At 38.8% G+C, this 144,179-nt stretch overlaps 1 long non-coding RNA gene across 1 annotated transcript, besides 4 other annotated features; it reads right to left on the bottom strand.

Annotated features, from left to right (window-relative positions):
* Window positions 12,431-12,631: a silencer, noted in NCBI's record as "peak1506 fragment used in MPRA reporter construct". NCBI's record gives its function as "represses an SCP1 promoter by STARR-seq MPRAs in K562 erythroleukemia cells {active_cell/tissue: K562}" and the evidence as "EXISTENCE:reporter gene assay evidence [ECO:0000049][PMID:32103011]".
* Window positions 43,897-44,066: an enhancer, noted in NCBI's record as "experimental_19685 CRE fragment used in MPRA reporter constructs". NCBI's record gives its function as "activates a minimal promoter by MPRAs in K562 erythroleukemia cells, with activity observed for the non-introgressed 11:127210286 variant allele {active_cell/tissue: K562}" and the evidence as "EXISTENCE:reporter gene assay evidence [ECO:0000049][PMID:34662402]".
* LINC02712 (long intergenic non-protein coding RNA 2712) lies at window positions 47,339-113,302 on the bottom strand. The gene is made up of 3 exons (NR_120580.1): window positions 113,199-113,302; window positions 49,227-49,348; window positions 47,339-47,607 (listed from the first exon to the last, which is right to left on the bottom strand). It is a non-coding gene; the product is annotated as a long intergenic non-protein coding RNA 2712 (long non-coding RNA).
* Window positions 62,872-63,402: an enhancer, noted in NCBI's record as "H3K4me1 hESC enhancer chr11:127190865-127191395 (GRCh37/hg19 assembly coordinates)". NCBI's record gives its function as "activates a minimal SCP1, AML or CMV promoter by ChIP-STARR-seq in naive H9 embryonic stem cells {active_cell/tissue: H9 hESC(naive)}" and the evidence as "EXISTENCE:reporter gene assay evidence [ECO:0000049][PMID:30033119]".
* Window positions 72,425-73,624: an enhancer, noted in NCBI's record as "MED14-independent group 3 enhancer chr11:127180643-127181842 (GRCh37/hg19 assembly coordinates)". NCBI's record gives its function as "activates an origin of replication core promoter dependent on BRD2, BRD4, P300/CBP and CDK7 cofactors, and independent of MED14, by STARR-seq in HCT116 cells {active_cell/tissue: HCT116}" and the evidence as "EXISTENCE:reporter gene assay evidence [ECO:0000049][PMID:35650434]".
* Window positions 113,303-144,179: the final 30,877 nt, after the last annotated feature.

Here is a 144,179-nt window from a genome sequence, read left to right as displayed (position 1 = left end):
ATTACAGGCATGAGCCACTGCGCCCAGCCTACACTTCTTAAATGTAAGGGAGAAATGCTCTTGGCACAGACCAAGCATATTTCCAAGCCCTCACTAGGGCTAGCATCCTTCGTCCTCTCAGGGCTGTGCAAGGCATGATGTGGAGGAGCTCCAGGTGCAAACATAACTAACAGAAACTGAAGAAGTTAAGCCAAAGATGGCAAATACCTCTCCCAGGTTTGAGGCTAAAAGTTAATCATGCTTCTCACATTTCTAAGCTTGGAACAAAATAAAACCCAGTATAGCGGTCAGAGAGACCAAGGAAATACTTAGCTTTATTACTGATAAAACATATTTAAGAATTCTTCTCAAATGTGTTGCCACGCTGAGTTTGCTAATACCTTCCCTAAAGTGACATTCTCACCCTATTGTCACAGGACATCACAGACAGCCCTCTGCTGTAAGTGCAGGCTACCACTGCAAGGAAGAGCAGAGGAGCGATGTATCCTGGGGGCAGCTTGGCTCATGGTTTCTTGGAACTGGCTGCACACTGGAAGCAGCTGCGGAACTCTGAAACGGTCAACACCCAGAGCTCCACCCCAGATGAACTAAGTGGGACCTGGACTTGGGGATTGTTCAAAAGCTCACTAGGTGATGATGATGTACTTTTAGGATTGACAACCACCAGACTCAATCAAAAGAGACAAAAAGGAAGGAGCTGGGGAGCACATTCTCACTTATTTCTCCCAGTCTCACTAATCACAGGAGTTTCTCTTCTTCCCAGGAAAATGAATGAGTGAAAAACGAGACCAAGCATCCTCTAGGTCTACACTACCATAGTCAAGACTCTTTGGGAGCAGGTAGGTTGGTTCAGCAGAAACAACCACCACACCTGGTCAGGTGGAGGGGCGTTGTTCCCTCTTTCACTGCTCTTGGCATCTGAAAGCAGGGACCTAGGTGGCGGCCAGTCTCTAATAATCAAGGCTCCTATTTCAGGTATAGGCATAACACTTTCAATCGTTCATTTCATACCAGCTCATGAGGGCAGAAAATTGTTACACCCTGTCTTTGCACAAGACATTTATGGACCATGGAAAGCTGAGATTTAGTTCTCTACTCCCTGCACCCCTCTGGCAACTGGATCTCAATTCTGGGCAGCCAGTCAACACGTCAGGAATCCACTAAAGCAAATCATTTTGCTTCTCCACAGCAAGCTGACTTCAGTAACCACCAAGAATTCATTACTGCTCTAGTTTGTTTACACTGGCTAGGAACAGACACTGTTGTGAATTACTTGGAGATACCCCTTTCCCTACAAATTAGTTTCAAACTATGCTTCAAATCAATAGGCCAGCGACAGGAGTTTCTTCTTTTCTCTTTCTTCTTTAGGCAAATGAACATACAGACACTTCCCTTTAAAGAGCATATCCAGTCAAAACAAAAATGTTAAGTATAATTTTGGTAAACCAAATCCTACTTTACATTTACTTGTATTTATTTGCAAAGGCATATTTTAGCTTTACTTTGATGGTTTTCCAGTTAAAAGCATCACCTGTCTCTTTACCTTTAAATATATCTATCTGTCTTCCATTTCTGTTGTGTGGCTTATGTATGATCTGTAAGGAGACACTTGAATGATCTAAAGAAAATGACTAAATGACTCTTTAAAATAAACTTTTAAATTTAAAAGTTTGAATGAAAGTTTTAAAATTAAAGGGATAAGTCCCTTTTTCAAGTACTAATATAGTAAGAATGTTGATTATTGTGTTTCATTTAGTTTTGTTGTGCATATTAAGAAGGTAGCACCAATTAAGGTTAATCTGGCATATAGTTCAAACACCAAAGCCATGATGACTGGTGCTTCATTTCTATTTCTTTTTCTTATCACCCAGGCTGGAGTGCAGAGGCATGATTTCAGCTCACTGCAACCTGTGCCTCCTGGGCTCAAGTAATTCTCTCCTCTCAGTCACCTGAGTAGCTGGGACTACAGGTGCACGCCACCACGCCTGGCTAAGTTTTTTATTTTTTGTGGCCGTGTTGCCCAGGCTGGTCTCAAGCTCCTGGGCTCAAGTGATCCATCTGCCTCTGCCTCCCAAAGTGCTGGGATTACAGGCATGAGCCACTGCGCCTGGCCTGGCCCTTCGTTTCTAACACAAATCCATTCAACACTTAACATGTTGGCACAGGAAGCAAAGCTGAAAGAAGTAAAAATCCCGTAGCATTGCGTTATGTTGCCCATTCTAAAGGGGGAACTTAGAAAGAGCAGGAGTTACAAATAAGTCTTTTTCTACATCTTAGTGGAAGCAATATATAATAAAATGTTCAGCTATATCCTGCAGACCAGAAACGTTTAAAGAGGCTCTGCAAATGAATTGGCCATTTGGTGAGTTGATGTGAATCTTTCCTGGAATACCCAGGGTAAATCTTGACCAAAAGCTCGGTGCAAATGCTGAAAAAAGAGAAATAACGAATATTTTATGCTGAATGGTGGCCCTGTACCACAATCTACTACAGAAGTCAGAGGCGGAAAGGGGCTGGTCTATAGAGATAAAAGAGTTTGAGTTTATTGGGTTTTGTTTTTGTTTTGGCTCATGCAGTTTTAATTTGAGTTCTGTTCATATGATTCTCTAATTTTAATTAGAATGATTTTAATATTGTTACTTTGCCTCTAGACTTGAAAATATCCCAAATGCAAGAGTCTCTACAGAAATTCTTATGTAACTATCACATGTCTTCTGGACTGGACTGGACATGACTCTGGTCATGCCTCTAGGACCAAGGGTTCCATGGTAATAAGTTATATTTTTTCCCTCCAGAGCCTCATTTTCCTTCCCTATGAAAGTAAATTAACTACATGTATAGCTCTGACATATTGCAGGTTTGGTTCCAGGCCACCGCAATAAAGTGAATAGCCCAATCACAATACAAAGAGTCATACACAATTTTTGATTTCCCAGTTCCTGTACAGTAAAAGTTGTATCTACAAAGTGCATGCAATAAAACAGGGTAAGCCCATATTTACATCGAGATAAACAGTTGTACCAAACCAGACATTCAAAAATATCCCATCAACAGATAGCAACTGCATGTCCAGTGAATGCCAATAACTGTGTTCACTAGGTGTCACTTCCGTTAGAGAAATACACATGACCTTAAGATGTATTAAGCCAGTATCTCCCCTATTAGGAAAGAATCTTCTCCAGGAATAGTTTATGTCTTATTCATCTCTTTATCCTCTGCGTAGGCAGTAGCAGATAGTAGACACTTAGTAAATAAATAAATATCTTACACATCATATGTACAACTGTGGGGCTGCAAAACTCCTGGGTTTTAACCCCAGCACCAGTGCTATTTATATAAAATTTGGAAAGGTCACTATATTAGTCAGGGTTCTCTGGAGAAGCAGAACCAATAGGATATAGAAAGATAGAGAGAGAGGGAGATGAAAGGCAGTTTATACAGAAAATTGGTTTACTGTCATGATGACAGAGGCTGAGAAGTACCAAGACGTGCTGTCTGCAGGTTGGAGACCCAGGGAAGCTGATAATATAACTCTCAGTCCAGAGTTGAAGGCCTGACCTGGGGGGTTGCTAGTACAAGTCAGAGTCTGAAGACCAGAGAACCTGGAGTTCTGATGTCCAAGCACAGGAGAAGATGAGTGTCCCAGCTCCAGAAAAGAGAGTGAATTCACCTCTCCTCTGCCTTTTTAGCTCTGTCCAGGCCCTTGGCTGATTGGATGGTGCCTGCCCACACACTGGGTGACAGCGGATCTTCCTTTCTCAGTCCACTGATTCAAATGCCAGTCTCTTCTGGAAATACCCTCACAGACATACACAGAAATCATGCTTTAGCAGCTTAAGTTTACACTAAAACTAACCCTCATAGTCACTTAGTTCATTTCTAGGAGGATGGAAATATTAAACTGGCCATGGTGTACATGATGTGGAAATCTCTGTAAGAATAATGACAAAGGAAGATAGAAGAGAAATATTGGATTTTTATTTAATTAAATTAACTGAAGAGTTATTGATCACCTGTTATGTGCCAGGAAATATGCAAGCACACAGAGAAAAGATACAAAGAAAGGGCATGAACCTGCCATGAAGAATTTCACTTTTAAACACAGACCTTGGTTAGCCTGGTATCAAATGTGGATACCTACAGGTCGTGACAGTTATAAAGATGCCTTAATCAATTTCTTTAAAAGAGCCAAATGTTAGGGTTCTGGCTTCATTTATTTAATTTTTGGGGGTGAAGGGGAGAATTTAAGAAGCACTCTTTCTCCGGAAATATCACTCAAAAGTAAAACAGAAGCCCAATCTGAAAGAACAGCATCAATATTTAATCACAGCAGGCTAAGGGTTGTGGAAGCAATAGGTATTAAATGTAATTGAAACAAGGTATGCTGATTCCTTGTGGGGTGGAAGGTGGAGGAGGTAGAGGCTGTTCTCTGGGTGTCTCCGTCTTACAACCTGCTGGAATATTCCCTAAGTGGATTGTGTCCATTATAAACACATCAAATCAACATCCTAGGAAGGTTTAGTGTGTGCGTGGCAGAAAGACACCTGAGGTAATTTCACCTCACATTACAAATTGGTCTCTTATTCATACAGTAGGAAGCATTTTCTTTCTACAAAATGGATAATGCAGAAGAATAATCTAGCCAGCATACTAATAAAGGGAAATAAAGGTGTCTGGAAAAACTCTTTGAAACCCTCAATGGCTAATTTGGGAATTCTAGGCGTTGTGTGCTAGAGAGACACAGTAAAGATATTATTAAATAACTCTAACACATGAGATGTATTACATCCAGGATGTACTCTTATTTTTGTAATTGCTACTTATCTCAGACCTTTTATTCATTTTCTCAAAGGACATTTCCAAAAGCTAACACTGTCACTACATCCTGAACAGGGTTATTGGAGAGTTTCCTTTTCTTATAGAAGCACTACGTTCATGCTCCCCTGTCCCCAACAACCCAGTTTAATAACTATGTCCTTTCTGTACATTGTTATTAAGCTGGGGTTTGTTATCCCCTTTCCTGAACATCTGATTAACATTTTCGCCTACCATGCAGTAGGGAAATGGCAGGCACATTCTTGATTATTTCCCTTTCTGGATGCCAAAGCTGGTGAGTCTTAACTATGGTTGTATGTGTTTGTGTAAGATAGATAGATAAATAGATAAATAGAGAGATGATAGATAGATAAGATAAATAGATAGATGATAGATGGATAGATAGATAAGATGATAGATAGATAGAATTAAGTCTCAGATTTGGAAGTGTGTTTAAAGGCCAATAACTGTGGCTATCTCTTGGCCCATAATCAGAAGCAGACCACTCCAGGCACAAACTACATATCTGCAGGCTTCACTTACTCACTTGGCAGAGCTAGACACAGCCAACATAGAGACATTTTGCAGTAAAGAGGAGAGACATAGTAACCCCCAGGCTCAGGTGCAGACACTTTGTAGACGGCCCCTTCATTAGACTCAAATACTGTTAAACATAAACAATGACACTTGTGTGTGATCAGAAGACCCCATGACATTGTTACAATGATGTCAAGCGAATCAAGAGCAGAATTTTATTTCCTAATAACTTTTATCTTTACAAGAATTGTGCTTTCAAGCGATACGCAAACTACGCAGCCAAAAACATGTTTTGCAATCTGCTGGACCAAAGTTATTTAAGGATTGTTTTCCCAAAGAAAGAGAAAAAGTCTAAGGAAAGAATACATACCCATTAGTGCACTTCATGTTACTAACTTGAAATATTCCCAACTCTGTCATAACAAACACCAAGACACGAGGCAAAATGCATACATTTTTGGTTCTCGATTTCCCTATCTGTAAAAATTTTCCCTATTTTTAAAAATTTAAGGGAAAGGTGGTCCATGTGCCATATGCATTATATATAGTGGCAAACAAATAGAGCATTGGGTTTGGAATATATGTTGTATTTATATTTTCAAATTATTTTAAATGTAAAAATATAGTGAACATTTCAGTAATTGGAGTTATAAATTACCCTTCTCCTTTAATTATGGAATGGAATCAAAAGTGACTGTAATTTCTTATTTATTGAGTTTTCAATGCATGTCAGTTTCCATGAATGCTATGGAAATCTAACAGACATAAGATTTCCCTGGGAGAGAGAGCGTCTGCAAGTGTCTGCAGTGAAAACTTGCCATCTCTAGTGTCATCCAGAGAGCTCTTGGTAATACTGCAGATCTATAGAGTTTCTGCCTACACTTCCTGGGACCTGAGGTGTTTCAGGCCATCATAGGACAGCTGCTGTGTCTTTTCCACCAGTAAATGGTCTATCTGGAATTCAGAGATGTATATGGCCTCTCTCTAGAAGAGACTGGCTGAGTGGAGAGAGAAGCACTCCAGAGTTGTCATATCAGATAGGAGCAATACCCACATAGAACAAGACAAAACAGGAATCTGTAATTGAGAGTTGAGTTCAGAATGGAACTTTGCAGAGGACAGTCACACATTTGCTGGACAAAAGATCCAACCATCAGACTTTATAAAGACTGAGGGATGATGTAGTACAATCCCACTGTGTTAAAGATTCGTTTACAAGGAGCCAGAGAAGTTGACTGACTTGCCAAGTCACATTACTAATAAATGAAAAGGAGGAAATGATACCAGATCTTCTGGCTCAAAATCCTGTATCTTTCTTCACCACAATGTGCAGTCTTCTTGGGACCCCGAATACTCTGCCTGGGTCTGGCTTCACGAAGCATTGTTTGATGTGCTCAAAATAGTTGGTTCACGCAAAATTGAACTGCCTCTAGAGAAATGTCATGTTGCATTGCCAATCTACCTGTGGGTTCAGCTCACTATGGTTATGACCTCTTTATTCATGGCAGGGGTAAGGGAGATAATTAATTCAAAAAATAAATAGGAGGTATGAACTTTATTAAGCTACACAAAGTTGAAAAGACTTAGTCCCTGGCCCTGAGGAGATTTCAGTGCATCAAAGGAATTAGACAAACAGGGACAAAATATATTGCAATAGGTGCAATGAAAGAGGTCATCAGAATGGGCTATGAGAGCACAGAGGAGGAGCATTTGATCATATATGGAAAGTAGGTAAGATTCACTAGGGAAGATGGTGCCCTAGCTGAATATGGAAGGTAGATAAGAGTCACCAGGGAAGATGGTGCCCTAGCTGAATATGGAAGGTATGTAAGATTCACCAGGGAAGATGGTGTCCCAGCTGAATATGGAAGGTACGTAAGATTCACCAGGGAAGATGGTGCCCTAGCTGAATATGGAAGGTAGGTAAGATTCACTAGGGAAGATGGTGCCCCAGCTGAATATGGAAGGTAGGTAAGATTCACTAGGGAAGATGGTGCCCCAGCTGAATATGGAAGGTAGGTAAGATTCACTAGGGAAGATGGTGTCCCAGCTGAACTTTAAAGGAGGGAATAGGAGATAGTCAGGTGGAGAAGTGAAGAATATTATTAGTACCAGACACAGCGGAATGTTTAAATGCACAGGAATGTAAAAAACAATGCAAAGTTTAGGAAAATGACAAGCATTTGCACATGGCTGGAACGTGGTTGTGGTGAGAGGTATGGATGCACTTGTGACGAAGGTAAGTGACAAACTCTGAAGGAGCTTTATACCATACTGTCAATAGGCTTCAGCTTTTTAGTTGGAAGGCAATGGGAAGCCACTGAAGTGATACAATCAAATATATTTTTAAAGGTTCATTCCAGCAGCTGTGTGAGAATGGGTTTGGAGGGGAGGGGAAGCTGGGAGCTCAGCGAGACCAGCTGGGAAGGAGGTTACTTCAGTGACTCAGAAAACAAGTGTTATGGACAGTAGGATGTGCCACCCAGATTCCCCTTTAGGGACCAAGAACTTGTGCCCTCAGCAGCTGGGAGTGCTTCCAAAAGACAGGCCTCAGCTGTCAGCCTTTTTTGAGAATTGCCTTGGCTAAGAAAACTACTGTGGCCAATGTCACACCCTCTTCCACAACCAACTCACATCTAACATCTGTTCAGCGTGGTGTAGAAAAGCTCAGCTTCTCCACCCCCAACTTGGAACAAGTCTGAAGGACCATCCCAGGTTTTAATGGAGTTCCCTGCAGCCCAAGTTGGGACTGCATTGAGATTCAGCTTCTCCTCCTGCCCAGCCCTGCTTCTGTCCACTCCCTCCCAAGGTGGTGATACCAAAAGCATTTCCAGTCAAGTACCTGTGTGCTAATTGCTAATCTCCATCTCCAGGTCTGTGTCTCCAGGAAACATGCCTATGGTAATAAGGACAAAGACCTATACCAGGGTATGGGTACTAAGAAGTAGGAGGGAGCACAAACTAATTCAAGACATAGATGGTATAGGACTGACAGGATTGGGGGACCAACTGGACACAAAGAAGAGGGACAATTTTCTAACATGAAATATTGACTGGCTGATTTTATCATGAACAACCTTAAATACAAGGATGGACTATATCACCCTGGAGATCGCATATTTGAGTTGAAACACAGAAGAAAAATCTTTGAGATTATATATATATATATATATATATATATATAATCTCAAAGATATATAATCTCCAAAGAATATATATATTATATTCTTTGGAGAATATATATATAATTATATATATAATATATAAATACATAAATATATATATAATATATATAATTATATATTATATATAAATACAATATATATTATATATTATATTATATATAAATACAATATATATTATATATAATTATATATATATATATATATACATATTATATATAATATAATATATATTATATCAAATATATATAATATATTATATATTATATATATTATATATAATATATATATTATATATTATATATATTATATATAATATATTATATATATAATATATTATATATAATTATATAAAATATATAATTATATATATATAATATATATATTCTTTGGAGCCTTCACATCAGATTCTAGATGATTCAAATGAAATCATTATGAAAGAGAAGAAAAATGTCTCAGAGTGGAGACCTGAAAGGATCCTACCAGGTTCATTCTGGTAGGAGCAGAAGGACCAGTAGAAGAGAATAGAAAAGAGAAATGAGAGAAGTAGGAGGAAGAGAAGGACACTAGGCTGTCACAAGAAGTAAGAGAAAAGAGTAAGGCCAGTGTTAATTAAATTAAAATGTATTGAGGAGTCTAATGAGATCAGGGCTAAGAACTCTCACTAACTTTTCAACATGGAGGAAGTTGGTAACCTTACGAGGGCAGTTTGGATGGTATAGGGGACACCAAATTGAAGTGGGCAGAAGAGTGAATGGGGGAGATATTTTTGAATAAAGGTATTGCAATGGTACAAGATCCTTCAGTGAGATAAGCTGCAGGCTACACTTATACTGCAAATCGTAAAAATTATAAGAAAGATCTATTTTTAAAGATTGACTTTAAGAATGTATAACAGTACTGGGAAATGAGAAAGCGTGCCACCAATGGGCTAAGAAGTATAAAGAATGTCTCCACAATGGAATGTAGATGGGATGGACAGAATGAGAACACCAAGTCCAACCCGTGCAGGAGGGGGCTGATGGGCAAAGTAGGAGTGAATTTAGAGTCCTCCCATGCCGTAAGATGGTGGATTTTAAAAGCAGAGACAAAGGGGCCAGTCGGTGGGTGTTTGGTTGTAGAATAATAGAAAGAACAGCCAGGCAATTTGGTCTCTCTCTCTGCCTCCTCTACCAGCCCCACCCTCAGATATCGCTGAAGGCTGGGTCTGGAAGGGAGCAGTGCCCTGTGTCTGGTGATACAAAGGAAAGGCGCATGTGCTCATAGCAGAGCAGCTACCTGAACAGCTCCCAGGTAGCACTATCTTCCCATCATCACAGAAAACCAACATTGTAAAGAAATAAAGATAAATGTATAATGATGATTCAATATCTGAGGCAGAACAGCCCCAGAAGGACAGACATTTCAACAGGGATCAACTGATGGGGATACTTCCAACATAGCAACATGAGATGATGGGATTCATGACCTGAGACACTGAGTACCATTAGGGCACTTAAAAGACAATGTTAAGGATAGGAACAGAGTAAACATAGCTGTGGAGCCAATAACTGAGCTGGAAACTCCTGCTGAGGAATTATCCTCCAAACACAGGAAAAATTAGAACTATGAGGGATAGATTCAGAAGTTTTAGCATATATTCAACAGCAAATTCAGAAGGGGAAGGTAGAGAAATTTTAGAACACCATCAAATAAAGAAAATCATAATAGCTTACAGAGATCACCTATGCAAGAATGAAGAGATTAAAATAAGATTTATTACTGCCACCACCTGTTTCAAGAAAAAAAATGGAAATTATCCATAGATTAATAAGAAAAAAAATTTTGGAAGAAAAATGTGTTATCCCCAGCCATATTCTCATTCAAATATGAGAACTAAACATATCTTCAGAAATTACGGGTCTCACAAGTTTTGTGGCTCTGAATGCTAAGCTACTGATTCAGGTGAATAAAAATCAAAGAAGATGAGGTAAAGATAGTAGATTGGGCACCTACAGCAACTTCTTTTTTTCTCCTAAAATGTCATGAAAATAACTATAAATGTATTTTAAAAGCAAAACCCTCCAGAGATAGGAAAGATGAGGAAGGGGTAAATAATAATGAAATTTTGGATAGTGCATATCAGATGGCAATGAATATTTCTGAGGCTTGAGAAGACTGAATTCCAAACAAGCAGGAGAGATATCCAACAGCAAACACAATTTGTACTAGAACCTCCAAAAGTCTCAATAATTGAGGAAACCATGCATGACAGAAGCCAGTTTGAAGGAAAGGAGCTAAATTAACGAGGATCGGTTGGAAATTGATTTGAGCAGTAATCAGATCCTCTCACCAACTGAGGTTAGCAGGCTGACAGTCTTTCCTTCGCCCTGGTAAAGAACTGAGACTTGTATTTTGAGAGAATAAAACAGCAGCTCTGTACTCGTGGATAATAGGTTCAGTTAGGACACGAGTCTGTACACTAAAAACAGGGGATTTAAGTGCATGCATGGGTACTGGGAACTGATAGCCCATGCCCTATTTTCTATTCAGCCCCATAAATGATGAGAATCAGTTCTTCACTCACTAAGCAAGAGACTAGTAGAGTTTTCTCTGGGGAATTTCACTGTGCCAAGAGGAAAGACATAAAGAAATTGACACAAGAGGTTTTCCCACTAACTGTCTGAGTCTGATTCCCCCAAGTCTACATCCCACAGCTGCACTATGAGAATTTCCAGTGAGCTTTGTAACAATGACTCAAAAACAGGATCTGGTAATTAAGGACTACCAAACACCTGAGGATAGTTTATACAGGTTGACCAACCCTTATCTGAAATGCTTGGGACAGACATGTTTTTGATTTCAAAATTCTTTTGGACTTTGGAATATTTGCATATACACAATGAGGTAACTTGGGAATGAAACCCAAGTCTAAACATGAAATTCATTTATGTTTCATATGCACTTTATACACATAGCCTGAAGGTGATTTTATATAATATTTTTAATAATTTTGTGCATGAAACAAAGTTTTGACTACATTTTGACTGAGACTCATCACATGAGGTCAGGTGTAGAATTTTCTGCTTGTGGCATCAAGTCAGCACTCAAAAAGCTTCGGATTTGGGAGCATTCTTATTTCAGATTTTTTAATTAGATATGCTCACCTTATGAAAAATACAGATCAAAACAAATATAAACAGACACAGCTTAAAGAAAACAGTGACTCTGCAAGGAGAAGAAAACTCTTATCTCTATACTTTTAAATAAGAATAAATTGCAACCATGAAACAGGAACAGACGTCAAGTAAAGAAACACTAGGAGCTCCAAAAGGAGGCCCTGGACGTTCTAAAAAAAATCATATACTGGGAAAGAAAAACTAAAGAGAAGTTTCGAAGACAACATTGAGAATCTCTTACAGAATATGTAGCAGAAAGTAAAAAGGAGATGGAAAACAGGAAAGCAAAGATGAGGAAATACGAGGACCAGTCCAGGTGGTACAAACATAGATGATCACAGCCAGGTCATTGGATCCAAGGTCCTTGTGATATCAAAGGATCGTCACTGGGGCTGGGAGGTGCTTGAATGAGTGAGTTGAGAAGATAGCGTGTGGGAAGAAAACTAACGAATTGTAGTGTTAGAAGAGAAAACATGAGTGAGAACTTCACTTTAGTCATCTCAAATGCTACAACAAGGGCATATAAAATGAAGGTGAGAAAGCAATCATTAGATTTAGGTTGCTGGTCATTAGGAACCTGGCAAGCAAAGTTTCTTAGAAGACATAGAGGGAGAACCCAGATGGCGCTGGGCTGAGTAGCGGTTGATAAATGAGAAAGTGAGAAAGTGCCTTTGGCTACCTTTTAAAATGTTATTTCTAGGGATGTAGGTGTGAATAGGAGTATGCTGTGCAGATGATGAATCTGCGTGACTTCATTGTCCATCATAATGCATAGTCTACAAGAAAGGTTCAGCCTCGGGGAGAGATTGAATAAGCCCTCCTCCCATGCAATCTGCTTACAGTGAACTAAAGTTTCCGCAAAAACTAAACTAAACTTAAAAGGACACTAAAGTGTTCCAAGAACTACGAAGGACACTAGAGTGTTCCAAGAACTAAGAGAAAAGAGTGAGGCTAGTGTTAATTAAGTTAAAGTCTACTGAGGTGTCTGATGAGATAAGAGCTAAGAACTCTCATTAACTTGTCAACACGGGGGATGTTGGTAACCTTATAAGGGCAGTTTGGATGGTGTAGGAGACACCAAATTGATGTGGCAATGAGGAAGATATTTTTGAATAAAGGTATTGCGATGGTACCAGATCCTGTAATGAGATAAGCTTCAAGCTACACTTATACCATAAATCATAAAAATCATGAGCATAGGGAATAACCGCCATGTCTCATCGAGGAGTCTGGAAGCTTGTTCCTGTGGGAAATGCCTCACAGCCATCCTCCTCGCAGGCTCAGTCACAGACACACCATGAAGACTCCTGTGCCCTGGATACCGCTGGCTTTTGGAATATTTCCAGGGTCTTTCCCTGACTCCTCTTTGAGCTATCTTGACAATTCAGTACTACAGATTTTTAACCTCAGATCTGAATCTCCCTACACATGGACCTTGTTATTCAGAGCTTCCCTTGCTTCTTGACACAGCTTCGCTGAGAACCTGGACATCCACAGCCCTGGATGTCAAGCCCACACTGGCAGGAGCCCGACTGTCCCCACAGCAACCCTGGCTGCTAGAACTCATGCTTAGAGCAAGCTCTAGCCCAGAAATGGAGAAGAGAGATGAGAAAGGAAGGAAGCAAATTGTAGGAAGAGGTGTGTATAGAGCACCCTTAACATAAGTGACTCCATCTTAGAAAAAGATTCCATTTTACGTTTCAAATGGTATCATGCCAACTAGGACCAGATATTCACCTAATCAATAAAAACTGCACCCAACCAGATAAGAACATAAGCAGGCATACTCTTTCACTATCAGTCCTCACCAGAGCACTCTGGCAATAAAAAGAGCAGGACTTCACCAGCTTGAGACAGGTGTCTTGACTGACCCCATCTTGCTGTCATTCATGATCAGCACTCAGCATCTATGGCTGAAGGCTCTGCCCAAATCAGAGACTGTTCCTTGCAAGACATTGCCATCCATCCGGATCAGGCCAAGACACTCCTTATCCACGTCACTCTCCGTGGACTGGTTTATTAAGCATTTTTTTTCTATCTCTTTTTCTCTTCATGTTAAATGTTACTTTGTTTGATGGGAAATGTTTAATCTATAACATTTATATATTGATTAAGTACACTATTATGCATGGTTTGCAGTATTGACTGACTTGTGAAATGGCTTGAGCCTGCGTGCCCACAGCTCTGACTACTGAGTGAACAGGACGTCCTAAAGAGAAATGACCTTGGGAATTCCTTGTAGCTTGTGGCTTTTATGATTGAAATTGCATCAATAAAAGTCTGATTTTCTGGAATGACACAAACATGCGTGGACCTGGTTATGTCTGACCTTGCGCCACTCATGACAAGCTGTGTCTACGACAAGGGTGTTAATCACACAGTAGCATCTTGGGATCGTACCAGGATAACAGGGGATGATCAAGTTTGAGCACAGCGCCTGGTATATGGAATGCACAAGATAAAAGTAAGTTGTGATTGTTGCGTTGGTGGTTGATATTATTCTTCATACAGAACAACCAGCTCACCTGCCACCACTAACAGCAAAAAGGAAGGGGTCATGAAGAAATGAAGGTGAGGAATTGTCATAATAATGCTGTAAGTTTAAGGTGCCAATTCACCTCAAATGTCACTGTTGGGGAAAATGAGTCTTACAGAAGGAAGAAACCAGCCCAAAGCTAGTAAGTGGCTGAACCAGCATAGGAGCCAGTTTGACTGCTTCTACACCACAGGGGAAACATTTTACAATTCATCAAGATGCGACTACAGCACCTCATTTTTAAGGCATTTGCTTTTCCAATTAATGTAACCTTACAGAAGCAGATGCGCCGTCTACAATCTGAACTGAAACAAGCTGACTGCTCTTCAGGAGTTGAATGAGCAAAAGGTATTCCAGGGGTATTTTGTTCTCCAGCCGCTTTCAGCTAAAGGACTATCAGATTACAGAATTGGACCCAGAGGCATTCGTTCCTCTCCCCTTTTCCATTTCTCCCTAAGTTAGTTTTCATTTCATAACAGTCATTAGCTAAGCTCTGGGAATGAAGTGTAAAAATTTCCCCTCACCCCGGAGCCCTAACTGACAGCAGTTCCTTGAAACTCCTGCAATCAATGCTCCATTTAAGCATCAAAACCTTATCAATTAGGCCTCAATGTACAGGGATCACGTGGCCGGCCGGTCACGCTGAGCCGGCCGCTGAGGAGTACCAGAGGCCTCATTAGGGCCTTGAGCTTTTGTAAAATTCCTGAATAAGCAGCCCATGGAGTGTCTGCAGAAGGGCTGCATTTTATTTTTTTATTTTTTTTATTTTTTTTTCACCCAGCTTTAACAACTGCTTTTACGGACAATTTAACACTGTGGGTTGCCAGCTGTGTTAATACCTGACCCCCTTCCTTCATGATGTCGCGCCTTGTGAAATGGCTGTCAGATGCGGAGCCCACGCCCCCCTTCCTGAGAAATCTATGCTTTTCTTTTTTTTTTTTTTCTTTTTTTTTACTTTTTTTTTTATTATTATACTTTAAGTTTTAGGGTATATGTGCACATTGTGCAGGTTAGTTACATATGTATACATGTGCCATGCTGGTGTGCTGCACCCACTAACTCGTCATCTAGCATTAGGTTTATCTCCCAATGCTATCCCTCCCGCCTCCCCCACCCCACAACAGTCCCCAGAGTGTGATGTTCCCCTTCCTGTGTCCATGTGTTCTCATTGTTCAATTCCCACCTATGAGTGAGAATATGTGGTGTTCGGTTTTTTGTTCTTGTGATAGTTTACTGAGAATGATGATTTCCAATTGCATCCATGTCCCTACAAAGGACATGAACTCATCATTTTTTATGGCTGCATAGTATTCCATGGTGTATATGTGCCAGATTTTCTTAATCCAGTCTATCATCGTTGGACATTTGGGTTGGTTCCAAGTCTTTGCTATTGTGAATAATGCCGCAATAAACATACGTGTGCATGTGTCTTTATAGCAGCATGATTTATAGTCCTTTGGGTATATACCCAGTAATGGGATGGCTGGGTCAAATGGTATTACCATTTCTAGATCCCTGAGGAATCACCACACTGACTTCCACAATGGTTGAACTAGTTTACAGTCCCACTAACAGTGTAAAAGTGTTCCTATTTCTCCACATCCTCTCCAGCACCTGTTGTTTCCTGACTTTTTAATGATTGCCATTCTAACTGGTGTGAGATGGTATCTCATTGTGTTTTTGATTTGCATTTCTCTGATGGCCAGTGATGATGAGCATTTTTTCATGTGTTTTTTGGCTGCATAAATGTCTTCTTTTGAGAAGTGTCTGTTCATGTCCTTCACCCACTTTTTGATGGGGTTGTTTGTTTTTTTCTTGTAAATTTGTTTGAGTTCATTGTAGATTCTGGATATAAGCCCTTTCTCAGATGAGTAGGTTGCAAAAATTTTCTCCCATTTTGTAGGTTGCCTGTTCACTCTGATGGTAGTTTCTTTTGCTGTGCAGAAGCTCTTTAGTTTAATTAGATCCCATTTGTCAATTTTGGCTTTTGTTGCCATTGCTTTTGGTGTTTTAGACATGAAGTCCTTGCCCATGCCTATGTACTGAATGGTACTGCCTAGGTTTTCTTCTAGGGTTTTTATGGTTTTAGGTCTAACGTTTAAGTCTTTAATCCATCTTGAATTGATTTTTGTATAAGGTGTAAGGAAGGGATCCAGTTTCAGCTTTCTACATATGGCTAGCCAGTTTTCCCAGCACCATTTATTAAATAGGGAATCCTTTCCCCATTGCTTGTTTTTCTCAGGTTTGTCAAAGATCAGATAGTTGTAGATATGCGGTGTTATTTCTGAGGGCTCTGTTCTGTTCCATTGATCTATATCTCTGTTTTGGTAGCAGTACCATGCTGTTTTGGTTACTGTAGCCTTGTAGTATAGTTTGAAGTCAGGTAGTGTGATGCCTCCAGCTTTGTTCTTTTGGCTTAGGATTGACTTGGCGATGCGGGCTCTTTTTTGGTTCCATATGAACTTTAAAGTAGTTTTTTCCAATTCTGTGAAGAAAGTCATTGGTAGCTTGATGGGGATGGCATTGAATCTGTAAATTACCTTGGGCAGTATGGCCATTTTCACGATATTGATTCTTCCTACCCATGAGCATGGAATGTTCTTCCATTTGTTTGTATCCTCTTTTATTTCCTTGAGCAGTGGTTTGTAGTTCTCCTTGAAGAGGTCCTTCACATCCCTTGTAAGTTAGATTCCTAGGTATTTTATTTTCTTTGAAGCAATTGTGAATGGGAGTTCACTCATGATTTGGCTCTCTGTTTGTCTGTTGTTGGTGTATAAGAATGCTTGTGATTTTTGTACATTGATTTTGTATCCTGAGACTTTGCTGAAGTTGCTTAACAGCTTAAGGAGATTTTGGGCTGAGACAATGGGGTTTTCTAGATATACAATCATGTCATCTGCAAACAGGGACAATTTGACTTCCTCTTTTCCTAATTGAATACCCTTTATTTCCTTCTCCTGCCTAATTGCCCTGGCCAGAACTTCCAACACTATGTTGAATAGGAGTGGTGAGAGAGGGCATCCCTGTCTTGTGCCAGTTTTCAAAGGGAATGCTTCCAGTTTTTGCCCATTCAGTATGATATTGGCTGTGGGTTTGTCATAGATAGCTCTTATTATTTTGAAATACATCAATACCTAATTTATTGAGAGTTTTTAGCATGAAGCGTTGTTGAATTTTGTCAAAGGCTTTTTTCTGCATCTATTGAGATAATCATGTGGTTTTTGTCTTTGGCTCTGTTTATATGCTGGATTACATTTATTGATTTGCATATATTGAACCAGCCTTGCATCCCAGGGATGAAGCCCACTTGATCATGGTGGATAAGCTTTTTGATGTGCTGCTGGATTCGTTTTGCCAGTATTTTGTTGAGGATTTTTGCATCAATGTTCATCAAGGATATTGGTCTAAAATTCTCTTTTTTGGTTGTGTCTCTGTCCGGCTTTGGTATCAGAATGATGTGGGCCTCATAAAATGAGTTAGGGAGGATTCCCTCTTTTTCTATTGATTGGAATAGTTTCAGAAGGAATGGTACCAGTTCCTCCTTGTACCTCTGGTAGAATTCGGCTGTGAATCCATCTGGTCCTGGACTTTTTTTGGTTGGTAAGCTATTGATTATTGCCACAATTTCAGCTCCTGTTATTGGTCTATTCAGAGATTCAACTTCTTCCTGGTTTAGTCTTGGGAGGGTGTATGTGTCGAGGAATTTATCCATTTCTTCTAGATTTTCTAGTTTATTTGCGTAGAGGTGTTTGTAGTATTCTCTGATGGTAGTTTGTATTTCTGTGGGATCGGTGGTGATATCCCCCTTATCATTTTTTATTGCATCTATTAGATTCTTCTCTCTTTTCTTCTTTATTAGTCTTGCTAGCAGTCTATCAATTTTGTTGATCCTTTCAAAAAACCAGCTCCTGGATTCATTAATTTTTTTGAAGGGTTTTTTGTGTCTCTATTTCCTTCAGTTCTGCTTTGATTTTAGTTATTTCTTGCCTTCTGCTAGCTTTTGAATGTGTTTGCTTTTGCTTTTCTAGTTCTTTTAATTGTGATGTTAGGGTGTCAATTTTGGATCTTTCCTGCTTTCTCTTGTGGGCATTTAGTACTATAAATTTCCCTCTACAGACTGCTCTGAATGCGTCCCAGAGATTCTGGTATGTTGTGTCTTTGTTCTCGTTGGTTTCAAAGAACATCTTTATTTCTGCCTTCATTTAGTTATGTACCCAGTAGTCATTCAGGAGCAGGTTGTTCAGTTTCCATGTAGTTGAGTGCTTTTGAGTGAGATTCTTAATCCTGAGTTCTAGTTTGATTGCACTGTGGTCTGAGAGATAGTTTGTTATGATTTCTGTTCTTTTACATTTGCTGAGGAGAGCTTTACTTCCAAGTATGTGGTCAATTTTGGAATAGGTGTGGTGTGGTGCTGAAAAAAATGTATATTCTGTTGATTTGGGGTGGAGAGTTCTGTAGATGTCTATTAGGTCCGCTTGTTGCAGAGCTGAGTTCAATTCCTCGGTTTCCTTGTTGACTTTCTGTCTCACTGATCTGTCTAATGTTGACAGTGGGGTGTTAAAGTCTCCCATTATTAATGTGTGGGAGTCTAAGTCTCTTTGTAGGTCACTCAGGACTTGCTTTATGAATCTGGGTGCTCCTGTATTGGGTGCATATATATTTAGGATAGTTAGCTCTTCTTGTTGAATTGATCCCTTTACCATTATGTAATGGCCTTCTTTGTCTCTTTTGATCTTTGTTGGTTTAAAGTCTGTTTTATCAGAGACTAGGATTGCAACCCCTGCCTTTTTTTGTTTTCCATTTGCTTGGTAGATCTTCCTCCATCCTTTTATTTTGAGCCTATGTGTGTCTCTGCGTGTGAGATGGGTTTCCTGAATACAGCACACTGGTGGGTCTTGACTCTTTATCCAGTTTGCCAGTCTGTGTCTTTTAATTGGAGCATTTAGTCCATTTACATTTAAAGTTAATATTGTTATGTGTGAATTTGATCCTGTCATTATGATGTTAGATGGTTATTTTGCTCGTTAGTTGATGCAGTTTCTTCCTAGTCTCGATGGTCTTTACATTTTGGCATGATTTTGCAGCGGCTGGTATCAGTTGTTCCTTTCCATGTTTAGTGCTTCCTTCAGGAGCTCTTTTAGGGTAGGCCTGGTGGTGACAAAATCTCTCAGCATTTGCTTGTCTGTAAAGTATTTTATTTCTCCTTCACTTATGAAGCTTAGTTTGGCTGGATATGAAATTCTGGGTTGAAAATTCTTTTGTTTAAGAATGTTGAATATTGGCCCCCACTCTCTTCTGGCTTGTAGGGTTTCTGCCGAGAGATCCGCTGTTAGTCTGATGGGCTTCCCTTTGAGGGTAACCTGACCTTTCTCTCTGGCTGCCCTTAACATTTTTTCCTTCATTTCAACTTTGGTGAATCTGACAATTATGTGTCTTGGAGTTGCTCTTCTTGAGGAGTATCTTTGTGGCGTTCTCTGTATTTCCTGAATCTGAACGTTGGCCTGCCTTGCTAGATTGGGGAAGTTCTCCTGGATAATATCCTGCAGAGTGTTTTCCAACTTGGTTCCATTCTCCCCATCACTTTCAGGTACACCAATCAGACGTAGATTTGGTCTTTTCACATAGTCCCATATTTCTTGGAGGCTTTGCTCATTTCTTTTTATTCTTTTTTCTCTAAACTTCCCTTCTCGCTTCATTTCATTCATTTCATCTTCCATTGCTGATACCCTTTCTTCCAGTTTATCGCATCGGCTCCTGAGGCTTCTGCATTCTTCATGTAGTTCTCAAGCCTTGGTTTTCAGCTCCATCAGCTCCTTTAAGCACTTCTCTGTATTGGTTATTCTAGTTATACATTCTTCTAAATTTTTTCAAAGTTTTCAACTTCTTTGCCTTTGGTTTGAATGTCCTCCCGTAGCTCAGAGTAATTTGATCGTCTGAAGCCTTCTTCTCTCAGCTCGTCAAAGTCATTCTCTGTCCAGCTTTGTTCCGTTGCTGGTGAGGAACTGCGTTCCTTTGGAGGGGAGAGACGCTCTGCTTTTTAGAGTTTCCAGTTTTTCTGTTCTGTTTTTTCCCCATCTTTGTGGTTTTACCTACTTTTGGTCTTTGATGATGGTGATGTACAGATGGGTTTTTGGTGTGGATGTCCTTTCTGTTTGTTAGTTTTCCTTCTAACAGACAGGACCCTCAGCTGCAGGTCTGTTGGAATACCCCGCCGTGTGAGGTGTCAGTGTGCTCCTGCTGGGGGGTGCCTCCCAGTTAGGCTGCTCAGGGGTCAGGGGTCAGAGACCCACTTGAGGAGGCAGTCTGCTGGTTCTCAGATCTCCAGCTGCGTGCTGGGAGAATCACTGCTCTCTTCAAAGCTGTCAGACAGGGACATTTAAGTCTGCAGAGGTTACTGCTGTCTTTTTGTTTGTCTGTGCCCTGCCCCCAGAGGTGGAGCCTACAGAGGCAGACAGACCTCCTTGAACTGTGGTGGGCTCCACCCAGTTCGAGCTTCCCGGCTGCTTTGTTTACCTAATCAAGCCTGGGCAATGGCGGGCGCCCCTCCCCCAGCCTCGCTGCCGCCTTGCAGTTTGATCTCAGACTGCTGTGCTAGCAATCAGCGAGACTCCGTGGGCGTCCGACCCTCCGAGCCAGGTGCGGGATATACTCTCGTGGTGGGCCGTTTTTTAAGCCCGTCGGAAAAGCACAGTATTCGGGTGGGAGTGACCCGATTTTCCAGGTGCCCTCAGTCACCCCTTTCTTTGACTCGGAAAGGGAACTCCCTGACCCCTTGGGCTTCCCAAGTGAGGCAATACCTCGCCCTGCTTCGGCTCGCGCACGGTGCACGCACCCACTGACCTGTGCCCACTGTCTGGCACTCCCTAGTGAGATAAACCCGGTACCTCAGTTGGAAATGCAGAAATCACCCGTCTTCTGCGTCGCTCATGCTGGGAGCTGTAGACCTGAGCTGTTCCTATTCGGCCATCTTGGCTCCTCCCTCCATCTATGCTTTTCTTAACATCCGGGGGCTCCACACCAAGGACAAAGCAAGATTTTCTTCCCAGTTGCTGTGTGCACACAGGCCCTTGTACACACTACTCCCTGCTAATTTGGGGGGCGTGGAACAACTAAGCGAATGAAGTCTGTGTTGCTGGCACTGAGAAAACGTTAGGAATAGGAGTAGAGTGAGGAGGGAGTCATATCCAGAGGCCAGCTGCCTCTAGGTGGTGGAGCAGCAGAGGAGGAGAGGTATACATGGTCTCCATAGGTAACTGTTTGGAGCCTCCACACTGAAGGGGCTGTTTCCGCACATTTATCGCTTTGGTTCTTGGCCCAGCCAAGAGAGGAACGTGTCTTATGTACTGTCCGGCTGCTCCGGCTAAGCCTCCTGTAACTGAATCAACCTAGATCCAAAGCTTGCTTCTTCTAGTTAAAGATTCAGGAACTGACCTTTGTCAGTTTGCTTAGTACTGATTAGGCTCTAGGGGCATCTAATATATTGACCAAGTTCCTATTTTACTTATGGATAAAACAGACTGCCATTAGGTTATTTTACAGTGAGAAATATTAGAACACTCTTGTTCCATGGTCCGTGTCTTCTATATTCTCTACCCTTAAGGCAGAAAGAGGCTTGAAATCTATTTCAAAGCTGTTAGAATACTCTGCAAATTTGTACCTGCAATTGCATCTAAAGAAACTCGAACTAAGGAAATCATTAGGACTTTATATCAATATTTAGTTACAGGAAGCATTGCTTATAGAAATCTAGTATTTTGGGGGAATAAAAAACCTAAAAAGGATCATCTTTAAAAATACAATTTAGCTATGCCTATGCATATTAAACTTTAAATTAATATTCATGCTGTAGAAATATAGTATGACACTCCAGTTAACCAGCAGACAATAGACTTCATTTTCTTGTAATGTGTTAGGCAAAATAACCTAAGCAATTGTCCTGCAGAGAAATAAATTCAGGACAAAATATATATAAGTATCTTGTGAAGGTATATAAATGATGAACAACCAAATAAAATGAGCATTTCTGTTACTTAGACTTTGGTTTCGAACTATAACTTCTCACTAAAAGAAAACAGAACTTCATGGAAAAGCAATTGATTCTAAGTCTGGGGCAGGAAATTTACAAGATGAGCCTGAAGCATCCAGGGTCCTTTTGCAAGGGCTTCAGAAATGACTTGAAGAGACTCAGTGGCTAAAGATGAAACAATTTTTGTTTCAGTAAAGGTAATGCTTTTAATAGATTTAAATTTATCAAATATATTTAAATCTATGGGTTCACATATATATGTATATATACACACAGTAACAACGCATGTCTGTGTGTGTATATGTGTGCATGTTTGTACTATAATCGCCTCAGGTGAGTAAGAAACTAATGCATTACAGTAAACATTGGTACATAAACAAAGTAAACATGTATTCTCCCTGTCCTATGTAAACTGCATCACTAGAAAATCATCTAATTGATAAACAGAAGTATCTCTTTATAAAATTATTCAAATTTACAATGCAAATGAAATGATAAAATAAAAATATCACCATTTACCACCCCTGATTAATGAATAGATCAATGCATTGAGAATAAACAGATGCTAGTATCACATAGAGACAGACAACCAGACACTGTGTGGCCCTTGGTGAAAGTGCACATCACCTCCTACAGACCTGCCAAAGGGATTCAGCCTCTGGACCCAGGGAACAACCTGCAGGAAACATAGAGGACAGAGGAAGATGTGGAAACCTCACCATGAATAGACAATCAGCAAAATCCGTGCTGTAAGTGTTTGTTTTCAATAGATAATTGTAAAGAAAAGGGGGCGGTCATAAATTAAAGAGTAAGAAAAAAGGAAATAAAAGATTAACACAACTAAATTTTAATGTCTACGAATGCACCCTTGGGTGATTAAGCTGCATAGAAATCCAAGAACATGAATAGTATAAAAGTCAGGATAATGACTACTTTTGGAGGGAAAAGAAGGATATGTGGTTGATGTAGAGCAGATGGATATGGTGGTCAAGTCCTATTTCTTGTCCTGAGTGTTTGTATAAGGATGTTTACTTTATATCTTAACCTATACATGTTTGTGCAGTACTCTATATATGTTTTTAACTTTACACTAAAAGGTTAAATATATTAAATGTGCCATTGATTTGGCAATAAGGCAAAAAAAATCCAGAAAGCTCAAAACGAGAATAAAAAGGGAAATTCATAGAGGTCAATGACAGCTGAAGTCGGCTTTTGATCCTGAGGCCAAATGCTGAAGTTTGGTGTCTTTCAGCCTCTGCTTTGTGGGTAACATCAGGCCTCAGTTGGTAATATCCCAGGGTCTCTATTGGAAGCAGATTAAAATCCTCTCTGGGCCGGGCGCGGTGGCTCATGCCTGTAATCCTAGCACTTTGGGAGGCCGAGGTGGGCGGATCACCTGAGGTCGGGAGTTCGAGACCAGCCTGACCAACATGGAGAAACCCCGTCTCTACTAAAAATACAAAATTAGCCAGGCGTGGTGGCGCATGCCTGTAATCCTAGCTACTTGGGAGGCTGAGGCAGGAGAATCACTTGAACCTGGGAGTCAGAGGTTGCAGTGAGCCGAGATTGCACCATTGCACTCCAGCCTGGGCAAGGAGAGTGAAACCCCATCTCAAAAAAAAAAAAAAATCCTCTCTGAAACAGCACAGCTTCAACTCTAGCATCAAAAAGTTCCCATAGATAAACAGATAAAGTTCCAAAGAGCATGAGCTTATAGTAAAAATGCCAGAACTCACAAGAAAACAAGGAACTCTGATGGGGAGACAGCAGAAACAACTGACATCAGAATCAGGCCTGTGAAGAATTCAGATGCTGAAGTTAGAAAAAAATCATAGATAATTAGTGTGCTCAGTATGTTTAAAGAAAGCAAAATACTGAAAGTCTGACAAGTAGATTTTTTAAAGCATCTAATGAAATTTCATACATAAAAATAAATAACTGAAATTTACAATGTGACAGAGGCACATCCAACTAGTTTCACGCATGATGAACAGCCTGTGGCAGAGCAATGGTCTTGCCAAGATTAACTGAAAAAGAGAATAAAATACAGACAAACATCTATTTGAGGAAATCTTAGAATGAAAAAGGTAGTCAGGTTTTAAGAGGAAAAAAATTGGGAAAAATGGGAAACCTCAGAATGAACTGACACTCTGCAACAGGTTTTTACCTCGCTGTATTCGTTAATTTGTGGTGCAGAACAACAGCCTGATGGCCAAGCCAAAGATCTTCAGCCCAGAGACAATAACCAGTAGGTGGAGAAAACAGGGCATCTTCTGACAGTAAAGAAAGAAAAAATTACACACTTGAGGGGCCAGATGCTTAAGTGAGAAGGGAAAGGTGAAGATCAGAACCTAATGTTATCATTTTGTTTTTCTTTCAAGATGTAGAACAAATTCTGAAGCTGCTTGGGACAGAAGGCTAAGAGACCAAACAAAAGGTCCTTGTATAAGCAGAGTGGTGTTTTTGGTAGTTTCACATTGCAGAGAATAAAAAGATCAGGTTTTGAGGTCTGCCAGTGGAAAGAGGCCTTAGTGAGCATTCCAGGCTGCTATTTGGAAAACTTGGAGCAAGGACAAACCAGAGCCAGAAGAAAGCAGGTGGAGCACAGTAATAGCCAAACTGTTGTTAATGGTGTCAAAACATATAAAGAATTAAACTGCAAAGTAATATTAACATAAAAGAAGAATTTAATACAGTTACAGTATCATGTGGTTTATGCCTTCTCAAATGATTTTTTTAAGTTCTATTGAACCTGGGACAGCATGTTGCAATCTCCATATTTACCGTGGAAATTAAGTAAAATATATGCATAATCAAACAGATGAAAACAAAAATAAATTATAATGTCTGATTAATCCAAAAGTAGGCTAAAATAAACAAACACAAGTTACTGGAACAAAGATAAAACAAATAGCAAAGTGGTGAATAGATACTTAACTATGTTAACAATTTCATCAAATGCAAATTAGATTAAATCCAATTAAAACACTAAGATGGACACAGAATAGGCATTCTTCTCACCTTCATGTAGAAAAATTTCTCCCAAATTGGCCAAATGCTGGATCATAACCCAAGCCTCAATAAATTTCAAAGAATTAAGATCTTCAGAATGTATTGCCTGACCAAAATGAATTTAAGCTGCAAATAAGTGAATAAAGATAGGGAGAAAATCTCTATTATGAAATTAACCAATATGCTTTTAAATAAACTATAGGTCAAGAAGAAATCACAGAGTAAATTAAAAATATTTTAAACTGGATAATAATAAAAAGATTACATACCAAAACTTATCAGATGTACAAAATATGTGTTTAGAAGGATATTTATATCTGAAAAATCAATTATCTAAGAGTGTATCTCCAGTCACTGGAAAAAAAATACTAACAAATTAAGCCCATAGGAAGTACAAAAAACAAAGGATAAATGTATAAATGAATATATTTTTTAAATATGCAGAATAGAAATTAATACAATGAAAACTTGGTACTTTGAAACCAATAATTAAATTGATAGACCTCATGCAAGACTGAAAAAGAAAATAAAGCAGAAAAATACAGATTGACAAGATCAGAAATGAAATAAGAGATATCACTAGCAAATTTTAAAATAGTGACTATGTAACAATATATGTTATGATAACAAATCAGAAATTTGTGATGACATAAACGATATCTTGGTAGCACTCGTTTTTTTCTTCCTGCTTGACATCGTCCACGCTCTTGATCTATGCATCCCACACACACAGTTTGGGCTTGGCCTTGTGCCTTAATTTGTCTAATGAAGCATGAACTGCCATCCAGTGTCTTAGATGAGTTTGCATGGTTTGGCTTTGTTGCTTATCTTTTTTTAATCAACCAGAAGAAAAACAGGCCGTATGTAGACTGAAATAGGTTTGCGAAGCCGGCCTAAACCTAAGCTACAATATAGAACCACATCTGACCTACAGATCTATGAAAACAACAGCAAAACCAATGCTGATGGCAAACCACTCAGTTTCGGGGTTATTTAGCATTATTGCAATCAGTCTTGACTAGGACACCCCTGGGGGAGGGGAGAGGGGGGTAATTTACCAATATTGAAAAAAGAAGAAATAGAAAATCTGAATATTCCTGTATCTAGTAGAGAAGGGTGTTAATTTACTATAAAATAATTATGCATTATAAATACAAATGTCCTCAGGCCTTGTTAACTTCATCAGTAACTTTTTCTAAATGATTTAAGAAACATTATCAATATTGCAAAAATTTGTTTAGAATATTGAAAAAATGACTATCCCATAATTCATTTTAAAAAGCCAATTGCCTGAATTAAAAATTGTAACAAGGACATTATAACTAATCTCTCTCATAAACATTCAAAAGCATAGATAGAAAAATAAGTAATAAAATGATAGAAAGCAGAATCCAGTGATATATCAAAACGGTAATATATCACAGACCAAGTGGACTTTAGTCAACGTAGGCAAGGTTGGTTACATTATAAAATCAATCATCATAGTTTACCACAATGGGGAGAAAACAAGAAAAAAATACAATCATTTTAATAGAGGCAGAAAAAGCAGTTGACATAATTTAATCCTCATTAATAATAAAAAGCACATAGCGAATTGAGAGTAGAAGGAAACTTTCTTATTCTGATAAATGGTACAGTTTTAAAATAATTAAAAGAAAACATCATTTCCTTTTAGAAATATTGATAGCTTCTGCCTTGAATTTGGAAAGAAGTAATTATAAATACAACCAGTTCTATTCAACACTGATCTAGTGATCCTTGCAAGAGTACTAGTAAGGAGAAAAAAAGTATTAAAATTAGAAAGAACAAATAAAACTGTATTACTTCAGATATGGTATGACAGTGTTCAAAGAAAAAATTATCTATAGATAAATTATTAGAATTATTAGTGAATTTAGCAAGATACCTAGACAAAATCAACAAACAAAAATCTATTTCTTTACAAGTACAAAGAAATATAAATGAAAACTTAAACTAAATTATTTAGAACAGCATAGACAAAATATAAATATGGAACAAAGATATAAAATCTAGTTCTGTGTTCTTTATAAGAGATACACTTAAAACATAAAGACACTGAAGGGTTAAAAATGGAAACATTTGCCGAAAAGACATGAAAAGCAAAACTCACACCTGTAATCCTACCACTTTGGTAGGCCAAGGCAGGAGGATTGCTTGGACCCAGGAGTTTGAGGCCAGCCTGGGCAACATAATGAGACCCCATCTCTACCAAAAAAAAAAAAAAAAAATTAGCCAGGCATAGTGACACATGCCTGTAGTCCTACCTACTTGGGAGGCTGAGGCAGGAGGATTGCTTGAGCACAGGAGGTCAAGGCTGCCTGAGCTGTGATCATCCCACGTCACTCCAGCCTGGGCAAAAGAACAAGACCCTGTCTCAAAAAATAAAATAAAACAAAATAAAAAATAATAAATGAATTTAAATGTAAAAAAGCAAAACTGGTGTGGCTATGTTAATATCAGGAAAAAATAGACTTTAAGGCAAAGTATTACTAGCAAGAAATATAGTCAGCTCATAATGATCCATTTTCAAGTATGATACAATTTGCAACTTCTATGACACTAATAGCTTTGCATGAGGAAATCTGAAGCAAATATTAACAAAATTTGAGGGGAAAAATTATGCAACATCCATTATTGTGAAAAATTTTAATGTCCTTCTTGGTCTTTGATAGATGAAAATGTGTGAGAATAAAGAATTTTGAGCAATAAAATTGTCAGTTTTGTCTAGTGTACATTTATAAAGTACCAGTCAACAATTGAATCATATACTTTCTTTTTAAGCATACATGAAACATTTACAAATATTGATCACATAAAGAGCCATAAATCAAATCTCAACAAATGTCAAAAATAGGAATTCTTATAATCCAAGGAAGTTATTAGCAAAAAGATAATTGGGAAAAGAATATTAATTTGGAAATTTAAAAATTCTTATAAATAAGCATCAATGACAAAAACACAATGGCAATAAGATACTATTTACTCTCTTAATACTGCACAATCACCAAGATGCTTGTGATCTGATGTCAAAATAAACATTATTAAATCCTTAGGCTAGGGAAGAAGAAATTATTTTTAGACAAATTAAATATCCAAATTGAGACACTTAAAAAAGAATAACATAAGACAGAAAGTAAGAATAAATATGAGAAGAAATTGGTAAACTAGAAGAAAAAAAACATAAAGGCCTAAAGTGAGTTCATTTTAAAGACTGAAAAAGTGACCAATCACCGGCCAGACTGACCACAAAAAAAAGAGAAGATACAAATAAACAGTATTAGAAATAAAAATTAGAGCACAGCCACAGACATAGTAGCCATTCAAAATATTCAAAATATATAATTATCATCTTTATGTTAATAAAGATGAAAATTTAGATGAAAGGGACAAAAACCTAGAAAATCTACATAATTCACTCAATCTAAAAAGACAATTCTGAATAATTCTGTAATAATTTACATAATCGAATCAATAGTTCCAAACCTTTTCCCAAAGTAATACCAGAAAATTTTACAAGTGGGTTCTGTTAATATATCTGAAAACAATAAATTCTAGTTTTACTCAATTTCTACCGGTGTAGAGAAAAACACACAACACCCCAAATATTTTTATCATGTCATCTTTAATATGGCACTGCAAGCAGATAAGGAAAATATGAGAAAGAAAAATTATATGACAATTTTACTTGTAAACATAGAAGCAAAAATCCCAAACAAAATGTTAGCAACTGATAAAGCTGTACAGTAAGGTTTATAAAATAAATGACTTAATTGGCTTTTTGTGGGAATTCAAAGATAGTTTATAATCAGAAAATCAACTAATGTTATTTATAACACTAACAGACATAGGATCACCTCAATAGATTAATAATATCATTTATCAAAATAACCAGTACTTAATTATAAAATCTCTTTGTAAATTAGAAATTCAAAGGAACTTTTTTAGCCCTTCTAGTAGCATCAACCAAAGAAAAAGATGGTGGATGGAGGAATGGAAGCAAGACCATGTTTAATGGTAAAACTTGGAAAGCATTTTCTTTAAAATCAGAAATACAAACAGAATTCTCGTTTTTGTTCTTTCTAGTTAGTTTGGAGGGTCCAGAAAAAAAAAAAAAGACAGAGAGAACTGTGAAGAATGAAATAAAACTGATACCATTGACTTATAAGATTCTTGTGGTAGAAAAACCAGAAAAACATAAAAATATAGAAAAAGCAGTAATATTTTAAATAATATTTTTCCAAGTTTTCTGCTGCTTATGCACAACTCATTTTCATTTATTATACTAGACTTAAATACATAGATTACATAATTTTTAAAAGATGTCATTACTGCTGAAACCAAAAATATGAAGTACTCCTGGTATAAATCTAGCAAAATGTGTGCAAACCTTTATGTATAAACAATGTATATACCATATATATTTATTGAAATAAACTAAAGGAAACCTGAATAAATGTAGAAATATTCTGTTTTTGTGGAACAGCAGATGCATTGCAAAACTGTCAGTGCTCCCTGCGTTGACCCACAGAATGATTTAATTCAGAAGAAAATCCCATTAAGTTAGTAATTTTCTTTGAAACTAAAGGTGTTTCTGAACTTTTTTGGTAGAGCAAAAGTCCAAGAACAACCAAGACACTTCTGAATCTATCAGATAATTTAGGAGGACATTTTCTACCAGCTATCAACACTTATAAACTGTGGTAAAACTGTACAGTAATAGATCAATAGATAAATACAACAGAATGAGAGCCCAAATAGTGACCCGCATATAAATGGAAAATTGATATACGTCAGAACTGGCATTGCCAATTAGTGAAGAAAGGAAAGAGTTTTAAATCAATGATTTTAGGGCAACTAATTTTTCATTTGAAGGAAACAAAATTGATTCCTTAGGCCTCGTCATACACAACATTTTATCTTAGTTGGATTAAATATCATGTAATTTTTTTTTTTTTTTTTTTTTTTTTTTTTTTTTTTTTTTTTTGAGACGGAGTCTCGCTCTGTCGCCCAGGCCGGACTGCGGACTGCAGTGGCGCAATCTCGGCTCACTGCAAGCTCCGCTTCCCGGGTTCACGCCATTCTCCTGCCTCAGCCTCCCCAGTAGCTGGGACTACAGGCGCCCGCCACCGCGCCCGGCTAATTTTTTGTATTTTTAGTAGAGACGGGGTTTCACCTTGTTAGCCAGGATGGTCTCGATCTCCTGACCTCATGATCCACCCGCCTCGGCCTCCCAAAGTGCTGGGATTACAGGCGTGAGCCACCGCGCCCGGCCTAAATATCATGTAATTTTAAAAACACATTGTGGTCCCTAAAGAAAACAAATAGACAAACCAGAAATGGGAAGCTTATCTTTGTAGACTTTTGTAATATTTGACATGTTTTAGTATAGAGAATATATAAAGAATGATATGAATCAATAAAAAAAAAAAGGAAACCAAATTAAAAGTTGGCCAAGGTTTTGAATTCTTTCACAGAAAAGAAAAATGTTTGGCCACAAACATAAGAAAATATGTTCAACATGGCTAACAAGGAGGTACATGTAAGTTAAAATCATAATAAAATGGCATTTGACAGTCATGAAATAGGCAAAAATTAGAAAGTCTGACTCTTCAAAGTGATGAAAAAAATAGGAAATAAGCCTGGCACAGTGGCTCATGCCTGTAATCCTAGCATTGTGGGAGGCTGAGGCAGAGTGATTGCTTGAGCTCAGTAGTTCTAGACCAGCCTGGGCAACATAGTGAGACACCCCACCATCTCTACAACAAATGAAAAAAATTAGCCAGGCATGGTGGCTCATGCCTAACTACTAGGGAGGTTAAGGCAAGAGGATTGACTGAGCCAGGGAGGTCAAGGCTGTAGTGAGCTGTGATCATGCCACTGCACTTCAGCCTGGGTGACAGAGAGAGATCCTGTCTTAAAATGATAATAATAAGAAGAAATAATAATAATACACTACTGGCAGGGTAGTCATGATTTTAAGAAACAATTTTGCTTTGTCTGGAATCCAGGAATTCCAAAATTCTAGCCATATTCAGGCATTTGTGCACCAAAAGACACATAAAAAATGATAGAAATGCTTAAGGAAATGTAGAAATGAATTTCAGTACATTCATATAGTGGAAAACTATAAAAGCAACAAATATGAATCAACTCAAAATATATGGTGAATCTCAGAAATATAAAGCAACACTGAATTTTTAAAAATGCAGATAATACATTCATTATAACTTCAATTTTATACACTTCAGAAACATGTACATTAAGTAAAATATAAAGAAAGTCAGAAAAAAAGTAAAACAAATTCCAGGATTGCAATATTATAATTATTAAGAGGTGGGGGAGGCAGAAGAGGCACAAATGGATTAGGAAGTACATTCAGACCTTCGAAGTGCTGGTAATTTAATTTTTATGTGTTGGTAGTCATTTTTAAGCTTGTGCATTTATCAAAAGTTTTGTATAAATTACATATTTCAGAAAGTTTTGCTTAAAATCAAGCTATACAAAGTGCAGTATGATTACAAAAACATACAAGGAAAGGAAAGATGGAAGGAAGAGAAGAAGGGAGAGAGGAAGGAAACTATAGTGGTTGCAAAATTTTTGAAAACACAACAAATTGAACATTTTAAACAAATATTTATTGAGTAATTAACATTATGATTAGATAATGTGTATGACTTTAACATATTTAACAGATCTGGACTCAGAGAGTTGATTTTCCACATATCACCTAATTTTAAGTGGTAAATCAACATTTTAAACCAGTTCTCTTTATTTAAGATTTTGCTCTATCTTTGATAACTAACCTGCCTTCTAAGAGACTGCAAGTCCAAACTTTGGGAGTTTTGGAAAGTCTTTGATGGTAATCAGTATCTTCCATTTAGGAGTATCTTACATCAAGACTAGGCTTTTAAAAATGATTATTAGGTTACTGATTTACATTATAAAATATTTTTATACTGTGTAAATTAAAATCCTACAGTGCTCTCTTGAAAAACCATATTTTTTCTATGACTGATGTAAAATACAGAAACTGCAACTTAAAATTCGATTATAGATGACATCTTTTTAACTTTTATATCAAAAAATATCATCATAAGCAAATTTGAAAAGCAAGTGGAAATTTGAAAAACAAAACTGTTTATGCCAGACAAAAATTTTATATGCCCAATACCTAATTATCTCTGGTGGGGGAAGATGAAAAATAAAAATAAACTCCCTTCTCCCCAAGACAAAAACAAAACAAGGAACAAAAGATACAAACAGGTAATGTATCAAATAATAAAGGCTAAGGATCCAAAATCACTATTTAATCAAAGAAATGCACATAAAGAGGGACTTTTTTTTTCCATCTAGCATTTTGCTAAAGATTGGAAAGATTTACAGTGTGTTATGTTGTTAGGATTTAGCCATACTTTTGTTTCTGTGTCCTGTTATTAGTAATGTAACTTGATTAAACTTTTCAAGAGTGCATTTGGTGAGATTTCAAAGTATAAAATGTGCACATTCTTTGAATAAGAAATTTTACCTACAGAAATGTTTTCTAAGGAAAAGAAAGACAACTTTTTAAAAGCGTATGTATTAGGGGGATTTTTTACAGCATTAATTACAATAATTAAAATCTGAAAGCCTATATCAACAGGAGCTTGGCTTCATAAATAATGGAATTAAATCAATGCAATATTATACAAATATTTAAATGATGATATAAACCACTATTACCGACACATGAAATGCTGATTATTTATTGAAAACAGACTATGGAATTTGCACTGGATTTCTCTGGATGATGGGAAGTTCATGGAATTTTTATTTTCTTTTTTGATTTGGCTTGATCATAGCTAACTGCAACCTGGAACTCCTGGCATGATCATGGCTCACTGTAACCTTTCAACTGATCCTCCTGCCTCAGCCTCTTAAGTAGCTAGGACTATAGGCATGCACTACCATGCCTGGCTAATTTTTTTTATTTTTATTTTTATAGAGATGGAATCTTGCGATGTTGCCCAGGCTGATCTCAAACTCCCAGCTTCAAGTGATCCTGCTGCCTTGGCCTCTCAGAGCACCGGGACTACAGGTGTGAGCCACTACACCTGACCCCATTTTCTTTTTCACAAATTTATTTATTTTATTTAACAGTGAGCACTTCTCTATACAATTAAGCACATATATATTATATTTGTTTATTATATATTTCTTTAAAGGAAGAGAAAAAATAAATCCACTAATACACACGCATATTATTAGCAGATGGGTTTTCAGGAATATGATAACAGCTACCACTTATTGGATTTCTTTTTTATGTCAAATGTGACTTTCACAAAAATTATGAAAGGTACAAATTGAGAAGTTAGGCAATATATCCAAGTCTAAATGACAAAGGTCAGTTAGCATATCGAATTCAGGCACCACTGAATTCACCAATCCATGCTATTACATAACACAGGGCCTCTTACCTTGAGTCACTGGAACAGATAACCATGAATGGGTTTCAGAAGGCCTGTGAACCGATGAAATTATAAGCAAAATTTCATTTGTAGCTGAATTTTTTGAACTAAGAGTCTGCAGCTTTTATTATGAAGTGCATTTATGCAGTCCAAAAAGATTAAGGACTTCCGATTTTGAGGTAGCAAGGGTTCGTAGATCATTAGTCCCATTTTTGTGATGCTAGAACTTCCCAGCTACAGAAGACAATATGTTTTCCCCACTTCCCACTCTCTTCCCTTGCTTCTCCCATCCCCTTGTCTTTAGGAGCTTTGGGAGCTTACTTTGAGAATGAACAGGCATCTTCTTTCTGAGTCTCATGACCTGTACAGGCCACCAGCTTTATGTGTATAAAGCAGAGTACAAGCCTGGCTTATTGCAAGCTTGGCTTATGCATGCTGAACTGCAATCAGTCATCCCAAAGCCATCACTTTCGAATGACTTATTGCAGTTCAGTGTGCATCTATGTGACCAGGGACTTGACCTCAGTGGAGACACAAAACAGGGTCAACATCTTGCATTTACTTTTTCACCTTTGCTCTAATACCAGCTATCTGGCTATCCACTGGGGACTACAATTTAATTCTAGCACTAACCACCTGTAGTTAATGCAGACTCCACAGGCTAAAGAGCACAATTCTCAATAAGACTATCACCAATTCAGATGCCAGCCATATTTTTGAGATCGCCAGCATTTCTGAACTATTGGTTACAAATTCCAGGGTTTCCAAGATCCTTTCAGGTTTGATAATTTGCTAGAATAACTCATAAAACTTACAAAAGTGCTGGACTTATTATTACGTTTTTATTATTATAAAAGATGCAAATCAGGAACAACTTAATAAATAGATATATAGGGTGAAGTCTGGGAGGGTCTCAAATGCAGAGCTCTGAACCTTCTTGTGAAATCAGGGTCTGCCACCCTCTTGTCACATCAACATATTCACACCACCAGGAAGCTCCACTTGAGCTTCAGTGTCCAGAGTTTTTATTGGGTTTTATTACATAGGAATGACTGCTTAAGCCACTGGACATGTAATTGAACTTTAAGTCCAGTCACTCCCCTCTCCCTGGAGATTGGGCCGACTCAAAGGCCAACCTTCTAATCACACGGTTGTCCTTTCTGTTGACCAGCCCGCTTCCTGAAGCTATCATTGGGCCCGCTATGAATCACCTCATTATCCTACACTCTGGTGTGATCCGAGATGTTCATAAAAAACAAAGACATGTTTAACACTTAGGAAATCCCAAAGATTTTAAAAACTCCATGCCAAGAACCCAAGACAAAGACAACACAAGTTCTTTATGATACAACAATGTTAACAATCTCACTCTTTCAATATTGCTTTTCCACTTCTTCTTTGGCCTTCTTTCTTTAGTTTCCTCTTATTTCTTCCTTTTCTTCCAATTTTAACTGATTTTCTGACTTCATCCTGTTACCCACATTTTGAACTGAAAATGGTGCTCACCCTTTGTTTCATGAAGGAGAAACCTGTTAAGAAGACACACACATTCATCAGCAGTTACACAAAATACCAACAATGAAGGTCATTCGTATAGTAGGTTATGTAAGTGAATCCCCCACTAACTTAAAGCAGGAGCAATGAACAATAAAACATGTGAATGGTACACGTGATACAAGAGAAAAAAAATACTACATATTAAAATTGTTCTTTATGGTTGAAAATAATGTTTCTTAAATTTTAGGGCACAGGGAGATAGATCACCTGAAGACAAAATTCAGAGTCTTGTTCAGCAGCTCAGATGTGGGGCCCAAGAGCCTGCACAGGGCCTACATGGTGTGTGGAGTCCAGTGCAAAGTGAATATTCAGGGACCCTTGTTCAAAAATTAAGAATTTCAAGATGGCAAAAACAACATATTAAACCAATCCCAGAGCCCTTCTGAGCATAAGGCCCTATGTAACTGCACGAGTCACATGTTGATAATTCCTGGAAGTGCATTTTCAGCAAGCACCCAAATGAAGTTGATGCTACCGATCCATAGATTCTAATTTGAGTTACAAGGGTCTAAAAATGTTCTAAATTGCTCCCCCCACACACATTTTGGATTTATACTTTTTGTTCGCTGACTTTTGATTTTCTTTAAAATAAGCTATTTACTTAGGAGATTAGCCAAGAAATTTGGATGCTAGAACTATCTCAGAGACCAATATTTGTTTTTGATTTTGTTGTGGGATATTCAGTAAAATTTGTTTAATTAATAAATAATATGGTATATGAATATATGACTTTGTTTTTAATTCTCTCCTTTCTTCACTCTTCCTTCCCATTACTTCCTTTCTATCCCAAATTCTGTACTAACAATCATCTCCATGAAATTAACATTCTTCTCCTACCTTCAGTTCTACTTACATTCAATTTTTCAAGAACATTCATGCTACTGTCAGACATTTTTGCCTATACACTTATAGTGACTGGGATTCTTCAGCAGGTCCATTCTGGTGCCAGAAATACATCAGTAATATGTCTTATTTCTGTAAAGCAGAGGGTTTCACTGTTATGTATCTTTAATATTTTCAACCATTTTGTTGTGGAAATAGCCCTAAAATATATCATACATATTCATTGCCTTTCAAGCAGAGGACGAAGAGCATAATCTAGATTCTGGGGTGCAGTTAATGTTTTATGCGATGCTATAATACCCTACGATACTTGGAAGTATTGTGATTGATGAGGCTACTAACTCCTATACAAAATGTCCCAGGCCACTGGAACGCTGACTTCTTGATTTTATTTTTGTGTGTTTAAAAAAATTTCCCCAAATTGTTACCTGTAATGCCCTAGTGTTGTAAGCTTGTTTGCCTAAACCAGAATTTCACTGCCAAACTTTGTATCTCTAATGTGGTTTTGGCCAAACTTATTGAGATAATTCTATGAAAATTAAGTCATTTATGTATATTGACAATGGGTTTAAGAAATTCACCTATGAATGAAGAACTAAAATGTAAGTTTTGGTAAATGGGATCTGTGACATAATTTTGGATTGTCAGGAAACCTTAATTTTTCTTTTACTTCTGTATTCTTGATACAACTATTATCAGTGATCCAGATAATTGTAGACTTTTCATGAATTTGACTATAATAAAGTTGGAACTTGGGTTCCAACTGATCATTAAGTCTCTATGTATGTTTTTGAGTGAACTAGTATGTAATTTCCAAGTTCTTAAGATTTTGGATGGCAGGGGGTAGGGGGAGGATATGAAATAGCTTTAGTCTCTGTCCTTAAATGTTTCTAAGTTCATGTGTAATAATAAATCACTTTGATACTCAAATGTCCAGAGATTGGTCATACAGCATATAGATAATTTGGTACCATTTCATCTTCACTGTATCTTTTCTGTTGCCCAATAACCAGTCTCTTTTCATTGCTTAGAGTGAAGAGGCTGCTGTATTAACACTAATTTCTGAGCTTCTAGCTGGCTTTTATGACAACTCTCAAATAGGTTGAACTTGGTTGACAACTGCGGGACAAATGATGAAGGGGAGAAAGCTAGGCAGCAATGCTGATGCTTTTGCTACCACGTCTTCAGATCTTGCAGTGAATGCTCTAATTGACAAGATTCTGAGGGGTGGGGACACAACCTGGAGGCATAGTTAAAAATCTTGAAGAACAGTCACTCCTGAAAGGCAGAGGTGCCTCTTTTTTTTCTTATTTATGCAGGAATTTAAGTTTAGTAAAGAGAATATATAACACACATACATACACCCCACCCACACATGTATACATACATACAAAAATATACACACATCACATTAAGGAGAAATTGGAAAAAAATGAAAAAGGAATTCCTAAGGTGAGTAACTTGGGGAGAAAGATGAGATGCCCACAGGAGTAAAATAAAAACACAGCAGATTCCTGTTTCTTACAAACGTATGTTCCCATCAGGATTACTGAAGCAGCTAGTGTTCATTTTGGCATTTTCAACTAGAATACTCAAAATTTCAGGGAACAGTAAAACTCTCCAGATTTGTTTAGAAGGAAAAATCATTACACATGAAACAACAAAGCACTTTTAGGGGCTAAGTCTGGAGAAGGGGCTAAGGCATGGTACTGAGCAGGGGGAAGTTTGGTGTGGAAGTCATTTTCTCTACCAATGACTCCAAAACCCAGAAATGTCAATGCAAAAAGATCTCCCAGTTCAAACATGTTGTCTATTGTCTGTGTAAAGACTAAAAACTCCTGAAATTACCCAAGAAGACAAGGAAACTTCATACAACTACGTTCACATCAGATGCATCCCAGTAGCACCATTTTCTCTCTATAATTCTTAGAGTTTCTTATCAGAAACCCTTGCTGCTTTCCAAATCCCTCTGTTTTCTTTCTTCTTGACCTCGGACGCCTCTGGGCATGTGCCCCCAGGAAGAGAAAAATGGCTTGAGCAGAGGCATAAAATGATGCACAAATCTGCCATAAGTTCATCCTAAGTCAACTGAAAGCAGCAGAAGAAATGGCTTGCAAAACAACAACAACAGCAGCAACAAAAAACTAAAAACCAGCAAGATTTTGGTTTTTTCGTCCATGTAGCTTTGGAGCCACCAGATGGCGGTGTTGCAGACCAGCTCTTAGAGCCTCTGGGTGCAGTGGAAATGAGAGAATAGGAAGAATTATTAATATTAAAGCGATGCCTGAAATGTGCTGGTGTTTGCGTCGCTACCAAAACGCCGAATGCATTGCGACTAAGGACAGCAACTTAAAGGCGGGGATGACTTTTCTTCCACAGTTTATTCTGAAACAGCAGGAAGCTACCAGGCAGTTTCATGGGATTAGATTGATTTAACCTCATCAGCCAGATCACTGTGAAAGGAAAGATGTTCCCAGAGACCCAAGTTTACATGATGACTCCAGAGCAAGAGACGAAACCCGATGAAACCAGTAAAAGCCGTCAGAACAAGCTCTCCAGGGCTCCCATCACCACTTTCCTCCATTTCTTTCTTTCCATTGACTGGGTCCCCAAGCCACCTCTCGCTGCAGCCCGTCACCGACGCTGGCAACACACGCACACACTCACATTTTAAAAAGCAAATGTCACAGAATTTCCAACAACCACACTTGCCAGCCAAAGAAAGCGTTCATTGATTTCCTGTTTTGTGAATTGATACAGATAATTTCTGTGGCTTAAGGGGTTCATTAACTCACTCATTTGAAATAATCTGAACATAAGCCGAGTTAAAGTTTTCTCTTGTCCTGTGTCCAGACTCATTTAACTCAATTTTTGAGAGCACAGTGCTAAGGAAACCAAAGCTCAGTGTTCAATATCCACTTGGTTTTACTCTGTTCCACTGATATGCCTCATACTCACAACCCTGGCTATCTATCTAGGACTAAGGTCAGAAAAGGAACTTAAGGGTCAGAAATGAAAAACAGAGTATGGATGGAGAAATACAAATATACTCTAACTACTGGAGAAAAATGGTCCCAAATCAATCTTAGGTTTTGGTTTGAGGTAAAATGGGTAAGCACAATTCACATTGTCTCTCCTGTTGAATGTAGCTGTAAAACCTGTGCAGAAAGGATGGAGCATCTCTTTGAGGACTCTAGTGGTAAAAAATAGCTGGAGGGTTGGAAAAGAAGATACAAATTTAAAGTACCAAGAAACTGGCAGACAATTTCACATTTTTCCTCCTTTCTCTCTCAGTGTAGACACACAGTAGCATAAAACCAGGAGGTGGTCATTAACCTTGGACAGATAACACTTTAGGAGACGCCTGGAAAAAAATAAAACTATCCCTACTCACAGACGACGTAATTCTGTATGTAGAAAAGTCCCAAGAAAACGACAAAGGAGCTCTTGGGATGAATAAATGAGTTTCACAAAGTCAACATACAAAACCAAATTATATTTCTATATAATGGCAATGAAATTTCAGAACTCAAAAAGAAAAGTCTTCAATAGCTTTAAAAGAACACAAAATACTTAGTTATAAAAGTAACATAACTTACACTGTATTTCCAGGTTGAACATTATAAAATTCTGATAAAAGAAATAAAAGAACGTACTAAATGGAGAGACATACAGTGCTCATGGATTAGAAGACTTAATAAGATAAAGAGGTTAACTCTCAAATTAACAGGTAACACAATTTCAACAGTAAAAAGCAAACAACCCAATTTTAAAATAGGCAAAAAACAAACATGAAAAAAAAAAAAACAACCTTGAACAGACCCTTTACTTAAAAGAGGACATGTATGGTTAAAACATAAATGAAGAGGCCAGGCACAGTGGCTCACACCTGTAACCCCAGCACTCTGGGCGGCCGAGGCAGGCGGATCACGAGGTCAGGAGTTCGAGACCAGCCTGACCAACATGGTGAAACCCCCGTCTCTACTAAAAAAAAAAATACAAAAATTAGCTGGGCATGGTGGTGTGTGCCTGTAATCCCAGCTACTGGGGAGGCTGAGGCAGGAGAATCACTTGAACCTGGGAGACAGAGGTTGCAGTGAGCCGAGATCGCGCTATTGCACTACCACCTGGGCAAAAGAGTGAGATTCTTTCTCAAAAATAAATAAATAAATAAATGAAGAAACACAGGAAAAGATTATCAATATCACTAGCCATTAGGAAAATGCAAATTAAAACCATGTGAGACACCTCTCTAGGCCTTTTAGAATGGCTAAAATAAAACATCCTGATAACGTTAGGTGCTAGTGAGGACACAGAGCATATGTAGCTAGTGAGAACACATATAGCTTGTCAGGCTTTATAAAGCTAAACAAATATTTACCATATGACCCAGAAATTCTATTCCTGGGTATTTTGTCTTAGAGATATAATAACTTGTATTCATACAAAAACCAGTACATCGAATGTTCATAGCAGCTCTAGTCATAGTTGCCAAATCTGGAAGCAATTCAAGTGTCTTTTAATGAGTGAATAGATAAGCAAACGGTGACACATCCATACAATGAGATACCATTCAGCAATGGAAAGAAACAAACCATTGACACATGCAACTTTGATGAATCTCACAGGCATTATATGACCTGAAAGGAGCTAGTCTCAAAAGTTTATACAGGGCATAATTCCATGTATATGATAGTCTCAGGAAGACAAACCTGTAGAGATATAGGATATATCAGTGTTTGCCAAGAATTAGGGGTATGGGGAGGCTACAGAGTAATAGCACAAGGGAGTGTTTTGGCGGAGATGTAACTGTTATGCATTCTGTGGTTATATCAATCTATAAATATGGTAACATTCATAGATTCGATTTGATTGCATGCTAATTTAAAAATTAAAAAATTTAAATACAATTCCTGCTGACAAGAGATCAAATGACATCAACTTGATGTGTCTGAAGGGAAGCACATTTTATTCTGTGGGGGAAAAGTTCAAAGAAAATGAATTGTGCACACTCTTGTGGGACAGACACCTTACATTATCTCATGGAATTATTGTAAGTCTCCTGTTGGTTGGGTTTTATTATTCTCAGGTTAAAGATGAGAAATGGGCATTTAGAACAGCTAAGTAAAATGCTCAAGATGAAAGAGCTAATGAATGGAGGAATAAAAATTTGAAAAGTCATTTGTCTGCTTTCAAAGACTACATGCCCACCTGCTATGCCGCAGCTTCCCAAACACTCAAAGGAGGTATGTTAACACTACTTAAGAAAATTAACTTTCTGATCACTTTTAAAACTGTATTTAAGACATAAAACACATGCATTTATTAAACCATCCCCAGCATGATTTCTACTTGGAGATAGCTCTCTTTTTTTTTTTTTGTTTTTCCCAGAAGGAGTCTTACCCTGTCTCCCAGGCTGGAGTGCAATGGTGCAGTCTCAGCTCACTGCAACCTCTGCCTCCTGGTTCAAGTGATTCTCCTGCCTCAGGCTCCCGAGTAGCTGGGACTACAGGCACGTGCCACCACGCCCAGCTAATTTTTTGTATTTTTAGTAGAAACGGGGTTTCACCATGTTAGCCAGGATGAGAGATAGCTCTTATTAGGAATCAATTAGTTCTTCTGTATAGTTTCAGAGAGTTCTTCCCAAAATCCTAGAATTCAGATCTCTAATTCTAATTTACTCCACCTTTGCTTATTACACATGGATAAGGCTTTTACTTTATGACATACCTTTCAGAGATGAAAGGATCCATTTCAGAGGTTGTTCTTCCTCAAAGCAGAAGTCTTACTCGGGCCCTAATTAAACATGGCACTGCTATTTAAACCTTGTGATTTAAGAACAAGATGTAACAGTGGTTCAGCACTTTGAAGTAAAACACTGCTCCATGTGCAGTTAGTAGAGTGGTGGTGATCTGTGTTTGTGTGTGGAACCCATGACACAGCTCAGTTAGGACTGTCCTAGTTCTCTCCTTCACAGGGAAGGATTACCAAATAGCAAATTCCTACTATTGCCTTGTCACCCATCATGTATGCCCCTTTCCCCCCAAAAAAGAACTGACCCCAAAGTAAGTAATTTTAACATCTTCTACAATGGACATGCTCATTTCTGCCACTCATTACATGCACCAGGCCCTGGGTGTGGCATCCCATGCCCAGAAATGAAAGCATCTTAAGAGAGAAGGCATCCAGCTTCTTGCAAATAAATCCCATAGATGCCATTACAGTTGTCAAAGGCTGAGCCAAGTTCTATCTCACCTGCCAGCTGGAAAGAGTATTGACAAGTGCTGAGCATCTTGGTGCTGTTCTGACGTAGGAATCTAGGTGAGGGGATTTGGTAAAACATGCAAATTGTTTCTGACTATAATCCAAGTAGTTAAAAGTACCAAGGTTGCAATTGGTGATTAACTTCCAAGTATAACTAAGTGTATACATAATTTCCTTTTCTTTACAGCTTTTCTTGTATTTAAATATGTGTGAACAAAGGAGACTCTACCACAGGTGACTTGTGTGAACCCCAGATGTTGATCTTAGGCTAAGCAGTTCATTCTCTGCCCTTCCCAGGGAGACACAAGGAAGGGATGAGAAGAGATCTTTGCATAACGTATCTGTTTCTTCTGTACCTGAGCTGGCACGAGGGCTTGCAACTCTTGCCTGAACTATGTTAATAGTATTATAAGCTGGTTCTTCCTAACTCCAACTTTTCTCACAACCAAAATGCCAGAGATATATGTCTAAAACTCAAATACATTTTTTATGTGACTGTACTACTTAAAATTTGGCAATGGATTAGATAGAGGCCAGACTATTTAGTAGGACATTCAGGTCTATTCAAAATCAAACCTCCACGTACCTTTCCAGTACCATCCTCTGCTATTCTCCTCTGTATACCTCATGATTTAACAAAGCTATTTGTTAAATTCTCTGGACACACTTCCATTGTGTCCCATCTTTGCTTACGTTAGTCCTTCTACTAACAAGGACGCTTCTTCATTCTGCCAGCTGGTGAAACGCTACTTGATCGGCAAGGCTTAACTCAAATATTACTACCTCGAAGGAGACTTTCCTACCACCTACCCCTTGAAAAACTCAGTAACACAGATATGTAATGTATTATCACAACCTGCAGCTATTATAGGTGCTCACTTAGTTTTATTCTTCATCAGACGTTCTCTTATTCTCTCATGGTGTTTGTTCATATTCACCCATAGCTCTCATCTCATGGCACTTCTACAGAAGTGTCTGCTCCTCTTGCTACAATAAGATCTTTCTGAGGGCAGAAGCCAAGCATTATACATTTTTGTGTGAGCCTAGTTTCCGTTTATTGTGGAGCCTAGCATATGGTAAGTGCTCAATAAATATTGAAGGTAGAAAAAGAAGGATAGGGTAGAAGGATGGGGGGAAAAATGAGAAGACAGATTGCTGGCCAGGAGTGAGTTGTTTTCCATTTATCCAGAGTGACTGTACCTGCAATTAGCAGAAGACTAGAGGTTCTACCCAAAAGCACAAAAGACGTTGGTGGTGTCTCTAAATGACTCCTCATCTTTTTACTTTATCAGTGCCATGGAAGCAGGTAAAAATAATCCTCATGGTAATGAGCTGCTCTGAGTCACTGGCAGATCACCTCCTAGCCTCTGGCAGGAAACTAAGTGAAAATAAACCCAGGTCCCACCATAGCCACTTCCTTCCATCATTTCCTGGTCTGGTCTTGAAGCTACTTGGGTGGATAAGAGGACAAGATACCTTGCCTGAAAAGCTTTCACCATTTTCTCTTGCTTTTACCATGCACATAACACTAATAACTGTCAGTACTAACAATACTAATATTATTATAGTATCCATTGTGCACCCAGTACATACACAGACACTGTGCTAGTTGTTTTTGCAATAATATTAGAAATCACAGAAACTCAGACACAGTATCTGTTTATGCGAATGGGGGGCCAGTTGCTTTTTTACTAGTGATCACATATACACAATTAACACTGAATTTAAGGTTCAAGAGGGGCAGTGTCATATGGGGAAGAGCAGTATGGCCAGAGAAAGAAGAAGAGTAGGCTCTGTTTTGTGATTGTTTTAATGAGAGCTAATAATGCCCCAGATCAGGCCCACAGTTTCCTAATCTATATAATAAGGGGTTTCATCTAGAGCAATGCCTCTCAAACTTTAATGCACTTATGAGTCATTTGAGGATCTTATTAAAAAGGCAGGGTCAGATTCGGAATGTCTGGGGTGGGGATTCTACATTCCTAGCGAGCTCCGCTGTTACAGCAATGTTGCTGCTCCTCCAATTACATTTTTAGTGTCAAGCATCTAGAAAAATCCATAAGGTAACATTTAGCTCTAAAATTCTATACTAAAGAAGAGACTGGAGGCCATTTGAAGGTCTCTGGACTATAGTTTTATAGTTTCTCCCCGCAGCAAGAGTTAGAAACGTGTCTCTCCTTTAAGATCCCATGAGTCAACGGGTAGACATTGGAGAGATCCATCCCCATCCAACCATCAAGAAAAGCCATTGAAAACTATAAATGCAAATGTGATAGAAATTGCACCTATTCCATGATTTCTAATGACACATTCCCTGCAATGAAAATTTGCAACCCATTTCAAAAGTCTTACTTAATTCTAAAATCCTCCTTTTCCTCCCTGCCTCCCACCCACACTGCCACACAACCCAATTTCTTTGAAACATCCCTGTGAGGCAAACCTGAGCTCAGAGCAAGAGTGAGAGTGGGGACTGTCAAGATGTGAATAGCTCAGACTCTTTTTTTCCCCCTCAATTATTGGCCTGTTTTAACACTTTAGAGACTACAGCTCATTAAGACAGAAAGAAGAAATCCTGAGCTCTACGCCTCTTCCAATTCCCAAAGCAGTGGCTTTCTGAAAAGCTAAGATTCCAGTTGCATGATAATACCTTTACAAGGAGGTAGGCACCTGAGTGAAAAAATAAAAACAACAACAACAAAACTGGATTAAAGGATATTCCTGAATCCTAAAACTAGTCATGCTAAATTATTAAACATCTTCAGAATTAATTAGAAACCAGTTAATCTCTAATCTAGGAAAATAATATAGCATATCTTGCTTTAATATGTTTGAGATTTGACTGACATTTCATTTGTTCAGGAGGATTTTTTTTGCTCTTTCCTGTCAAGAGACGTTGGCAAAGCTGCGTATAATCAACTTTTTCATTCCATCTGGCAAGGACTATTAGATGTTAAGACAGGAGATGTACAGCGCCTCTGTCATGGACTTGGATATACAGTGTAAGGATATACAGCAGTAACAGGAAGTTTTAATGAGACACCTCAGCCTCCAAATGTGACCTGTTTGAATAGTATTCAAACTATGCCTAACTTCTCCAGTGCTCTCTCCTGGCATTTGCAAAGCAAAGGAATTAAGCAACCGCAAATTGTCTTCCTGAGTCTGCAAATGTCATTCCCAGGTGTGGTGCCTCCATTTTCCTGTCTGGAAAATGGTGATGGAAATGACCTACCTTATTTAATCAGTGTTTATAATACTTGATTAGCCCCTGAGGCCAAAGCAACTAGCTTTAGCTAAGAATGGAAAGTCCTCTGCATGGAGCTTTTACCTTCCCTACTTCTGGGACAGAGAGATTCAGCTGCTCCAATGCAGCTGACAATAGCAAAGTGACTTTCACTCCCATCCAGCCTGGGTGGATAGAAAATACGGAGCTAGGGAGGGAGCTAAAAATGAGCTACAGTTCCACTGGGTTCCCAGGAGAGTGTAAAACAAAAAATGGGCCAAACAAGATACTGTATATTTTTAACTCATAAATAGGCCAGCACAATTATATTTAGTCTTTATAATGTGCTCTGGAACAAATTCGGCCACTAATAGCCTCCTTTGCCTGCCCATACCTACATTTCTTAATGAATTTTATTTTCCTGTATAAAAAACATAGTAAGAGGTTTTGTTAGCTATGACTCTACAATTCAAAAGGAAATAAACAATTTAAGTAATTACTCTGATTGTTTAAATTATGATCGCTATTTAACTCTAATTACATGACTGTTTCAAGAAGTGTTTTCTGTACTTTCCCTCTCTTCCCAATAAAAATTATTTGGGTAGATATTGCTATTCTCCTAAACACTTTCTTGTATAGATAAATTAAATACTCAGCTTTCTTCTCTGGAAATCAAGCACTAAGTCTCTCTGGCATTTAGGTTCTATGCAGTTAAGTTGTAAATTACAGCCCCTGCCTTTTGAAATTTACAAATCAAAAATTCACTTTTTTTTTTTCAAGACGCATTTATTGCGCCTCAATTATTGGCCAGGCATTGTACTGTAAATAAAACATACGGGCGACAGAGCGAGACTCTGTCTCAAAAAAACAAAACAAAACAAAACAAAAAAACATACGGCCGGGCGCGGTGGCTCATGCCTGTAATCCCAGCACTTTGGGAGGCCAAGGTGGGTGGATCACGAGGTCAGGAGATCGAGACCATCCTGGCGAACACAGTGAAACCCCGTCTCTACTAAAAATACAAAAAATTAGCCCAGCGTAGTGGCGGGCGCCTGTAGTCCCAGCTACTCGGGAGGCTGAGGCAGGAGAATGGCATGAACCTGGGAGGAGGAGCTTTCAGTGAGCCCAGATCACGACACTGCACTCCAGCCTGGGCGACAGAGTGAGACTCTGTCTCAAAAAAAAAAAAAAAAAAAAAAAAAATACACGGGTGACCAAAAGCAAATAGCATCTTCCTCACAGACGATATAGTCTAATGGAAAGTCAAATACTTAAACAAATAAATCCTAATTAGCAACTATACTAAATATCAGTTCTATGAAAGATTAAAATTAGGGGACTTAATTCATGCTATAAAAATAACATTTGAACTGAAAAACTGAAGGATAGGAAAGAGGAAACCAGTTGAAGGGTGCAGAGGAAGGATTTCAAGGAACAGTATGTGCAAAGGCCCTGCTGAAGAAGACAATATAATGTATTACAAGAATCAGAAAAATACTAGAATACAGCTGCCTGTAAAACTAACTGTACAAATGAATGAATGCTATGGAACATTAGAGAAGAAACATTAGGAGAGGTGGTCATGGACCACTTCCTCAAGAAAATAGAACTTAGAAATAGACTTTAAAGAAATTGAAGATTTTAGAAAGGAAAGTCCTAGGTACTTAGTATTTTTGACAACTGCCAAAGCAGAAAACAAAGGTATCAAAGGACATAAAACATGTTATTTTCTTGTTATGCCTTTAATTTTTGTATTTATGAGCTTGTTCATTTGAAAATCAAAGATACATATTGCCATATTTTCAAATTGAATTTATACAGAGACAAGCCTACAGTGAAAGAAAAACAGTATTTTTCAGATAAAAATTAATTCAAATGAATGTAACTTAAATGAAAAAATAAAACTATAAAATCTTAGGAAAAAAATAAAAGAAAATCTTCAGGATCCAGGGGTCAGCAAAGAGTTCTTAGTCATGACACCGAAAGTACAATCTGTAAAAGGAAAAAACGATCATTTAAACCTCACAAAAATTAAAACTTTTGTTCTGCAATAACTCGTGAAAAGTCCTAAAAGATAAGTGAGAAACTGAAAGAAAATATTTGTAAACCAAATATCCAACAAAGGAATAATACCTAGAATACATTTTTTAAAACTCTCAAAACTCTAAATTTAAAAATTCCAATTAGAAAATCGCAAAAGACAGGAAGACACATTTCACTGAGGCGGATATAAAGATGGCAAATAACACATGAAAAGATGTTCTACCTGTTAGCCATCAGGGAAATGTAAATTAAAACCAGGAAGAGATATCACTGTACACCCATTAGAATGCCTAAAACAAAAATATGAAAACAGCAAATGCTGACAGATTTGAAGAGAAATAGGATCATTCATACTTTGCTGATGAGAATATAAAATGATACAGCCACTCTAGAAAATATTTTGGCTATTTCTTATGAAATTAAACATGCAATTACTATATGGCCCAGCAATTACTTTCTTGAACATTTATCCCAGAGAAATGAAAACATTTTCACACAAAAACCTATACATAACTGTTCATATGAGCTTCATTCATAGTAACTAAAAACTAGAAATAGCCCAGATGTCCTTCATTGGGAGAAAGGTTAAACAAACTGTGGTGTATACACACCATGGAATATTGTTCCATGAAATTAGAAGTAACCAACTGTTGATACAAACAACATAGACAAGTATCTAGAGAATTATGTTGAGGGGAGAAAGCCAATATCCAAATGTTACAGTGAATAATTCCATTGATATAACTTTTTGAAATAAAAATAAAATTGAATATGGAAAATAGATTTGTGGTTGCCAGAGGTTAGAGATAGGGATGGAAGGCAGGTGGGTGGTTATAAAAGAGCATTCTTGTGTTAATAGAGGAGTTTTGAATCTTTGCTGTTGTTATAGATTTCATGTTTATATCATCCCCCCCAAATTAATATGTGGAAATCCTTGTCTCCAATAAGAATGGTATTTGGAGGTAGGGCCTTTGGGAAGTCGTTCAGTTTAGATGAGGTCTTGAAAGGGGAGTCCCCATGATGGGATTAGTGCCCTTATAAGAAGAGACCAGAGCTCTTTCTCTCTCCACCAATAAATATACAGCAAAAAAAATGGCCGTCGGCCACAAGGAAGAGAGTCACAACCAGGCACCAAATCAATCAGCACTTTGATTTTGCACTTCCAGGATTCAGAACGATGAGAAATATACATTAGTTGTTTAAACTACCCAGTTGCTGGTCTTTGATATAGGAATCCAAGCTAACTAAAATGATTGTGGTGTTCGATACATGAACCTACAGCTGTTAAAATTGTGTAGAACAAAATACGCAGGTGCACACACACACACACAAACACGTGAGTACAAGGAAAATGGGAAATCTGAAATAAGATCAATGGATTGTATCAATGTCAACAACCTGGTTGTGGCTGGGCATGGTGGCTCATGCCTATAATCCCAGCACTTTGGGAGGCCAAGGCTGATGGATCACTTGAGGTCAGGAGTTCAAGACCAGCCTGGCCAACACAACATGGTGAAACCCCATCTCTACTAAAAATACAAAAACTATCCGGGCGTGGTGGTGCATACCTGGAATCCCAGCTACTCAGGAGGCTGAAGCAGGAGAATCGCTTGAACCCAGGTGGCAGAGGTTGCACTGAGCCGAGATCGTGCCACTGAACTCCAGCCTGGGCAACAGAGTAAGACTCCATCTAAAAAAAAAAAAATAATTATATATATACACACACACACACACACACACACACACACACGCGCGCGCGCGCACACACACACACATACATATATATCTCCTGGTTGTTATATTATACTATAATTTTGCAAGATGTTCTTATGGGAAAAAAATTAAGCAAGGGATCTCTCTGTATTATCTCTTACAACTATATGTGAATCTACAATTACATCAATGCAAATTTCAATTAAAAATAGAATTTAAAAAAGTACAGCTTCTTCCTGGGAAGAAATTGGTCTGAAATTAACACAAGAAGAAAACACGAGGATGTAACTTGCTTGCACTGCTCTCAGTGGCAGAGGAGGCTATCTAAACATCACAGCAATGCAATAAGGAATGTCAAGCACCCTGAATGATAATGCTGTTGAGGTAACAAAGCAAAGTGGTCTCCAGAACTTTTAAAGATAAGAGAATTCTAGATTTCAACTTGAAAACAGACTTAAAGTGCCAAAATATCAGATATAAAAATACCTTCAGGAAGCATAATTGTAGTGAAAATTTCAAATCTTATTTCTTTCTTTTTTTTTTTTTTTTTGAGACGGAGTCTCACTCTGTCACGCAGGCTCACGTGCAGTGGCGCCATCTCTGCTCACTGCAAGCTCCGCCTCCCAGCTCACTGCAAGCTCCGCCTCCCAGGTTCACGCCATTCTCCTGCCTCAGCCTACAGAGTAGCTGGGACTCCAGGCGCCCGCCACCACGCCCGGCTAATTTTTTTGTATTTTTAGTAGAGACGGGGTTTCACCATGTTAGCCAGGATAGGATGGTCTCGATCTCCTGACCTCGTGATCTGCCCGCCTCAGCTTCCCAAAGTGCTGGGGCTACAGGCTTGAGCCACCGCGCCCGGCCTCAAATCTTCTTGTATGAAACACTTATCTGAGTATCTGACATGTAGAGTCAGTCCTTCCGTGAGCTTTTCAGTCTGCCTAGACATTGGCTATCTTTTTTTCCAAATTAGAAAACAAAAACAAAAACAAAAAAACTGTTTCATTTAAAAAAGAAGGAAAAGAAAAAAAACAATTCTCTATCACTATAAAATGTTTCTATTTATCTCTAGAAAATTTAGTTCCTTAAAATATTCTGCCTTGTTAATAAATGGTTATACCAACTTTTGCTTTGTTAGTGTTGGATGTAATATACATGTTTTTACATCTTTTATTTTCAGTCTTTGAGTGCTTTTACACTTGAGTTATGTCTCTTTTAGCAGTTGATGCTGTTGTTGTTATTGTTTTTAATCTAGTGTAACAGTTGTGGAAAGGTATCAGTTTAGGTTGTTATACTTTTAATTAGGTATAACAGTCGTTGTCTTTTAATTAGAGTATTTAGTTATTTTACTTTTGATGTTAATGAAATATTTGGCCTTAAATATACCATTGTGTTTTTTTATCTGTCTCACATGTTCTCTTTTCTCTCTTACTTTGTAGATTATTTCCTTTTAAAATAAATTACTTAGATTAAATTTAGGTTTTTTCTATGTTAACTATTTTTTAGTATTTTATTTCCCTTTATTATTTTAATAGCTATACATTATTTCACTGCTCTTTCAGTGGTTATGCTAGAGACTACAACATGTGTCCATGATATATCAAAAGCCTAATGTGAATTGACAATTTTACCTATTCTTGGCTAATGTTAGAACCTTAGAACATTTAACACTCTTCTGATGTCTGCCTATTTTGTATTGTTTTCATGTCTTTTTTATTATAAATGTGTGTGTGACTTCCTTAGACATTATCTTATTATTGTCTACAATAAATATTTATTTCGATTCACTCTCATATTGACCATTATCACTACTTTTCATTCCTTTCAGCATCATTGACTTCCCATCAGACACGAATATTGACAATTTTAAAGCATATTAGATACAGTGGAAGAGAGGATGAGTAAACTAGAAGACAGATCTGAAAAAAGTATCAAAATTGAAACACACAAGAAAAGAAGGGTAAGAGATATAAGGCTATGGTGGAAAAAAAGTCAAAATGTATGTATTTGTAGTTCCAAAAGAAGGAAATTTAGTGAATGGGACAGACTGAAAAACTTAGCTGAATCTCTTCTGCTTTAAAATATACATTTATTGAGTTTAATTTGTTGTTGATTATTCAGTCCTAGAACGTCATTGTAATTCATTTTTGTATATTTCAGTTCTTGCCTGAAATTTTTATCTTACATTTTACTTCTTTCAACATATTAAACATTCTCATTTTAAAGTTGATAATTTCATTAACCTGAACCCATGTATTTTTTAAATTGTCTATTGTTTCCCAGGTTTTTAATTGTGTTCTTACATTTCTGATTATATTTGATTGTATATTGAACATTGCCTATAAAAATCATAGAGATATTTGCATTCTAAAATAATATAACCTTTCCTCAGAACATTTTCTTCTGACAAGTAACTAGGGAAATAGCAATTCCAAAACACTATAATCCAACAAGAGATTTATTTGATTAAAAGCTAGGCATCGGTCCATGCAAAGGTTTATTTATTTAGAATTTACCCTTAATCCTAGCATATCACCCTTCCAAGCCTCAACCAAAAGCATAAGGGCTTTGCCAAACCTCCTGTGCTTGTAGGTTGTGAACTCCAATAGAGATGCTTGTCAACTTATGATGGGTTTACAACCCAATAAACCCACTGTAAATTTAAAATATTGCAAGTCAAAAATGCATTTAATACCACCTCACCTATCAAACATCATAGCACAGTCCCACCTAACTTGCACATACTCAGAACACTTACATTAGCATATAAATAAGCAAAATTATTTGAATCAAAGCCTATTTTATAATATAGTGTTGAATATCTCATGTAATTAATTGAATACTGTACTGAAAGAGAAAAAGAGAATGGTTGTATAGGAACTCAAAGTACTGTTTCTACCGAATGCATATCACTTTTGCACCATTATAAAGTCAAAAATTTGTTGTCAAACCATTGTAAATCGGAGATCGTCTGTATCTGTTCCCAAGTCATTTGAGTCTACTAACAGCTCTGCCCCGCTATGTTTTCCGAATCCATGAGGTCCCTAAGGTTAAAAACTCCCTCTAAGTTTTCTTATTAAAGATTTTTGGCTTAATACTTGTTTGCTGCCTTGTTAAATCTCAATGCTTCAGACAGATTTTTCTCCCAGATTTTTTAGATCATTTTGAGTGGGAGGGATGGTCTAAGCTATCTAGTCTGCATTAGTAAAAGGGGAAGTCTCAGTTGCCTTTTTATGTTGACATTTGTATAATTTCTCCTATTTTTCTTCTGGAAACTTTTGATCAGAGTCATCAATTCTTCTGTTCCAATATGCAATGTTTATTCCCCAACCCTGCTCTTGTGAAAGATAGAAGTTTTTTGCCCTCACACATCTTAAAAAATATTTGTTTCCCATTCGATAGGAAGTTTTTCTCACAATGGTATTTTTGTTTGATCATTTTAATTCAAATTTTAGAACCCATTTGTCATATTATCTTCTAGCACTTTGGGTTGCTGATGAAAACTCAACTTATTGGATCTGGGAAAAAAATTTTCTTGTCTTTTTCTTCTTTTCTCTCTTTTCATTCCTTTTTCCTTCTTCCTCCTCTTCTACTTCTTCTATTCTACCTCCTTCTTCTTTGTCAATAACTGCTAATCGTCTCTTTTTCTATCTTTCAATTTCTATTGGGTGAATGTTGGATCTTCATTATTGATGATCTATATCCATATTTCTTGCTTTCCAAAATTATCTTTATTGATTTTTATAATAAATTCTGGCAACTTTACCAATTTTATGTTTTACCCTTTCTATTAGATTTCCTTGTGTGTATTTCGGCAATCATATTATTAATTTTTCTCTTAATTTTTAGGAGCTTTCTTTCTTGTTTTATGACTGTTTCATTCCTATAGTATCCTGTAATTGTTTTAGAAATGGAGTATCATATTTAACAATACTGATTTTTGTGAGTGTCTCTATGTGGTGGCTTTAAAATACCTAAGTCCGCAAGTTCTTTTACACTACATCCTTCAAAAGATAGAGACAAATTCCCTTCCCCTTGAATGGGGACTGAACTGAGTGACTCACTACTAATGAATAGAATATGGCAGAAGTTGTCACCAATAAAATGACAAACGAAGCAGTTTAAAATCTAAAAGTACCAATGTATATGGGCTCAAATCTCATTCATCTATACTCATAAGTTGCAGAATAACTTCTGTATGACAATGCTTAAGGACATGTTCAATTTAAATACAAGTTTAAATAGTCTAGAAAGATAATATGACATTTTAAAATATAGGAACAGGCTACATTAATAGTAAGCTTAAATTCCACAAGTCACTAAAAGCAGTTTTTACACAACCAGGTGAATCAAACATTTCCTTTCCAGGAAAGAAAGATTTGCCATGAAGACCAAGGCAGAAAAAGAGAAAACATATTCAATTAGTGGCAGTAGGTAATTCCATATAGAATAGACAGATAAATGGCTGGCTGAAATTGGAACAGCCCAGGCCTAGTGGTAATAACATGCCAGTGAAAGCAGAAGGACTTGTTTCCTAATCCCTCGCAAGGCTTCATGCACAGTGGGAATCCCTGCTAACTTACCTGATTGTATGGCTATCAATATACAGTTTTATTTCCGTACTTGCATGTGTTAGAAACTGAGCTAGGTACTAGATATATAACAGTGAGAAAAAATAGGCGTCACCTGTTTAGAAACTTATTTTCTTGAGAGAGATGGAAACATTAATCAAATAGTCACACAAATACTTATTTGACTAAGTCAGCATTTCCCAAACTTTTGAACACTGAATTGATTAAAAATTAAAATGTATTGATGTAACACCAACAAAAGATCATAAGATATAATGTGCAAATGAATGAAAGTAGACGGCAAGAAACAGCATCACATATTACTTAATTACAGTGAGAAGTCATAACAATTTGATTTATGTGTATTTTTATTTTGTGATAGAAAAAATCCAAATTAGAGAGAGAAAATATTTTATTAAAAACAAGAATAAACAAGATAATAAAGTGTCACAATATGTGTTCAAAAAAAGACAAGATATATAAGATAGACCAGCAAAGACAAAATAGACCACATACATCAATATGATAGTTAGTTTGTAAATGCTGCCTATGCATCAATGCACAAACTGAATGTCATTTACTCATGCATCAGGTGATCAATCTTGCAACATCTTGACATTCTTCATGATAGCACCTCATTTCTTGAAAGGCACACTATTGCACAGTAAAACAAACAATAATACAAACGTTTTTAATATTTTTATACATATATATTTTTAAATGCTTTTTATTAAAAAAACTATTCCATGCATCACTTTATTTTCATGAACACTCCTCCTTCCCCAAGTGTTTCTTGGGATACTCTGTATAAGGACCAATGGGGAACTCACTAGAGGAATATATTTTAACTGTCAATAGAATAACAAGATAATAGAATGTTAATAATAGAAATTGACTTTAGAGATAATTTTCATTAAAATGAATAATATATTATAAAAGAAGAAATTCAAAATTCTCATACAAATTTAGTATTTTAGAGATGATAAAAAGTATCTGAAAGGGTATTTAGTTAGATTTCCCATTGCAATTATGACATTGCATGAAATTTAGACCAGGCACTCACATAGTATCCACCTTGAAGTTTTCATTTATACATTAATTCCTCCATTTATTCAGTAAATATTAATGGACACTTTTGTTGTGCTAGAGATTGTGAGGATACAAAACCTCAGAAAACATAGTCTTGTAAGCCCTCAAACACCTTAGAGTTTAAAAGTGGATCATAATATTAATAATGAAGTAAAAGTCACATTTGATGTGCTGAAAGAGAAAAAAATCATTGTGGAGTTTTAAATAAGCTAAAAATAACAAATTCAGTATTCAGTGTCAATTTTGTAAAAGTATGATACTTTTTTATGTGCAATGATTGGGGTGCAGACAGTCATCATTCCAGGTAAAAGAATTAGCATTATACAGAGGTATATACGCAAATAACCACCACGTATATTCAGGACAACTTTGGTGATTGGTTTGGCTGGGGCTGATATGTAATGACTTCATTGTTAAACTCTGTATTTTTTCTTTCAAAGAAGATGATAAGCATATCTATCAATTCAAACATCTTCTTGTACCCTTTGTAATTCCTTCCTCCCTTTCCACACTTCCACCAACTCTACACAACCAATGGTCTGTGTTAATCACCATATGTGAGTTTATGTTTTCTAAAATTTTACATATGTGGAATCATACAGTGTGTAATCTTGTTTTGATGGTATTCTTTCATTAGGCATAATTATTTTGAGATTTAAGATTTATCCATGCACTTGCATGTATCAGTCATTCACTCTTATTGCTGAGTAATATTCCAGTGCATGGATATAGCATAATTTATCTATCTATTCACCTCTTGATACATATTTCAGTTGTTTTCAGTTTGGTGAAATTATAAATAAAGCTTCTGTGGATATTTGCATGCCCATCTTTGTTTAGACATTCTTTTTTATTTTTGTTGCATATATCAATAGCATTAAAGACTGGTATATTATTTCTTTCTTGCATTGCTATGAAGAAATACCTGAGACTGCGTGATTTATATAGAAAAGAGGTTTACTTGACTCACAATTCTGCAGGCTGTCTAGGAAGCATGATGCTGAAATCTGCTTGGTTTCTGGAGAGGCCTTAGAAAACTTACAAGGATAGAGGGGGGTGAAGGAGAAACAGGCATGTCTTAGGTGGCCAGAACAGGAGGAAGAGAGAGAGAAGAGAGGTGCCACATGCTTTAAAACAACCAGATTTAGTGAGAACTCACTCACTATCGTTAGAACATCACCAAGGTGATGGTGCTAGACCATTCATGTGAAACCACCCCCATGATCCAATCACCCTCCCACCAGGCCTCACCTCCAACACTGGGGATTACAATTCGACATGAGATTTGGGTGGGGACACAGATCCAAACCATATCAAATGGGTTGAATGGTGGTTATATGTTTACCTTTTTAAAGAAACAGCCAAATTATTTTTCAAAGTCTTTGTACTGTGTTTTATTTCTGTCAGCAACCTATGATTATTCCAGTTATTACACATCCTTGCCAATATTTGATATGGTCAGTCTTTAATTTTAGTTATTCTAAGAGATTGCAATGATATGCTAATGCTTTTATTTTGCATTTCCCTAATAAATTGTGATGTTCATCATTTTTTCATGTTCTTGTCATTCATCCATCTTTTACCCATTTTATGGTTGACTGTTTTTATTATTGAGTTTGAGTGCCTTTCACAACTCATGGCTATAAGTCCTTTATCAAACACGTTGTTTGCCAGGACTTTCTCCCAGTCTGTGGCTTGTCTTCTCATTATCCTAATAGTGTCATGTAAAAAGCCTATTTTGATGAAGTCCCATTTATCAATTTTTTCTTACGGATTGTGCTTTTGATGTTGAGACTTGTTCTCTGGCCTAAAGCAGAGGTCAACAAATTTTCTCAGTAAAGGGTTAGACACCACATAATTCACTGTATGACCTCTGTCACAAATATTCAACTCTGCCATGGTGGCTATAGATAGTACATAACCAATAGGCATGGTTGTATTCTCATAAAACTTCATTTACAAAAAAAAAAAAAAAAAGAGGCAGATTCGACATGTGGGCCATAGTTTGTTGACAATCAGGCTAGAGTATGGTCTATAGTGGTTAATGCTCTATGTCTAAGGAAAAATTTGGGTATTCTTTTTGGGGGAAAATTGTTCTGTGACTGTCACTTAAGTCAAGTTGGTTGATAGCGTTTTTTAAGTTTTCTATAGACAGACAGTCTTTCTTATTTGGTGCTTGCTTGTACTATCAGTTATTGAGAGGGGATGTTGAAATATCCAAGTAAAACTGTTATTTTTTTTTTACCATTTCTCATTAGTTTTGCTTCATGTATTTTATAACAGTTACTTGGCAAAAAAAAAAAATTAGGATTATGTTCTCTGAGAAATCTACCCTTTATCATTATGCAATGATCTCCTTCATCTAAGGTAATAATTTTGTCATAAAAATCTACTTTATTAGATATTGAAATAGCCACTCCAGCTTTCTTTTGATTAGTGTTAATGTGGTTACCTTTCCCATGCTTTCACCTTTAACTTACTGTGTCTTTACATTTAAAGTGGATTTCTTGACAGCATGTACAATTGACCCTTGAACAACGTGGGTATTAAGGGTGCCAATCTCTGCGCAGTCAAAAATTTGTGTATAACTTTTGACTCCCCTAAAACTTAACTACTAACAGCCTACTGTTGATCAAAACCTTACTGATAACATAAAAAGTTGATTAACACATATTTTGTGTGTTGTATATATGGTATACTATATTTTTACAATAAAGAAAGATAGAGAAAAGAAAATGTTATTCAGAAAATCATAAGAAAAAATATTTACTATTCATTAAGTGAAAGTGTATCAGCATAGAGATCTTCATCCTTGTCTTCATGTTGAGTATGCTGAGGAGGAGGAGGGGTTAATCTTGCTGTTTCAGGGGTGGCAGAGGCAAAGGAAAATCTGTGTATAAGTGAATCCATGAAGTTCAAAGCCGTGATGTTCAGGGGTCAACTGTAGTGAGATATTGCTTTCTTATCCAACCTGACAATCTCTACCTTTTCACTGGGGCATTTCAACTATTTACATTTAATGTGATATAGATGGTTGAGTTTAAACCTATCATCTTGCTGTTTATTTTCTATTTTTCTAATTTTTTTAGTTCTCTTTTATCCTCCTTTTCTGCATTGCTTTGTATTAATTAAATATATTTTTATTATTCCCCTTTGGTTTGTTTACTAGCTACAGCTCTTTCTCTTATATTTAGGGTTTCTGATATACATTTTTAACTTATCAGATTCTACCTTCAAGCAACATACTTCATATCTAGTATAAGAAACTTACAACTATATGTTCCCATTTCTAGCCCCTACTTTTATGCTATTGTTGTCATATATTTTTTCTACATATGTGAGAAAGATCACAATACATGGTTACTTTCTTTAAACATTCAATTATCTTTTAAAGCGACTTAAATAAGGAAGGCTTCTTTATATTTAACTACAGAATTACCATTTTTAAATTTTTTTTTATAGTTCCATATTACTACTCAAGGTCATTTTTCTTCCTTTATCATTTCTTATAATGTAGGTCTGCTGGTGATGAGTTCTTTCAGCTTTTATACATCTGAAAATGTCTTTATCTTACCTTAATTATGGAAAGATAATTCCATACACTAAAGAATTCTGAATTAACAGGGGTTTTTGGTTTCTGTTTTCTTTTGTTTTTATTTTTAGTACTTTAAAGGTGTTCCACTCTCTGGCTTACATTGTTTCCCATGAGAAATATGCTATCTTTTTGTTTGTTAATCTATACATAATGTATCTTTTCCTCCTCTGGCTACTTGTAAGATATTCTCTTTATCACCGATTTTAAGCAAATTGATTTTTATGCACCTTGCTGTAGCTTCTTTTATGTTTCTTGTGCTTGGGGATTCATGAGCTTCTTGGATCTGTGGGTTTATAGTTTATATCAAATTTGGAACATTTTTATCACTATTTCTCTAACTTCCTTAGCATCTTTGGAATCCTGTATTCATCTCCTCAACCCAAGGAGACTCCTGGACCACATTTGGTGATACCTCCTGGAAACTTGGTCCAGGTAGGAAGCTGGGACAATCCTAACACTCACCTCATTTGTTTTCCATCTCTAAGAGATCACTATTCTTTGTCACCTGATGTTCAGTGTTTTGAGAACATTTTTTTTAATACCTTGCTCATTTCTTTAGTTACTTCAGGTGAGACAGTAAATTCAGTCTTTGTTACTACGATTCGCTCAGAAGTTGAAGTATAAACTCATGGATTTTTTACGATCCTCCTTGTGTTACTACATTTTAATGTTACTGCATTGTCATTGGAGAAGATATTCTGTATGCATTGGACATTTGTAATTCCTTATACTGCTTGTAAGGTCTAATCCATGATCTATTTTTATAAATATTACATATGCACTTTGGGGGAAAAGAAAGTGTCCTTTCTATCTGTTAGGTATAGAATTCTACATATAGTAGCTTGAAATGTATATATTTGTTTATGTACTTAATTCACCACTTATGTTTTTCCCATGTGTTCCATCAGTTTCTGAACAGGGTATGTTGAAACTCCATCTAAAATTTTTGTTTCAGTTTTTTCCCATTTTGCTTCTGGTAGCTATGTTTTAATATATTTAGGGATTATATGGGAAGGTCCATATGTATTTATGTTTAGTATTCCTTACTCTCCCATAGTGAATTTTACCAATATGTAATGTCATTCTTGGTTTTTAATGAAAATTACCTTAAATTCTTGTTTTCACATATTCAAATTGGTCTCCAAGCCTTTTTTTGGCTCACATTTATTTGCTGTATTTTTTTTCTGTCTATTTATTTTCAATATTATTGTTCCATTAATTTTAAGAGGCCTATTTTGGATAATATAATGCCATAGCACTGGAAAACACAAGAATACATATGTAGTCATGTGTTGTTTGATGATGAGGTTATGTTCTGAGAAATGCATCAGGCAATTTTGTCATTGTGCAAACATCACAGAGTATACTTATACAGACCGAGATGGTACAGCCTGCTACACACCTAGGCCTTATGGTAGTGGCTATTTCTCCTCCAAGGCTGCAAACCTGTACAGCATGTTACTATACTGAATACTGTAGGCAACTGTAACACAATGGTAAATATTTGTGTATCAAACATAGAAAATGTACAGTAAAAATACAGTATTATAATCTTAAGAGACCACTGTTGTATATGTGGTCAATCATTGACCTAAACCTTAAGCAGCACATGATTATAACAAAATATGCTCAATATCCCTTTATATAAAAATATAAAATATTATTGAAAGAAATTACAGAATACTTAAATAAGTATAGGCATGCACTATGTTCAAGATTTGGTAGATCCAACATTATAAGGACATCAATTCTACCAAATTGATTTATGCATCAAACACAATTCTAATAAAAATCCCCAGAGGTTATTTTGTAGAAATTTTTAAGCCAATTCTGAAATTCACTTGGAAATGCAAAACAATAGCTAAGGTAATCTTAAGAAGAATAATATGGCAAGACCTACTTTATCAGATATTAAGACTACAGTCCTTTTAAAAGAGTGTAATGATGGCAAAGGTATATAGATTAATAGATAAATTGAACATAATAGAGCGTCTGACTTCAGACCCACACCTGATTTATGATAATGCTAGTACTGCAGACCATTAGAAAAGAACTGACTCTTTAGGAAGTGGTGTTACTCAATCAGCTATCTACATGAAAAAAAAATGAAAATTGACTGTAACGTCACTTTATTTGCAAAAATAAATTTCAAGTGAATTGTAAACCTGTGACTTCTTTTTTTTTTTTTTTTTTTGGGACGGAGTCTCGCTCTGTCGCCCAGGCCGGACTGCGGACTGCAGTGGCGCAATCTCGGCTCACTGCAAGCTCCGCTTCCCGGGTTCACGCCATTCTCCTGCCTCAGCCTCCCCAGTAGCTGGGACTACAGGCGCCCGCCACCGCGCCCAGCTAATTTTTTGTATTTTTAGTAGAGACGGGGTTTCACCTTGTTAGCCAGGATGGTCTCGATTTCCTGACCTCATGATCCACCCGCCTCGGCCTCCCAAAGTGCTGGGATTACAGGCGTGAGCCACCGCGCCCGGCCAAACCTGTGACTTCTATAGTACAATATGAAACTTAGGATCTAGAAAATTTTCTCAATACACAAAAGCACTAGTCATAAATGAAAAGTTCATTATACGCTAATTAGAATTAAGAAGTTCTGTTCTTCAGAAAACACCATTAAATGAGGGAAAAGTCACGTCATAAAGTAAAAGACAATAATCACACTGACTGATATTCTATAAATAAAAACCCATATGTATCAAAAAGAAAAACAATATCCAAATGGAAAATGATGAAGAACTTAAATACTTCAAAAAATTGATTAGCAAAATGTCCAACAAAAACATGTAAAGGTCTGCCATCTCATTAAAAATTAAAACAATATAAATTAAAACAATGAGGTATTACTACAACATCCCCCATATACAGTAAAATCATTATAATAAAACAAAACAAAGCATATTATCAATATCTCACATTGGGAAAGATAGAGAGCAACTAGAATTTTCATCTTCCTCAGTAGGAATACAAATTGGCATGATTACTTTTAACACCAATTTGGCATTATTTGCCACTGTAGACTGAAGATGTGTTCCCTCAAAAGTCGTATGTTAAACCCAATCCCTGATGGCATTTGGAGGTGCAACCTTTGGGGGGTGATTAGGTCATGAGGGCAGAGTCCTCATGAAAGGGATTTTATAAGGGCACTCCCTTATAAAAGAAACCTTAGAGAACCCCCTCACCCATTCCACCATGTGAAGTTATAGCAAGAAAACAAGCATCTACAAACCACGCCACCATGGACCCTCTCCAGACACCAAATCTGCTGGCACATTGAAATTGGACTTCGCAGGCTTCAGAACTGTGATAAATGAATTTCTGTTGTTTATAAGCCACCTAGGTTATGGTATTTTGTTATAGCAGCCCAAATGAACAAAGATGTTTACTAAAGACAAAACTTATTAGCTATGCAAACGAAGTCTTGTACAGAGAAATTCACAGCAGTTTTATTTGTAATAATATCCAAATGGAAACAATTCAAATGTTCATCAAGGCAAAATAAATATATTGTGTTATGTTTATACAACGAAATGCTATATAGCAATGAAAATTAAGATTTTTGTGATAATCACCCCTTTCCTTTTTTTTTTTTTCACTAATTTCATCTGTGTGTGTATTCTGATATGGTTTGGTTGTGTCCCCACCCAAATCTCATCTTGAATTGTAGCTGCCGTAATTCCCAAATGTCATGGGAGGACCTGGTGAGAGGTAACTAAATCATGGGGGTGGGTCTGTCCCATGCTGTTCTCGTGATAGTGAATAAGTCTCACAAGATCTGATGGTTTTATAAAGGAGAGTTTCCCTGCCCACCCTTTCTCTTGCCTGTTGCTATGTAAGATATGCCTTTGCTTCTCTTTTGCTTTCCACCATGATTGTGAGGCCTCTCCAGCCATCTAGAACTGTGAGTTCATTAAACCTCTTTCCTTTATAAATTATCCAGTCTCCGGTATGTCTTTATTAGCAGTGTGAAAACAGACTAATACAGTAAATTTGTACCAGTAGAATGGGATGTTGCTGTAAAGATACCCAAAAATGTGGAAGTGGCTTTGGGACTGGGTAACAGGCAGAGGATGGAACAGTTTGGAGGGCTCAGAAGAATATAGGAAAATGTGGGAAAGTTTGGAACTTCCTAGAGACTTGGAGGGCTCAGAAGACAGGAAGATATGAGGAAGTTTGGAACTTCCTAGAGACTTGTTGAGTGGCTTTGACTAAAATGCTGATAGTGTTATGGGCAATAAAGTCTAGGGTAATGTGTCAGATGGAGATGAGGAACTTGTTGGAAACTTGAGCAAAGCTGACTTTTGCTATGCTTTAGCAAAGACACTGGCAGCTTTTTGCCCCAGCCCTAGAGATATGTGCAACTTTGAACTTGAGAGAGATGATTTGGGGTATCTGGTGGAAAAAATTTCTAAGCAGCAAGGAGTTCAAGAGAAAGCAGAGCCTGAAAGTTTTAAAAATTTGCAACCTGACAATGCAATAGAAAAGAATAACCCATTTTCTGAGGAGAAATTCAAGCAGGCTGCAGAAATTTGCATAAGTAACGAGGAACCCAGTGTTAATCACCAAGACAATGGGGAAAATCTCTTCAGGGCATGTCAGAGACTTTCATGGCAGCCCCTCCCATCACAGGTCCAGAGGCCTAGAAGGGAAAAATAATTTCTAGGCCTGGCCCAGGGCCCCCTGCTATGTGCAACCTATGGATTTGGTGTCCTGCGTTCCAGCCGCCCAGCCACAGCTAAAAGGCGCCAAGGTGCAGCTCAGGCAGTGGCTTCAGAGGGTGCAAGCCCCAAGCCTTGGAAGCTTCCATGTGGCGTTGAGATTGCGGGTTCACAGAAGTCAAGAATTGAGGTTTGGGAACCTCTGCCTAGATTTCAAAGGATATATGGAAATGCCTGGATGTCCAGGAAGAGGGGCCCTGCAGGGGTGGGTCACTCATGCACAACCTCTGCTAGGGCGGGGTGGAAGGGAAATGTGGGGTTGGAGCCCCCACACAGAGTCCCCACTGGGGCACTGCCGAGTGGAGCTGTGAAGAAAAGGCCACCATCCTCTAGAAAAAAAGTTAGATTCACCAACAGCTTGCACTGTGGGCCTGGAAAAGCCCCAGACACTCAACACCAGCCTGTGAAAGCAACCAGGAGGGAGTCTGTCTCCTGCAAAGCCACAGGGACAGAGCTGCCCAAGACTATGGGAACCCACCTCTTGCACCAGCATGACCTGGATGTGATACATGGAGTCAAAGAAGATCATTTTGGAGCTTTAAGATTTAATGACTGCCCTGCTGAATTTTGGACTTGCATGGGGCCTATAGGCCACATATTCCCCTAAAATGTGGAAGCGACTTTGGAACTGGGTAACAGGCATAGGTTGGAACAGTATTGAGGGCTCAGAAGAATATAGGAAAATGTGGGAAAGTTTGGAACTTCCTAGAGACTTGGAGGGCTCAGAAGACAGTAAGATGTGGGCAGTAAGACTGCCAATTTATCCCATTTGGAATGGGTATATTTGTCCAATGCCTGTACCCCCATTGTGTCTTGGAAAATCACTAACTTGATTTTTTACTTTACTGGCTCATAGGCAGAAGGGACTTGCCTTGTCTCAGACGAGATTTTGGACTTGGACTTTTGGGTTAATGCTGGAATGAGTTAAGACTGGTGGAGTCTTGAAAAGGCATGATTGTGCTTTGAAATGTGAGGACATGAGATTTGGGAGAAGCCAGGGGCAGAATGATATGGTTTGGTCTGTGTTCCCACCCAAATCTCATCTCTAATTGTAATCTGCATAATCCCCACATCATCGAGGGGTGGACCTGGTGGGAGATGATGGGATCATGGGGGCTGTTCTCATGAAAGTGAGAGTTCTCACAAGATCTGGTGGTGTTACAAGGGACTCTTCCCCCTTCACTCCTCGCACTTCTTACTCTCCTGCCTCCATGTGAGAAGGTCCAAGCTTGCTTCCCCTTCCCCTTTTGCCATAATTGTAAGTTTCCAGAGGCCTTCCCAACCCTGTAGAAGTGTGAGTCAATGAAACCTCTTTCCTTTATAAATTACCCAATCTCAGGTAGTATCTTTATAGCTGTGTAAGAACGGACTAATACAGAGTGGAAAGGGCAGAGACTAGGATAAACAAATACAACTAAAATAATGAAAACAATGAAGGCCTAAACATCAATACTCCAAACACTATGGTGGACTGGCATATTGTTATATTGAGGGGAACGATTGGGCACTAACACCATTTAAGAGAAGCTATTTCATTTATAGTGTACTCTTGAGTCATATATAAAATTATAAAAATATAATTCCTAGAGTTTTATTAATTCAGCTCTGTCCTTTGGACTGAATAAAATGAACTTTATTGTTAATTTATAGAACATCCCTGCAAGTATTTAAATATAACAAACCCGTGTGGCTAAGTTTACAAAGCTATTTAAGTAACAGAATAGCAGGGTTGAACATGAGGTTAGGGTTCATATTGTTCAACAATTCATCCACAAAATGCATTTTTTTTATGTCTTCTCCGGAGTCATCTAGCTAAAACATGTTGGCTCAAAAAGTGAAGAACTCATGAATTTCCCAAATGGAGAACACCACACGGCAGAAATAGCTAGAGACTTGAGATAATACTAACACAATATTTCTCAATCGTAGCTGTGGCTCTATATCTACACCATCCTTGTTAACAGTCAGTATTGCCTCATAGATACTAATAGTTGTGACTAATTTCATTAACTTCCAGCATTTCTCTCTGAAAAAGCTTGGTTTGAGTTGATTAGGAAGAAGCTAATAGGAAAACATATTTCATGGAGTATCATTCTAACAACAAATTTTCCACCTGCCAATCTAGTCCAGCTGTCTTTACCTTTCACAAGGAGGAAATCTTTTCCGATGACTTAATACAAGGTAAGGCATACTTGGCTATGAGCATGTGTGGATGTCTTCCAAAGCAGAGAAGGAAGAGTGTGGAAATCTCTAGGACCCATATTCTTTTAATACATAATTCAGATATTATAATTAACCAGTTGGGGTGCTCTGGCATAACCTTTTGGCTTGTTATGTTTTCAGCTTATTACTTCAGAGAATAATTTAGAAGTTTTTATAAGTATTTACAACAATGAGGTCACTCATGACTCACTATTGCCAATTTAAGAACCTTGAAGCCTTGGTTTGAGGATCTAGTTAATTGCATTGAGCTACTTAAGTGAAAAAAATTTCAGTTCTCCATACTCTTTGCAAGTTGATATTTTAATAGTTTATTCATATTACCTATTTTGCAAGCAGCTAGGATACTTCCAACTCGGAAGATAATTAGACCTTTCCCAGAAAACTGTGGGGTGGCATGCTAAAAGGAAATGGTATATTGAGTCTTAGAAAACCTACTATTTCATTTGGTATCAAAGGGATTGATATGGTTTGGCTGTGCCTCTACCCAAATCTTAACTTGAATTATATCTTCCAGAATTCCCACATTTTGTGGGAGGGACCCATGGGAGGTAATAGAATCATGGGGGCCAGATCATTCCCATGTATTCCTGTGATAGTGAATAAGTCTCACGAGATCTGATGGGTTTATCAGGGGTTTCCACTTTTGTTTCTTCCTCATTTTTCTCTTGCCACCACCATGTAAGAAGTGTCTTTTGCTTCCTGCCATGATTCTGAGACCTCCCCAGCCATGTGGAAATGTAGGTCCAATTAAACCTCTTTTTCTTCTCAGTCTTGGGTATGTCTTTATCAGTAGCATGAAAACAGACTAATACAGGGATGTTTTCAGAGTACAGGCATAACCTATACTCTGGATGTATTATCCAGAATAATTTTCTTCCGCTTGTTTTGTTTCACCAAATCCTACTGAGGATATATAAATGTTCAGTCTCTTCCAAGATGTCTCCAATAAATACTCCAGAAAATTTACTTTTTAATATTTTGTTTGCTTTTTTTCCCAATCTGTTTACCAGGCTTGTTTTGTTTTGTTTTGTTTTGTTTTAGAAATTGGCTTACCAGTTGTCCTATAACATATAGTTTAGAAAAATGTACAGTCCCACTAGTAGTGGGTTAACACATGTCATCATTATCTCCAAAGCTACTCTATAGACAAGTTCCAGTTCTGATTAAGATAGAGCAGGCATACTCCATTCTATCTCCCCTACTAAATGCAACAAAAATTACTGGATAGAATGCACAAAGCAGCTATCTAAAGGCTCTAAAAAGTAAATGGCAGCAGATGCATTGGACAAAAAAAAAAACCCAGAACTTTTAATCCAATAGTCCAATAGATTTGGCAGTGAGTACCCTAGATTGTTTTTCCTTCCATATCCCCCATTGTTGATTCAAAGGCAGCACAAATCCCAGAGTTGTGTACCACGTGTATACAGAAATAGCTCTAAAAGAAGACTCCTTATTCTGATCTACCAAACAGAGAAAGTAGGATAAACTCTGGTCTTGTTTTCTTCTCTTTTTCCAACCCCTGTCTCCATTCCCAAAGTGCAATTATTCCACAGCATTCACTATAGTACTATAGTAGTTGGACCTGACCTTAAAACTGTAAGGGAAGAGGATCATTCTTTCTGATCAGAGAAACTTGGTCCAAAGACTGTGTAGGGAATTTATGTTGCTTTTTTTCCTGTCACTGTCCTCCTACCACTTGCCCCTGGAGGCTGACCAAATTAGGGAAAGTGATCAGCAAAGCACAGAGAGACTAAAGTATCATTTTTTTTAAATGCCTGGGTGCCAAAGAATGTGAGTGAGATAGCAGAGAGTGCAGAGCTTGAAAAATAGAAAATCCTGGATTCATCTCAACCTGCTCATGCAAGGATATGTCCATAAATGTGCCTGAGTAGGCTCTCAAAAAACCTGAACTGTGCCACTGCTCAGATTTCAGATTGCTCTTGGAAGGTGCAGATATTGTACAGATACAAATAACACTCCAAAGCCTTTGAAAACAAAACTTACATTAGAGCTGTAGTCCATGGAAGGTGAGTTTGAATTTTTGATTTGAACCGAACCAGATTGGTTGATGGATAAAAAATAAAAACCAAAAACACAATCTCCATAAGACTTGCAAAAGACTCAGATTTACACAACATATTTTTACAAACATCTAGTATCCAATACAAAAATCACAAAACATACAAAGAAACCAAGAAAATTTAACAATTCTTAAAGTAAAAGACAATAGCAGAAACCAACCACATTTTATCAGATAATTTGAAACAGCTGTTGAAATTATCTGATTAAAAGTTTTAAAGTAGTTTTTATAACCATGACAAAGTAAAAATAAATACTATTGAAACAATCTAAATGATAGGAAGTCTCAGCAGCAAGAAATAGAAGCTATAAAATAGAATCAAGTGAAAATTTTAGAGTTAAAAATATAATAATTGAGATAAAATTCAGTGGATTGACTTAATAGCAGAATGGAAACTACAGATGAAAGAGTAAGTGAACTTGACAATAGAGCAATTATAAATTTTCCAATCTTTCAAGTGTTAAAAAATAGAGTGATTTTGTATTTAAGGAATAAAGCCTTAGGTACCTGTGAGACAATATAAAAAGAGCTAACACTTATGTTATCAGAATTCCAGAAGATGAGAAGAAAGGTTTTGGTACAGAAAAGATATTTTAGGAAATAATGACTAAACACTTTTTAAAATTTGTTGAAAGACAAACTGGCAGAAAAAGAAGCCCAACAAACTGCAAATGGGACACCTTCAGAGCAATGCATGCCTGGATATATTGCAATCAAAGTGCTAAAATAAAAGATAAGTAAAAACTCTAAAAAGCAACCAGATAAAACCAACATGTTACATATAAGGGTACACCTTTAATTGATTGCACTAAATTCAAATGACTGCAGATTTTTCATGAATAATCGAGACCAAAAAATAATGGAACAATATGTTTTAAGTGCTGAAAGCAAAGAACTGTCAACCCATAATTCTATATTCAGTTATTCTATTTCTATTCAGAGATAAAGTCAAAGTCAAGAAATTCTAGGATGAAAGAAAATCAAGAGAATCATTACCAACTGACAACTTCTGAAAGAGCTATTAAAGAAAATTCAAGTAGAAGGGAAATGCTGTTAGAGAGAAACTTGGCATTTTAAGAATGAGGAAGAACAATAGAAATTTTAAATATCTGAATATATATAACAGACTAATTTTCTTATTTTAAATTCTCAAAATGTACATTACAGTTAATGTAATAACCAAAAATAAGTAAGGAGATTGAACCAGCATTAAAAAATCTCCAATCAAAGAAAAGCCCAAGATTTCAGCTCTTCATTGCTGAATACTACCAAACATTTAAAGAAGAACTAATATAAATTTTTTTCAAACTCTCCCAAAAATTAAAGAGAAGAAATACTTCTAAACTCATTTTACAAGGCTAATAATACCCTGATACCAAAGCCAAAAAAGGACACTATAAGAAAAGAACAAGCCAATATTCCTGAGCATAGATGCAAAAATCCTCAACAAAATACGAACAAACCTGAATCTCTAAGATTAAATGAAATTTATCCCAGGGATGTAAGAATGGTTTAAAATACACAAATCTATATATGTGATACATCACATTAGCAGAATGGACAGAAACCATAGGATTATCTCAACAGATGCAGAAAAAGTGTTTGACAAAACTCAACATCCTTTTATGATAAAAACTCTCAATAAATTAGGTATAGAAGGAATGTACCTCAACACAATGAAGGCCATATATGAAAAATCAACAACTAAGATTGTGCTCTATGGTGAAAAGCTGAAAGCTTTTTCTCTAATTTCAGGAACAAGATAAGGAAGCCTATTCTTGCTACTTATATTCAACATAAATACTGGAAGTCCTAACCAGAGCAATTAGGCAAAAAGGACAAAGCTGGAGACATCACACTATCTAATGCAAAATATACTACAAAGCTATAGTAATCAAAACAGCAGGGTACTAATTTTTCAAAAACCTAGTTTTAAAAATTGGGCAAAAGATTTAATCAGGCACTTCACCATAGAAGATACGTGAGTGAAAAAGAAGAACATTAATAGATGCTCAACATCATTAGACAAATTAAAACCATTATGCAATGCTAATATACATTTATTAGAATAAATAATTAAAAAGCAAGTATTGGTGATGATGCAGAACAATGAGAACTCTCATATATGTTGGTGGGTATACAAAATGATATAACCACTCTGGAAAAATTTGGCAGTTTCTTATAAATATAGAATTACTCTATTACCTGACTTATATTAATTTTTAAGGATAAAAACACAGTGTATTTAATCCTTAAAACTTAAAAAAAAATTAAAACATGTTTACACATTCAACAATCAACTTGTACATAACTGTTTATAGTAGCTTATTCATAATTGCTAGAAACTGGAAACAACCCAAATGTCCTTCAATGGGTGAATAAATGGAACCATTTTTAATGGAATAATACTCAGAAGTAAAAAGGAAGTGACTATCAACACACAGAGTTTGATGAATCTAAGTGAAAAGATCTAGCCTCAAAAGGTTGTATACTGTATGATTCCATTTAGATGATACCTTGGAAAAGGCAAAACTATGGGGAGTGAAAATATGCAAGTGATTGCATAGGGCAAGAGGCAGATTATGAAAGGACAGCACAAGGAATTTTGTTTCTTAATTGATGTAACTGTTTTGTATCCTGATTGTAGAGGCAGCTACTTAAATCTATACTTGTGTTAAAATTCATAGAGCTTCTCACAGAAGTTAATTTTACAGCGTGTTTATTTTTGAAGTGACATTACAATCTCTTTAATGATTACATCTCTTATTTATACCTCAGGTAAAACTAACAATACTGACGTTCGTGCTAAGAAAAAATTCATCTATTTCTTTTAAAATTCTGAATAGACAACCATGCAAAAATTGAAACAATTAAATACATATAAATATTTTAGCAGTGCTGTCAAGAAAATTATATTAAGTAAAATGTATAACAAAGTTAATTTAACATGCATTACTGTTATAAAACATTAGTATTGGTTTCCATGGTATGCAGTCCATTTAAATGACTGAATTAGTATTACTTTTCTAATCAACCTGTTTAAAAAATTTCTCTAGTATCTATAATCATTGTCAATATTTTTAATACTAATGCTCATCACACACAAAACTCCTATATTCATATTTGACTCACGAAAAATACCCATATTTGGCTCACAAAAATGAAATATGTCTTATATTTGGGGGCATAAGAAACAAGAGAAAAACTGGAAGTCGCAAACAATAATCGAAGCATTGAGCTATGCAAAAGAAATGTTGGATTGGGTGAAAAAAAAAAGGAGTTAAAACTTAAAACTTCTATTAACCCACAATGATTTACTGCTACCTACTTCATAAAAGATAGGCTGTTAGAAAATTAGGGGATACAATTGCAAATAATCAAAAATCTCTGACCCTCAAAGAGAGTCACAGAAGAGTGAGAAAGATACAGTCCATGAAATGGCAGATTCAAATTTTGTAAATTTTAAAGTGTTCTGTGAAATAAAAAAATTATACAATTCAGGTTTTAGTATATGCTATTTCAGACATAATAACAAAATGTATAGGTTTTTATAAAAAGAAGAGATGATTTCTAATTGGAAAGATGTAGGGACTTTTTGGGAAGGAGTGATTGAGTTGAACAATTAGAGGCAAGAGCAGAGTTCAGGCAGAGGCAACAGTGAGCTACAGCACGGAAGTCAAAGAAGGCAGAGTGGGTTTGGGAATGAGTCAGTAGTTTGGCCTGGCTGCAGGGAAAGAATGGGATGAAGATTGTCAGTGATGGTCTGATGTGAATGACAAGATAAGAAGTCTAATCTTTCTTGTGAGTATGATTGGTGAACAGTAAAGGCTTGGAATGGGCAAATAGTGTGCTCAGAACATTTTTCAGGCAAACTTTGTGGCAGTGTGAAGAACAAATTATAAGAAAGACCAGAGGACTCAAAATTAAGGGACCAGTTGGAAGGTTCTCTAAACAGTTCACATGAGACCAAATCATCCTTAATTAGGGAATTGTCATTAGGAGTGGGCAGGAAGGGAAAGTGTGAAAAGTATTGCAAAAGAGGCGTTGCCAGGTTTTGTGCCAGCCTATCTTTGGCTGGATGAGAAGAGGAAGGGTCTAAGATATTTTAGGATATCGAGACTGAGCAATGGCAACTTGTGATGTCCCTAATTGTGTTAGGTGGCATTGAAATAGATGCTGAAAAAGATGAGTTTGATTGGAACAGGTTTAGTTTTAGGCACGGATTAGGTGGAAATGCCAGTCAGAAGCCCAAGCCTGATGTGAAAGGAGGAGCTCCTGTCCTCTCACATAGAGGCTACAGTTAAATAAGTAAATCAATCAATAAATGAAGTGGAAATGAAAGAGATCATCCTGAAAATGGATAGAATAAGAGGAAGAAAGATTGAACAAACACCTAAATCATATGGATTTTAATGGGAGAAGGAGTCAACAACATAGGTTGAGTGATGACTGGGGTGGTAAGAAGAGCCAGGAAAGTTCACTAGAGAGTTAAGAGAAACCATATAGTATTAAACCATGCAGGATGCTGCTGACTTACTTTTTATAGGCTGGAAGCCAAATTTCAGGTAGATAGAGACATAATGAGAGACAAGAAAGCAAAAACACAGGTCAAGGAGGTTTTAAGCATCAAGTGTGAAAAGCTTTACAAGGACATTACTCAGCCTTAAAGGATAACATGACCTCAACCAACAGCTGGATTACATAAAGAATGGCCCCATTTCTTCTTGGAACAAAATATCTATTCATGCTTGGCCACCAGTACAGAACCATTAAATACCTGTGGCTGTAGTGGAACAAGATCAGGGGCCAGGAAGTCACTGTGGGAGGCATTTTTTTTTTGATGATTTGCAATCTTCTGGGGAGAAATAATGAAAACAGAAACATTGAAAGCAGGGTTTATCTTCAGCTGGGACCAATTTCCCCACACTGCATTAAGGCAACCAACTTGAGACCAGCAAACTCAGATTTGAGCTCCAGGTATATCTCATTCCCCAGCCATGCAGGTATAAGAAAGCATCACATCTTTCTGAGGTCATGATTTGCCTTTTGTTTTTAAGAACACTGTTACATCATCCATAACAGATTCCTTGGAAAGTTTGTCAGCAAGGTTTTGTGACGTAGTCTCAAAGTTCAGCCTGCAGACTTTGCTATGACAAAGCATTTTTTTTTTTTTTGAGACGGAGTCTAGCTCTGTCGCCCAGGCTGGAGTGCAGTGACGCTATCTCGGCTCATTGCAAGCTCCGCCTCCCGGGTTCACGCCATTCTTCTGCCTCAACATCCCAAGTAGCTGGGACTACAGGCACCCGCCACCACGCCCGGCTAATTTTTTGTATTTTTAGTAGAGACGAGGTTGCACCGTGTTAGCCAGGATGGTCTCGATCTCCTGACCTCGCGATCCTCCCGCCTCGGCCTCCCAAAGTGCCACAGGCGTAAGCCACTACGCCTGGCCTCATTTCTTATTTGCTATCACCTTCTCTCTAGTCAACCAGAGGTAGAAATACTCACCATTTCTGGGGGAAATTATGGATGTGCAAGGTAGACTGGAGAAACTGGAATAGACATCTCTATGGAGCCTCTTTTTTCAGCAGTTTTTTCAGCAATCACACAAGACAGTGGCCCCATGGGATAGAGTAAGACATTTCACATCCTAAGAAAACAGAACAAAATGCCTCTCCTTTTATGCTGCACCAGTCTCCTCCCCCAGGATTTGACCACTCCAAGACGATAAAGTGGATTGTTCTTATCTGTGTTTTTGTTTCATTTTACTGCAGTTTTATTTTACTTCTTTGGAGACCTCGCTTGAGGATATTGGAAAAATGCTAAATAATAATCAGGCTGAGAAAAAGAAATGGATTTCCCAGCATAGTGGGTATAAAGAGAACGGGCTTAATTATTGATTCTCACTCCTGCCTTGTTCACACCTCGGCTCACATTCAAATAACTTAAGGGAAAAAAATAGTTCAGAATCTAGTAAAGCAGAAACTATTCTAAGGCTGTTAGGGTGTCAATTCCATCTTTCTTTAATTTGGAAACGTGTTTCTCTGCTGTTGTACTTGATCAATAAAGAAAACAGAGGAAGGAAGTTTACCGATATATGGTCTATCTGCTGAAGTTGGAGCTTGCCAGATGGCAGACAAGGAGGGATCAGACAGCCTGGCCCATGGGAAGTTGTGAGGCCACTTTTCTGTAGGATTTCTACCTGGTTTCTGTTTGGAAACTGTATTTAACTACCAATTAGAAACCTCAGGGAAATCTTTGGGGTAGTAGCGTGAATCTTGCTTTGGCTTTTTATAACTGTGTGTTTTGACTCTCTCTAGCTTTTTACTAATGGGAACATATTAAAAATTAAACTGTTTCAATTTATGAAACCCGTTCCAAACAATCTCATGGTATATAAGGGTCAAATCCAATAAGTTCATTTGGAAGCAAAAATGCATCCGATAGGCGTATTATCTTTTCTACTTTCAACATGAAACAGTGGATTTGGGCTTTCAGTGAAAACAAGAAAAAGGCTGAGCTTTATGAATAACAAGAACATGCTTGTAATTGTTCCACAAGCTTGACTTTCAAGATGTTTCTACAAAAACAGAGTGAAAGAAGAGAATTGAGGCAATTATATAGTCAATCTACATGTCAGCTGAGGTCGTCTGTCCTTTGAGACTTACACAAAATTAACTTCAACCACTACTCTCATCTTTAATAAGAAGTCCAGTATCCTCTCTGAGATTTTTGCACACATCTGAAATGTACCTTCTCATGGTTATCTGTATTTTTTAATTGACTATTCCCATTGAACTTACATCTCTTCTTTCACGACTGTCCTCTTCTTGTTGCCCGGTGATAATTCATACACCAACGCAGCCCCTTATCCCTTTATTTCCTGAAACTCTATTCTCACAAGGCAGTTAAGTATAGCCAATAGCTATTACACTGCAGCACTAAGCAGACATAATTTTAAAATTAAGTGCAGTAGACATATATGTTCCTAAACTTGCCTAAGCCATCACTGCCACCAGAAGATTCTCAATGCCCATCAATTCTTTATGAACTTAATCTCATATATACCTGAATTTAAGTTGCTTAGACCTGTTTCTTTTTTTCAGAAGACTTCCCCTGTCCTTACATCTGGTTTTCTCAAATAAATGTTACCTTTCATGCAATGTAAATTAACTTTTTTTTTTCATTTCATCGTCTTCTTTAGGAGCTGAGGCTGATCAAGATATTTTGTTAAACAAAAGGTGATCATCTTAGGAAATACCACCCTGCTAGGAGCCAAAATGGCAATTGTTTATTATAATGTTCTTAATTGTTTTTTTTTTCTATGTTACATATAGATAAAGCAGACCACAAACTCAAGAATACCTCGATGTCTAGCTATTTTAGACCACAGATGAAGATAATCTGAATTAATTAATGATGCTCCAAATCTTCATTGGATATTTTGTGCTTAGGCCCAGCCTCAGACAGCCAACTGTACTAACTTGACCTGTGAAAATAATATTGAATTTGATGTGAGCTCCAGTTAAATACAAATCACTACATATGCGATCCTTTTTCAAGAGCTAAGCAGATTAAATTTTTATTTATATTAAATATAATAGGGAGCAGAGTTTTAATTTGCTAGAGAAAAAGAAAATGTTTCACTCCTTCTTGTTCTTTATGATTACAGCCATATTATATTAAGGAGCCTTGAGAGATATCCCAGCCTCTGTCCCAGCCTCATTCCCTGGTGTATTACTGCTAGCTAGAAAATCATAAACTATTAGTATTTGAAGAAGCCACAGAGGATATCAAATCTTATCTTCCATGGGACTCCCTATAAAATACTTTCTGGGCTTTTGCTAGAAGAATGACAATAGTGTATTTGGAAAACATTAACTATTGGAAAGTAAGGTATAAATGAGTATAAAAACTGTATAATATATTGTATATAATATAAGCTCAGCAAGTGAAATGTCAATTCCTTCTCATTCTTTCCCTAATCTCTTAACTGAGATGAATATTCTTTTTTCTCTTTTGAACTTCCTTCCTTTGTACATGGTCCTACCTCCTGAAGAGAGAAGAGAATCTCTATTTTCTGTTTCTCATGAGAACATTTCAGATTCTTAAAGATAACTGTATTGCTTTGCTTTATAATTTCTTCAACATTATTTTGCAGCCTTAACTATTCTAATTCTCCAACTCTAATTGTTTTCCTTGGTGCCTAAGACTTAGAAAAAAAGCTCTTTTGTCTAACAAGCACAGAACACTACTTTGTGTCTACAGCTATTAGCACAACCCACATTTTAGGAGTCGTATCACACTGTCAGCTTTATCCCACAGTTAAAGTCATCTAAATGTAAATATTCTTTCTTTTCCACCGATGGATGGTTGTTAAGCTGTATTTCCCCTACTCTGTATTTAATGGAGCTCATTTTAAAAAATACAGAAAATGTACTTATATATTTAAACTTCATCCTGTGTTATTTGTCCAACTTGTCAAGACCTTTTAGAGTTTTAATTCTCTTATCCAGAAATTGATTTATTCCTGCTTTGATTTATCTGAATCAGAACCACGTTTTAAATATTTTCTATGATTTTACAAATAATGGTGAACAACACAGACAGCAGCAGAGTCTTTTGACAAGCCCCTACAATCTTCTGTTCAAGACACCTAAGATAGCCACAAAGACAACAGAAGCTTTTCTGGCATGTGTCGCTGCTCACCAGACACTGTCTCAGGCAGTTTCCACGAGCTCACTTTAATCTTCGTTATTTCCACCTAACATAACTATCCACACTGAAAGATGACAAAACTGAGGTTTGACAAGAATGATGCAACGTGTCCAAGGTTCACAAATGTAACTAGTATGGTCATGTAGGTCCATCTGGCTCCCAAACTTAAACTCTTCTGCTGCTTCAACCATGTACAACCTCGTTTGGATATGGTTGCTCAACCAACCCAAACCCTACAATCCCTAGCCCATACTTGCCATATTATTAAAAAAGATATCAACACTGTATTTCATATACCATATATTCTTATATTGATATCCAAAAGGATATCAAAGTAAGTTTTGCTAAAATTCTAGTTGCAAGTGAAAATAATCTAAAATCTAAAGCATTATTGTATTAGCTACGTTTTTAATCCTGTATTTTTTAATGACTTGAATTTGGTATAACTTAATTTCTTAACAATCTAAAAATTCTTAGTAATCTTATAAAATTCAAATTCAATTCAGATGTCTCCTATGCTAAGCACTCATATCATTATTTTATTTTAATTTCCAGGGATTACTATCAATAACCCTAGTCTGTAGTCTGAAATGTGTCTTTTCTCTGTATTAAATAATTAGACAGCTTTTGTCTGTCTCAAGCAGCCTCTGGCATGACCCCAATCCTCAAAGTACATCACAATTGGTTTCCCAATTGATTTTACCATTTTTCCCTATACTCTGGATATAATTTGTTTACACCAAGTAACTTGAATACAATTTAAAGTTATTCTTTTATCAGCTCTATTGATATTACTGTTTTCCTCTCCTTTCTTCACCTCTGTTCTTCTCCTCTTTATTTTATTTTCTGATTATAAAAGAATAGGGTTAAGCAACAACCCATTAGACAGAGAAGACAGTCAACATGAGTCTTTTTTTAATGGATTGTCTCTAATGTTTCATTATGAAGTATGATGGTAGCTGTTGATTTTCAAAAGATACCCTTTTGCAATTGAAGAATTAATCTTCTAAAACTTGTTTCCTCAATATGTCTGTGGTGTTTTTTTTTTTTTTTTTTGAAGGGGGAAGGGGAAGGGGAAAGGGAAAGGGAAGGGGAAGGGGAAAGGGAAGGGTAGGGAGAGGGGGAGGAAGGAAGAAAGAAAAGAAGGAAAGAGAGAGGAAGGAAGGAGAAAGAAAGAAGAACTAAAGAAAGAAAGAAAGAAAGAAAGAAAGAAAGAAAGAAAGAAAGAAAGAGAAAGAAAGAAAGAAAAAGAAAGAAAGAAAAGAAAGGAAAGAAAGTTACGTGGCATATTGATTGCTATTGGACTTTTTACAGAGTCCTTTCAGATTACTCTGGGGATTTTTTGTACTGGGCTAAGTGGTATTGTATATTATAATCATGTCTCCCCTGATAATAAACCAGCTTTTCAATCTGCAGACAAATCCTCCCTGGTCATGGTGAATGATTATTTGAAGATACTATTGGATTTGATTTGCTAATAGTTAAAGAGTTTTGCATTAATATTTCTCAGATAACTCATTTACAGTTTTGTCTTTTTTCCCCCTGGCAGGCGGGGGTTTTCTTGTACAGGTCTTTTGTGGCTTCAAGCTGAAGAAAATGAAGTGGATACCACTCTGTCTTTTTCAAAGCTTTAGATCAGTTTATGTAGCATGGGAATTATCTGCTCTTTGAAATTTTAACAGTAAAATTATTTGATCATGGGTCTGCTACTGAAGGATACTTTTTGATCATTTATTTTCGGTTTTTGTTCAAATCAAAATTTCTACTTGTCCTTAATTTTGGGCATTGATTTTTTTCCCCTAGGTTATCATTCACCTAGTGTAGTTTTAAAATTATTTAAAATAGCTTGTGTGTAGACTTAAACAAATTATCTGCTATTATATCCTTATTTTAAAAAATATTTTTGCTTTCTTTTTTCATCTTGATTGTATTTGTTTTTTGCCTTTTTTTATTAATATTACTGTATTACTGTTGTGTTTAAAGAAACAACTCTTGGATTTATTGAGAAATTATATTTTGTTTTTAAATTCATTAAATATCTGTCTTTGTAATTATTACAGGTTCTTCTCTGTTTCCTTTGGTTTATTCTGTGGTTGCTTTTGTAACTTATTCCACAGATTACTAAATTCCTTTATTTTATTGGTATTTTAATAATGAGAGCTTTTAAGATTATTGCCTCTGAGAATAACTTTGGCTGCATGATACTACAATAATAAGTAATGTTTGTTGTATCTCTATTATTTTTTAAGTAGTCTATTATTGCAATTTTGAATTTTTTGTCCTAATAGACTTTTTAAAGAATGTTTTAAATTATCAAATTGCTGGGTTTTATTTCTGTTTGTTTTTAAACTTTGATTATTAATTTGTGATTTACTATATTGTAACTGGACAATTTTCTGCTCAGTTTCTGATTTAATAATTTTATTTATGAGTAGAATATAATCAATTTTTATACTTATGAAATTTGAAAATAATATATATGCTCTTTGTATACAAAGTTCAATATATCCATGATTTCAAATTTGTTATATTAAAGTCATATTATGTATTCATATTAGAGTTGTTTATTTATTTTAATGTTTCCTATAACAGCTATGTTTCTGTCAAGTTCTCATTTATCTATTTAACAAGTGTTACTAAGCACCTGCTCTGTGCTAGGCTTATTTCTAGGTGTTGGGGATGCAGCAGTCAACCACAGGCAGGAGGACCTCTTGGGACAGGTGGCACTGAGAGGGCAAAATAACTGTTCCAAGGTCATCCAGTAAAGCATATGTAAGGCAGACATATGCGTATGTATATGTATACATACACACATGCGTGCATGATATAAATGTCTCCTTTTAACAGAAATGGAAGTGCTTCTATCAATACTGCACTTTCTATACACATTATTTTGTATTTTGCTTTTTATCATTTTTCTTTTCATTTTAGGTTTCAGTGTGTCTTATTTTATTGTGTCTTTGTAAAAGAAGCTGGGACCACCAGCCAGGCATTTTTCAATGGCTTCAATCCTCCCTCCCTAAATTTTGCCCGGCCTATCCTTTTTAGCTTCATGCTTTTCTTCCCTTCATGTAGAAGTTGTGGCTGAGCTGTTTTACTTTCCCACTCTGCTCTCTGGGTACATGACAATATCCTCAAGCAAGTCACCGCCCTTCTTTATCATGCACCTTTTAGACAAAGCTTCAGGTCCTCTAGGTCCCGTCTCTTACTCCAGCCACAGCTGCAGCAAGCAGCTCCAAGAAGGATTGCACCAACCTGCATCACTGCACCTGTGTGCTATGTCCCCTCCTTCTTGCCTAGTGTCTACTGTGACAACCAGAGTATCCAGTTTTGGTTCTCAACTAGCCACAGACTGCTAAGTGCAGGAGAATGAATATCCAGGATGCCATCCCTGACCACTGAAGGATGGGAACAGATGGATAACACATCTAGCTTTTAGATCTAGGGCAGACAGACGTGAGATCCACCCCAAAGGCACTTCAGTAGCCGCCATTTGGGGTCTCTTAACAGTGACCAACTCTATAGTGCATCTCTGTATGGCTTTTTCTCCTTCTCTGCTTCACATTCTCTGTGCCTAGTGCCTGTTCCTTGGGATCACTTCCAAAAATATTACCTGCATGCAAGCCTTTGTACCAGGCTCTGCTCTCTGGGAAACCCAGGCTAAGACATCTTCCTTGCTCAATTTCTTGCTCTGCACGAAGCTCTCAAATCTCCTTATGCTTTTTAAAGGATCTTTCTCAAATATTTGTCTTAACACTTTGGCTACCGAACATTATTCCTACAGCCTGGTGCTGTTCTTTTGTGTTTCTACTTTGTGTTTATTCTCCTCCTTCAATATTTAATGTAAGTCCTTTTATAATAGGTGCTTAAGTTGCAGTTATACCAGTTTGTTTAGATTTAAATCTTTTTGCTTTATTATTAGAATAATTTCTGATTATGTGGAATTTTTTTTTCCTGAGTTTTTCTACCTTTCTATCTCTCTTAAGCCATGTTATTGTTCAAGTCTCTTTCCTTGGAATTACACACACACACACACACACACACACACACACATTCTGATTATTTTTAACTTTGCTGTTCTGAAGTCAAGTCTAGGACTTCAGTCACATCAAAGGGGTTACTCTCTCCAAGGTCCCTGCTGCTCTCATGACATCAACCAGTTTTGTCTCAACGATTAGAATTAAATCCATGCAACAATTTCCTCCTTGTGACTTTCTTTTTCATTTAAAATGTAAAATAAGAGCATTTTATATTATGACTATGAGAAGATGCTCCACTTTTAGATGTTTCAGACTCTCAAGAGCTGCCCAGACAAATCAAAATATTCTACTAGGTCAGTGTGTTTCCCTTCAGAAGTTTTGTACTATGTTTAAGATATGCTGAGTCTAGAGTCTGTAGCACCCTCTGCCATTGTTAAACTTCTATTCATTTCTGCTTTTATCTCACATTCAAATATGAGACATCATGTTTCCAATCTTTGACTGACAGATTTCTACAGATATGCGTATCTTAACATGAGACACTATTCTCCTGTCCTTTCAATTAGACCACCTTTGTTTAAATAAGGTATATCCCTCTATTACTACCTTGTAGTCATATTCAAATCCCACTAAATTTCAGTGATACTTCAAAGAGGTTTTATATATATATATGTGTATACGTGAGTATATGTGTATATACATATACATATATGTACACATACACACATATATGTATGTTTGTATCAAAATATAAAGCCATATTTTATTTATGGAGAATGTTCAGTGTCTGGCATGTTGATGTCGGAGGCCCACTGATATTGTTTCTATTATAGTCATTATTTTCTCATCATTCCTTCCCCACTCTAAGGTACACTGTTTGCTTTCCATAGCATTAATTTTGCAGTTTAATTGAAGCCTTCCTCTCTGACTTTTCTTAAAATGTGTATTTCGTTTATTCTTATCACATTGATGAGTATGTTTCCACATTGTTCCAGGTTTTGAGAAATGTCCTCCACCATTTGCTCAAAGAACATCATTCTTTTATAATGAACTGTGATCCAGAAAAGAATTTTTTCCTTATTCTCAGTCAGCAGATCATTTCTCATATTTTCTGTTTGGTAATAATAAAATAACAACAATACAGTTATGAATAACTGAATTTCTTCTGTGCTTCCACCATGTTTTTCATGTACGTTACATCTAATCCTAGTAAGAACCATAATAAATGAGGACTTTTTTGCCCTTTTTTAATTTAAGAAGACTGAGTTCTCATAACTAGTAAGAAGCAGATCCACCATTCATGCTAAATTTGGCTCCAAATCTTTTGCTCTTTTCACTATCGCAATATATGTACTGATTATACTTCAGAAATTGTTTTAAGGTCCCTTGCTTGTTATTATCACAGGGAAGATAGGAAAGAAACATGTTTTATAAAACCTATGTGTTCAGTCTCTTATCATGGTTTCAGATTCAATAAAGGCATTTTCTAGTTGTCTTTTAACCATATTTTTTTTCCTTGTAAAACAAATGAAACAAGTAGTGCTCTGAGTATTTGTTGGTACAGGTGCAGCTTGCCCTGTTGTATATGCGCTGGCCATTTCTGTGTCACTCACCATTGGCATTGTGCTACTCCTACATCTTGTCCTTTTGGGCTCATAATAGGATTCCCTATACCTGCTGTATTGCTCTGGGTACCACAGGATGCTGCTGCTTTTGCAAACATCTTAGCTTAGTCCTCTATTGGAAGATAATCTAGCCCTTTAGGTAGCCCTTTTGAGGACATTATATTTACTGCCCAGGGATAGAAGTACAGACAGAAAGATGTACCACCAGTGAGTTAACTGATAATGAAAATAGTTGAACATTGTGAAGTGATGCCCAAATAGAAAACCTTGGCGTCAAATCTCTCCAGCCCACTAGCAAAAGTACTTAAGGGGATGAAGAATTATGTTCTATGTTCTTTCCTTACATGAATGCCATTGTTACCTAAAATTTCACTTAATTCATTCTCCCAAGTGTCCACAGCCTGAAACTGGATGTCTACACTGTCAAACTGAGTGTCTGCTGAGCCAAATGGATGCCAAAAGTCAAACAACCTTAATTCATTTTGTGAAGCTCATCATAGATGAAATAGCTTTGCATGGGATTCAGGGTTTCACCACTTACTAGTTATGTGTTCTTCACCAAGGTACTAGCTTCTCTGTGCCTCCTTTTCCTCATCTTCTACACAGTTGTACCTTAATGTTCATAGCTCCCATGTAAGTCCAAAGCCCCCTTAGGATCTCAAATGTCAATGAACTGTGTGGTTTGAAAATCGGTGAGGATTTCTATGGGTGGTCTAAAAGTTACCAGAAGCTTCCTATCTATTGATACATTACTACAGTGATAGTGAGACAGCTATTGGCTCATGAGTTTGCTGGACATTGCAATTACGTTTTTGGAGGAGAATCCATCTGACTGCAGACCTCAGTCTCTGTCTCTGAAATGAATGCCTATTGTCTTTTGCAGAATCTGCTTTGTCTTTCCTGTGAGAACAACTTTTTCATACCCAATAAACAAGTTATTAGTTTAGTTTTCTTTCCAAAAAAAGGTGAAATACTTTTTAATTTTTTTTAGTTTCCATAAGTTATTGGGGAAAAGGTGGCGTTTGGTTACATGAGTAAGTTCTTTAGTGGTGATCTGTGAGATTTCCATGCATCCATCACCCAAGCAGTATATACTGCACCCAATTTGTAGTCTTTTATCCTTCACCCCCTTCCTACTCTTTCCCTTTGAGTCCCTAAAGTCCACTGTGTCATTCTTATGCCTTTGCATCCTCATAGCTTTGCTTCTACTTATGAGTGAGACCATACAATGTTTGGTTTTCCATTCCTGAGTTACTTCACTTAGAATAATAGTCTCCAATCTCAGCCAAGTTGCTGTGAATGCCATTAATTCATTCCTTTTTATGGCCGAGTAGTTTTGTTTTCTAGGTGAAAGAGGGAAGTAAATATAAAAGGAATTAAGTAACCTTCCCAAAGTCATATGGCCAATAAGTGAGAAAACCAGGATTTAAACCCTAGTCTTCTACACACTAAACCCTCTATTTTTAATCCTACAGTATTATTCCTGTGGAAAATCCCTTTGAAAATATATTTACTAAAAAATAATGCTAGTGCCATACCACAAGGCAAATAAAGTTTAAGAGGAAAGTAGGATTTTGGTAGAATGCTGGAATGAGGTGTGGGAAGTTAGTTCTATGTGGAATTCCACATGGGCGAGTAGGACTATGATTTGTACACTGGGAGCTCTGAGGAGGAAAGCTGCAAGAGGAAAACAGCAGCACCATCAGGTAAAAGCTCTATGAGGACAAAATTAACCAATTTTACACATTTTTCTTAGGGTGATGGCATAAACTCTTGAGATTCTTGTTGGGTCAATACCCAAAACATTATCCAGGAGAGTTTACCCTCTGTTGCTTATATAATTAAACTCCAGTCTTACTTTGTAGAAAAAACAATATGTGAAGTGCCCAGTAATCCCTATTCTTAATATATATTAACGGATGAGGAGGGGAGAAAGAAATAAAGATAGCAATGGTGTTTGGCCTTAGGACATCATGCAGAACCCACCTCTTTAGTTTCAATATCCCCAATGGACTAGATACTAGTTTTGCTGCATTGATTGCTGTTTCATAATATAAAATTTAATTATCTCTATTATTTTACCATAAGCTTTTCTGCCTTGGGGCCTCTGGCACAGGGTAAAGTTAGTAACAAATCTAATAAATAAAGAAATAAAACACTTCATTTCCTTTTCAGAAGGAAGTTGTGTTTTGCTCTATATGCTTGGAGCTTAAGGGAATTCACTTTAGCTTTCCCAAATATATTTGTTCTTTGGCTCAGATAGGGCAAAGACATCTTCTAGAAGATGTATTTCAGAAAAGCTTCCATTCTGGAGCTCTGAGACTCTAAGTCATGGGAACCATTGTGCTCCTTCCAACAGGGATTGAAGTAAATATGCATCTCCACACAAGCTCTCAAGGGCTGTTTCTTACTCTTCACATCTTTATTACTGTATTCCCCCTCATTACATTTATGTAGCCCGAGAAGCATAGAATTAAAAGCCCTGACTCTGATTCATACTTCACCCACTTCTACTTTGTTTACCCAATTGTTTTCTTTCGAGTGAAGATTTCAAGACTTAGACAAATGCAGCTTAGCAAATAAAAAACACAGCTTTTGAGAGATTAAAAAAAATGCTATTGAGAATGTAATTGAAGTCAAGCACTAAGCAATGGCCTAAGCAATGAAGAGAAAGAGATGAGATGTATGTATTATTGAACTAGCTGGGCTTTGGGGAATATGCAATAATGGGTCTGCCACTCAAATATATACTGTAGTTCTCAACATCTTGTATTTAATAAGTTATTTTAAAAGAATAAATTATGTATATTCTTTAGGCCTGGTGCTATTGAAGATACAAAGAAATCCGAAACAAAAACTTTGCCTTCAAAGGACTAATAAAGCAAGAGTAAATACAAGAAAAGATGCAAAATTGTATTACAAAACAGAATATAGGAATTCCTGAAAAATAAAATGTTGTATCAAAGAGCATATAGGCTGTGACACAGGGATTGGGAAGATTTCATGGAAGAGATGATACTTACAGTTAGCTTAGAGAAAGGAATGATCTACAATTACATGTATCAACAGGAATGAATAGTGAACATAATACTGAACAAAGAAGCAATTCCAAGGAAAATATTCAATACAGGTATAGTCTATTTTGTAATTTTCAAAAATTAAAATATGTTGTTTAGAATATGTGTTAGTCCGTTTTCATGCCGCTCATAAAGACATACCTGAGACTGGGTAATTTATAAAGAAAAAGAGGTTTAATGGACTCATAGTTCCATGTGGCTGGGGAGGCCTCACAATCATGGCAGAAAGTGAAAGGCACATCTTACATGGCAGCTGGCAAAAGAAAATGAGAGCCAAGCAAAAGGGGAAACCCCTTATGAAACTATAAGATTTCATGAGACTTATTCACTACCACGAGAACAGTATGAGGGAACCACCCCCATGATTCAATTATCTCCCACTGGGTCCCTCCCACAACATGTGGGCATTATGGGAGCTACAATTCAAGATGAGATCTGGTAGGGGACATAGCCAAACCATATCATTCTGCCCTTGGCCCATCCAAAATATCATGTCCTCACATTTCAAAACCAATCACACCTTCCCAACAGTCCCCCAAAGTCTTAACTCGTATCAGCATTAACTCAGAAGTCCACAGTCCAAAGTCTTATCTGAGACAAGGCAAGTCCCTTCCAGCTATGAGCCTGTAAAATCAAAAGCAAGTTAGTTATTTCCTAGATACAATGGGGGTACGGGCATTGGATAAAAACGCCTATTCCAAATGGGAGAAATTGGCCAAAACGAAGGGGCTACAGCCTCCATGCAAGTCTAAAACCCAGCAGGGCAGTCAAATCCTAAAGCTACAAAATGATCTCCTTTGACTCCAGATCTCACATCCAGGTCACACTGATGCAAGAGGTACGTTCCCATGGTCTTGGGCAGCTCTACCCTTGTGGCTTTGCAGGGTACAGCCTCTCTCCTAGCTGCTTTCACAGCCTGGTGTTGAGTGTCTGCAGCCTTTCCAGGTGTATGGTACAAGGTGTCAGTGGATCTACAATTCTGGGGTCTGGAAGATGGTGACCCGCTTCTCACAGCTCCACTGGGCAGTGCCCCAGAAGGGACTCTGGGTGGGGGCTTCAACCCCATATTTCCCTTTTGCACTGCCCTAGCAAAAATTCTCCATGAGGGCCCTGCCCCTGCAGCAAACATCTGCCTGGACATCCAGGCATTTCCATATATCCTCTGAAATCTAGGCAGAGTTTCCCAAACCTCAATTCTTGACTTCTGTGCACCTGCAGGCTCAACACCATGTGGAAGCTGCCAAGGCTTGGGGTTTGCACCCTCTGAAGCATGGCCTGAGCTGTATCTTGGCCCCTCTTAGCCACAGCTAGAGTGGCTGGGATGCAGGGCACCAGTTCCCTAGGCTGCACACAGCAGGGGGTTCCTGGGCTTGGCCCAGGAAACCATTTTTCCCTCCTAGGCCTGTAATGGGAGGAGCTGCTGCAAACGTCTCTGACATGCCCTGGAGACATTTTTCCCATTGTCTTGGATTAATATTTGGCTCCTTGTTACTTATGAAAATTTCTGCAGCTGGCTTGAATTTCTCCTCAGAAAATGGGTTTTTCTTTTCTATTGCAGTGTCAGGCTGCACATTTTCCAAACTTTTATGCTCTGTTTCCCTTTTAAAACTGAATGCCTTTAATGGCACCCAAGTCAACTCTTGAATGCTTTGCTGCTTAGAAATTTTTTCTGCCAGATACTCTAAATCATCTCCCTCAAGTTCAAAGTTCCATGAATCTCCAGGGCAGAGGCAAAATGGCACCAGTCTGTTTGCTAAAACATAGCAAGAGCAAGAGTCACCTTTACTCCTATTCCCAACAAATTCCTCATCTCTATCTGAGAACACCTAAGCCTGGATTTCATCATCCATATCACTTCAGCAGTGTTTTTTGTTTTTTGTTTTTTTGAGACAGAGTCTTGCTCTGTCCCCCAGGCTGGAATGCGGTGGCATGGTCTCTGCTCACTGCAACCTCCACCTCCCAGGCTCAAGTGATTCTTATGCCTTAGCCTCCCAAGTAGCTGGAACTATAGGTGCCCACCACCACACCTGGCTGATATTTTCTATTTTAGCAGAGACAGTATTGCACCATGTTGACCACGGTTGTCTTGAACTCCTGATCTCAGGCAATCCACCTGTCTTGGCCTCCCAAAGTGCTAAGATTACTGGTGTGGGCTACTGTGCCTGGCCCATTATCAGCATTTTCGTCAAAGCCATTCAACAAGTCTCTAGGAAGTTCCAAACCATCCCACATGTTCCTGTCTTCTTGTGAGCCCTCCAAACCATTCCAGCCTCTGCTTGTTACCAAGTTTCAAAGTCGCTTCCACATTTTTGGGTATCTTTACAACAGCACCTCACTCTACCAGTACGAATTTACTGTATTCGTCTGTTTTCGGGCTGCTGATAAAGACATACCCGAGACTAGGTAATTTATGAAGAAAAAGAGGTTTGGGCCACCGCGGTGGCTCACACCTGTAATCCCAGCACTTTGGGAGGCCGAGGTGGGCTGATCACGAGGCCAGGAGATCAAGACCATCCTGGCTAACGCGGTGAAACCCAGTCTCTACTAAAAATACAAAAAATTAGCCGGGCGTGGTGGCGGGCACCTGTAGTCCCAGCTACTCAGGAGGCTGAGGACGGAGAATGGCGTGAACCCGGGAGGCGGAGCTTGCAGTGAGCCGAGATCGTGCCACTGTACTCCAGCCTGAGCGACAGAGCGAGACTCCGACTCTGTCTCAAAAAAAGAAAAAAAAGAAAAAAGAAAAAGAGGTTTGATGGACTCACAGTTCCACATGACTGGGGAGGCTTCACAATTATGGCAAAAGGCAAAAGGCATGTCTTACATGGGAGCAGGCAAGAGAGAATGAGCCAAGCGAAAGGGGAAACTCCTTACTAAACCGTCAGATCTCATGAAACTTACTCAATACCAAGAGAACAGCATGGGGAAACTGCCCCCGTGATTCAATTATCTCCCACCCAGTCCGTCCCACAACATGTGGGGATTATGGGAGCTACAATTCAAGATGAGATTTGGGTGTGGACACAGCCAAACCATATCAGAACACATATACAGATGAAATTAGAAAGAAGAAGAAGACGAAGAGGACAACGATGAAGAAGAAGGAGGAGGAGGAGGAGGAGAAGGAGGAGAAGGAGGAGAAGAAGAAGAAAATAGATGATTATCACAAAAATCAAAAAGTATTATTTTAACTCTGGGGAGAGGCAACAAGATTGGGTTTGTGACCCACAGGAATGACTTCTAGGGAACTGACTATCACGTATTCTTAATTACGCTGATGGTTAGTGGATTCTGCTTTATAATTACCCCTTAAATTGTATATAACTCTCTATATGTATGTAAACTACATATATATATGTGTGTGTGTGCTTTAGACTCTTCTGTATGTATGATGTATTCAAAAATAAAAAAGGTTAAAATATACATATGTTATAATTAAATTTTTAAAATAATATTATAAAATGAAAAATCATTGGCCATTGTAAAGATCAAGCTATTTGGGACAACAAGATTATATCATAATGCTATTAGGTCTATATAATTAAAATGAAATTGAACTGAAAAATAATAAGGTAATCAATTCGTATTTTAGCATGAGGGGGTGAGCATTAACACCTAAACTAATGTCAACAGAGATTTAAAAAATACAGAGAGTGATCCTGAAGCTTTGAGGATGGACAAAGCATATTAGTTAGAGTTTTTCTTAAGTCACAAAAAATCCACCAACTATCATAATAAAAAATAGATATTATAAGGTTATAGGGATACATCATGAAGTCAAGAGATCTAAATACTCTCAGATCCTAAAAAGACAACCTGCACAGTCTGTTTTTCTCTATCTCAGAATCTCTGCATCTACAGAATGAGACTTAAACTATCTTGGTTTAAGCTCCAAATCTTTGAGTACAGCACCCTGGTACATATGCAGCATATTCACATCTTTATCCAATCAATTATGGCATGAGTATGCTATCCAAAAGTAGCCTTCATTTTTGAAAACCTTATTTATTTCTCATGTACCCCAATCTCTCAACTATTCAGCCTCATCCCTTTAAATGATCTTCACCTCTATTATGCTTCAACTATCCACAGGATGATCAGCCACTGTATGTTATAATAGCTGGAAACTCTTGGTCCTCAATAATTTTTGTAAGCAAATCCTGAGAATATGTTATTAGAACATGATTTTTCCACTGTTATCTAGTAGTACTAGCTGACATATCCATCTATAAAAGGCAAATGTCAGCATGCTTTCTTCAAGATGTATCATAAGCTATTTTCTTTCAGTGAATGGAAGTGTTTGACAGAAAAACACCTTTGTAAGCAAAGCTTAAGAATATGTTATTAGAACATGTTTCTCTCTTCATTGGTACCTATTAGGACAAGTTGACATATGAGGTTATAAAAAGCAAGTATAATCATGCTTTTTAAGATTTGTAAACGTAAGGGGTACAAATGCAGTTTGTTGACATGGATATACAGGTAGTGGTGAAGTCTGAATTTTTAGTGTTGCCATCACACAATGTACATTTTACCCATTAAGTAATTTCTCATCCCTCACACCCCTTCTATGCTCTCATTCTTCCAAGCCTCCAATGTCCACTATTCCCTACTCTTTGTCCATATGTACACATTATTAAGCTCTCACTTATAATTGAGAACATGTGGTAGTCAACTTTCTGTTTCTGAGTTGTTTTACTTAAGATGATAGCCTCCAGTTCCACCCATGTTGCTGCAAAAGACATGATTTCATTCTTTTTACTGCTGAATAGTATTCCATTGTGTACAGACACCACATTTTTAATCCAATCATCCACTGACGGAACCTTAGGTTGATTCCATATCTTTGCTATTGTGAATAGTGTTATAATGAACATACAAGTACAGATATCTTTTTAATAAAATGATTTCTTTTTCTTTGGGTAAGATTTCCAGTAGTGAGGTTATTGAATTGAATGGTAGTTCTACTTTTAATTTGAAAACACTACATACTATTTTCCACAGAGTTGTACTAATTTACATTCTCATCAACAGTATAAAAGCATTCTCTTTTCTCTGCATCTTCACCAACATTTGTTATATTATTTACTTTTTAATAATAGTCATTCTGATTTGTGAAAAAGGATATCTCACTGTGATTTAAATTTGCATTTCTCTGGCAATTAGTCAGGTTGGGCATTTTTTATATAGGCATTGTCCATTTCTCTGTCTTCTATTGGAAAACATCTATTCACATCCTTTGCCCACTTTTTAATTGGGTGATCTTTGAGGTTGTTGTTGAGTTATTTGAGTTCCTTGTGTATTCTAGATATCAGTCACCTGTTGGATGCATAATGTGCAAATATTTTATCCCATTCTGTCAATTGTCTGTGAACTCTTATTTCTTTTGCCATTGCAGCTTTGTAGTATAAAGTCCCACTTGTCTATTTCTGTTTTTGTTGCTTGTGCTTTTGAGTCTTAGTCATGAATTATTTGCCTAGACCAATGTCCAGAAGAGTTTTCCCTAGGTTTTCTTTAGTATTCTTTATAGCTTCAGGTTGTCCTTTCCCCAGTGTATGTTTTTGTTGACTTTGTTAAGTATCAATTGTCTATAAATATGTGGCTTTATTTCTGGGTTCTCTATTCTGTTCCATAGACCTGCGTGTCTATTTTTTTTTTTTACCAGTACTATGCTGTTGTGGTTACTAGAGCCTTGTAGAGTAATTTGAGGTCAGGTAAGGTGATGCCCCCAGCTTTGTTCTTTTTGCTTAGGATTGCTTTGGCAATTTGGGCTCCTTTTTGGTTTCACATGATTTTTAGAATTGTATTTTCTAATTCTGTGAAAAATAACGTTGATATTTTGATAGGGGTTGTATTGAATCTGTAGATTGCTTTTGGAAGTATGGTCATTTTAACAATGTTAATTCTTCCAATCCATGAGCTTGGGATGTTTTCCCATTTGTTTGTGTCATTCACATTTTTTTTAAATCAGTGTTCTGTAGTTTTTCTTGTATAGAATATTCAATTACTTGGTTAAATATATTCCTAGGTATTTTTTTGTAGTTATTGTAAGTGTAATGGCCATTTTGATTTGGTTCACTACTTGATTCTTATTGGCATATAGACATGTTACAAATTTTTGTGTATTAATTTTGTATCCTGATAATTTACTGAATTCATTTATCAAATCCAAAAGTTAGAAGAGTCTTTAGGGTTTTCTAGGTATAAGATTATATTTTCAGCAAACAAATAATTTTACTTTCTCCTTTCTAATTTGGATGTCTTTTCTTTCTTTCTTTTTTTAATCTGATTGCTCTGGCTAGAACTTCCAGTACTATGTTGAATAAGGGTGGGGAAAGTGGGCATCTTTGTCATCTTCTAGTTCTTAGGGGGATTAATTTCAAGTTTTCCACATTCAATATGATATTGACTGCAGATATGTTGTTTGGCCTTTATTATTTTGAGGTATGTTTCTTCTATTCCTAGTTTATTGAGGGTTTTTATCATGAAGGGGTACTAAATTTTATCAAATGATTATTCTGCATCTGTCAAGATGATCAGACAGATTTTGACCTTCATTCTGTCTATGGGATGAATCACATTAACTGATTTGTGTATGTTGAACCATCTTTGCATTCCTGAAGTAAAACCTACTTAATTGTATTATCTTTTTGATGTACAACTAGATACTGTTTGCTAGTATTTTGTTGAGGATTTTTGCAACTGTGTTTATTAGGGTAATTATTTTCTAGTTTTTCTTGTGTTCTTACATGGCTTTGGTATAAGATTTTATTTTCAGTGAACAGAGGTGATGTGACTTATTCTTTTACAGTTTGGATGACTTTTATCTCTTTCTCTAGCCTGATTGCTGTGATTAGAACTTTCAGTATTATGTTGAATAGCAGTGGCGCAAGTGGGAAATTGGGGTGATAATAACTTTATAAAATGAGTTAGGGAGAACTCCCTCCTCCTTGACTTTTTGAAAAAATTTCAGGAGGATTGGTATTAGTTCTTTTTTGCTCATTTGGTAGAATTTGGCTGTGAATCTATCTGGTCATGGTTGTTTTTGTTGTTGTTGAGAGATATTTTTAATTACTGACTCGATGTTGCTACCCATTATTGGTATATTCAGAATTTCTAATTCATTCTGTATCAATGCTGGGAGGTTGTACGTTTTCAGGAATTTATCCAGTTCCTTTACGTTTTCTCAATTGTGAGCATATAGTTGTTCATAGTAGTCTTTTGTGGTTGTAATATTTCCTTTTTCATTTCTTATTATGTTTATTTGGATCTTCTCTCTTTTGGGTTATTCTAGCTAGCAGTTTATTAATTTTGTTTATCTTTTCAAGGAAACTTTCTGTTTTGTTGCTCCTTCAGGTTTTTTTTTTTTTTTTTTTTTTTGGTCTCAATTTTATTTAGTTCTACTCTGACCTTTGTTATCACTTTTCTTCTGCTACCTTTGGGTTTGGGTTGTTATTGTTTTTCTGCTTCTTTGACATGTGGCATAGGTTGTTAATTGGCTATTTTTCTATATTTTTTATGTAGGCACTTAACACTATAAATTTCCCTCTTAGCACTACTTTTGCTGTATCCCAGAGGTTTTGATATATTGTGTTTCCATTCTCATTCATTTCAAAATTTTTAATTTTCCATCTTAATTTTGTCATTGACCCAAAGATCTTTCAGGAGCATATTGTTTAATACATATATTTTTATAATTCTGTAAGTTTTTCTTGGTATAGACTTCTAGTTTTATTTCACTATAGTCTGAGAAGATACTTGATATAATATCAATTTTTAAAAATTATGGTCTGTCTTGGAGAAGGTTCTGTGTACTGTTGAGAAGAATGTATATTATGTGACTTTTCCATAGAATGTTTGCTGTAAATAGGTCTATTTAGTCTGAAGTATAATTTAAGTCTAGTGTTTCTTTGTTGATTTTCTGTCTTGATATTCTGTTACTGTTGTGAATGGAGTGCTGAAATCTCCACTATAATTGTATTGCTCTCTATCGCCTTATTTACGTCTAGTACTTTTTTTTAAATTAATCTGGGTGCATCAGTGTTGGGTGCATAAATATTTAGGATTGTTATATCCTCTTGTTAAATTAATTCCTTTACCATTATGTAATTAACTTCTTCATCTTTTTTTTTTTTTTAACTCCTGTTAGTTTAAAGTCTGTTTTATCAATGTTAGTGTAGCTACTCCTGCTTACTTTTGGTTTTCATTTGCATGGAATATCTTTCCCACCTCTTCACATTCAGTCTATAAGTGTCTTTACCAGAAAGCTGAGTTTCTTGTTAGGAGCTCATAGTTGGTTCATTTTTTAAAAAATCCATTCCACCAATCTATATATTTTTAGTATTGTATTCAATCCATTACATTCAAGGTTAATATTAATATGTGAGGTTTTATTCCTGTAATAATGTTAATCGTTATCTGTTTTGTAGATTCATTGTTTATCTTTTCTTCTATGTGTTTTTCTTTGTAGTTTGGTGGAGTTCTGTCATGTTACCACTTGATTTCTCTCTTTCTTCATTCTGTAATTATTTTATAAGACCTGTGAGCTTTACACTTTTGTGCATTTTTATAATGGCAAATTTTGACCTTTTATTTCAATGTTTAGTACTCCTTTGAGCATTTCTTGTAGGGCTAGCCTAGTGGTGATGAATTATCTCAGCTTTGCTTCTTTAGAAAAGACTTTAAAATCCTTCTTCATTTATGAAGCTTATTCTGGGAAGAGATAGAATTCATGATTGGCAGTTTTTTGTTTTTTTTTTTTCCTTTAAGCACTTTGAAAATAGGATTCCAATCTCTTCTGCCTTGTAAGGTTTCTGCTGAAAAGTCTGTTGTTAGGCTAATGAGGTTTTCTTTAGAAGTAGCTAGGTGCTTTTCTTTGGCAATTTTAAGATTTTTTTCTTTATGTTGACTTTAGACAATGTGATGACTATTTGTCATGGTGAAGTCTGTTTTGCAATGTATTTTCCTGGTGCTTATTGGGTCTCCTGTATCTGGATATAGAAATCTTTTGATAGACTATTGAAGTTTTCATCAATTATTTCTTTAAATAGGTTTTCTAAATTTTTACTTTTTCTTCTCACTCTGGAATACCCAATGACATGTATGTTTGGTCACTTTATGTAGTCCTATATTTCTCAAAGAGTTTGTTCACTCTTTTGTGTTCTCTTTATTTTTGTCTGAGTGGATTATAAAAAAAAAAATGTCTTCAAACTCCAAAGTCTCTTCTTCTGCTTGGTCTAGTCTATGATTGAAGCTTTCAACTGTATTTTGTAATTCCTTCAATGAATTTCTCATTTTCAGAAATTCTGTTTTATTTTTTAAGATATCTATCTCTTTGTAAATTTTTTATTTATATTCTGAATTGATTATTGATTTTCTCATTTCTCTATATTGGTTTTCAGATTTCTCCTGAATATCACTGAGTTTCTTTAATGTCAATATTTTGAATTCTTTATCCAGCATGTCAAAACTTTCTTTCTGGTTAGGATCCATTACTAGAGAATTACTGTGTTCCTTTGCAGGTTACACACACATTGCTTTTTCTTTTTTCTTTCCTTTTCTTTTTTCTTCTTCTTTTTTTTTTTTTTTTTAACGGAGTCTTGCTCTGTCATCAGGTTGGGCTCACTGCAACCTCTAACTCCCTGGTTCAAGCAATTCTGCTGACTCAGCCTCCTGAGTAGCTGGGATTATAGGCACGTGCCACCAGGCCCAGCTAATTTTTGTATTTTTAGTAGAGACGGGGTTTCACCCTGTTGGCCAGGATGGACTCCATCTCCTGACCTCATGATCCACCTGCCTCAGCCTCCCAGAGTGTTGGGATTACAGGTGTGAGCCACTGGGCCCGGCCCTCATTGCTTTTTCGTATTTTCAATAATATTATGTCTTCACATATGGAGAAACAGTCACTTCTTATTTTTGAATTGACTTTTTTTCTTCTTGAGGGTGTGACTATAATATACATTGAGTAGGGCCATTTAGGCTTCACTTCTGGGTGTGTTCAGTGGTGAAAACTCTACATGATTTCCTTAGTTACCAGTAGCCTTAGTGTTGAGTATGGTGGCTTTCTCAAATGCTGGTTATACTGGCAGTGCAGGTGGGTGAGCAAGCTTATGACCTCCTGGGTAGCTGGAGTGGTGTGGAGAATGGTGGTAGCAGAGGTCATGAGAAGCTTGTTTGCTTTCTAAGAGCTGTTCGCTTGTGTCAGCAGATGTTGTAATGGCCTCCGCAGGTTGACCTTCAGGCCAGTAGGCGGTGCTTGCAAGTGAGAGATAGTTACAGCGGGTGATGGCAGTAGGGCTTATGCTTGACCCTTGCTAACCAGGAGAAGCCCAAAATCTCCTTAAGCTGATAAGCAACTTCAGCAAAGTCTCAGGATACAAAATCAATGTACAAAAATCACAAGCGTTCTTATACACCAACAACAGACAAACAGAGAGCCAAATCATGAGTGAACTCCCATTCACAATTGCTTCAAAGAGAATAAAATACCTAGGAATCCAACTTACAAGGGATGTGAAGGACCTCTTCAAGGAGAACTACAAACCACTGCTCAAGGAAATAAAAGAGGATACAAACAAATGGAAGAACATTCCATGCTCATGGGTAGGAAGAATCAATATCGTGAAAATGGCCATACTGCCCAAGGTAATTTACAGATTCAATGCCATCCCCATCAAGCTACCAATGACTTTCTTCACAGAATTGGAAAAAACTACTTTAAAGTTCATATGGAACCAAAAAAGAGCCCGCATCGCCAAGTCAATCCTAAGCCAAAAGAACAAAGCTGGAGGCATCACACTACCTGACTTCAAACTATACTACAAGGCTACAGTAACCAAAACAGCATGGTACTGCTACCAAAACAGAGATATAGATCAATGGAACAGAACAGAGCCCTCAGAAATAACGCCGCTTACCTACAACTATCTGATCTTTGACAAACCTGAGAAAAACAAGCAATGGGGAAAGGATTCCCTATTTAATAAATGGTGCTGGGAAAACTGGCTAGCCATATGTAGAAAGCTGAAACTGGATCCCTTCCTTACACCTTATACAAAAATCAATTCAAGATGGATTAAAGATTTAAACGTTAGACCTAAAACCATAAAAACCCTAGAAGAAAACCTAGGCAGTACCATCCAGGACATAGGCGTGGGGAAGGACTTCATGTCCAAAACACCAAAAGCAATGGCAACAAAAGACAAAATTGACAAATGGGATCTAATTAAACTAAAGAGCTTCTGCACAGCAAAAGAAACTACCATCAGAGTGAACAGGCAACCTACAAAATGGGAGAAAATTTTCGCAACCTACTCATCTGACAAAGGGCTAATATCCAGAATCTACAATGAACTCAAACAAATTTACAAGAAAAAAACAAACAACCCCATCAAAAAGTGGGCAAAGGACATGAACAGACACTTCTCAAAAGAAGACATTTATGCAGCCAAAAAACACATGAAAAAATGCTCATCATCACTGGCCATCAGAGAAATGCAAATCAAAACCACTATGAGATATCATCTCACACCAGTTAGAATGGCAATCATTAAAAAGTCAGGAAACAACAGGTGCTGGAGAGGATGTGGAGAAATAGGAACATTTTTACACTGTTGGTGGGACTGTAAACTAGTTCAACCATTGTGGAAGTCAGTGTGGCGATTCCTCAGGGATCTAGAACTAGAAATACCATTTGACCCAGCCATCCCATTACTGGGTATATACCCAAAGGACTATAAATCATGCTGCTATAAAGACACATGCACACGTATGTTTATTGCGGCATTATTCACAATAGCAAAGACTTGGAACCAACCCAAATGTCCAACAATGATAGACTGGATTAAGAAAATGTGGCACATATACACCATGGAATACTATGCAGCCATAAGAAATGATGAGTTCATGTCCTTTGTAGGGACATGGATGAAATTGGAAACCATCATTCTCAGTAAACTATCGCAAGAACAAAAAACCAAACACCGCATATTCTCACTCATAGGTGGGAATTGAACAATGAGATCACATGGACACAGGAAGGGGAATATCACACTCTGGGAACTGTGGTGGGGAGGGGGGAGGGGGGCGGGATAGCATTGGGAGATATACCCAATGCTAGATGACGAGTTAGTGGGTGCAGCGCACCAGCATGGCACATGTATACATATGTAACTAACCTGCACAATGTGCACATGTACCCTAAAACTTAAAGTATAATTAAAAAAAAAAAAAAAGATTATTAACTTAATCATATCTTTTGCTGTATAAAGTAGTGTTCATCAGTTTTGGGGATGTGGATGTGGACATGTCTTTTGGGGGCCACTAATCAGCTCACTACAGATTAGATGGAATATATTTCTGAAGATAAAATTATAATCATGCATATTGGAATCATGATACATTTGCATCTTTTTTAAGGAAAAGCTGACCTTTAGTCTGTTTATCTTTTTATTTCCTCCTGGATGACTTCCTACCTCTTTACTTAGAGCTGGTTTCAAAATATTTTAAAATAAAGATTCCTCAATTCCTGGACTGGAGCTTCCATATTTATTATTTCTTCCATATTTCTTTCATATTTCATATCACTTGAATATTACTTTCAGCACATGACCTTGCCTCATATTTTACAAGAAAAATTAAGTCTACCCAATACAAGTTGCTTAGGATTCTCTATTATCCATTAATTCAATTCATTTAATAAGATACCTAAACTCTTCTAAGTGTTTAGGATATGTTTGTAAATTAAAATTTTTTGAAAAATTAACAAAGTCACATGCTCATAAGGAGCCTACATTCTGATAAGGGGATAAAAACTAAACATAATAAATTACTAACGTATATGTTAAATGATGGTAAGTACTATGGTAAAGAATAAAGGGCATGGGGGGTTCCTGGGGGCAGGAAAGAATAGGTATTAAAATGGGAGTTTTATGGGTCTATTGAGAAGGAGAAATTTTAGCAGGGAGATGATGGAATTAACTAGGTAGCTATCTAAGGCAAAACCATGCAGTCATTGGAAAGGAATAGAGCAAAGGCCCTGTGATAAAAGGATGCCTGATGTCTTTAATAATCAACAAGGAAGCCAGTGTGACTATAGGAGAATAAGCAAAGTGGAGAGTGGTGGTAGATGAATTCAGAAAGACAAGAGGAATGCAGAGAAGGCAGATCAAGTTGAGTCTTTCAGCAATTGTAAGGACCTGGGCTTTTACCCTGACAGAAATAAGAAGCCATTCCAGAATTTTGAGAAAGGGGTGACATCATCTGACACTAATTTTTAAAGGACCATTCTGGTTGCTGAGTTAGAGTAGACTTTGGAGATGAGAAGGTAAGTGTAAAAGCAGGGAGACTGGGCCAGCCTGGTGGCTCATGCCTGTAATCCCAGCACTTTGGGAGGTTGAGGCGGGCGGATCATGAGGTCAAGAGATTGAGACCATCCTGACCAACATGGTGAAACCCCGTCTCTACTAAAAAAAAAAAAACAAAAATTAGCTGGGCGTGGTGGCACATGCCTGTAGTTGCAGCTACTGGGAGGCTGAGGCAGGAGAATCGCTTGAACCCAGGAGGTGGAGGTTGCAGTGAGCTAAGATGGTGCCACTGCACTCCAACCTGGTGGCAGAGTGACACAAAACAAAACAAAAAAGTAGGGAAACTGGTTAGGAGGTAATCACAGTAAGTCAGTTGAGAGATGATGGCTTGGACCAGGTGGTAACTATAAAGGAGTAAGAGGTAGCTGGATTCTGGATATGTTTTTACAGCAGAGCCAACAGAATTGCTGATAAGGTGTTGAAAAAAGAAGAGTTAAGGATGGCTTGAGCAACTGGAAGGATGGAGTTATTCCCATCTGAGACTGAGAAGCTGAAGGTGAAGTGGATCTGAAAGTGGATTGAGATTTGTAGTTCAGTTCTGGATGTAATAATTTTGAGGGATCTGTTACTCAGTCAAGTGGATAGGCTGAGGAGGTAGTTAGATATATGAATCTAGATATAAAAGTCCTAAGTGTGAGGGAGAGTTCTGGACTGGAGTTTCCATATTTCTTATTTTCTTCCACATTACTTCCATATTTCATATCACTTGCATATTTCTCCTATGAGTCCTTTCTCCTCTCAAGACCAGGAGAATTAGTACTTCTCCCAGTTCTAACACATAAGCTATGCCCTTGATCCCATTCTTCAGATCTCTACTCCAATTTGTTTACTTAGCTATTTTCTGTTTTCTTTTGAACCACAAAGCCTCTAGTTCCACTTTGGCTGTTCTCCCTGTGCCTAAAATCAACTCCAGCCTTTTCTATCCAAATATAACCCCTTCTACCTACATTACACAGAAAGTTTAAAATCTCTGTTATTCCTGATTTGTCCTCTTCCTTGACTGTGTCTGTCTCCTGTCTTGCAAGGTTCAAAATATGGAGAGTGTTGTTGTCTATGTTTTATGTCTCTCATTTCCCTGCTTGGCTTATAAAACAGTGCACCCCTGAAGGACTTCCTGTAGTCCAAGATGACAGTTTCATACACTGATTTTTTAAACTGCCACCAAACTAGGAATATGACAAACAGTAGACAATCATCTCCTTTATCCAATGAAAATCTTCCCACATTAGAAGGAAGACATAGGAGTGATTCCAAGCAGTAGCAAGTTTAAAAAGTGACTTTGATGCTTTAGAATTAACTGGAAGAATCTGACAGCCTCTCCTATTGATTCCCTCTATTCCAGCTACTGTAGCTTCCTTGATAACCTCAAATACTCCAAGTTCAAGCCTCAGTGCCTTTGAATGTTCTGTCCATTCTTTCTGGCACTCTTCTCCCCCCAGACATCCCCATAGTTCACTCTGTCATTTCACACAGGTCCTTGCTCAAATATGCACACAACAGAGAGGGCTTCTCCACCATTTTGTCTAAACTAGAAACTCTATCACTTCTCATCCTTTTACCTGCCTTTCCCCACTTCATCAGCATTTTTAATACCTGACATTTCATATAGTTGGGTGTGTGTTTTATCTGACTCTCCACACTGGAATGTAAACTCCATGAGAGGAGGGACATTGTCTCTTCTGTTTGCTGATGTGTTCTCAGCATTTGAAATAGGGCCTGACATATAATAGGGCATAATAACTATTTGCAAATGAATGTGCTTGCAGTTGAGGGATCTTGACAGATGTAACAGGTCTTGTCCCCAATGAGCTGAGAGAAAATCTGACCAATAAATACCCTGAATTTCCTCCTTCCTTGATTTCCCTGACAGCCATTAGGACACTACATTGGATGACATCTGAAATGAAAAATCAAGGAGAACAGCAGAACTAAAAAGGAAAATTCCTTTTTACTTCAAGTAAGTCTTATAAAGGATCCAGAATTCCTAGTTTATCTGAGAGAGCACCTAAGGTGGGAATATCCATCATTCCTTCAAGGATACCTCAAACAAACAAAAATCAAACAATCAAAAGCGGCTTGCAATGCACATATAGATTCAGGATAAGTTTCATTTTATCCACCTTTCCTGCCAAGCCTCCCTTCCAACAACAAAGTTATCCTTCCATTACAAAAATTCAGGAGACATCACTATCGAAAAGGTAAGTAAGATACAGTCTGACTTAGTTGAGCATGGGGAAGCTGTTTCAAGATTCAGATCTGATAAGAAAGGCAGCTCAAGTGTAGGGGTGGAGAGCCTCTGAGGTTCACTAGAAGAAAGAGAACTGACAAGGGTGGAGTGTAAATGAGAGAGATTAGGAGAGAGGAGGAGGAAAAATTAAGGGGTGTCTAAGAACCAAGATTATGAGAAGTGGAATGAAGAAGTCGCCTACTAATGGATGTTATTTTCAACCTTCAGTTCTACATATAACAAAGACTCTCTAGGAGACTGCCTCTTTGCCCCCATGCCAATCTGCCCCTTCACTTCCTACCGGCATCACATATAAGCCACTGATGCATGTGGCTCATTTTCTTTGAGCTTTTATGAGGTTTTGGTTGGTAAGACCATCCCACTGTGTTCACATTCTGTTTACCTACAATACCACTATATGGTATTCAATCGAAGGGCATTTGAAAGTGGAATGAAAGGAAATGAAAGCTTGTCCTCACTTTGAATCACATATCAGGAGCTGAAATTAGATCCCACCCACTGAGAAGGGAGAGCCTGTGTCACCCAACAAACTCAGCCCCCTTGGCGCATCCAAAGTTTCACATCCCTGCCCCCTGGGCTTTGGCACCAGGGATTCCATGGCTGTGCCCGGGATGAAAGCACTGTCCTTAGCTTGCTCTGAGGCAAAAACAGCCTGCTTTTAATTAGAAGCAGGAACCGTTGTTAGATTTCTATTTTTCTATCTTTTTTTTTTCTATGCTCGATGGCATGATGTGTGTTACATATTTAATTAAAGAGGATCTAATGAGTACTTCTAACAGCCCTGGGGTCAGAAGAGCCACTGCAGAGATTCATGCAAATGAGCCAGGCTTTATTGCTTCCCTAGTGAGCAGCAGTGATGTTGTCCAAAATGGCAGAGTCAGGGGGGAGCCCATCAGCTTTCCAACTTCCACAGGAAAAACCCGAGGGGAGGCAAACAAAGAGGTGGGGAGGAAAATTTGTAGGCTTTGTGTATGGGCCCAGAAATAAGTCTAAATACATAATAGTGATAAGTCTAAACTTCTGAAATAAAGTGTACAAATAAGCCAAATGGGGCAATGGCCTAGGCCAGACAACAACCCAAAAGAACCAAGACTCAATACACAGGGACACACTTTTTGACATAGGAAGATAATTAGAAAAGAAGAGTGAAAAAAGGAGAGATAAAACAAAATGTGCTAGGTCACAAGTCATTTGAATTTTATTTTGTGGGAAGTGAGTCACTAAATGTGCTTGCTTCACCAGGCTCTAGTTGTTTTTTTTTTTTCCTGAGACAGAGTCTCGGTCTGTTGCCAGGCTGGAGTGCAGTGGTGTGATCTCTGCTCACGGCAACCTCCGCCTCCCAGGTTCAAGCAATTCTCCTGCCTCAGCCTCCCGAGTAGCTGGGACTACAGGCATGTGCCACCACACCCAGCTAATTTTTGTGTTTTTAGTAGAGACAGGGTTTCACCACGTTGGCCAGATGGTCTCGATCTCTTGACCTCATGATCTGCCTGCCCTGGCCTTCCAAAGTGCTGGGATTACAGCACGCTCTATTCTTATACCTGTTATAGCACTTGCCTTGTGAGTTACCAACAGACATATCTATTTCTCCATTATAATCTGAAATGACTCCTCAGCACTGAGGACCTGGTATCTCTCTGCTCCCATGACTCCTACTAATTCCTTCCATGATATCAGGTATCCCACTATATTACAATTGCCTGTTGAGTTTCTGTCTACCCTGCCTGAGTGTAGGTTGATTGAGTGCAAGGATTTTGTTTATTTTTTTTCTCCATTTTATTTTTGTCTTGTTCATGCCTAGCATCTAGCACAGTGCCTGGAATATAATATGACCTCAATTAGTTATTATTGAATGAATGAATGATCGTAATGTAATCAGTTTGATTTGAGGCTATTCTCAGCATACTTAGGGCATCCAAAACAAAGGCACACTTCAAATTTGTCCCTGCAAGCACTAAAGAGTTGTTTAGACTTTTGCTGAGTCCACAGTTTGGCAAATGGGGAATGATATCATATTGCATATTATGCCAGAAGACTTTTAAGAAACTGCCCTTTACCTAAGAGACAGAATAAGAATTTTAATGCATTGTCCTTTATTGGAACCCTGTTTAGAAAATAAAATTTAAATATTAAAGACATTTTTGAGATAATTGGGAGATAATTGATATTAGATGAAATTCAGAAAGTATTTTTGTTAGATGATAATGGAATTGAGTTATGTAGAAGACTGTTTTATGGTGATTTTTAAATATAGCTACAAATCCTTTCACAGTCACATTGAAGAGGGGGATCTTTGTCCCTTCCACTTGAATATGAGTGTGCTTATGCCTACTTTGACTGTCAGGATTCAGTGGAACTGATGATTCATAGCTTCCGAGGTGATACCAGAAAAGTCCATGCAGGTTCCATCTGGTTCTCCTAGAACATCCTTCTCTGAAATTCCCTTTCTTAAGAGGCTCCCATTCTGAACCCAAACACATGATGTGAGATGCTTCCCTTCCACGACTGTGCCCAGGATGAAAGCACAGGGAGGGGAAACATTTGGCTATTCCAGTCCACAGGCCCAACTAAACCCAAAGTTTGAGTCATTCCTGAGCTTATTTGCCCAGAATCTTCCAGATAATTTCAGTCCCCAGACATGTGAATACTCCTGGCTGAAATTCTAGATATTGTGGACCAGGGACAAGCCATTCCTCTGTGCATTCTTGATGCATAGAATGAGTGTAATGAAACAGTAGTTATTTTGTACCATTAAGTTTGGAGGGGTTTGTTAAACAGAAAAAGTAACTCAAACTGTCCCCATGATATCTTTAACTTACTTTTAAATGGTTCCAAATAAAAGTGGGTAAAGATAGCCAGATAGGTATATTGAACTAATTCAACAAAAGATTGATAATTGTCAAATCTAGATGCAAATATATTGTTATGCGTTGAAATATTTTTCCAACCATTCTGTAAACTTTAAAATTTTCATAACGAAGTTTTTGTTAAAGTGCTTTTAAAAATCTTTCTTCCCCCACCCCCAAGTTCTTTTTGTCACAGAAACCTACATTTATGACTCATGTATCTCTTTGATTTCTCAGACATCTCTTTCTCCTACTTCCCTCAGAGCCATTTTCTTTGGTGTCTATGCCTTTCCCAGTGAAAGCAAGAAAAACTTTCTCTCTTCTTTGGTATCTGTTATTTTACAAGGCAGAGGGTTTATTAGGAATGTAAATACTAATACTAATACATCCTTTTTTTCAAATTAATAAAATACTTTAAAAAATTTTAGAAACTACTATGATTAGTAAAACAGAAGACTTTCATTAAATTTGATGTTTATTGGTAAACCTACAGCAAAAACTCCCTGCATTCAAAACTTAAAATTTTCTGAAGCAATGCTACAGATTACTATTCTCGTGAAAGATAGCAAAGCTTGTTTTTAACTGATTACAAGTCAAATCCAAGGCAAAAATAGGGGAAAATGATCTAATTAAAAATGTTTCTTTCTCTGTCCTCTCCACCCCGTATTTCCTTTACTGCATGATTAACTCTTAATAGCCCAGCAGAAATTCTTTCCTCCTTTACCAGCCCCTGGTCACTTCCCCAAATAATTGTACCCCTTACCTCTTGAAGAGCCCTGCTCCCCTGAGGAGCAGAACTAGAGTGAACCTTGGAATCCCAATTCTGTTATAGACAAAATCCCTTACATCTTTGATACTTTCTTTAAGTACTCCTCCCCATGTGGCCACATAAGTTGAAAACTACTTTTCTCCTTGATAACACCACTTCCTTCCTATATATCCTTTCCAATAACATGAAGAAGAAGAGGAAGAAGGAGGAGAGGAAGAAGAAGAAGAAGAAGAAGAAGAAGAAGAAGAAGAAGAAGAAGAAGAAGAAGAAGAAGAAGAAGAAGAAGAAGAAGAAGAAAAAGAAAAAGAAGAAGAAGAAGGGGAGGAGGAGGAAGAGGAAGAAAAAGGAGAAAAAGGAGAAGAAGGAGGAGGAGGGGGAGGAGGGGGAGGAGGGGGAAGAAGAGAAGGAGGAGGAGGGGGAAGAGGAGGGGGAGGGGGAAGGAGAAAGAGAAGGAGAAATAGAAGAAGAAGAAATAGAAGAAGCAGCAGAAGCAGCAGCAAGCTATTTTTCACTGAGTACATAACATATGGTGGGTTTTATGCTACTCTCTTTTAATAATTATTTTAATCAATCATCACAGCAATCCCATGAGGTGAGTTCACCATTATTGCTGCTTTAGAGACGAAGAGACTGAGGCATAGGGTGACTGAATAGCTTATCCATGTCCACCCAGTTGGGAAGTGACAGAAACAGGATAGAAACCAGGTAGTCTGATCAAGAACCCATGCTTGTAACCATTACACATATTGTCTTCCTCAGAGATCCTCCTAATAAGCTCTATTTCTCCACTCTGCCACCCAGAACCAGAAGGGATCATTCTGTGTACACCGCAGCATCCAGAACAGTGTCCCTCACCATCCCCAGACATCTGCTACTACTTGAATCCCATACCATAATGTCCTCACCGTCAACCTAGCTCCAGGACATTCACAGCTTCTCCCTTGACATCGGCATGTGAATTCCATTATGCTTCTGCCATCTTTCCCTGGAACTATATGCCAACATTTATTCTTATGATCTCATCACTCTCTAGCACCTTCAGAGACTAGCTAATATATCTACCATCACAGCTGCACATCACCACCACTCAGGTTCTTGAACTTGCAACCATTTTTAAAAATGATTTCTCTCTTCTTATTCTCTACTTCTCCTTCACTGGCACTTCTACTGAACTGGGTTTCTTTCCTAGCCACAAGTTCCAGTAACCATGCCTTTCCTTATTCTCTTGTAACTCCATTCCTGGCTCATTCCTCTTCCTACTCACCTTAATGTTATATGGAGTCATTTCACCACCACTTTCCAATGCCTCACTTTCTGTGACATTTTCTCTTTGATAGTTCTCAACTTTAGTAAACTACCCTTTGCTTTTTCTGTTCGCCCTCCAAGGCTGTAAAATGCAACTAGAGAATTGCATGAAAATATGTTTAATTTTTGTTAGCCATTTTGCTAAAAGATTAAGTCATTTGAATTGAACTCAGCTGGCCTTTCCATCTCATCTTAATCTCATCACCTCCTTATCTCACATCAGTTCCACATTTCATTCTCCCTGGTAGTTACCAACGTTCCTATCTCCTCATCCATCCAACCCACCCATTTTCTTACCCATCTCATCCCACGCATCTCACTCCCAGGCGATCCTGAAAATTATGTGCTTGACCTGCCATGAGCCTAGAATGCCTTTCTTTGCTCTCTCTCATTCAAAGCTCCTAAACAGAAGCAGTCCATGATTCCTCTTAAAACAAAACTCACCACCTAGGTTGTTTCCCTACCACTTTCTGCTTTCACAAAGATCTTGCTGTATCAAAAATTCCCCCACCCTTTGTCTCATAGCTTGAGCCATTCTCTCTGCTCTAGCTGTTTTTGCTTTATTTACGAACATATTTCTATCTCTCTTTACCTATAAAATTCCCTTCTGCTGTCTTGCTAATCTATCTCTTGCTATTTTTAAACTGCTATCTATCCCCTCAACAAAGTTGTGTGCCCCCTCAGTGAAGAAAACTGCATTCATATCGTAACCATCCATTAGCTCTTTGCAAGATAGCTTCCTCTTATCAGTCTCTCAAAATGGTTCTCCCAAGGATGCCGGTGATCTCTACATCACTAAACCAACAATTGTTTCTTAGCCCTTATTCCCTGACTTTTCTAAAGAATTTAAAATCTTTAATTATTCTCTTTCTCATGAAATTTTATCCCACATGGATCTCTTGTTCTCTTTCTTTCTTCTCTTTCTTTGTAATTCCTCTTTCTCAAAATAAGACTCCTGAGGTCTTTTATCATCTGGTTCCATTAGATCCCTTGCTTTTTCTAAGCTCCTGCAAATTGGCACCTCTAGGCAAATTTACATGCAAATGCATATTTTCAGCCTCTGCCTACTTTCCCTGGACCTCCATTCTGGAATTGCCAAAGTGCTCCCGGATATCTCCATAAACTGCACACACATTTAAGACCCAACATCGAAACCTGGACCCCCAAAGTTTTTACCATAACTAGCTGATTGCTGTGTTTGAGACCACGCACTCCTCAGTACAATAAATCACGAAGTTCTCAAATTTTGCTTTGGAACTCCCACTCCTACTGAATTCTCTCACTAGCCCTTTACCTGGATGTCAATAGCCCAAACAGTGCAGCTGTCATCATAGCACTCCTCTGCTCAAGAGCCTTCAAAGGCTCTCTACTGCCACCACATCAAGCCCAACGTTTTGAACTGACTGTCAATTACTTCCATGTTTTATCCACCCTAATTTTTCAGCATTATCTCATCTTCTATTATGCACTTATTCACTTACCTGATAGACCAGTGTTTGAAAAGTTTAAATTATATTAAAAGTGTGTGTCAACATCGTGTATAAAACAATGGTGTCTATCGCAACATACCTCTAAATATTCTACAGGAGAGTGTAGTGGTTAAAGTCATGGGTACTATTGTCATAATAAAGCAGTTTAGAGTCCTAGTTCAGCCCATTTGGAAGTTGTATGTCCTGGGAAAATTACATAATCTCTCTAAGCCTCAATTTTCTCATCTATAAAATGGGTGCTTTTAAGAATTAAATGAAATAGTGCAAGCAAAGTGCTGCCCACAGTACCTGGCATGTAAGTAATAGTTTAAATGTTTACTGTTTTTGCCATGTCAAATTGTTTTATAATAGTATCTTTGCTACTTTAATCTGGGCCCCACCCAGAGTTGGCCTCATCCCAAGCCAACTGCATAAGCAAGCAATGCATTTCTATAACAGAGAATTTGGACTGAGTCTCATCAGCCAGTGTTCTATTATCTTTGGTTGGAAGAAACTAACCATGTGATTTATAATCTCTCACTTTTCTGAAGGTCACTTAATTTGATGAGTACAACTGTCCAAAACCAATAAAACCAGAAAATGAGCATCTGAATGTTCTGAGCAGCCAAATAGAAGTACAAGGTAGCTCCCTTACTCAGTGGAGGTTTTTTCACTGGTGTTCTCTGTCCTCTTTAACCCCGAACCAGCTGACCAGGTTCTTTCTGAATGGGAATCAAGTATCTGAGTTCTAGTTCTGAATATACCAGGAGATCTGTGTGTGACCAGGTGAAGGAAATAAATTTTCTGGGCTTCAGTTTTCTTATCTGTAAAATTAAAAAAACAATTAGAAGAATTTTCCCTACTCTCACCTAAAATCCCCAGGAATGGCACATGTTAGGTAATCAGCAAACAATGTGCTCAGTGAATAAATAGCTGCTGTGAGGTCAGATGAGTTATTAAGAGCAATCACCCTTCAAAATATGAAACAATAATTTAAATCTATATCACGCATTATTAAATACCAGATGATAAGTACCCTGAACGCCTAGGTTCAAAGGATTTAATCATTTCAATGACACCTCTCCATCTTCCCAAAACCTTCGGCCTCTCATAAGAGCCCTTCCTAAACTCTTCATGGCAGCAGTGTGCAGAAAAAAGCAAGGCAGCCATCCGAGTGAGCCAGTCTCTGTGCATTCCCAGCACTTGGGGATCTAACTAAATATCAATAATTTCTCCAGGATGCCCGTTACTCATTCCTTTTAGCATTCAGTGAGGTCATAGAGCGAGGGAGGTCCGTGATGCAGCGGGAGCTTCTGGCTCCTGTCACCTGGTCTGTCTGCTCCTCATGTAACCCCAGCCCGCAAGCAGGCCCAGAGGTGCCTCCCTTGCATGCAAGCCCCTGAGCTCGCTCCAATTGTCTCCAGGAGTCTCGGCCCTCTCTCGGCTGGGAGGAAATGACTGAGGTAAACCTTGGCACCACAAACCCCACAGCCATAAATTTCACTTACATCTAGTAAAACACAGGCATCCAAGTAAACCCATAATCCTATAAACTTGCCAGCAATCAAGCTCACAGTTTAACATGAAGATGGACAGGTGCACTCAATCAATACCATCAAGGTTACAGCCTGCATTTTGTAGGCTGCTCCTGTGTTGAATCTTCTGTTGTTCTTGTTGCTGTTTGTTTTCTGCCTGGGAGGAAATAACGAATGCTCTTGCTTAGTCCTCTGTTACATTGCCCTGTGCTTTGGAGTGCAGCTAAACCTTGAGGCTGACCAGATGTGGAATGTGCAGGAGCAGAGAGGCCCTTCTTGGTGTGGTCCTGCTCTGTACCCAATCCCATGACCCCCAGCCTGGAAGGCCACTCTCTGGCCAGATCAATGACTTAGACTCCAGTTGCCTCTAAGATATAAAGGTAATTTTCTCAGCCTGGGCTCGGGATCTCTGCCCCAGGGGCATCTGACTTTTCCATGGATTTCCTTGACCCTCTAGCTGCCATCATGGGCTGCTACCCACCAGGAACAATTTACCCTGTGTTGGGTTGCTATGGTTATGCAATTTACAGGGGAGTTGATATAAAGATTAACATTTGAAAGAGTATTTTTAAAAAGTTCATCGGTTAACATTTCAACAGGCAACAGCCCCCTGAAACTACAAGGGGAGAAGCTGTGACTCCCAGCAGCTTTCCCCAGATGCATCTACCGTCTCTGTGCATCTTCCTCCATCTCCTTTATTGACTCCATGCTTCTCTCATTCTCTCCCTTCTGCATGACTTTCACTCTCTTCCCCTCCCTCTACAGACCTCTTCCTTGTTTCCTCCCACTCTTTATTGATTTGACCAACACATAAGCAACATCTACTCTGTGTATGCCTCTATTTGCATCGCCCCTTCTCTTCCTCTACCCTTGCCCAAAATAAACTTACCTCACCTGATTATTATATGAAAGTGAAGTTATAGCTTTATTTTCACAGTATCGCCCTTTTTATAAGAATAAAGAAAGTGTCTATACATGCCTCTCCATAGATTTCCTTGATGTTGAATTATCTCTCAAAATTTTTCTTACTTCTCTTATCAATTGAAATAAAGATTCATAATGGAAAACGTAAATGATCAGTAAAGGAAAATACATCTAAGAAACAGACTAGATCTGCCCTTTGACAGAATCAAAAGAGATTTTGGTAGCTAAAGACTTTTTTGTCTGCAAATTCTAAATGGCATTCCTAGTCAGGCCTTCTGACTATTGACTTCCCTGATGCGGATGTTCTCTGTTGGCTCAGGTATCAGGGCCCAGTATTTGCCAAGTCTTGTTCATTATCCTGGGGGCATGAGTCATTACAACATACAGAAGAAATGTTCCTGGCAGAATGCAAGTCTGATACCTGCAAGTAACAACATCAAAGAGATAGGAAGGCATTGGAAGAAATCCAAGCCTATTTCTCATGTAAGTATCTATGTTTCTCTTGTCCACAGTTCAGGCAATTCTTGAAGTTGAGGTAAAAAAAAAAAAAAAAGTGGTTAGGTGGCATAAAAATGATTGCTAAGAAAATCCAATCACGTAGCAATATTCTGTCTTAAAAAGTCATACAACTCACACTCATTAAAAAATTATGTATATTCTCATACCAACATGATGTTGCTGAAACATGATCCTCACTGGTTAGATCCTCACGCTGGAAGATAACACAAGAGCAAGTCTGCTTTTACACTCTCTACCTCCCAGCAGGTAAACCAGAAAATAAACCCTACCTGCTCCAAGTCAAAGAAGCTGATTTGAAAAACATAACCGCAAAATAGGTCTTCAAATGTCAGAGATATTAGACTAACATGAATAACCACCAGAACCAGTGGTCTACTCCCCTAACCTGGTGCTTCAACTCACATAGTTTTGTTTAATTTTTGAGACAACCTCATGTCTTTAATATTATTGCTATTTCCACTTTGTGAGTGAAATGTCAGGGCCAGAAACGAGATATCAACATGGTTTATGCACCATGCTGCCCCTCCTGGGCTTGGACTGACTTGACATGGATGAGAACTAGTCTAAATGCCATTGGCAAGTGGGCAAAAGATGCAATTATCCAGCACACTCGGTGCTGGAAGAGTAACTGAGCAGCTCTTTTCCCCTCCTGCCTCTCCAGACCTGGTGATAGGGCTAAACCCTGCAAAGAGGGTAGACTTCAGCTAGTGTGGATAATCTCCTTCAGACACTGGTGGATGGGAAATATATAGATATATATACTCTGTCATTAAAATAGCCCTGTTTTTCTAAGCTGCTAATAGGATTATTCAAAATGTTTAAAGCAAAATCCCAAAGCCTATTATTGGTTTGCCAAAGAAACTAAGTCCTTTTTTAAAAAAATTTAATCTTTCTATGAATGTTGATTCTGAGTCAGGAAAACAAATGGGCACCAGTTTCTCAGCCATGCCAGGCACTCAGCATCCAAGGACTTCTCGAGTCTAGTGTGCTTCCCCAGTGTTTTCACTAGGCATTGGTCCTTCCGTTGGGCACCTCCTCTTCCTCTCCGTGCCTGGACCGCCTTGCTCCTTCCTTGCACCCCCACAGAAACATGGAATGCATCAAATGCCAGCTCAGCAAGACTTCCTAAGGTACCTATGCAGATGCAGCCAGTAATTTCATTCTTCCACTTCACACTCATTTGGGATGGTAAGAACACGCAGCTGCCTGATGGTTATTTTTTAAGTGCTCTTCAGTCACTTCAAGTTAGCATGTTTTCTCCATTAATGAGATTTTAAGGAATTTGAGGACTAAGAAAGATTTCTGTTTCTTTATTCTGGATTATGCTATCCCTCTCTCTTAACTCCAATTCTCCATCACCACCACACCTCATGATATGGTTTGGATCTGTGTACCCACCCAAATCCCATATTGAAATGCAACTCTGAATGCTAGAGGTGGGGCCTGGTGGGAGGTGATTGGATCATGGGGGCAGTTCCTGATGGTTTTGCACCATTCTTTTGGTGCTATTCTCATGACAGAGTTCTCACGAGATCTGGTTGTTTAAAATTGTGTGACGCCTCCCCCATCTCTCTTCCTCTTGCTCTGGCCACGGAAGACAAGCCTGCTTCCCCTTTGCCTTCCGCCATGACTGTAAGTTTCCTGAGGCCTCCCTGCTGAAACTGAAGTGCTTACATCCTTCTACTTGATGGGTCTCATATTTTGCAGTTAATGGTAGGAAACTACAATTCTATAATTACAGTTATAGAAATTATAGTATATAATTATATTTCTTTTTATAATATTACTTCTCCTTTTACCTTATTTGATATAGTTGGCTAGCCACTATGCTTCCTGTATGGCCTGCAGAACTGTGAGCCAATGAAACCTATTTTCTTTACAAATTACCCAGCTTCAGGTACTTCTTTATAGCAATGCAATAATGAATTGATACATTTCATGAATATCCCATGTGTTGGCATATGCAAAATACACAGTGCTGATTGATTAGGAGAGTGCCAGGGTCAGGTATCAGCCTTGGCAGAAGGAACTGCTTTTCGTCTGAAATTGTGATCATAAGTTCGATTAAACATTATGGAACATCTTTTTGAAAGAGAATATCCAAGCAAATAAAGACTAAAGAGTGAGCTGCATAGAGATATAATATCTAGAGTGGTCAAACAGTTGTAAACATAGGTTTACGAGGTCTTTTATAGAAGTTATTTATGAAATGCAGAGCAGAGCACCTCTCCAGGTAGATGAATCACTCCAGCATGTTTCTTCTGCCTCATCTCTTATTTCTTTTCAGGCTCCATCCTCTTTCTCACCTATATGCCCTATGCCATGGCCACTAATATTACTGAGTATTGCTTAAACATCACCTCTTCTATAAATACCTTCTCTAACCACTGTCTGCACTCCCCACACCTCCACACGTCCCCTGACAGCTGTACAGCTGTCTCTCGTGCATCCAAGTTCCCATGACACTTTGAGTTGAGCTCTACTTGATCTTCTATTATAATCAATTCGTATTCATTTAAAAAATTTCCAATGCCAAGAACATAAAGTAGGACCATAGAGCTCATAATAAGTGTTTAGTGAACATTCGAGATATGAGTTGCTGAATGAAGCTGACTAGTAAGTCTTATTTCTCCTAAGCTGGGTTTTATCACCATGTCATTCTCCTTTATGTTTCTACTCTAAGCACAAACTGCTGAAACTGGAGTCCTTCCCTCCTTCTACCTGATGAGCCTCCCATTTTGCGATTAATGGTAAGAAATTACAGTTCTATAATTACAGATACAGAAATTATAGTGTATAATTCTATAATAATAGAATATATTTAATAATAGAATTATATAATAGAATATATAATAGAATTATATTTCTTTTTAGAATATTAGTTCCCGCTTTACCTTATTATATATATACTCACACACATAAAAACTCTAGTATGATATAGTTGCATTCTGCCTAGGTGGATGGGGAAGTCCTCTTGGATTGTGTTTGAAGGGTTAGGTAATTTGTCTGAGAGATATGGGGAGAAGAGTTGATATTATGGAGAAAGAGGCAATTAACATCACAAGGTCATTAAACTGGCAATGGAAGAAAGCACTGATTTACATTCCCCCCAAGCCATCTGGGTGCCTTAAAATAGGAGACAGTCAGTAATGAAAACAAAAAAAAAATTTGAACATACCCATTTTGTAGACCCCTTGGGTTTGGATTTCAGTAGAATCTGCATCTTGGGAGGACTCTGAGTCAGTCTGCTACACTCCGATGCCTATGTTTTCAGAGCTAAGTGACACCCAGAGCAGGAAGAGATGGCAGACGTGCTAAGAGGGGAAGGGGAAGTTAAAATGCCAAGAAGAGCAAATTGAAAAAGTGGCTACTCAGTGAGAACTATAAGCCAAACAAAATCTGGGGTTTGGAGACAGCTGGAGAAGAAGACATTGGTTTTTAAAATTTTGCAACAAAAATTTTGATCAGGCAGTTCATCTTATATTAAAAAAACAGAAACCATCACATATAAAGCCCCTCATCCTCTGAACATCATATGGGCAAATACATTTTTCCTTTATTTATCTTCTTCTTCCCTCATGTAACAAAACGCATCCCATCTACTCATTTACTCTAGTTAAAAAAACAAAAACGAAAAACAAAACAGTTATCTTTGATTCCTCTTGTCTTTCTTCCCCATCAACCATTGAAACAGTAAATTCTTAATACCCCTTGAATCTGTTTCCCACGTGGTCCATCTTCACAGTCATTACCTGTATCCAATTGGCCTTTCTCTCTCGCTCTCTAGCCTGGCTGCAATGTTGCTAACCCTTATGCATCCCTAAGCTTTCCCTAACTACCCTATCGAAAGCAGATCCCTTCCACAATTGTCTATTTTTCATAGACTTCTCACAGATTGCAATTATTAATGTGTGTTTTTTAACCTGTTCTTAGATCATACATTAAAATGTAAGCTTCCTGAGGACAGGTGCCATGTGGAACTGTATTGTTCACTGTGTTATCCCCAGGGACCACGATTGTGCCTTAGACATAGTAGGCTTTCGGATAGTTGAGTGAACTCAGGCAATGCAGATAAATTTTAAAATCAAATGTGAAAGTATTGTAATCTTTTTACAATGCACTTTTATGACTTTCAGGACATATAACATATTCCTGATGAGACCTAAGGTATTGAATGGATAAGACTCATTTATAGTTGGCAGCATCTATTTGTACCCATCTGCATCCCAGTGATTAATGCCAAGTTCTTAGAAGCAGTCTGCTCCCTTAAGGAGGCAGAATTTATGTTTAAATCTGATGCAAGTGGACTGAGTAATAGGATAACTTGACTATATATTGTTTTGAATTGTTCTCTAGGTGTCTCACATGTGAGAGCCTTTTCAAACTGATTGTAAGATCCTCAATAGGGAGGAGTTTGCCCTCTAATTTCTCTTTATTAAAATTCTAGAAACTGCAAACTATTCTTTCCTCTAATTCTAAACAAAGAGCATGCATGAGGTAAGGGGTGTGTGTGTGTGTGTGTGTGTGTGTATGTGTGTGTGTGTGTGTGTGTGTTTGATCGCAATGCTCCACTGCCAGTGTCCCAATCATGCCTATGAATAATGTGTGAGAATCTCGTAGGATCTTTTAATCTAAGTGAAGAATGCATTTCTGCTGTGCTTCCCTGTTATTTTCTATTGCTATTCAGAATAAAATTGAAAAGAAAATGTGGCATAATTTCATATAAATAGTCTGAAATATTAATTCTATGACGACAAGAAACAACGTCTGTTTTGTTCATTGTGGATTTACCAGTCAGCACAGAGCTTCATGTCTGGTGCATTGTAGGTGCTCAATAATAGCAGCTGAACTGATATAAAAATTCCTTCTGGTTTGGATGATTTCCATAGAATATTGGGTCTTCTTCCTGGCCCAGTACTTACTTCACTGGTCTCATAGTAGGCACTTGCAAAATAAACTCCTGTTGATTTCCTTTGACAGCTTGGGTTCCATCAAGTCAATACCTTCTTATGGGTCCTGTCTCTCCAGCTAAGCTCTTTTGGGGAAATGATATCTTCCCAGCAGTTTCAGTGGCTATGTAGTTTATCTGTAGGCAGCTTTAAAAACAGGCCAACCAAACAAGGGGCTCAGGGATCTAAAAGGATCTTTAATATAGCCAAGCTCATGGGGGCATCCTACAGGTCTGAGCCCTGCAGGATACTCAGGGAAGGACACTGCCCATCTCAACTCCCTCTGGCACTCCCAGAGTTAACACTTCAAGCCTTTATCCCTGTACCTTTTCTGTTCTCAGATAACTCTGAAATGGCTGGATTAAGAATGTCAAACTTGGCCTTTAGGTAATCCTCAGTGCAGAAGTCAGCAGAGTTAAATTTGAAGGGAAAAATGGTTAAAAGATAAAGAAGTTCTGAAGCAGCATGAGGAGTAGGCACTCCTCATTTTGGAGGGACACGGAGACATTTTCAAAAGGCTTCACATCAATTAGGAGGCTCGGTATTTTCCGTCTATTCACCACAGCCCCTGTGGTGTGGGCTGCAGGACTACAAATCAGAAGGAAACCCTGAAGACCTGCCACATTTGGAATCTCACAGCCAGGGGGATCTCTCCATTTTTTCAGCTCTGGCTCTTGGCTCAACAGCCTGGGCTCAGGCCCTGGTGCTGTCACTGGTGAGCTATATAGGATCTTGAACAAATTGCTTCACCGCTTGGAACTTGTTTCTCGCCTGGAAATTGGAAGCGTTCATAGTGTTTATGTTACAGAGCTGTTGTTGTGAGTTTACCCAAAACAATACCTCTTACGGGGCATGGTGCATATTAAGTGCTTATTCAATGTGATCTATGCCACCACTGTTATCATCTTCTTCATCATCATCTGGAACAGTCCTCATCCCTTTCCTCTCCCTCTACCAGCACAACAGCGTGGCCTATCAGGACCCACCATCCTGTCTGGCAGTAATGGGAGGGGGAATCGCTCTCTCATTGTTCTTCCCCCCTGCTATTTCGATTTCAGCACCTGCCAGCTATAGCCTTGATTAGGACACCAGCTTTGAGCCTGGCTACTTGGCATCCTGAACCTTTCCACCCTAAATTCCTCCTGCTCACTCCTTTCTTTTTCACCTTGACTCCAGCTACCCTTCTAAATGCATCTCTACCACTGTGGTCTATTTGGATATCTCACTGTCCCAATTAATGTGTTTGCCACACAGCCCTTCTGGTGTTTTCTGTGTGTGTATGTGTGTGTGTGCGTGTGTGTGTGTGTGTTTTGAGTGTATGTATGTGTGCACACACACATGAGTGAGTGTTTGGCAATTCATCTAATAGACCATCCCTGTAAATACAATAATTAGATCTCTCTAGGGATCTTAAAATTGACTTCCAATATCGAGGTGCTACAAAGACTAAAATTCTGCCCTTAGAAATATTTTCATGTGGGTTAAGCATTGGACTCACCCAGCTGTCTTTTTTAAATGCCAAAATCCTGTATCGGGATCACTCATGTCTTAATATGAATTCAATTTTCAGGTATTTTTTCTTTCATTCAAAGACCCAGTAGGCTAGGCAGGGAGTAGGTTTGTATATGTCAGGGAATGACAAGCTAGAGTCTCCAGACAAACTTCATCTAGGGCCTACTGAGCACAAATTCCTCCTTGCAATAGTATCGTCCTTGTCCAAATGTGTTGTTCTAATACTACAAATTTGTCAAAGCTGTTCATGCTGCCACCCCCAAAGCTTCAGAGCTGTGGGAGAGGAGGCTGGGTGCGGGCCATTAACGTTCATTTTTACGACCCACAACATCCATTAAGTCCTGGCCCTCCAGCCACTGCCAGGAGATAGAGGGCATTTCTCTAGAGCTAAGAGACAGTGCGATTATTTTTATGTAACTATCCCTATCCACAGTGAGACACTGTACAGGGCCAAAGCCATGGTGCCTACTCAGCTCAAAACACAGGGCAGAGATCTCTGCAAGATCTCAACACAAAAGGAAGGAAAACAAATGTTAAGTTTCCAAAACTCAGTCTGAGAAAACTTCATAGACCATTGCCAGCCCAGAGGGGTTGTGGTGTTGTTGTTCTTTGTTGCTATTTGTTTGCTTTTTAAACACCCTTAAACTAAAATCGTCTTCCTACCTTTATGTTTGTTGTTTTTTACGATAATGATTTTTTGAAGAGTCCCAACCAGTTGTTTTATAGAAGAATGTCTCTTGTATTAGTTTCCTATTATTGCAAAAGAAATTACCCTAAATTTAGCAGCTTAAAATAACACAAATGTCGGCTGGGCATGGTGGCTCATGCCTGTAATCCCAACACTTTGGGAGGCCGAGGCGGGCAGATCACCTGAGGTCAGGAGTTCAAGACCAGCCTGGCGAAGTTCAAGACCAGCCTGGTGAAACCCCGTCTCTACTGAAAAAAAAAAAAAAAAAAAAAAATTAGCCGGGCATGGTGGCGGGTGCCTATAATCCCAGTTACTTGGGAGGTTGAAGCAGGAGAATCGCTTGAACCTGGGAGGCAGAGGTTGCAGTGAGCCAAGATTGTGGCGTTGCACTCCATCCTAGGCAACAAGAGCGAAACTCCATCTCAAAATAAATAAATAAATAAATAAATAAATAAATAAATAAAACACAAATGTGTCACCACAGGCAGTTTCCACCGGTTGGAATTGTGGGTCTGGGTCCTCTGCTTAGGGCTTCACTAGACTGAAATTGAGGTGTTAGCTGGGGCCACCTTCTCATCTAAGGCCAAGTAAGGGTCTTCACCCAAGCTCACTCATTGTTAGAAGTGTTCAGCTCCCTGCAGCTGTAGCTCTGAGATTGTCAGCTTCTAAAGGCCACCCATTGTTCCCTGCCACGTGGTCCTTTCCATGACACAGCAGTTTGCTTCTTCAAGGTCAAAAAGAGACAGTCCTGCTGCTGCTTCACCCCCAAGGAAAGGGCTAAACCCTTATTTAAGACCTCCTACTGAATGAGTCAGATCACCCCAGAGATTTTTCCAACTGATTATCTTAAAGTCAACTGTTTAGAGGCTTTAATTACACTTGGAAAACGCTTTCACTTTTGCCAATTATATAACATACTCAAGGGACTGACGATCCATCCCAGTCTTCACTGGGTCTGCCCACACTCAAGGGAACGGGACTGCACAGGGCAGGAGGAAGCAGGAATCTTGGGGTCTGTTTTAGGAATCCGCCTATCACATCCTCCACTTTAGAGTTGTCTGATTTGTTTGATCTATTTCCTCCTGATTAAACTCAAATTAAACACATTTGACAAGGTTACTGATAAGGTGTTTCAAACAGGGTTTCTTATTCCCAGTGCCTCTGGTTTCTCTCCCCAGCTTCCACTCACAGACACAGTCCACTCATCCTATCAGAGGCTATGAGGCTCCATTACACTTCTCCTAAGAACATAACAGGAGGGAAAGGTTCCTCACCAAAGCTGGTCCGTGTCTGTCTAATTGCTCTAATCCCACCATGATATTAGCTGACTTGAATGGACACCTCCCCACGGTGTCTCCCATAGGAGGAAGTACCAGAAACTGATGGATAGTGTAGACCCTGGAATATGACTGTCTGAATTTGAATTCTGACTTCAGCACTTACTAGCAACTGATCGAACTCCCTATTTTCCCATATGTAAAATATAGGTATTGATATCTCTACATCAGGTCCACCCTCAATATTTTTAGGGCCTAGAGAACGAGTACAAATGGCAGCCCATGCATCACATGTCAAAACACTCAAAAGTAGAAATCAAGCCAACAAAGCACTAAATAAAACATGCTCTATCTTCCACCTTGACAAATACACATTAAAAATGACCTGGAAGCATAAGGTTTGAGTTCAGCATTCTTGCACCCCATGGAGTTCCTCTCGAAATATGATGGGGTAGGGAAAGCACCCCAGGCTTTTGCCCATAGCTCACTGTCCTACCCTTTTCTCCCCACCCCAGCTCCATCCCATATCACAAGTCATGCAAGCCAGTTGCTGACAGTCCAGCCCATATGAAACTTTCTGTCCATAAGCCACACAGATGGCCAGCCCTTGGCCTAAGGACCTAAGATCATGCTATGGACACAGTCAACCATCAGGATGAACCCAGGTAAGAGGACTGCTCAGAACCTGGACTGGGCTTGGGGATGTTAGAAAATGGAACTCCAGGGTGCCAGGCACCTGGTGGGTATGTCCTCTTGGCCCCATGAAGCAGCTTCATCCCCTTCATACCCTTGGAAAAGGACACAGCTGGAGGCAGGCACACAGGCCAGCTGGAGTGGAGAGTGCAGGTGGGGTCCTCTGTTGTTGGAATCTAAGGGCAACTCTGACTTATCTCAAAAGGTTGTGGTAAGAAATAAATGAGAAAATATATGTTGCTTGCATAGACCAGGGTCTACACATGTGTTAAAAACTTACACATACCAGGCCAGGTGCAGTGGCTCACTCCTGTAATCCCAGCACTTTGGGAGGTTGAGGCTGGCGGATCACGAGGTTAGGAGTTCGAGACCATCCTGGCTAACATGGTGAAACCCCCGTCTCTACGGAAAAAAAAATACAAAAAAATTAGCTGGACGTGGTGGTGGGTGCCTGTAGTCCCAGCTACTTGGGAGGCTGAGGCAGGAGAATGGTGTGCACCTGGGAGGTGGAGCTTGCAGTGAGCAGAGATCACGCCACTGCACTCCAGCCTGGGCAACAGAGCGAGACTCCATCTCAAAAAACAAAACAAAACAAACAAACAAACAAAACTTACATGTACTAGACCCTGGTCTACACATGCAACATGTTAATATTGCAATGTACTAAGAGGCTAACTCTTAGTATGTTCAGGTCATTCATCTAGGGATTGAGAATTGGAGAAATAGGTGGGCATATTGCCAGATTCTCCAGCATCTGGCCCTGAATCCCTCCCTTGCACTTCTGCATTTTCTAGCTTCTTCTCAAACCTGAAGGCAAACAGAGAAGGAAATCTGCAAGCAAGATGTTGTATTTTCAAATCAATTTCTGCAGGCAGAGATGATGTTCTGTTCTAAACCATGCGAGTCAAATTAAAATCCCTACATACTCCTCTACCTCAAACAGAGCCTGCCTGATCAAACCAGTGATCACAGAGAGGAACAAAACACACACCTCACCGTGTTTGACATCCCAGATCCCTTCTTCATTTGGCCAGTATTCATTCTCTGTCTCTCTGAATCCTTCATTCTGTTTGTGAGTTATCATTAATTACAGAGTAAACCAAGAATACATATTAATCTGGGGGATCTCTTCTTTGAAATGCTTCTTTCTGCCTTCTCAGTTTATAGAGAGCTGTGTTGGGAAAGAAAATGCATCCCTGGCTGGCAGACTTTGTCTTCCTTAGAATTTAGGTGTGATCTATATTCAAATGACAGTTTAATGAGCCTTTTCCTATTTCCAGAAACCTTATCACATCATTAAAGCGTAGAAATGAATAATACATCTAGCAGTTGAATTAAGCTGAACTTGAGACCTGACGCATCTTCAAAGGGGGGAAAATGAAGCAGAGGCAAAAGTGAGAGATGTTGAGTTAAAGAGAAGGGGTTAAATGAGGAGGTCACGAGGGGCTATTTTTATTCTGATGTATCAACATAGGTAAATGTCACCAGCATTTTTTAAAGTCTTAAAGTGGCATTTCTATTTCTCTGGGCATGGGCTATAAGAGGATTTTGGAAAACAATCTGCTGCAGCCATCATGGCTAAGGATGAAGCATTTACCTGCCCTGATTTCATTGTGAGCAAGCTGCAAGCTGCCTGCATTAGTGTCCATGCTAATTCTACCCACCTTCTCAGGGCAGGGGAGCTCACAGTGGCTGGAGGCCTCAGCCCTAGGGTCAGAATCTTGCTCAGTCTTCCAGGAGCTGTGTGTCCTTGGGTTGAGTAGCTTGACCTTTTTAGGCCTCCACTTTTTCATCTCTAAAAAGAAAATATAAGTATACCTGCTTTGATAGGTTGTGGAGAAGATTCAATGAGTAACTCTAGAATGAATTAGCGCAGGGCTTGGCACACAGTAAGAGCACCACACTTTTCAGCTATTATTTTTCATTCTGTAATATCTACACATGCTGTTTCCTATGCTGGGAATGATCTCCCTCCTTCTGCCCTTTGCCCAGAGCCACTCTCTAGCCTCAGTCTTCCAGCCCTTTCTCCTTCTAAGAACTCCTACTCATCTATCAAAACCCATTTGAGCTGTTCTCCACTATCACCCTCCCTGACACCCACAGGAAGATCAAGTGCTTCCTTCTCTGAACCTTCTAGATTCTGTTAACATGTTTTTGTTAAGGGAATTAACAAAATCTCAGCAAATTAACACTTTGCTGAGATATTGTGTTTTACGGTGGGTTCTTAGTAAATGTTAGTCAAATGAATCTATATTAATTTTTATCTCCTTCCTGATATTTAGGAATACAGAGGTGACAGTACGTTTCCACATAGCCTTAGGGCTCTCTATGCAATGCCATCAGATGGACATGTTGGTGGCACAAAGCTCCTTATTGCCCCAGAGGGAAACTGTTTGGTAAATATGGCCACAACAGCACACGTTCAAACCTCAACCATGCCACACTCAGCACGTTGGCATAAGAACGACAAGTTGAGTCCTCTTTCGATTTCACTATCCCGGATAAATGTTCTGAAGAGGTTGTAGCTAGGTGTGGTGGCTTATGACTGTAATCCCAGCACTTTGGGAGGCCAAGGCAGGAGGATCACTTCAGTCTCGTAGTTCAAGACCAGCCTGGGCAACATACTGAGTCCCATCTCTACAAAAAATAAATAAAATAAAAATTAGCCAGGTGCAGCAGCACACGCCTGTAGTCCCAGCTACTTGGGAGGCTGAGGTGAGAAGATAGTTTGAGCCCAAGAGGTCGAGGCTGGAGTAAGCCATGACTGTGCCACTGCACTCCAGCCTGGGCCACAGAACAAGACCCTGTCTCAAAAAAAGAAAAAAACCCAAAGAGGTGGTAGACCTGAAAGTCACCACTGACTGCTCCTTTTGTCCTACACACCACACTTGGGGAACTTCCAGGATCTGTTGGCTCTACTCCCCCACGTTTTCCCATCTTCTTTCTCTGCATCCCTCTTACCACACTCCTGGGATCATGTACTCAACATCTCCCTCAAGGTGTAATTTATTCTAACTGGCTCCCATCCATCTTATATGGATATGAATAACATCATTCTTATACTTTTAAACACCATCTTTTTTTTCCTAACAAAAGGAGCCCACACTTCTAGGCTGAGTTAGAAAACCCTTCACACTCTGACCCCAGCTTTCCTTTAGATTTGTATGCTACTACTTTCCTTTGTGAATGTTATGTTGAAGCTAAACCTCTGTGCCATTGTATCTCTGCAGCCAGTGATCTTTTAAATACATAAGTCAGATCACTCTGCTCCTCTGTTTAAAACCTTCCAGTGTCTTATATAATCACATTGGAGCACTGTTTGGCAGTTCCCCCAAAGCCGATCATATGAATACCCTCTGACCTTACAATTTCTCTTTGAATATATACCCAACATAAATCCTCTCACAAGCTCACCTAAAAAACGTACAGAGCTCTTCAGAACAGCACTATTTGTAGTAGCACCAAACTGAAAACTTCCTAAATGCCCGTAACTGTGTAATGGATACATTAGGGATAAATTGTGTTATACTCACACAATACTATACAGCAATGACAATAAATTTTCTAGAGCTATATGCAACAATCTAAATGAATCTCACAAATAATAATTTTGAAGAGAGAAAAGACAAATGCAAAATATTACAAACTGTATAATTCCATTTGTATGAAGTAGAGAAACAGGTGAAATGGGGCAGCATTACCCTTGCAGAAGGTGGTAATTAGAAGGGGTCTGTGGTGAGTTACATTTCTCAATATTTGTGAATTTGAGATTATTAGGAAATATGGTTTCTAAGCATGCAATTAAGTTAAGGATCTAAAGACGAGATCATTCTGGATTTAGGGTGGGCCCTAAATCTAATGACTGGTCTCCTTAGAAGAGAAAGGAGAGGGCGATCTGAGCCATGCAGAAGGAAGACCATGTGAAGATGGAGGCAAAGACTGGAGTGGCGCATCCACAAGTCAAGCAATGCCAAGAATTACTGAAAATCACAGGAAGCCAGGAGAGAGGCACAGAACAGATCCTCCCTCAGTGCCTCCAGAAAGAACCAACCTTGATAGCAACTTTGTTTTACCCTTCTGCCCTCCAGAACTGGGAGAGAATAAACTTCTTTTGTTTTAAGCCACCCAGTTTTGATAACTTTTATAGCATTCCCAACAAATATAAGGACACAAGAGGGGCTACTGAGATGCAGATTCAAATTCTGGTTTTTATTCTATGTGAGTGAGTATATTAAGTTTATGAAAATTCATTGAGCTGTACACTTTCTTATATGTGCACTTTTCAATATGTATATATATACATACCTATTTTACTTTAAAAAAGTAAAAAGTATATATAATTACTCTTTATTCCACTTGAAAGAAGTTTAAAGTCATCATGGTGCAGCGGTGAGAATAAGATAGGTCGCAACAAATGATTCCAGAAAGTCCATGGCAACCGAAGTTTACATCTCACCCATGCAATGGGTCTTTGGGTGATGAGCTGCAGCTCTTCTTCATATCATCTTCACCAACCAAATCCGATTTTAACTCTGACATGAAGCCTGTCCAGAATTCTCTAGGCAGACAAGTGATACAGCAGAAGTGTCTTTCTCCAATTATATTACTTTTATTTTGGCTACTTGCTTGCACATTGATTCCTGGTAGTAGTTGTGAATGCCCGGATCACAAGAATATTGTCTTCATAGAGTGTAGCTTAATTATTGGACACACATATTTTATTTTTTAATTTTTTTACATTTTTAAAAACTTTTTTTGTTGATTTCTAATTGACACAGTAATTGTACATATTATGGGGTACAGATTGCTATTGCGATACATGTATACAAACTGCAATGCTCAAATCAGAGTAATGAGCATACACATCACCTCTAACATTTATGATTTCTTTGTGTTGAGAACATTCGGAATTTGTTCTTCTAGCTATTTAAAACTATGTAATAACCTATGGTTAACTGTAGTCACCCTACAGTGCTGCAGAACACCAGAACACATTCCTCCCATCTAACTGTAATTTTGCATCCATTAACCAACCTCTCCCTATCCCTGGAAGCACATATTTTTTTTTTCTCAGACTTAATATCAGATAAAGTTGGGTATGAATTCCATCTCTAGTGACCTCAAGCAAACTAATTAATTTCGCTTAGCCCCAGTTTCTTCATTTGTAAAATAAGGATAGTACTATTATTAAGTTTTTAATATTTTTGTGAAGATTAGCAATGATAGCACACATGTCAAGTTCTTATAACCAAAGCATATATAAGGGGTTCAGTAAACACTGCTTATATATTTAATATTATTGCATATCTACTACATGCCAGGCTCCGATTTAAAGTTCGGGGTTTAGTGGTGAACAAGACCAAGTCCTGGCCCTCAGTGGACTAGGCTGTCATCATTACTATTGTTATGGTTATTATTAATTATTACTGTCATTTGCTTACCCAGTAGCTAGCACAGTGCTCAACACCTAGCAGGTGGTAAACATTGTTGGACAAATGGTACCATCCTCTGACTCTGAAATACTTATAACTTCTAGCCCTTATCAAATTTATTCTTAGCATTTTTTCTTCCTTAATCTTGATCTCATTTTTTTCATGAGTCATCCCTTTAAAAAAATTAGTTTTTTGGGTGAGTGTCCGAGCCTAATCATGTTAGCATTACATCCATAATAATCCATGTTAACAGATGCCCTATTTAAAGCAATGACGTGGGGAAATTATTCATCTCATGTTTTTGTTGAAAAAGCAAAACACACAGTAAATTAAGTCTGGTCTTCTTGAAATTATGCATTTTTAAAAAATTGTGATGGGAACAGTGGTGTACACTTTGTACAATGTGGCATTAATTATCCAGTCATTCTGAATACGGTTTCAATTGCATTACCTGGAAAAATGTAAGAGCCCTCCAGTGGCCAAATAATCCCTCTCAGATCCCAAGGGTTATTTGCTACAGACAGCATCTCTAACTGAATGAAATGCCTGCTTCATCTTCTGTAGGCAAAGAAAGAGGGCAAGACCTAGTACAGTCCCATTTTCCCATTTTTAAAAAGAGTCTTGTCTGATCTCCAACACTCAGACAAGTTTGAAGCAAATTGTTTTATCTTGTAAGAAGAAATACTCCCTCCTCTCTGACAGCTAACCGTTGCAATCTGATAATGCTTTTTTATTGAGTACCTGCCGTAGGTCCAGTACTGTACTGAGGGACTCTGTGCAAGAAAATAGCCTATGGAGACAGAGAGAAAGATGCTAGGACACAGAGGTTCTAGCATCCACGGACTGTCCAGGAGACAAAACTAACTCATTTGGGCCATAGAATGATCATTTACAGTGCTAACCTTGATCTTTCTTCTCAGAAAGCATGTTTGACTCCCTCTTCAGGAAAGGAGAGAAAAACTGCCTCGTATGAATAAATGACATTTTATTTTCTGTTTACTGAGGGCATTTACTTTGCTAGGTATTGGGGACCACAGGAATAGCAATATAGACATGGTGCCTGCTCTTGGCCCTTCCAGTCTATGGGGGAGAATAACAGTGAATAAGCAATTGTAAAGAGGAGTGATAGATGCTGGAACAAGTAAGTACAGCAGCTGTGAGGGCACATGGAGGAAGCATGGAGCCGAAACTGAGGAGGAAACAGTGGTCAGGGAAGGCTTCCTGCAGGAAGTGACATTTAGACTAGTGCCTGAAGTGAAGAATCAATCATTAGCCAAGTGATGAGGTTGGGGTTAGAATGTTCTCGAAAGAGAGAACAGAGAATGTGAAGGAAGAGCAGATGGTGAGAGGCAGGGTGGTTGAGAGGAGGGGAAAAAGCATGGAGAGAGAAGAGGTGGAAACTACATCAAACGAATGGCAGCTACAGCTAAATAATGGATCACTAGGTGCCAAACAAACACATCCTTCCATCACCCTCCACCCAATCACCATGCTCTCTCATCAGACTTATTTTTTGGTTCTAAATCTCAAATAAATATATGTTTTTATTTTTGACCATGACTTGTCATCCAAATTCAACCCCAACCTCAGGTCAACCCTTGGTGCCAACCTGTTTCTGGTTCCCGGTCTTCATTTTCACATCCAATCCTCCTTTCAGGTGGGCATCTTTCCATCACTCTTCTTGGTGGTATATCCCCCAGCCAGCCCAACCCTCCTTGATAATCAGTCCACTCCCTGGATGAGCCCCTCTCCTGGGCACAGCCAGAGTTTCTAAAAAGAGTCATCAGTGGCCAGGTGTAGTGACTCACGCCTGTAATCCCAGCACTTTCGGAGGCCGAGGCAGGCAGATCACAAGGTCAGGAGATCGAGACCATCCTGGTGAACACAGTGAAACCCTGTCTCTACTAAAAATACAAAAAATTAGCTGGGCGTGGAGATGGGTGCCTGTAGTCCCAGCTACTTGGGAGGCTGAGGCAGGAGAATGGCGTGAACCCGGGATGCAGAGCTTGCAGTGAGCCGAGATCATGCCACTCTACTCCAACCTGGGAGACAGAGCAAGAGACTCCATTTCAAAAAAAAAAAAAAAAAAAAAAAGTCATCAGTGAGGCCTGGATCAGGCAGGAAGGACAAGCTGTGAAACACCCAGAAGGCCAGCAGTGTTGACACCTCCGCCACTCCAGGGCGCTCATTGCTGCTTTCAATATCACCACCAGAATCACCAAAGCACACTGTTGAAAGGGAGTGGCCCCACATCAGTCTTAAGGCTGCACAGAAGAAAATCAGGCTGGTTTGGGTGTGTAATTTGTCAATGGATGAACAGAAAATCTGTTCGTGAAGTAACATTCCTATCTAATGTCACTGTGCATAAGTCCTTCAAAGTTTGAATTCAACCATAGAGACAAGAGAGGGCAACACCCTCTTCCAGATCTGACATGGTTCCACGGCAAACCTTTCCTGGTCTCCGGCCGACCTCATCCTGGTGACTATTAAACCTTCCCATGCTTCACTGCCGTCCAGAAAATGACCCTCAGCCTTCAATATGGAAAAAAGAATGGTTCTCAAAGGAAAGTAAACATGTTTTCTTCTTTCATCACAGAAAACACTTTGCAGGGATGATGAGGAAGGTTAAACCTTTGAGCTACGTTAGCCTGAAGGGTCAGGATGACAGGGTCACTCATTCAAACTTGTGCAGAAAGTAATTTGGGCCCAACAGCTTTTTCTCAGTGGAAGGCAAACCCAGCAATTTCCATCAGCCAGAAACACACGTTACCTGCTGCCAGGTGACTTAGTCTGCTTGACACAGATCACGGTGATGTGGGCTCCAAAGGGAAGACACAAGTGAATTTCACCATTGAGGAGGATTTTAAAACCATCAACAGCACCCCCAGAACTTACAGATCCTCACATGGTGACTGCCTAAACTTAAACGTAAATTGAGCTATCTAATTTCCTCCACGTGCAACTGATTTTTTCCAGGACAAATTTTTGACACAAGGGCTGGTTCAATCTTTAGTAACAAGACCGAGCAGGGTAAGGACTGTGTAGATTCCAGTCCAAACAATTCCAGGTTTGCTACCTTGTCTGAGGATCCTGGAAAATAAACGTAGTGTTAATTTCATCACCCTCTATTGATTTCATCTTCCTCTCCCTTCCTGTTTTCTGAAATTGTGGTAAGAACACTTAACTTGAGATCTACCCTCTTAACAAATTTCTACGTGCACAATTCAGTATTGCTAAGTTTAGGCACAATATCGTAGAACAGATCTCTAGAACGTATTCATCTTACATAACTGTAACTTTATATCCATTCACAACAACTCCTCATTTTCCCTCCCCTAGCCCTGAAAAACCACTATTCTACTCTGTTTTAAGGATCTTGAAGGAACCCCTACAACTCGATAGCAAAAAAAACAAACAGCCCAATTAAAAGATGGGCAAAAGAACCGAACAGACATTTCTTCAAAGAAGACAGACAAATGGCTTACAGATGAAACGACATGCAACATTGCTAATTATCAGGGAAAGGCAAATCTTCCCCCTTAGTTTCTGAGTCATCTTGAGGTCAAAGGAGGAGAAAGAGAAAGGTACCAGTGTGGCTCCGGATCTAATGATGCCGTCAGATCGTGTATGTACGCTGTCTGTATAGAAGAGGGTCAGTGGACGGAGAGATTGGGAGACTGGGATGAGGTGAGCAATCGATTCCAGAGAGCCTACAGTTTATGTATACTGAAAAAATAAATGCTTTTTTCATTTGCCAGTCAAAGGCTTGAGTCCTGCCTTCTGAGGCTTAGCAGTTTTGTAACCTCAATCGAATCAAGTATTTTCTGCCAGCCTCAGCTTCTTCAACTGGAAAAGGGGAATAGTAATGCCTGCCCCTAGAGTTATTGTGCAGAATTACAAATATAGTAAAGGGGTCAAACACTCCAAATTGACAATAGGACCCAGGCAATAAGACAAACATTGAACTCAGCTGGGTATAACACAATAGTAAACCGGGCACTGGAGCAAACTGCAAAACACATGCTCCACATGAAGGGTTTTTAAATTCTATTTAAAGCAAACTGATCGGTGTGCGTCTGGTTGTCAATCATGGTCTACAGCCCACCAATTTTTAAGCCACATGACAATGACTTGCCCTGAAAATGAGGCTGTGGTTGTTTAGCTATTGCTATTTTCTCCAGAGGAAGCCCCAGCTCAGACATTCCAGACCCCTCCAAGGATGCCTGGCCTGCAGCAAAAGCCCACTTAGAAACCTGGCTGCTTTCTATGTCTCACAGAATGTGAGGCCTTCCCTCACGGAGCACAAGAAGAACTGCTGATTCACAGCTGAAGCCTGATGACGGCTGGCAACGATCTCTATGTCCACACGCTTCCATAGCTTCCTTTGGCTGCAGCAGCCCTGTGCCTCCCTCCTCCCTCTCACTCCTTCTGTGAGGCCCAATCTAGGGACTGAGAGGATCACTGGCAAGGATGCCCAGCTGAGGACGCAGATCTTAGTGGTCTACAAATCAAGCCTCTGCTCAGGGACGCCTCTGGTTTCCTCTTGCCTGAATTCCTACAGATCAGAGCTTGACCACACCATATGATTAGACTTTCAGGAGAGAAGCTTGACTGCATCTAGCTATCCAGGAGCTGGATTGGAGTCTTGTAACAATAGACTGCTGACCTGTAGACAAAGCCAGGAGCAAACTAGGTGAAATTTGCTTTCTCTGTGGAAGAGACTTTTATCCTGGAGGTTAGAAACTCAAAATAGCCTTTGACTCATGCTGACCATCCCTGCATGCCCAGGGCTTCCTCCCACTCAGAGAGATCTTCTAATGTGAGGCCCAGAATGAGAAACAGTGAATAGCAGAGGATGCTTTAGGTGTTAACCTTTTGACATTGATCACATCATTATGCCTCATGGTTTTGGAAATACTCAAGCATCTTGTGTCTGGTCTTCACCTGTTATTTCTTCTGGAAGCCCTGAGGTCCAAGAGATTAAATTGGCTGCAAGGGATGATGTTTCATGTAAGCTTGGTGGTTCCACATCCTTGCAGACATATTATCTGGGAGATTTTCAAGGTTAGAATAGAAAAGTGAGTATGGTGAGTCTTTCTCCTGCCCTGGGGATTTCCTCCAGACTACAGGAGAAACTCACTCACTCTATCCACCTCCCTGCCTCCACCCAGATGCCATTCCTCCCTACAACATCACTGTCAATCACCAGGGGCTTTAGAACTGTGACCCTTTTATTTATTTATTTATTTATTTTTGAGACAGAGTCTCCCTCTGTCACCCAGGCTGGAGTGCAGTGGCATGATCTTGGCTCACTGAAACCTCCTCCTCCCCTGAGGTATAAGTGATTCTCATGCCTCAGCCTCCTGAATAGCTGAGATTAAAGGTATGTGCCGCCATACCTGACTAATTTTTGTATTTTTAGCAAAAACAGGGTTTCACCATGTTGACCAGGCTGGTCTCAAACTCCTGACCTCAGGCGATCCACCTGCCTCGGCCTCCCAAAGTGATGGGATTATGGGCATGAGCCACCAAGCCTGGCCAGAACTATGACGCTTAACAATGGGCTTCTTCAAAGTCCCCAGTGGAAGTTGTGCAGAAAGCACATGCTTTAGGACTCCCCATGGAAATTCTTACCCAGAAGCCGAAGGTGGAGGGTGCATTTTTTAAAAAATGTCCTGTGGTGGCTGGAACAGGAGCTCATGACTAAGAATTGCTGCTTTAGAGAGTAGAGGACAGACAAGGGTGTGCCCTGGTGGCCTCTCACATTCTGAGCTTTAAGAGCCAGGGACCATGCCTTCTTAACGTGCCATAGTTATTAGAACCAGTGCAATCTGTTTCACTGGATTGGTCTTTGCACAGCAATTGCTTAATAGATGTATAACCCAAATAATCAAGTAAGCCGATTAAATCCTCCTGTTTCCTGCAGAAATCATGAGTACAAATAGAGGGGAGACAAAAGCCCTCAACTGAGATGTGTGAGTCTGGACTTGGTCCTATCATCACCTACCCAGATGACCTTGAGCTAGACAGGCACTTGAATTCCTTTCTAATCTTACTTCTTCACCTACAATAAGCTGGAGTTGGAATAAATGATCAGGAAGTTCCTTAGTAGCAGCAAACTTGTGTAATTAAGCAATTATGTTATGGACCTTTAATGAATTTAATTTTTCCTTTCTTTTGGAGTATCAGTCCTTGGTTTCACTGTCCAGCAGCAAAATGATGAGATGGGGACAGTTTTAACTCTGTCATCAGGTTCCTCTATGACCTTGGCTAAGTTTCTTCTCTTCTCAGTGCTCACACGTCTAAGGGAAGATGTTACAGGAAGTAATAAGTGCTAGAAGAGCACCAAAGTCACCAGAATTAGTAATAAGACAGGTGTCTGTGGAGTTCATGCTCTGACATCATTGACAATATCCTGGCTCAGTCAAGGTAAAGAAAAACCTTTGCTGAAACTCCTGGCCAAGCAAGATTCCTTTCCCTTGTAAAGATTTTGCAAAATAAAAATAATAATAATAATAAGGGACAGGGTAGAGGGTAGAAAATGGCTGTATTTGAAGTAGAATCGTGAATCTAAAGAGAATGTTTTCAAAGATTTCTATGATGCATCAGCAGCTCCTTAAAGTAATAGCAAACAGTTTAGATCCATTATTTAGTTTCCGAGGAAAATAAAGAGCAGGTTCGAGTAGAATAGTAATAGTGGATTTAGCTCTTAGTCTCCATTCATCTTCTGTGTCCATACATTTTTAAGACAGGAAAGCATTTTCTCAATTATAGCTGATACATGAAGGAGAGAAGGAGGTGAGCTGGCTTGCCAGGCGCCTTGGTTGTGTCCACAAAATCTGGGATAGGAATGGATGTGTTAGTGGGTGAGATGGCAGCTGAGAATCATTTCTAAGGTACCAGGGGATACCTGGTCCTCTCTAGGTAAGGCCAATCCCTGAACTAGGCCAGGAGGTTGCAGAGGTTTACAGGCCCACTCTGACTGTGCTGGTGCAGCAGAGACACCCTGTATCTGAATTTTGGGGATCTCAGAACTGGAGGGAGGACCTCCACTCTCAGGCTGTGTGCACTCACTCCCCATGTGCACATGGGGCGCTGGGGAGGAGGCTTGGTGTGTCCAGATATGCCTGTTCACAAACCAATCAAACTGGGCAGTGGCCCGCAAAGCCTAGCACAAAGGTCTCCCTGTCCCCTGGGCTACCCTCTATAGACAACAGTTCAGTTGCCTCCTGGAAAGCAAAGTGGGGGATTGGATCTAGCTTTGTGTGCTTCCTTAGCTCGAGGACATGCTGGAGCTCCTGACTGTGGTCTCTCACTGTCTGACCACACTTCCTCACTTAAGAATAGAAATGACTTCACAAACCCAAAATAGCAGTAGCTGTGAAACAACACAGTGAAGTTCAGGCAATAAGAGCCAAATCAAAAAATGGAAAACAAAAGTTAAAATGAAATTATCCACCAAGAATCCAAGGTGGGGTAGGGTCCTCTCATGAGACTGCAGCAGGAGAGCTGAGGTTCTGGGACTCAGGCCCCCATAATAGCTCTGTCCTAATGAGGCAGCAGATAAGTCAGATTTATTCATTCTAACACCCTGCTTTGGTCATTTTGTCAAAAGCTTTGAATATGACAGTTTTAGTATTGGATAGAGTTGCTTGAGATTTTTCTACAATCAGGGGCACAGGACATCAGGAATTTCAAAATTTATCCCCTCTTCTGTGTCCAGAGGGATCCATCATCCCCTGCCCATGAACATTAACCCTGGAGGAGGGAGCCAAGGCATCTCCAACCTCTCTCATCTCACCTTTCAGTCCCAATTCCTGCCTAGTAATTATTGCTTGTGATTCTGAGTGGTAATACATAGTTATCAGCAAGCACACAAGGAGGTTAGCAGAACAGGGCGTCCCCCCGTAGCCTCTTTATTATGTTTTTATGCGTTACTTTGCCCTGTGACTATTTTGAGACAGTGATCTCCTCTCTGCGGGGTGATCTGCTATGTCCAGTCCATTATGGACTACTCCACTACCACCGCAAGCAGGGAAGACTTCAGGAGTCTAGACTCTTCCCTGGAAGAGGTAAAACTGAGCCCCCTTGTTTCCTTTTGGAGTAAGATCTTCACTCTTGAGTTTCTCCTCCAAAACTCACCAGCCCGTGCAGCCTGAATCCTTGCTTTGTAGTTAATGAACTGAATGGTTCTAAGACTTGATCATTTTGTCACTCAATTTCCTCACCTATAAAATGGGAATCAATAATATCTACCTCATAAGGCCTCTGTGAGGATTAAACTGAACATGCAGAAAATAAATAAGTCACATAGTAAAGTTTGATTTAGCATCTTGTGTCTTGTCACAGCTCAGCAAATAGTAGATGATATTATTATTATTATTATTATTATTATTATTTGCTGTGGTTTTGCTGTAAAATTTAAAATAACTGATATTATGCCCGAAACAAGACTCAACACATGCGTCAGCTGCCCTTCTCCCTGCATGGGGCCACTCTCCCCCAAGCAGCACACCTCACCTGGGTGGGGTACCTGAATGTTGCACACTTCTCCAGCTCAGCCTTCCAGGGCATCTCTTACGTACCTGTGACTTTGTGAGTATTAAGGAAAGAACACTCGTTTCTCTCCTCCGCTTCTATCTCTGCTCAGCTCTCACAAACCAGACCTCCAAGGAGAGGAGTTGGCTGGTCAGAACCTGCACATTTACGAGGCACCACTTTAACAGCCAGAGATAGAAATCTCTCATGTTTCTGGGTTTAACCTTTATACCAGCCCCATAAGAGGATATTATTATACCCATTTCACTATTTTTTTTTTAAGATGGAGTCTCGCTCTGTCATCAGGCTGGAGTGCAGTGGTAAGATCTCGGCTAACTGCAACCTCCTCCTCCCGGGTTCAAGCGATTCTCCTGCTTCAGCCTCCCGAGTAGCTGGGACTACAGGCATGCACCACCACACTCAGCTAATTTTTGTATTTTTAGTAGAGACAGGTTTTCACCATGTTGGCCAGGATGGTCTCGATCTCTTGACCTCATGATCCACCCGCCTTGTCTTCCCAAAGTGTCGGGATTACAGGCATGAGCCACCGCGCCCGGCCTTCGCTATGATTTTTAAAAGGTTAGTTTTGTTTAGCAACTTGTCCTAGGCTTCATGCATAACATTTGAGTGGTAGAGAAGGATCTGAGCCCTGTGCCTCTGAGAGGATCAGATGAGATGAAGTATGAGGAATGCTCTAGCACCATGTGGAACATGCAACCTTGGTAACCCTTCTCCTCCTTCCCTTATGAACTCACATCGTGCCTCCTCTCCTGTCTCTTCCTGCCTCACACCCTGTTCCCAGACACTGAAAGCTTCTCCCCAGCAGCTGCACCTTTCACATGTGTGTTTTGTCGGGGAAATCCTCTTCTTCCTCTAGCGACCTTCCCCACTCTCCATTTCTAAAAACTCCTCTGATAAGAAACTTGCCCACTTTCCCAAAGGACAGTTGGCCATTTTTTTACTTGGCTCCAATAGCAGATTCTGACTCCATAGCTCTGATGACAAATTCTCTCATTTTTTTGATTCTCTGTCTTCCTGGACTCAGAATCTTGAATGCCAGAATTTATGGCTGATTCATTTTTGTAATCATGGCCTGTAGCAGAAAGGCTGGTGCATAGTAGGCACTTCATATATATTTGTTGAATAAATTGAGGCTATTGAATACAACTTATAGATTCCCATGACTTACTGAGTCTCTGCTGACACTCTTGAGCACAGATAATGAAGGCTGAATTATTAGAGGAATAGCAATTGAGAATCTGGAAAGAAATCGGGTAAAATTCAGGCCCTGCTTTAGGAGTTATCAAATTAGTGCATTGCTTCTCCATGAGCAGGAGGGATCTCAGTTCTGTACAGCTCCCTGAAAACTCTAGCCACCTCCTTCACAGCTAAAAAGAATGGTGTGTCGCCACTGCCAAGAGCACACAGAGCAGGTCCTGGCATCTTCCAGGGACATCCCCATTGGCTGAATCAGCCTGACGACAGCAGTGCAGAGCGCATGCGTCAAAAGGTGAACTCCTCCAGGTCTGACACTATGATAGAATATTATTGCAGACACTTGAGGGAGGCTCTTTAGACAGTAATCCTGGCTGGGTTTGTGTGCAGCTGCAGAAAACTGTGTGAGCTCCAAGAGGGTGCATTGGCATAAATGTACCAAATTCCTATTTTTCTTTTTTTGCTCTCTGTACCTATTCTCTGAAAGGTCTAGGATGCTCACAAGTGCCCAGCAGCATTGCTGAAAGGCAGATCATGGAAAGGAGAATTTCAAAGGCCAGAAGACGAAGATAACAGAGACTAAGCAAAATAAACAACACATTGGGAATGTATGGACATGACAAAACCAGGACTGAGTGTAAGGAAAAGAGAGTGGTCCAAACCAGTGGGCTGGGAGATGGCACCCTTGTAGCTATTTCCAGAGCTTGGTTCAACCTCTCTGAATGAACATGGACGGAGCATGTCTCCTAATCTACTAAATTGTGAGAGTAGCATTTCATTGTCATAGAAGAAGAAGGAATCCCGGTGATCTATTAGTCCAAAATTCCTAATTTTAAAGATGAGGAGACAAAGGCTCAAAGAAATGAAGTGATTTGCACAAGCTCACATGGCCAGTTTGCAATAGAGCTGGAATAAGAACCCAAATATCCCTCTCTCTCAACCACCAGGTTTCCTCTGAATCGCATTTCAGATTCTTAGAAGACAGCTCTCTCTGCCAAATAAACTTATAGTCTTGCTCTCTGTCAAAACTGGTGACTACAAGGGGTTAAGCACCAACTCCAGAAGGCCAAAGGCTGCTGAGATCATTTGTCTAAGGTTTGTGCCTCTGAATTTGGGTCTGTGGCCGGATGCTGTATCGAACACTGAAGTCAGGTAGTCTCAGGAAGATATACCAATCAGGTATTTGTTTCCTTGTTCATGCTCTCTAACCCCAAACTTGATGAGGTCTCTGGGGATTATTTTCACTGTGGTTTCATTCCTTAAGCCTTTACAATCTGACTTCCCATCAGCTCCGGCCCTGCTTGCCCTGGCTCCACAGATTTGCATGCACCCCCACCCTTACCAAACAGAAATAACTTTTATCCAATGGCCATGCTGCAGATTGCTTCTAAACAGCTGGGCTCAGGGAAAAGCTCTGGGGATGAGTTTGAATCAGGAGTTATCTTCCCTAACATGCTGTTTCTGGATTTGCATACACGTGGGCTGGATGTTTTAATTAGCGCTGTCAGCCTGTCTGGTCACAGCTCCCCACTGACTGCTTCACTTCTTAGGTGAGTGGTCAAAGACTATTCTTCAGTGATTAAGTGCTCTGATTTCTACAAAGGGAAAACAATGCCTGGGTGTCTGCATCTTATTTGTTCATTCACGTTCAACAACTGTTTCTCAAGGCCCTATTAAATATCTGACATTGGGCTAGAATATGGGGATTCTAAGGGAAATGAGACATAGCCCCTGCTCAAAAGAGAACGCAGATAATGGACATCCTAACGGACATGTTGTAAACAGTTAATAGATGATAAACGTGGAACTAGGATGAGTTATGGAAGCACAGAAGAGGGGCAATTTAGCCTGTCCTGAGTATGTGGGGTCAGGAGAGGAGGGTGATCTCCAGTGCTAATCTGATTTCTACAAAGGGAAAACAATACCTGGGTATCTGCATCTTATTTGTTGGTTCAAGTTCAACAACTGTTTGTCAAGGCCCTATTAAATATCTGACATTGGGCTAGAATATGGGGATTCTAAGGGAAATGAGACATAGCCCCTGCTCAAAAGAGAACACAGATAATGGACAACCTAATGGACGTGTTGTAAACAGTTAATAGATGATAAATGTGGAATTAGGATGAGTTATGGAAGCACAGAAGAGAGGCATTTTAGCCTGTCCTGAGTATGTGGGGTCGGGAGAGGAGGGTGACCTCCAGTGCTAAGAATCAGGGCTTCCTGGAGGAGGAGATGTTCAAAACGAGTCCCAAAGGAGAGGGAAGAGGCAGTGAAGCACAGGGTGTGGTTGGCAAGCCTTCTTGGCAGACAGAACAACACGAATAAGAAATGAAGAAAGGCACCAGCACAGTTGCAGGGTGGGGCATAGGCAATACAGGTTGGCAGCTGAAAAGAGCGTTTGGGAGTGTATGAAAGGTGGAGAAGGGGAAAGAAACAATACAGGCAGAGAACTCATCCGTGACATTGTCTAGCATTTCACAGTCTACTGCCTTTATATGCTTTGTCTCATTGGCCCAAAAGCAGCCTCACAAAGCTTATGTAAGAGGTGTGCCTCCTTCCTGAGTCCCCCAGGGGGCCCCTAATTGCCAACCAAATGAGTCACTGTCCCTCTTCATCCTGCTCTGCAGCACCGCTGCCTTGCCCACCTCCCATCCTCTCTCAGCCTCCAGGATCTTAGTCACAACTCTCTGGCTTTTCTCCTCAATCTCCTTAACACTTATCTGCCTCAGTGGAACCCCCGAATGTTCCCTTTCCCAGGGATTTATCCTTGGCCCTCCTTTCTCCTCGTTTCCATAGCTGCAGTTGCACCCATGTCCTTATAATTACAAAATTCAAACCTCCAGTTTCTCTCTGCTGAGGTCTGGTCATGACTTGCCACCTGACCAAGGGGACGTACACCTGAGTATCCAACAACACGTCACTGAGAATGTCCAGATGTGAACTCGGGATCTCTCCATCAGACCTTCTGTTTCAGCTGTAGTGCTGATTTTTGGAAAACTACATCCCATACTTAATCTACCCAGTCTTCCAAGATGGGAACCTATCAATTACCCACGAGTCCTCCTTTCACCCCAACCCTCTTCCATCTGCAAGTTGCCTCTTCTAATTCAGAGACGTTTCCCAGGAAAGCTCTTCTCCTTCCGCCAGCCCACCTGCTGCTGCCATGGTGACAACGCCCTGTGTGGATGCCTTCCTTCTGCCACCTTCTCCCCGGGCTATCATGTCCAGTTTCTGAGGGATCTTTCTTTCCATCTCTCACTAGCCCCCTTCCCTCCACCAACAAAAGCAAGAAACAAAGTCTCTTATTTAGCCTGTTTCTCTGATTCACAGTCTCCATTTTCTTCAGATTAAAATTCTAACTTTTAACTAAGCCTGTGTGACCCTCTACAGTGTGCCCTTTGCATTGTTTTCCAGCCTCCCCATCTGCATGTGTATCCATAAACACTGTGCTCGGGCCTGCTGAGCCCTTTCAGGATTTATCATCTTGACACAACCTGTTCTCTCTGCTTGAAGTTCTACCCCTCCCCTTGAGGTCCTCCTGTGTGTACTTACTGCAATATTTTGTTACATATAGTAGTTGCCTCTCTCCCCAGTAAGACTGAGCATTTTAGGAAAACTATTTTCGTCTTATTCACAGTTACATACCCCAAGCCCTGCGTAGTAACTGGTACATAGTAGAAACACCACACACACACACACACACACACACACACACACACACACACACACAGCAGTAAAATTAAGTTCAATCCCCCGTCTGGTTGTAGGTCTTCAAGACCTGATTCAAACGTCACCTCTTCTGTGAAGCCTTCCTTGATTTCACCAGGCACCCATAGCAATTTTTCCAGGTCTTTGCTACTCTGTGTGTTATATTGTATTATTATTACCTTTTTTATTAATATATCAATGCACTGAGTTCCTAAAGTATCAAGAACACCACCCAACAGTGCAGCTAGTTCAAAGCTGGAACTCAAAAAATTAGCTCATGTATGAATGAAACATCAACTTACAGAAAGAGAAAGTGAGAGTTGGAGAAATTGCATAATTTACAAAGAGTCCAACAGTGATATATCTGGAACTAAAAACTCCTGGCTCCGGGTTCACAGACACTTCTTTATAGCAAAAACTAGAATCTCTCATTCCTCCACATAGCACCATCTCTATGGAAACTATCAGCCATCACTCCTCTTCAGGGTAGCAGAACCCTGCAGTGGGCTCACACTGCACCGCACATGGGGCACCCAGCTGTCTACTGGGAGGGACACAAGATACTGACAGCCCCCACTATGTGCAGCAAGTTATGCTTTTCTACACCCTCTTAGAAACAACTGTGCCTCCTAACAGATACACAGAGCCAGAACCTGCACTTCTAATCTCGACTTGAACCTACATTTGACTCCAGCTTTGCCACTTACCAGCTTCAAGACCCTGAGCAAGTCACACATCACACTGAGCTTGTGTTTTCTCCACAACAGGAATAAAGACAGCCACCCTTCACGAATCTTGTGAAGAAAACAGACGGCAACAACAGTAGTCATATCTACATTTTTCATATATCTTGTTATTGAGTCTCTGTAAATATACTGGCATAGCAGGAGCCCAATAAAGGATAGCCATGAGTGGCATCAAGCTATTCTTGGTCTGTACAACAATCTGTTCTCTTTTTAATGATTTCCCTCAGCCCTGAATTCTCCTTGCCTCTCTTTTTTGGCCTCCTAGACCTTGATGATGTAAGGAAAGAAGAATTCCAATTCAAGTAATGAGCATATTTAGAGCCACCTCTGATTCCTTGTGGACCCACCATGGACACGTCCTGTTTAGCACGGCTTTTGCAAACCATATCATGGTCACTTTTAGAAAAACGTTTTGATATTCTCAGGAAAAAAGACATCAAAAGAAATCCAAGAGTAATGAGAGGTAAACGGAAACCTACCGAAGAGGGTTCAAGGCATTTTCCCAGATGGACTGTGTGGATACAGCTTTTATGCTTCTCCACAGAAAGGACAGGTACACCCCTGGCAGTAGAAATTCAGCCATTTGGTCCGAGTTGGGTATACTTCAGGAAATCCTCACAAATCCTCACAGGCTTAGACACCCCAACTATTATACGGTTATATATTATAAACCAAAGGTTTCCAACTCATGCGCCAAGTGCCCTTGAATGATATGGAGTTATTGCAAGCAATTTCAAATTTGAGTGCTCATTAAGTGTTGTCTCTTGCCTGAAAAAATAGCGCTTTGTGAATACGCGGCACTTATTTTATTTTCAAGTGTATTATATATTGTTACAACAGAAGTTTCTATGTGAAATCATTACTGAATTTATAATAGCTGTTTGCCACTATGAATTTCCCTACAACATTTGTATTACAAGGATTAATAATAACATAAAATTTTATTGTGGGGGAATTGACAAGGGGTGTGTTCTGCAAAATGTTTGACATAAGAAGCAGTGTCAATACTAGAAAGGTTTGGGGAATCACTCGTATAAGTCAGAACCTAGGGTATTGGTGTCAAACTGAGATCTGAGTGGACCTGGAAGGTGGCTTCCCTGAGCACTTCACAAGCACGTGTACATTACAGGGTGACCTTGAAGAAGATTCTCCTGCTCCAGAAGATGAAGCTATTCAGGTCTCTCTGCCAGCCTAATCCACCACACAGCCCTGGCATGAGATGCAAGGAGAGCTAATCTTTCCTCCGTTCCAGCTGGGGGGCTCAGGGGGTGGGAGGGTGGGGGTGTAGCAGCAGCTGTCAACCAAGGGCCAACCAGAGGATGAGCAGGAAAGGGCAATGGCAGCACCACCCAGGCAGACGTGAGCATCTCTCTTCTGTTCTTCCCGGATCCCTCTCCATCAGCCCCAGATGACAAGTCACCAGCAGAAAGAAAGTCCGGCCAGGAGAACACAGCGGTAAAGAGCAAGGTGACTAACCTCATCAACCATCACAAATTAAATGCTGTCTGTGCAGGAGAGCTCATCCCAGCTTGCTCTGGGAACAGGAAGACAGGATTTTCCATGCTCCGGTCAGATAAGAAGAGACTACGAGCCAGCCAGTCAGCCTAGAAGAGAAAGAGAGGCATGGACTGCACGCACAGTGCGCTTTGTGTTAGGTTGGCAACTAATTGCCAGCTGTACACACTGGTCACTCAGGCAGGTCACGGCTGCCACTTCAGTGACACAAATGTGGATGCTGGTAAACTCACTGAAGGCTCCTTTCTTTCCCACTGAGTGGCAATTTCAGAATAACAAGTCACCGCAAGCCACAGAACTCCACCATTCCTTTGTGTCAGCACTAGAAAAAGGGCGCTATTAATACCTGCTTACCTTCCACAGGGGGGCCGCAGGCTTAATTAAGTGTGGTTTGTGAAGTGCTCTGAGGTTGCCCGATGAAAGCTGAGCTCTCAGTGCAAACTATTATTGTTAATTAATTATTGTCAGCAGAATTATTTACACTGTGTTTTCAGGTCCAGGAGCTCGTGTTTACGGGTAAAAGAATGTTCTCTAACCATATGTCCTGTCCTTTCCTCCCAGCGAAACTATGGCCTATCATCTCTGTCTGTCTTTCTCCTCCAGCTTTCTTCCTTTTCACCTTTCTCATGTTCCTAATGGGAGAGCAGCATATTTAGCCTCGCCTCCTACCCTGGACATAAACAGGCTTTCACAAAGAGAAGAAGATAAATCCTTATTAATGTAAACGTAAGCTGGAAAACAAGAGAGGGATCTGAAATAAAAGATCTGTAGTGTCGGCTAGAAACAGAAAACACAGGATCCCGCTGGGGAAAATGTGCAATTAATCCTGGGCAGTACACAGAGCTGAAACATGGAGTTTTTCCGCTAAGATGGTTTCTGCCAATGCATGATCATGACCTCTGAAGAGCAATGATACCCACGATCGGAAGGCATTGGAAATTCTCAGAGCTCGTGAGCCTATTGACAGAACCAGGCATCCTCCTTTATACCACTCCCTCCAACACACACAAAAAAAGCCAACTCAACTTTAATTTTTATTTTCAATTAGTTAGGATAACAATCGTATAGAATTTCTAGAATAAAGCATGCCTCTGAGATTAAAAAGAGGGAGACCAGAGGCATTAGAGGAACAAAGCAACCTGGATGGAACAATGCATGTGTTCCCTTCCTGGCTGCCACCTGGTGCTCACCAGGCTGGCATCTGAATCAAGGGCATTGTGGATGCAAGACAAGAGAATCCCCAGTGAACTGTAGCTTTTATGAATAAATTGTACTTGCCAAAATTGGTCGGTTGTTTGTGGACATTGATTTATTTACTCTGATTCTTTCTGATTGTTATATTTTGGATGGTGCTTACTGATGTGAAAAAGCCATCTAGTATTGCTGATAAATCTAGAGATAATGGCAGAGGTCAGAAAAGTGGGAAGGAAGGAAAAGAAGCTGAGCCTGCCATGCAACAGTAAAACGTTTTTATGTAAAGAACAACTCTCCATGACCATTTCCATGCTATTTTGCCTTATTACACAATCGTAAAATTAGTTGGGTCATTTGCTTGTCTTACTTTTCCTTCTGGAGTTAAGGAAAGAATAGAGAGTGGAGTGGATGGGCTTTGTTTTATCTGAGTGTTCAGACCTTCTTGCTGGATTCCTTTGTTATTCCTTTTCCTTTCCCTCCCTTGACTCTGTGCAAGCATGTGTGTCCATGTGTTCGCATGCATCTGGCTGTGATGGGGGGTGGTGGGAAAGTGGAGAGTAAAGATAGAGGAAGTTTTCAGCATGGCAATGGCTAGCACTGCTAGAGAATGGGACATTTTTCTTGTACTGCTTTGAGCATGCACACCTAACATTTTCAAGGTCGTGTGGATGGAAGTATTCAGTGCCTTCAAGGTGAGCCAGAGCCTCTCTGATTCATTCAGTCCCAGTGCTCCTTTCCACTAGAGTCCCAGTGCCAAGCTTGCATCTGGCGGGCTTTCTAAAAAAAGAGTATTGAACTCAGTCTAACTTCCAGGTGGGATAGTCAGGCTATCAAGGAGGAAATTTGGGGAGGGGAAGCCAGGACTGAGAGGGTGGCAAGATGCTGCAGATTGACTCCATTTCCACCTCTGGATCACAACTCCTAAAACATTACACCTAAAATAGGTCAACAGGGATTTGGGATAAAGTGGGATAAGCTTTAGTTAATTATCCGAATGAGCAAAATGCCTGTTTTTAAATCCTGAGTTGGATTTAATCACAGGAGCTGAGATGATCTTCCAACATCCAAATCCATTTGGAAATTGACTGGAGGGGCACTCTATCCAAAGAGACAGCTTGTTCAATAATAAGGTAACAAATGCAGCAATTGCACAGGGGCGAGAACTTACAAGGGCTCATCCACGAGCTGACTCCTGGTATCATTTTAGGTAGCGACATGCCAGACAGAATTAAAGGAGCAAGTGCTGGCTCTGATCCTTCTCCCACATCCTCCCTGATAGGCTGGGTCTCCTCAGCAGAACAAACCTCAAATTCAGTACAACAGAGACACAAGAAGAGACAAGGAACAGCTGAAATCAATCGTTGCAGAGACATTAATAATAGACGTGCTGAAAATGGGGCAGGAAAGATATTTTAAAACCTCACTTTAAGACACACTTTGTATTTCAAGTCATCTTTACTTTCAATAATCTTACATGAACAAGGGCACAGTATAGCCTGCCCATTTTAAAGAATATGCGTTCTCCCCAAGTAAATTGCTGCTAAAGTGCTGACGTTTGCCATAGATCTAACAACAATTTAGTTTATTTCAAGAACAATTTGAAAACCACCATAGAAAACAGTTTGGTTTCACCTCTGTTGAGGGCTTTCTTATAAAGCTTCCAATTACCTTAATGAAGCAGAGATATCCAGGCCAGAGAGCTTCTGGTGGATTCTTTCCTCAACCGTGGTCCACTCGGTGACGCACACATGCCATCTCCCATTCAAACAGGTATTGTCCATGGAAATCAGGTGTTGAAACTCTACCACTAGGTCTTCTATTGGTCTGCTGGCTTTATATTTTAAATATGGGTTTGTCTGCAGCCTTGCTATGCACCTAAAATTGCATGTTTGTGGAGGGCAAGAACCATATCTATTTAGGTTTTTTGGTTCAAAATCTCAAAAAGTTGTCCTATTGCTTCAAAGAGTGCTAGGCATGTAGCTGTTGTTCAGTAAGTGGTGATAATGAAATGAATTGATCTAACAAGCATTTATTGAGCACTCAATTTACACAAGGTATTGCAATGTCTACAGAAGTTCAAGAGTCCTTTTCCTCAGGAAGCTTTCAAGCTAATAGCAGAGTGGGGCATAGCAGAAGACACATAAATTAGGATGCTAGGAGATAAAAGCAAATAAGTGCTACATCAGTAGTCCAAATACCATGCTATCAGAATACCAAGGAAGAAGAAATTCAACTGAGAAGACAAGTCAGGGGCTTCGCAGAGAAGGTGGCATATGAATTGGATTAAAGCTTTGGTAGAATATGGCAGGAAAGGGATTCCAGGCTGCAAAATCTGGATGAATAATAGCATAGAGAAATGAAAAAGATGGTGAGGCCACACTGTAGCCCTAGACTACTGTCTCCTTCCACATAGTGTACCTAGATGGATGTGGTGAGAATCATTCTTTCCCTGAAGAATCATTTCACTGACCTGCTTCTAGAGTTAATAAAGTATCTTCAGTACCCAGGAATCAGGGTCACTTGCAGAATCACATGGTTACTCCAGAGCAGGGTCCACAAAGTGATCGTGGGGTCCCAATTCCCAAATACCATGCCAGTGAGGACCCTAAACATCCTAGACCTCATTCCTATTAAATTCCTAGCTCCCTGACTCCCACCCCCATGGGCCATCGGAGAGGACTTACACAGTCAC

Source organism: Homo sapiens, chromosome 11, assembly GCF_000001405.40.
Source record: "Homo sapiens chromosome 11, GRCh38.p14 Primary Assembly".
In the NCBI taxonomy this organism is placed as follows: Eukaryota; Metazoa; Chordata; class Mammalia; order Primates; family Hominidae; genus Homo; species Homo sapiens.
The sequence above is the reverse complement of the archived record's forward strand: the minus strand, read 5'-3'. Positions and strand labels throughout refer to the sequence as shown.